The following is a 131,373-nucleotide window of genomic DNA, read 5'->3' on the forward strand; positions in this document are numbered from 1 at the left end:
AGTGCAGGAAAAATGTTCCCAATGTTGGGCGACTCCACAGTCTTAGAATAGAGGGGAGGTCATTTAATACTGAGGTGAGAAAAAACGTTTTCACCTAGAGTTGCGAATTTGTGGAATTCCCTGCCACAGAGGACAGTGGAGGTCAAGTCACTGGATGGATTTAAGAGAGAGTTAGATAGAGCTCTAGGGGCTAGTGGAGTCAAAGGATATGGGGAGAAGGCAGGCCATGCAGCGGTTCCAGGTGCGACAGAGGTTCAGCCATGATCACAATGAATGGCGGTGCTGGCTCGAAGGGCCGAATGGCCTCCTCCTGCACCTATTTTCTATGTTTCTAAAGTGCTATTAACTGTCACTATTGCACTAACTCACCATATCAGCGACATTCCCTTTGTTCTACACATCTCGCTCCCACCTTCTTTCCTACTGAAAACAAACTTGTATCTCTCTACAGAGGTACAGTGACAAGCTTCTGTTGTGTGCTAACCAGTCAGCGGAAAGACCACTCAAGCCATCCAGTGTACTGATATATAATAAAGGGAATAACATGAATAACGTTTAGTGCAAGATAAAGTCCAGTAAAGACCGATTAAAGAGGTAGATAGTAGCTCAGCTCTGCTCTCAAGTTGGTAGGATGGTTGTAGATGTAGCCCAGATCATCACATAGACCAGACTTCTCCACACTGCCTCAGAAAAGCAGCCAACATAATCAGAAACGTCCCACCCCGGTCATTCCTTCTTCTCCCTGCTCTTGTCTGGCAGGGAGGTACTGAAGCTTGAAAGCGCGCATCACCAGGAACAGCTTAATTATCAGACTTCTTAACGGTCTCTCCAGAGCAATGTCCGATTCACCGCTATCCTATTACGGACATTGGACTTTGTCTGGGGATGAGATGCGCTACAATGCTGAGAATGACATTCTGCAAACTGATTGTATCTATGTTTGGTATACCCTTGAGATAAATGTAAACCAGTGAAAGTGATAGAAGTGGAAGGGGGTCGGAGAGAGGGGGAAGGACGGGTGGGATAGTGGGAGAAATGGGTGCTCATCCAGGTGGGGGGGGGGGGATAAAGGTGAGGCAGGGGTGTTGTTGCTGTTACCTAAAATAGGGGAATTCAATGTTCACACCGTTGTAAGCTACACAAGCAGAATATGAGCTGCTGTTCCCCCAGTTGCACGTGGCCTTACTCTGACAATGGAGATGGTCCAGGAGAGAAAGGTTGGTCTGGGAATGGGAAGGGGGGGGGGGGGGGATTTAAAAATGGTTAGCAACTGTTTGTAAACCAGCATCTGCAGTTCCTTGTGTCCAGCAGATATAAGTGACAATAAGTGCAGGAGTAGGCCATTCGGCCCTTCGAGCCAACACCGCCATTCACTGTGATCATGGCTGATCATCCACAATCAGTACCCCGTTCCTGCCTTCTCCCCATATCCATTGACCCGGTACACTACAGCCACATTGGATCCAGCACATGCTGAAGCTGATGCCCAGTCTTATATACAGTCACAACAGGTCCAGTGGACAATAAAGTGACAGAAGGACACGAGGGCCTGAGCTACAGGGAGAGGTTGAGCAGGCTAGGACTTTATTCGTAGGAGCACAGGAGGATGATGGGAGATTTTATAGAGGTGTATAAGATAATGCAAGGAATAGATTGGGTGGATGCACAGTCTTTTACCTAGAGCAGCGGAATCAAGAACTAGAAGACATAGGTTTAAGGTAAGGAGGGAAAGATTTAATGGAGATTGGAGGGATAACGTTTTCTTTACAAAAAGGGGGGTAGTGATATGGAACGAGCTCACGGAGCAGGTAGTTGAGGCAGGTATGTTACAACCTTAAAATAACATTAGGGCAGGCACATGGATAGGATATATTTAGAGGGATATGGGCCAAACGCAATCAGGTGGGACTAGTGTAGATGGGACATGTTGGGCCGAAGTACATCATACTGTAATGCCCCTGTCCCACTTAGGAAACCTGAACGGAAACCTCTGGAGACTTTGCGCCCCACCCAAGGTTTCCGTGCGGTTCCCGGAGGTTGCAGGTGGTTGCAGATAGTGGAAGCAGGTAGGGAGACTGACAAATACCTCCAAGAACCGCACGGAAACCTTGGGTGGGGCATAAAGTCTCCAGAGGTTTCCGTTCAGGTTTCCTAAGTGGGACAGGGGCAAGAGACTCCATGACACACGGAGGAAAATCAGCCAAGGAACAGGCAGACAGGTTTTTAAGTACAATCAACAGTTACATCAATCACAACTTTGGACAACGTTCCATTTTAATAGACCCATTTTTATCAATTTTGTTAGCAGAATAATATAGCTTTAGAACAGTGCTTGTGTTTTTCAATAAATATTATATACAAACGAGTAAAATAGAATAAAAGCTAAATATATGGATCAGCAAAATGGTCTGAATGAACAAATAAAAGCAATCCCATAATTGAAAGATTAATACAAAGACATGGCACCAATACCCCTAGTTACAAGAACAAGAAGGAGTTTAAATTGAAGATTTGACAATAAATTGAATTAAGGCATTTTTGGCAGCAGAACCTGCATGTTAATTAGAGATACAATTATTGCTAAGAACCGACAGAACTTCAACAAACTATATTAATGAGGGTAAGGGTGCAGACACCAAGTCTCAGTCCCGTACTTAGACCAATAAAGAATATATGTTGCTCTCATCCAATCTACAGAAGGACCAGGTTTCAAAAACAAATCGAAAAGTCCCTGAAAAAGTTTGGATCGTGAAAGAATTCCAAACTGAAGTTGCTTCTTGCTGGGGCGCATTTACCTGTGAACGGCCACTCACAAGACAGAGCTGCAGGTATGTTGGTCAGACTGGTGAGTCCTCTTGGCTTACTGAATCTGGAACAGCTCCTAGCAATGGCTCAATGCGCGGCAATGCAGCCAACTATAACATAGGCTGAGCATGGCCAAAGTGCACCGAGTTTGACTGGAGATTGACTCATTTTTAGTTTGAAGCATGTGTGTGTATAAATATATATGACCCTGCGGAGAAACATGCAGGCTGAGACACCGCTGGTCAATTAAAGTGCAGAATTAATAGTGATAGCTTCACAATGACCGTCACTATGTTTAAAAGTATATTTGTGTCAGTTGGTCTCTGCGACTGTATCCGTGTTCTGTGTGTACACTCGAGAAATTATGCACAAGAGCGCACAACTGATGCACAACCATTTTCCACCAGTGTTCAGAAGTCTGTTGCAACGTTACACAGCTACAAAGGAACCCTCTTGTTCACCACAGCTTCCTCCGCCTCTCAGAGCAGCGGGGAATACATTACTTGGGGCACGGAAGTGGGAATATTTAGAAGACTGCAGTAAAATGTGGACCTTACGCTGGCAAGTGCTAGTTGGAAGGTTTTCACAGACTGAAGGTCTGTCGCTTCTTGCTGCAGTGATCCACTGGGGCTGTGGTTAGATGAAGGATGGCACTGAGGTGCCCAGTCCTATGGTATACAGAAGCACTTTGTGTGTGCAGTTCCCCCTCGAAGAGGGAATTTCCTATCTCCGCATTATTTGTAAGTGTCAGGGCATATCCCACACTCACACACGGTTCTCAGCACTCGATACCTGCATGTTGTACCCAACGTCACCCCAAGCCTTGCACTGTCAGAGGGTGTGCAGCATCGAGTACAATCTGCATTATCAATCACTGGTGTAATTGCTGCATCTCGGTAAAGTTTCCTTTAGAGATACAGCGTGGAAGCAGGCCCTTCGGCCCACCCAGTCTGTGCCAACCAGTGATCACCCATTCTATCCTACACACGAGGGACAATTTACAGAAGCCAATTAACCTACAAACCTGCACTGGAGTACCCGGAGAAAACACATGGAGAACAGGAGAACGTGCAAACGCCTATATTTATAGGGATATATATATATATATATATATAGCGAGAGAGACAGCACCTATAGTTAGGATGGAACCCGGGTCTCTGGTGCTGTTGAGGCAGCAACTCTACCGCTGCCCCTCTTATCTCTTTGCAATGTTTTCAGCTGCAGGTGGTGACGGATTGATGGCACTGTGTCTCGTGAAACATGCAGCATCTACTATTAAAAGCTTGCAGAGTTGTGGGCCGTTTGTGGGTGGCCAAGTCTTCACGCACCCCGCCTGGCAGCAGCGGAAGACAGCAGGAAACGGGCGGGTCCTCAATCACACGGATTGAGATGGGAACACGGGTGACAAGCGGCAGCGAGCTCAAAAACTCCCCGTTGAAAGAGCTCCGAGCCAGTCTCACTCGAGCACCCAACCCTGCAGCTGTGAAAACCTTGCAGAAGACCACACGGTGGAAAGGAAACAACTTTAGCCGAGAGCAGAATTTCTCACCAGTTAGATTGAACAGCACGAAGCAAAAATAGCGCAGGGCTGCTGTTGGTTCTATTGCACGTACAACAAGTGATATATCATAAGCAGGCCAAATGTGTAGGAAAGAAATGCAGAGGATGGTTTAAATCGAAGAAAGTCACAAAATGCCGGAGTAACTCAGCGGGACAGGCAGCGTCTCTGGAGAGAAGGGATGGGTGACATTTCGGGACCCGAAACGTCACCCATCCCTTCTCTCCAGAGACGCTGCCTGTCCCGCTGAGTTACTCCGGCATTTTGTGTCTTTCGTCCATATATAGTAAGCAGGCTCGGCCAGCACATGAAGGATGAGACTTCTATGAATCAGTCACCAGACGCTGTGTGGAACAGCTCCCGACACAATCAGCTGTGCAAGGTCAGTCGGCTCGGCCCGGGGGGGGGGGGGCTACCCTGCAGCTCTCCATTTACCGCACCACTCCCTCATCACAAGTTCTTCTCCTTGCCAGTTTTAGACTTCCCCTCGGGTTTGTTGCTGAGAAACTTCAGCATCTTCTTCGGTTTGAACTTTGCCTTTTTCTTCACGTCGCTGCTTGGTTCCTTGTGGAAATCTGTTTAGGAAAAAGCAGTGGTTAGAGACCGTATTTCGGCAGCGTGCCGATAGCCCACAGTGGCTGAGCCTCAATCCCCTACACTCAGGGGTTGGCTGCCTGCATGGGGGACAAAGCCTGGATCCACAGGAGCGAGTCTGTAGAGGACGGAGGCTGAGACCGGGAACACATACACACATGGACACACAAACTAGGGTTGCCAACTGTCTCGTATTAGCCGGGACATCCCGTATATTGTGCTAAATTGGTTTGTCCCGTACGGGACTGTTCTTGTCCCGAATTTGACTGCTACTACTCGGGTCGAGGGGACTGTTGGGTCGGAGCGCTGTGTCCAGCCCCGCCTCACACGTCCTTACGTAGTGCAGCCCATGGAGTGCAGCAGCAGCAGCGCCTCGCACGTGGCCCCGTCGGTCGGCAGCCCGGCCAGATGTCTGACCTTCGGACCTTCGCTTACCGCCGACACCACCACCCCTCCTTCTCATGGCCGATCATCGGTTCCTGAGTTGGATGGGGTGCCGGACTTTGTGCGCGATGTCGCCCGGGTCAAAACTCCTCAGCTGGCCCGCAAGCTGGCCAACACCCGGGCCAACTCATCATTCACCCAGCCACGGCCGAGTCGGTCAACGAATTGCCGTCAGGAGTTGTCCCTAATTTTGATCTTTTGTTCCTTATTTGGGAGTGAGAAAGTTGGCAACCCTAACACAAACAGACACACACACATACAGACACACACACACGCACGCACACACACAGACAGACACAAACACACAGAGACACACACGCACGCATGTAATGTAATGCATGATTGCAGGTCTGGTTTGGGCTATGCTCTAGAGAGCCACCAAGGCTGGACCTGCAGCCACTCACCATGCTAACACAAGGCCCAGCACTTGATTTGTCTGCAAAATCAAGTCGAGAGTTAAGTGATGGACACAAAGTATTGGAGTAACTCAGTGGGTCAGGCAACATCTCTGGAGAGAAGGAATAGGTGATGTTTTGGGTCGAAACCTTCAGAATGAAAGAAGAAAGAACTATTCCTTTTCTCCAGAGATGCTGCCTGACCCGCTGAGTTACTGTTTATCTCTCCTTCGAGCTACTTGTAGTTGAGTTTAAATTTTAGTTTTAGAGATACAGTGCGGAAGCAGGCCCTTCGGCCCACCGGGTCCCTGCCGACCAGCAATACCCGCATATTAACACTATCCTACACACACTAGGGACAAAAAAAATGTTGACACAAATTTACCAACACACCTGTACGTCTTGGGATTGTGGGAGGAAACTGAAGATCTTGGAGAAAACCCACTCAGGTCACAGGGAGAACGCACAAACTGCACCCGGTAGTTGGAATCGAACCTGGGTCTCCGGAGCTGCATTCGCTGTAAGGCAGCATTTCTACCGCTGCGACACCGTGCCACCCCCCATCTATCTTAATGTTTTGAATTGTTTTTTTTTTGGAACGTTGGAGGTTGAGTGGAGACCTGATAGGAGTACATCATTCACCCCGATCACACGCTGGTTCTGTGTTACCCCACTTTTGCATCCACTCCCTAAACACTTTGTGGGCGATTTGGGATGTGGGAGGAAACCGGAGCACCCGAGGAAACCACAGGGGCACAGGGAGAAGGTGCAAACTCCACACAGACAGCACCCGAGTACAGGATCAGCGTCGTGATGCAGCGGCTCTACCAGCTGCGCCGCAGTGACCTCCCTCCCACTTAGGGAGGGGAAAACCCCCCTGCCGTTTCAATCAATTGAGATGGTGATTTCCAGTTCGGAATTCCATGGACTGGCAATGTTCTCCCTGTGACCACGTGGGTGTCCTGGCTCTGGGTGCTCCGTTTCCTCCCGCATCCCAAAGACATGAAGGTTTGCAGGTTAATTAGCCGCTGTAAGCTGCCCCCAGTATGTAAGAAGTGGACGAGAAAGTGGGATAACATAGAACTAGTGAGAATGGGTCAACATGGACTTGGTGGGCCGAAGGGCATGTTTCCATGCTTTATTTTTAGACATAAATGTATTCGGGTGAGGCAGCATCTATGGGACGAAGGAACAGGTGGCGTTTCAGGTCGAGACCCTTCTTCAGACTTCCCCCATACATAGATGCTGCCTCACCAGCTGAGTTTCTCCAGTATTTTTGTCTACCTTCGATTTTTCCAGCATCTGCAGTTCTTTCTTCAACGATATATTCAAGAGAGAGTTATGCCCCTGTCCCACTTAGGAAACCTGAACGGAAACCTCTGGAGACTTTGCGCCCCACCCAAGGTTTCCGTGCGGTTCTCGGAGGTTGCAGGTGGTTGCAGGTAGTGGAAGCAGGTAGGGAGACTGACAAAAACCTCCGGGAACCTGCGGGTACCGCACGGAAACCTCGGGTGGGGCGCAAAGTCTCCAGAGGTTTCCGTTCAGGTTTCCTAAGTGGGACAGGGGCTTTAGATATAGCTCTTAGGGCTAACGGAGTCAGGGGATATGGGGAGAAAGCAGGAACGGGGTACTGATTTTGGATGATCAGCCATGATCATATTGAATGGAGGTGCTAGCTCGAAGGGATGAATGGCCTACTCCTGCACCTATTTTCTATGTTTCTATAAACATTTCCTCCAGGTGCTTTGGCTTCCTCTCACATCCCAAAGACTTGGTGTTAGGGCGACGGCTAATGTAAATTAATGCTTAGAGCCTGTTATGTGAAAAATAACCAAATAGGAATTGGTGGGCACGTGTGAGAGAGAGCGTTGCAGGGGTACACGGAAATAAGTGGGTCATGAGGCTCTTTAGTTTAGTTTAGAGATACAGTGTGGAAACAGGCTCTTCAGCCCACCAAGTCCGCTCCAACCAGTGATTCCCATACCCGAGCACAGTCCTACACACTACCGACAATTTATTATTCTTACCAAAGCCAATTAACCTACAAACCCGTCTTTGGAGTGTGGGAGGAAACCGGAGCACCCGGAGAAAACCCACGCGGTCACAGGGAGAATGTAGAAACTCCATACAGACAACACCCGTAGTCAGGATCGAACCCGGGTCTCAGGTGCTGTGTGGCAGCTACTCTACCGCTGTGCCATTGTGCCGTTCTGCTCAGAGGTGGTACGGTCCAGATGGGCTGAATTAATTACCTGTGGCAGGTAAAGCATAAAAGTACTTTGCAACGTCAGAGTGGTTTCTCTTCAACTACTTATTGCAAAACATCAGGGCGGCACGATGGCGCAGCGGTAAATTTGCTGCCTTACAGCGCCAGAAACCCGGGTTCGATCCAGACTGCGTGTGCTGTCTGTATGGAGTTTGTACGTTCTCCCTGTGACCTGTGTGGGTTTTCCTCCGAGATCTTCCATTTCCTCCCACACTCCATGGACGTACAGGTTTGTAGGTTAATTGGCTTGGTATATGTGCAAATTGTCCCTGGTGTGCGTAGCATCGCATTGGTGTGCGGGGATCGCTGGTCGGCGCGGACTCGGTAGGCCGAAGGGCCTGTTTCCGCACTGCATCTCTAAACGGAACCAAAACATTTCCAAAGGCAGTCAATGTCAACACTAAAGGTAAACTGTGACCATCGTCATATAGCCCCCGCTGTGAAGGGAGGGGAAGACACAAGTCAATGGAGACCTGGTGGCACAAGGATGACCCAGGATTTAGTTATCAGGAGAGAAGCACTAGGCCATTTCAGGAAGACCCCTCCCCATACAACGCCTTTCTCCCAATTTCAGACAGACCATTCAGGTCTGCTTATACTCTTGTCCTTAGAGGGGAAACGGAGCAAAAATAGAGGTAGAATTAATGTGGTGTTGAAACAAACTGAAATGCTCAAAGACAACACCTCTGCACGACATTGAATGATAAAGATAATCTTACCTTTGTTTTTAATCATTGTCTCCAGCAACTTATCTTCCTCTTCCTCTCTGTAAGACAGTAAGGTGAGAATTTACCTTCAGTTTCTCTCTCAGACCTGCTTGTCATGTATCTGTACACTTTGAATGGTTCGATTGTAACCACGTATTGTCTTTCCGCTGACTGGATAACAGGCGATACAGGCTTTTCACCGTACCTCGGTATTCACGACATTAGCTAAACTGAACCGTCTCAGGGTGGATCTCACCATCCTCTGCCAGTCCCCCACCGCACGTTGTCTCATCATCTGCAGGAACTCTGTGCCCAACAGCCGGAGGAGGGAGTTGAGGCAGGGACTGTCACGTTTAGGCAGGTACATGGATAGTGTAGGAAGGAACTTTAGATGCTGGTTTAAACCGTAGACACAAAATGCTGGAGTAACTCAGCGGGACCGGCGGCATCTCTGGATAGAAGGAATGGGTGAGGTTACATGGATTGGACAGGTTTATAGGGGTATGGGCCAAGTGGGGCTAGTGTAAATGGGGCATATTGGTCGGTGTGGGCAAGTTGGGCCGAGGGGCCTGTTTTCCCGCTGTGTCACTCTATAGATAAACACAAAATGCTGGAGTAACTCAACGCCTCAGGCAGCAGCTTTGGAGAAAAGGGATAGGTGACATTTCGGGTTGAGACCGTTCTGCAGACTCTGAAGGTCTCAACCCAAAACATCACCTATTCCTTTTCTCCAGAGATGCTGCCTGACCGGTTGAGTTACTCCAGCATTCTGTGTCTTTCTTTGGTTTAGCCAGCATCTGCAGTTCCTTCCTCCACGACATGATTTACAGCCTGCGTTTGCCAATTCGAGGGACCTGCACCCCAGCTCCCTGTTTTGTTCATGTCATGAATGTCTAGCTGCTATCCTGGCCAGTTATCCTCAGGAAGATTGTACTCGCTCTACTGAACCCATTACCTTCAGGACACTAGCACTCTCCCTCCCACATACCTTATCCTTATCCAACTCATCAACGCCAAACGCCTGTAACAAACAATCCACCTCCATTATTGTCTTCACAGATTCTGTTCATCATTTACTGGACAGTAAATGTACCCTGCAATCTGGCGCTAATCTGTTCCAGGAAATATGCCACCAACATAGTCATAGAGTGATACAGCATGGAAACAGGCCCTTCATAGATTGATACAGCATGGAAACAGGCCCTTCATAGATTGATACAGTGTGGAAACAGGCCCTTCGGCCCAACTTGCCCACACCAGCCAACAATGTCCCAGCTACACTAGTCCCATCTGCCTGCGCATGGTCCATATCCCTCCAAACCTGTCCTATCCATGTACTTATCTAACTGTTTCTTAAATGTTGGGATAGTCCCAGCCTCAACTACCTCCTCTGGAGCTTGTTCCATACACCCACCACCACCCTTTGTGTGAAAAAGTTACCCCTCAGATTCCTATTAAATCTTTTCCCCTTCACCTTAAACCTATGTCCTCTGGTCCTCGATTCCTGTACTCTGGGCAAGAGACTCTGTGCATCTACTGGATCTATTCCTCTCATGATTTTATACACCTCTATAAGATCACCCCTCATCCTCCTGCGCTCCAAGGAATAGAGTCCCAGCTCCAAGAATAGAGACTCAACCTCTCCTTATAGCTCACAGCCTCTTGTCCTGGCAACAACTTGGCCCTGATAGAAGGTACATATTTGTACCTTCTCCTTGTGTCCATATTTTGTAGACAGATACGTTTAGTTTAGAGATACAAAGTGGAAACAGGCCCTTTGGCCCCATCAAGTCCACGCCACCCAGCGATCACCCCGTACACTAGTTCTATCCTACACACTAGGGACAAATTTACAGAGGCCAATTGACCTACAAACCTGCACGCCTTTCGGATATGGGAGGAAACCGGAGCACCTGGAGCTAACCCACACGGTCATGGGGAGAATGTGCAAACCCCGAGCAGACAGCACCCGTACTCGGGATCGAACCCGGGTCTCTGGTGCTGTGAGGCAGCAACTCTACCTGTGCACCACCGTGCCACCCTAAAGGTACTCATTACCCGACACCTGAATCACACAGGAGGTTTATACTCCACTTCATGCTGACAGCAAACCATATCCCACTATCATAGACATTACAGCACAGGAACACGCCCTTCGATCCACAATGGCATGCAGAACATGATGCTAAATTAAACTAATCTCCTCTGTCTGCATGCGATCCACACCCCTCTACTCTCTGCATAACCATGCGTCTATCGAAAAGCCTCTTCAATGCCACTATCATTTAGTGCCTCCACCACCACTATCTCTGCAGCGTGTTCCAGGGACCCATCACAATGTAAAATATCTTGCCCTGCACGAACCCATTAAACGCTCCTCCTCTCATCTTAAAGCCACGCTTTCTAGTCTTTGGCATTTCCACCCTGGGGAAAAAGGTTCCCACTGTCCACCCTAGCTACACCGCTCACATCTTAGATACTCCTATCAGGTCTCCCCTCAAACCCCAATGTTCCAGAAAATAACAATCCACAACATTAGCTAGAAGGAAACGTGACGCAGACCAAACCCGGCCCCGCTCTGCATAAATGGGGCATGTGTGGAAAGGGTGCAGACTTTCAAATTCCTAGGAGTCCTCATATCCGAGGACCTCTCCTGATCGGCCAACACCATCACAACCGTCAAGAGAGGACCACAGAGACTCCACTTCCTGAGAGTGCTCAGGAGGCACAACACCGAGGTGGCCTTCTACCGGGCGACCATTAAGACTCTACTGACACATTGCATGTCAGTGTGGTATGCGGGCCGCTCTGCTGCAGATAAGAGAGTGCTAAAAACAGCAGAGAGAATCACCGGCTGCCCACTGCCCTCTCTGGAGGATATTGCCACCTCACGCTACCGCAGCAGAGCTACTAACATCATCAAAGACTCCACACACCCCGGTCACCACCTTTTTGAACTGTTGCCCTCTGGCAGGCGTTACAGGTCAGCCAACTCACGCACCTCCAGACTCAGAGACAGTTTCTTCCCCAAAGCAATCTGCACACTCGATATGAAAAAACACTGAGTATAATTCATGCTGCACTCTTCCATGCTGCTACCCACCTCGCACTTTACTATCACCGTGTGCAATACTGATTATTTATTTATCTTGATACCTAGTTTTATAACATTGTTTTAAAATTGTGTCCTGTGTTTTTATGTTCGTGTATTATGCACCAATGGAGTGGCAATAATAATTTTGTTGTATGCAGTGCTTACAATGACAATAAAGTCATTCATTCAGGAGAGAAAGACACAAAATGCTAGAGTAACTCAGCGGGTCAGGCAGCATCTCTGGAGAGAAGGAATAGTTATTTTTCTCTTCTTTCATTCTGAAGAAGGGTTCTGACGGAAACATCACTTATTCATTTTCTCCAGAGATGCTGCCTGTCCTGCTGAGTTACTCTAGCATCTTCTGTATAAACCAGCATCTGCAGTTCCTTCCCGCACAGTGTAAGGACAGGTTGGACAAACTTGGATTGTTTTCTCTGGAGCATCGGAGGCTGAGGAGAGACATGATCGACGTATATGAAATTATCGGAGGCTAGATAAGGTAGACAGTCGGAATCTTTTACCGAGGGTGGTAATGACAAAGACGAGGGGGCTTAGCTTTAAGGTGAAGGGGGACAAAGTTTAAAAGATGTGGGGAGCAATTTTATTTACCCCACAGAGGATTGGTCGGTGCCTGGAAGGCGCTGCTGGGGGTGGTGATGGGGGCAGATATATTAGTGGCATTGATGAGGTTTTTGGGCACATGGATATGCAATGTCAGTGTATGGATCATTGCAGGTTGACGATAGCTTATCTTGGCATCATGTTCGGCACAGAGATTGTGAGCCCAAGAGCCTGTTCCTGTGCTGTAATTTTCGATGCTCTATTCCAAAAAATGTCTGCCAGGCACAATAATAATATATAATAATAAACTTTATTTATAAAGCGCTTTAAACAACCGCAGTTGCCACAAAGTGCTGTACATGAGAACTCATGGACAAAAAGTTATTACAAACCATTAAAAACCGTAAAACGAAGGACTAAAAACAGTAAAAATTAAAAGACATTAAAAGCACTAAGAACAGGAGCAATGTCTCAGCCAGTTTCGAAAGCCAGAGAATAAAAATGAGTTTTTAGGGAGGATTTGAAGATGGACAGTGAGGGGGCCTGTCTGATGTGCAACGGCAAGGTGTTCCAAAGTGCCGGAGCAGCAACAGAAAAGGCTCTATCCCCTCTGAGCTTCCGCTTAGACCGTGGTACCTCAAGGAGCAGCTGATCAGCTGACCTGAGGCACCGGGCAGGAGCATATATGTGGAGCAGCTCAGAGAGGTAAGGCGGGGCGAGCCCATTCAACGATTTGAAAACAAATAAAAGAATTTTAAAATGAACTCGAAAGTGCACTGGGAGCCAGTGAAGGGAGGCCAAAATTGGCGTAATGTGCTCCCTCTTTCGAGTTCCGGTCAAAAGGCGAGCGGCAGCATTTTGAACCAGCTGGAGACGAGCCAATGAAGCTTGTGCGACTCCAGAGTAGAGTGCGTTACAGTAATCCAGCCTAGATGTAATAAAGGCATGGATTACTGTTTCAAAATGCTGCCGCTCGAGGATGGGCTTCACCTTTGCCAGCTGCCTTAGGTGAAAGAAGCTGGACTTAACCACCGCGCCTATTTGTTTATCTAGTTTAAAATCACCGTCCATCCTAAAACCCAGGTTTAAAACTGTTGGCTTTACGGACAATGCCAGTGGACCCAAGTCAACAAAGGGAGGTTCACGGCAGCCATTGGGGCCAAACAAAATCACCTCTGTCTTTTTTTCATTAAGTCCCAGAAAGTTTAAGGCCATCCAGAACTTAATGTCCTCAAGACAAGACAGAAGTGATTTTAGAGAATAGTCGTCTTCTTTCCTGAGTGGCATATATAACTGGCTATCATCTGCGTAAAAGTGAAAGGAGATGCCATGCCTTCTTAAAATTGAGCCCAGAGGAAGTAGATATAGAGAGAAGAGCAGGGGCCCTAAAATTGAGCCCTGTGGAACCCCATATGCCAAGGGAGTGGAAGAGGATTCAAAGCCAGCAAGGCTTACATGCATGGTTCTGTCTGCCAGATAGGACCTGAACCATCCCAGGGCACTGCCACAAATGCCCACTTGGTGCTGTAATCGGGAAATTAAAATTCCATGGTCCACTGTATCGAAGGCGGCAGATAGGTCCAGCAAGACAAGAACCACATAATTACCGGAGTCGTTTGCCAGGAGGATGTCGTTAAAAACCCTTAGCAGAGCCGACTCTGTACTATGCATAGCTTTGAATCCAGACTGGAAAACCTCCCGAATATTGTGCTCATCCAGGAAGAGTTTCAGCTGAGCATAAACTACTTTCTCCATGATTTTAGAGATAAATGGCAACTTGGAGATCGGCCTAAAATTGGCCAGAACAGTTTGATCCAGGCCAGGTTTCTTAAGTAGTGGTTGCACTACTGCATGTTTAAAATTTACGGGGACAACCCCAGAACACAAGCTACTGTTTATGATGGCGAGAACCGACTGCCCTATACTCGGGAAAACCTCTTTAAAAAGAAGAGGAGGGACAGCATCACAAGGGGAACCCGACGGCTTAATATGGCTAACCACATCCTCTAGACCCGACAATGTCAGAGGCACAATAAGCCCAATGGGGAACATGGATCGGTGACGTTTTGGGTCTCGACCTGAAATGTCACCTGTCCATAGACACAAAAAGCTGGCGTAACTCAGTGGGGACAGGCAGCATCTTTGGAGAGAAGGAATGGGTGACGTTTCGGGTCGAGACCCTTCTTCAGACCCCTCCCCCGTCCATGTTCTCCAGAGATGCTGTCTGACCCGCTGAATTCCTCCTTCTACTCCGCATCTGTATTCAGGATGAGGTGTTCCAGACCAGGGCATCGGAGATGTCCTCATTCTTTAGGGAACGGGGGTTCCCCTCTTCTATTATAGATGAGGCTCTCACCAGGATCTCCTCTATATCCCGCAGCTCCGCTCTTATTTCCCATTCCCCTACTCGTAACAAGGGCAGAGTCCCCCTTGTCCTCACCTTCCACCCCATCAGCCATCACATACAACATATGATCTTCCAACATTTTTGCCACCTCCAACGGGATGCCACCACTGGCCACATCTTCCCATCTCCCACCCTTTCTGCTTTCCACAGAGACCGTTCCCTCCGTAAATTCCTGGTCAATTCATCCCTTCCCACCCAAACCACCCCCTCTCCGGGCACTTTCCCTTGCAACCGCAGGAAATGCTACACTTGTCGCTTTACCTCCCCCCTCGACTCCATGTAAGGACCCAAGCAGTTTATCCAGGTGAGGCAGAGGTTCATCTGCACCACCTCCAACCTCATCTATTGCATCCATTGTTCCAGGTGTCAACTACTCTACATCGGTGAGACCAAACGCAGGCTCAGCGATCGCTTCGCCCAACACCTCCGCTCAATTCGCAATAACCAACCTGATCTCCCGGTGGCTCAGCACTTCAACTCCCCCTCCCATTCCGAATCCGACCTTTCTGTCCTGAGCCTCCTCCATTGCCAGAGTGAGGCCCAGCGCAAATTGGCGGAACAGCATTTCATATTTTGCTTGGGTAGTTTACACCCCAGCGGTATGAACATTGACTTCTCTAACTTCAGAAAGTCCTTGCTTTCTCCCTCCTTCCCCTCCCCAGCTCTCCCACAAGCCTACTGTCTCCGCCTCTTCCTTCCTTCCTTCCTTCCTTTTTCCTGCCCCCCCCGACATCAGTCTGAAGAAGGGTCTCGACCTGAAACGTCACCTATTCCTTCTCTCCATAGATGCTGCCTCACCCGCGGAGTTCCTCCAGTATTTTTGTCTATCTTCGATTTTTCCAGCATCTGCAGTTCTTCTGAATTACTCCGGTACTTTGTGTATTAAGCAACATCAGCAGTTCTTGTTTCTGCAATAAGCCCAATATTATGCGGGTAGCTCATGGGTGATAGGTTTATGCTCCACCATCCTGTACCCCCTCACTGTCCCCCCCCACCATAACCTCATTTATTCTGCACGTTACCTACCGCTGTCTGTCTTCATCCAAGCTGTTGATGATGGCGTTTCTTTGTTCAATGACCGTGATCAACTCCTGCATCAGCTCTGCGTCCCGGCCCCGATCCTCGTCTGTCCAGTCTTTCTCTGCAGAGACACGCATGCATGGCAGTGATCAGCCTGAGGGGCCAGAGGCTGTCGTCGGCTTGTCCATGGTCAGTGATCAGTCTGAGGAGGTCCCCACAGTGGCACAACAAAGGAGTTGCTGCCTTACAGCGCCAGAGACCCGGGTTCGATCCTGACCACGGGTGCTGTCTGTATGGAGTTTGTACGTTCTCCCCGTGACCTGTGTGGGGTTTTTCCCGGTTTCCTCCCACACTCCAAAGACGTCCAGGTCTGCAGGTTAATTTGGCTTTGGTAACAATTGTAAGTTGTCCCCTAGTGTGGAGGATAGTGTTGGTGTGCGGGGATCGCTGGTTGGTGCGGACTGGGTGGGCCGAAGGGCCTGATTCCGCGCTGTACCTCTAAAGTAAAGCCTAAATCAGCGTGAGGAGGCTGGGACTGTGACCGTGTGGTCCTGATCAGCATGCGGTGATCAATGATCAGCATGTGGAAGTTGGGGGAGTGGATGGTAGATCTGGGCCAGTGATCAGTCTGAGGAGGCTGGGGCTGCGATCGGGCAGTTCTGATCAGCGTGAGAGGATCAGTGATCAGCATTAAGAGGATGGGCAGTGATAAGCAAGACCTGGGGTCATCATGCAGCAGACACTGACCTGGTTTGTTAAGAAGACAGCGCAGTTCATACTCCACGTCGGCCTGCCGCTCCTCCAGATTTTGCTGCTTAAAGCTGAGGATTGAGAGAGGAATCAGATTAGCCTGGATGTCAGACTGAGGGGCAGCAGAGAGAAAGGCTCTCAGCCACGTCTACTTGAAGTGTCAACAAACAGTATAACATTAAATTGCTTTGTAATTCAACAGTGAGTGTGTGAGGAGGAGGAGAAGGGGTGGGGGAGGAGAGAAGAGGGTGGCATAGAGGAGAGGGGGGCAGATAAGAGGAGGGGGGGCATAGGGGAGGGGGGGGGGCAGAGAGGAGAGGAGAGGGAGAGGGGGGCAGATAAGAGGAGGGCAGGCATAGAGGTGGGGAGCAGAGAGGAGAGGGGGAGCAGAGAGAAGAGGGGGGAGCAGAGAGGAGAGGGGGGAGAGGAGAGGGGCAGAGAGAAGGAGGGGGAGCAGAGGGGAGGGGGGCAGAGAGGCTAGACGGGGAAAAGGCCAGCTGTAGAGGGGACACAGATACCGTTCAGTCAGACGCGCTGCAGGGCAGGAGGTACTGAACCACCACACAGATAGACACAAAGCACTCACGTATAGACCAGTTCGGACTCACGGCGAACCAGCAAGTGCTTCTCATGGATCAGTTTGAACCAGTCGACCAGAAGATCATCCTCGTCGTCATCTGGAGATGAAAATGTGAACCGCATGTTGACAGGTGATGTGACACAGCCTGATCTGTCCCTTTCTCTCTCTCTCTCTCTCTCTCTCTCTCTCTCTCTCTCTCTCTCTCTCTCTCTCTCTCTCTCTCTCTCTCTCTCTCTCTCTCTCGTCAAGAGTATTTTATTGTCATTTGTCCCAGATAGAAGAGTGAAATTCTTATTTGCAGCAGCACCACAGAATATGTAAACATAGTATGTAGACACAAAATGCTGGAGCAACTCAGCGGGTGAGGCAGCATCTATGGAAAGAAGTAATGGGCGACGTTCTTTCCTTCTCTCCATAGATGCTGCCTCACCCGCTGAGTTACTGATTTTACCAGCATCTGCAGTTCTTTCTTCCACATATGTAAACATAGTACAATGTAAACAATAAATGAGAGAAAAAAAAGTTCAGTGTATAAGATCATAAGGAATAGAAGAAGAATTAGGCCATTCGGCCCATCAAGTCTACTCCGCCATTCAATCATGGCTGATCTATCTCTCCCCCCTAACCCCATTCTCCTGCCTTCTTCGCATAACCTCTGACACATGCACTAATCACGAATCTATCTATTTCTGCCATAAAATTATCCACTGACAGCCTCCACAGCCTTCTGTGGCAAAGAATTCCACAGATTCACCACCCTCTGACTAAAGAAATTTCTCCTCATCTCCTTCTAAAAGAACATCCTTTAATTCTGAAGCTACGTCCTCTAGTCCTGGACTCTTTCACTAGTGGAAACATCGTCTCCACATTCACTCTATTCACAAATACCCATATATATAGATCATATATTATCAAAGGTGCCAATTATAGTAGGGATTGTAATATCAAGTCCTCTAAGCTTAAGTAAAAAAAATAATATATATATATATATAATATATACACACACGCACATATGTACACACGAAAAACAGCAAACAGTTCTCCTTCCCTCCCCTACCCTAGTTCTCCGCCCTGTGTCACTGTCCTCTTGTGCAGGAGCTCCCACTGAGTTACTCCAGCTTTCTGTGTCTATCTCTTGATTAACTTTCCTGTTTGTAAGCCTCGTTGTCTCCTCAGCCAACAATGTTACTCCAGCACGTTGGGTCTCTGTGAGGAACACACATACAGTATCTGGTGCAGACCTGTGGAATGGGCTGGGGATGAGTGAACATGGGCACTCAATGGCCTCCTTCTTTTCCTTACCAACAGAAATTTCTAAATCCAAGCCCGAGACCAGGGATTTGAACACGTAAATGCAGGTCGTCATCTCCGGACTGACATGAACACTGGACGGCCATCTGTGGAGATTAAACTGAGGGCCTGTCCACTTGCCCGGGCGACAGTCATTGAACAGTAGGGGAGTTATCTCCACTATACGCTCAATGCAGATCCCTCATCCACAATCAGCTGAAGGTCTGGTCATCGTAAGGCTGGGCACGGGGAGTTTAGCACCCAGAAACAGGCAGGGCATGGGGAGTTGGCACCCAGGAACAGGTTGGCCTTCATAACAAGAGGGTTTCAGTATAGGAGTAAAGAGGTTCTTCTGCAGTTGTATAGGGCTCTGGGAAGACCACATCTGGGGTATTGTGTACAGTTTTGGTCTCCTAATTTGAGGAAGGACATCCTTGTGATTGAGGCAGTGCAGCGTAGGTTCACGAGATTGATCCCTGGGATGGCGGGACTGTCATATGAGGAAAGATTGAAAAGACTAGGCTTGTATTCACTGGAGTTTAGAAGGATGAGGGGTAATCTTATAGAAACATATAAAATTATAAAAAGACTGGACAAGCTAGAAGCAGGAAAAATGTTCCCAATGTTGGGCGAGTCCAGAACCAGGGGCCACAGTCTTAGAATAAAGGGGAGGTCATTTAAGACTGAGGTGAGAAAAAACTTTTTACCCAGAGAGTTGTGAATTTGTGGAATTCCCTGCCACAGAGGGCAGTGGAGGCGAAGTCACTGGATGGATTTAAGAGAGAGTTAGATAGAGCTCTAGGGGCTAGTGGAATCAAGGGATATGGGGAGAAGGCAGGCACGGGTTATTGATAGGGGACGATCAGCAATGATCACAATGAATGGCAGTGCTGGCTCGAAGGGCCGAATGGCCTCCTCCTGCACCTATTTTCTATGTAACAGGCTGGGCATGGGAGTTTGGCACCCAGGAACAGGCTGCCCATTTCCTGTACTTCAACAAACTCTAACTTCTGGTGAACTCCGAGCCTGCCCTTCACCCCGAGTACTTCAGCCCACGTTCCCGGCCCAGCGTGTGTTTGCTGAACTCACCGTTTTCACAGTTGCGGAGTTTCTCCTCCAGAGCCACCCCGCGGAATTCCAGCTCATCCAGCTGCTGCTCCAGGTTTTCCAGCTGCCCTTGGATACTCTCCTCAGGAATGTACTGGTCTGCGTGCACCTGAAAGATCGCACGTCGATGACCACAGTGGATGAGAAAAAGATCGGTGAAATTAAACAAGATCATAAGTGCTTCCAGTAATGGGAGAGGACTTTACTAGCAGTGGGTGAGTCTAAGACATGAAGGCACAACCTCAGTATAAGAGAATGTACCTTTAGGCTGGAGATGAGGAGGAATTTCCTTAGGCAGAGGGTGGTGAATCTGTGGAAATCATTGCCACAAATGGCTGTGGAGCCGTCTTTGGGTATTTTTAAAGCAGGGATTGATGGGATTAGTAAGGGCGTCAAAGGTTACGGGGACATGGCAGGAGAATGGGGTAGAGGGGGAAAATCGATAACCCATGTCTGAATGGTGTAGACTCAATGGGCCGAATGGTCTAATTCTTCCCCCGTCTTATTGTCTTAAGTAATTAAAATTCCTCATGCTTATTTACTATTTTTACTAATTTCCTTAATATGTTTGCATATTTCTCTCTGTCCCACTCCCATTCTCTCACTATTACATGAGTTGGGGGCTGTGTTGTATTATTGATTCCTTTCCCTCCCTCTAAGCTCTGCCACTTCTCCCCTGTATCCTTCGTAAACATTCTATTTTTAATTTTTAATTGTAATTTTTCTTTAACCATGCGCCAATCTTTACTTCTCCATGGATTGTCACCTTGTCGTGGTGGAGAAGCTTGTGTGGACCTGAGATCCTGAGAGCGATGCCGTCCGGAGCTATGCTCCATGTAGGGCCACCCATGGCGGTACGGTCGAGGGGGAGGTCTCTGACAAAGGGCAATCCAACCTAGACCTCAACGGTGGAACAGGCGGAGGATGATGGCTGACCTTAGTGGAGCGTCTCAACGGCTGGGGAAGGTGGATGAAGGCTGCAGCAGAAAAAGGTCTCCGGTCGTCTTGGACTCGTGACCCAGATCTGTCAAGATGGCTGTCTGTGCACCAGTCTCCCCATGTTAAACAAAGTCACGCACATATAGGGAATGTCCTCCATATAGGGAATAGCACTCTGGAGACACCCATGGTCAGCCATCACCGAGGGGGCTCTAAGAAGCTCCAATCTTTCCTGTGTCTGGATTTTACAGACGCATGATTGTCTCTAACTTCTGTTTTATCGCAGACACTGGCACCATTGATGGTTTGACAAATTAATTAATATTCAATAGGATTAAACATTATGATCAACTAGACTGTGTAGGAAGGAACTGCAGATGCTGGTTTAAACCGAAGATAGGCACAAAAAGCTGGAGTAACTCAGCGGGACAGGCAGCATCTCTGGAGAGAAGGAATAGGTGACATTTCGGATCGAGACCGTTCTCTGAAGAAGTCGTAGGAGGATTCACTTCTAATTAGGCAGCACAAGGACCTAGAATCAGGCCGGGCGGCACAGTGGTACTTCTTCAGAGAAGGGTCTCGACCCGAAACGTCACCCATTCCTTCTCTCCAGAGATGCTACCTGTCCCGCAGAGCGACTCCAGCTGTTTGTGTCTAGCCATGATTGAATGGCAGAGTAGACTTGATGGGCCGAGTGGCCGAATTCTGTTCCTATCTGATTCTGATCTTGGAGGGAAGGCGTGACTGCTGGAAGCCCTGATTTGTACCCACCTTGCGTTTGATGAGTGGGAAGCCGTGACCGGGGGCCGGCGGACGAGCTGGCTTCGGCCCTCTCCGTGGTCTGAGTGGGACCGGACCTCCGGCCGGAGAGGATTTTCTGTCAAATGGATTTTCTTTGCAAGACGACTGCAAAAAGAACATTTAATTTTTTGATCAAAGGTTGTGTGAACGAACGCGTGGGAGAGATACTTCCAGCTGTGTTGAATGATCAGCCTCATGAATCAGTAACAAAGCTTGCTTATCATGCCTTTTAAATGTCCTGACATATTTGCTAGTTCCAGTCAACACTTGAAAGCATTAGTCGGAGTCACGGAACAGTTGGAAGAGAACCTTTGATTTCCGCAGAATGAGAAAAGTTAGCATGTCTCCAAAGACACTTACAAACATCTACAGATACACCGTTAGAAAGCATAGACAATAGACAATAGGTGCAGGAGCAGGCCATTCAGCCCTTCGAGCCAGCACCGCCATTCAATGTGATCATGGCTGATCTTCCACAATCAGTACCCCGTTCCTGCCTTCTCCCCATATCCCCTGACTCCGCTATCTTTAAGAGCCCTATCTAGATCTCACTTGAAAGTATCCAGAGAACCGACCTCCACCGCCCTCTGAGGCAGAGAATTCCACACTCACAACTCTCTGTGAGAAAAAGTGTTTCCTCTTCTCCGTTCTAAATGGCTTACCCCTTATTCTTAAACTGTGGCCCCTGGTGCTGGACTCCCCCAACATCGGGAACATGTTTCCTGCCTCTAGCGTGTCCAAACCCTTAACAATCTTATATGTTTCAATAAGATCCCCTCTCATCCTTCTAAACTATAGAGTGTACAAGCCCAGCTGCTCCATTCTCTCAGCATATGACAGTCCTGCCATCCCGGGAATTAACCTTGTTGCACTCCCTCAATAGTAAGTTGGGGTTGGGAAAGAAAGATAGATCAGCCATGATTGAATGGCAGAGTAGACTTCATGGGCCAAATCATCTAATTCTGCTCCTAGAACTTATGAACTATGAACATTGCTTACAATGCCATAATTGATATCACATAACTAGCATGCGGACCAGACTGGAGTGAAAATGGCACCAGAATCTGGCGACTCTTGCATGCAGTCTCAGTGAACTATTTCTGTGCTCTTTGTTCTAATCGGGGATTGTGCTTAGGTATAGCAATACTTTACTGAAACGTATGCCAGAATTTCATCATAGCTTTGTACACGGGAAGAACCATTGATCAATGCATGACCATGTGGGGGCAGAGTCAGGGACTGTACGCCCCGTGTTATTGTACAGGGTTCTCATGTGAAGTGGGAGCATTCACCAGTTTCCCAAAGGGTCACGCGCCGCCCCTGTGGACTGGGAACGCGGCCGGATGCCTTTATCGAGGCCTCGATGCATTCCGGATCGCCGAGTAGAAGCCTGGGTCACAGCCTCGCGGGTCGGCGGAGCAGTCAATGGAGCCCGCGGCTGGGGCACGGGCCAGCACCACGGAGGCGCCAAGTGGGGCGTCAACTGCGGTGAGGCCTCGGCGGCGGAACTTCAATCGTTTTCTCTTCAGCTTATTTTCTATCTTAGCCATATGTTTTACTACAGATTTCAGGCAATGGAAGCGCAGCGGTAGAGCTGCTGCCTCACAGCGCCAGAGACCTGGGTTCGGTCCTGACTACGGGTGCTGTCTGTACGGAGTTTGTACGTCTTCCCCGTGACCTGCGTGGGCTTTCTTCAGGATCTCCAGTTTCCTACCACACTCCAAAGACGTACAGTTTTGTAGGTTAATTGGCTTGGTGTAATTGTAAATTGTCTCTAGTGAGTGTAAGATCGTGTTAGTGTGCGGGGATCGCTGGTCGATGCAGACTCGGTGACCTCTAAACGAAACTAGTCAAGAATCTACCCACAATCATTGCCATTCCCCTGTCCACGCATTTTCGGTCATCTCTCCAAAAAAACTAAATCAGATTCAACAGGCATGATCCCCTCCCTTTATAAGTTCCCTCTGCCTCTCTCAGATAAGCTGAACATTTTCATTTATTGTATGCTTAGTGACGCACCATCTCCACACCTACCTTTGGCTGGTCAGAGTAGGCAGCTTTTAATCTGTTCGATTCTGGAGATGGGTGACGTGGGGAAGCAGGAGGTTTAGGGGGAGGTCGGTGATAGACTGGTGGTGCTGGTCCTTCATTAGATGTTGTGCTGGACTCTTTGGTTGCTGGACTCCCACTAGCCACCCCTGGGCTTCCACGTGCCACCTCCAGGCTTGTGCCAGTCACTGCTGGCCACTCACTAGCCGCCTCTGGGATCTCGCCGGCCACCGTTGGAGTTTCGCTGGACGTCTCCGGAGTCTTGTCCGCTGGACTTGTGCTGGCCAATTCCGGGCTCCCACTAGCCACTGCTGGGCTCTCACTCGTCACCTCTGGATCTTCACTGGTCACCTCTGGACCCTCACCCTCTGGGCTCTTGCCAGGGCTGTCTTCAAACCTCCTGCGTAGTTCTGGACTAGACCTTGCGGAGCTCCCGGGAATGCTTTCCATGCTGAGGGAAGGGGAAGGGGTTGCGGATAAGACTGAGCGCTGGGCTGAAAGAGATTGATAACTCAATTGATAACTCAAATTACATTGAAAAGTTAAATGCTATGTGAAGCGAGGAACTGCAGATGCTGGTGTAAACCAAAGACAGACACAAAATGCTGGAGTAACTCAGCGGGACAGGCAGCATCTCTGGAGAATTGTTTCGGGTCGAGATCCTTCAAACGTCACCCATTCCTTCTCTCCAGAGATACTGCCTGACCCGCTGAGTTACTCCAGTTTTTTAGACAATAGACAAGACATTAGGTGCAGGAGTAGGCCATTCGGCCCTTCGAGCCAGCACCGTCATTCAATGTGATCATGGCTGATCATCCCCACCCCGTTCCTGCCTTCTCCCTATATCCCCTGACTCCGCTATCTTTAAGAGCCCTATCTAGCTCTCTCTTGAAAGTATCCAGAGAACCGGCCTCCACCGCCCTCTGAGGCAGAGTATTCCACAGACTCACCACTCTCTGTGAGAAAAAGTGTTTCCTCGTCTCCGTTCTAAATGGCTTACTTCTTATTCTTATTTTTGTGTCTGTCTTCCAGTTAAATGCTATGATTATTTATTTAACTAATAAACATTTTCTTCTGTTAAAGGGTTCAAATGCAATTCAATCAGGAATAATAATTTGTATTTATTTAGCATAATTTCCATCAGTTTGAAGAAGGGTCTCGAGCCGAAACATCACCCATTCCTTCTCTCCAGAGATGCTGCCTGTCCCGCTGAGTTACTCCAGCATTTTGTGTCTATCTTTGGTTTAAACCAACATCTGCAGTACCTTCCTACACATAATAATTTGCATTCCCAATATATATAATCACATATGTACCACAAAGTACCGTATAACACATGATGGAGATTATTACTTTATAAATAGTCAACAGAACTTTTTTACTGTCAGTCTTTAGTGGCTTAAAACTTCTATAATTCTAAAAGTCTACTTTGCTAAAATCTTACATAATCTTATTATGGGAATGTCTGAGGACAGATTTGACCAGGAAAGGATGGATATAAAATACCAGACACAGAAGAGAAACTAAAATAAACTATTCGGTTTGTTTTATGTGGGGGGAGGAGGGAGGGGATCGGGGGAAACTTTTTTTCAAGTTCTTTCCATCCTGGAGATGTGATCAATTTTCAGATCACATTCTCCGGGCTCTGTGGCCCACCATCGCTGGAGCTGGAAGCCTCTTCGGACTGTCGTGAGCCCCACCGCGGGGCGCGGACTTAACATCGGAGTGGATCCCTTGCCTGGGATCGCTCCCACTGCGGAACCAACATCAAGGGTTCGCTGTCTCGGGTGAGGCTGAGTAGGGAGTTCCAACGTCGCGGAAGGTTCGACCAGCCCCGACGCGAGATTCGATCGTCCGGCGCGGGGGAGCTGACATCCCCCCGATGCAGGAGCTGAACGCCTCGACGCGGCGGGCCCGAACGCCGCCAGCTACGGGAGTCAAGATCATCCCGTCACCGGGGGCTCGAGGCCCACGACCGAGGAAGAACTAAGGAAGGACTTGAACTTTATTTCGCCTTCCATCACAGTGGGGAATGTGTAGGAGTCACTGTGGTGGATGTTCATGTTAAAATGTGTTTTTTTGAGTGATCTGGTGCTTTTAATTGTATGACTGACCTGGCCAATGAAATTCCTCGTATGTTGCAAAACATACTTGGCGAATAAAGTGTGATTCTGATTCTGATTCTGAAATTGAACTAACTAGATTTGGTATGTTCAAGACAAAACTAGTCAAATCCCCGCAATCTGATGATGTACAGCTGGTGAAGTACAGTAAACCCTCGTTATGATGGAACACGAGGTGCAGGGGAGGGGGTGATCATTCTTACCTATTGTCCACTATAACCGAGTAAGAGAATATCATTATATAAGCAGTAGAAACAAACTACCGCAGTGCTGAATAATACATAAAAGGAAACTTAGTGCTGAGTAACTCAGCGAGTCAGGCAGCATCTCTGGAGAACATGGATAGGTGACGGTTTGGGTCTAGACCCTTCTTCAGACTCTTGGTCCAGAACTGGGCCTGGAATCCAGGTGAGTTGTCGGCCCCGAGAGGAGAGGAGAGGAGAGGAGAGGATCGGCGGAGTCAATGGTCGTGGCCCGTGGGCGGCCAGAGACCAGGTAAGCGTTGGCGGTGTGGCTTAGAAGCGGCGCGAGTCGGGAGCGTCGAGGGGCAGCCAGTGCTGCAAGCAGCCGGGGAGTGGCGTGGGCAGCCGACGGTAGGTCTGTCTGCTATAACCAAAATCCGTTATAAACAGGTCAGTAAAACGATAGTTTACTGTAGATGAAATTAGGAGAGGCATTGACAGGGTGGACAATCAGAACGTTGTTCCCAGGATGAGAATGTCCCAACACTAGAGGGCATAGGTGAGCAGGGAAAAGTCGTGGAATGCATTGGTGGAGGTAGATATGATGTTTAAGAAAGAACTGCAGATGCTGGAAAATCAAAGGTACACAAAAATGCTGGAGAAACTCAGCGGGTGCAGCAGCATCTATGGAGCGAAGGAAATAGACAACGTTTCGGGCCGAAACGTTGCCTATTTCCTTCGCTCCATAGATGCTGCTGCACCCGCTGAGTTTCTCCAGCATTTTTGAGGTAGCTATGATAGTGGCTTGTAGATAAGCACATGGAAATGCAAGGAATAGAGGGACATAGATCACATTCAGGCAGATGAGATCAGTTTAACTTGGCATCATGTTTGGCTCAAACATTGTGGCCGATGTGCAGTACTGTAGAAATGACTGATGTTCAGGAAAAGCGTTTATTTCATCATACTCCACTCTGTTTAAGGAGAGACAAACCAGGGCACAATATGTTTTGATTCCATGTTACTAAAATCCATTATGAGGAGCAGTTCCATGTTGGCACAAGTGTGCGCTCGCCAGTGCCAACTGAATGGACGTCTATTGAACCAACATAAACAGTGTGAAGAGGTCACTGATTTGCATCTCTGGAAGTTACTGACCCTCACTTCAGTCAAAATAGTTATACCGTAAAAGATTCAAAGAGATTTAGAGGTTTTGCCTGCCAAGCTTTGATTCCAGTTTACTGAGAGTAAATTTGTCACCATCCCACTGAATCCCCTCAGTCTCTCACTATTTTTACCGTGGAGTGCTATACATCCTTTTCCAGTTATTCTAAATTTACAACGGCTACTTCCTCAATGTTCCCCTGATAATTTCTCCAGTTGGCCTGGCTCGTTTCCCAAAGAACAACACTGCTACCTCCCCTTTGTTGAGCCAGAAATGCACTGATCAAGAAAGTTTCCCTGAACAGTCATCAGATAATCTTCTTCTTTGCCACCTATGTGATTGCTAGCCATCTCCAAATAGATTTACTAGAATGTTGCCTGGGTTTCAGCAACTAAGTTACAGAGAAAGGTTGAACAAGTTAGGGCTTTATTCTTTGGAGCGCAGAAGGTTAAGGGGGGACTTGATAGAGGTTTTTAAAATGATGAGAGGGATAGACAGAGTTGACGTGGAAAAGCTTTTCCCACTGAGAGTAGGGAAGATTCAAACAAGGGGACATGACTTGAGAATTAAGGGACTGAAGTTTAGGGGTAACATGAGGGGGAACTTCTTTACTCAGAGAGTGGTAGCTGTGTGGAATGAGCTTCCAGTGAAGGTGGTGGAGGCAGGTTCGTTTTTATCATTTAAAAATAAATTGGATAGTTATATGGATGGGAAAGGAATGGAGGGTTATGGTCTGAGCGCAGGTATATGGGACTAGGGGAGATTATGTGTTCGGCACGGACTAGAGGGGTCGAGATGGCCTGTTTCCGTGCTGTAATTGTTATATGGTTATATGGTTATATGATATTTACGTCCCCCCACTATCACTAGCCTGTGGCTTTTGCATATTACATTAGTTTAGTTTAGTTTAGAGATACCATGTGGAAACAGGCCCTTCGGCCCACCGAGTCTTGGTTCTTTGTTTCTTGGTCCTCCAAAATATTCCAAATGGAATTTAAACTGGAGTCGACACCGACCTTCACAGTAGCACCATCCTACACACACTAATGCCACTGTCCCACTTAGGAAACCTGAACGGAGACTTTGCGCCCCACCCAAGGTTTCCGTGCGGTTCCCGGAGGTTGCAGGTAGTGGAAGCAGATAGGGAGACTGACAAAAACCTCCGGGAACCGCACAGAAACCTTGGGTGGTGCACAAAGTCTCCAGAGGTATCCGTTCAGGTTTCCTAAGTGGGACAGGGGCATAAGGGACAATTTACTATTTTTTACTGAAGCCAATTAACCTACAAACCCGCACGTCTTTGTAGTTTGGGAGGAAACCGAAGCACCCGGAGAAAACCCACGCATTCACTGGGAGAATGTACAAACTCCTGACAGACAGCACCTGTCGTCAGGATCGAACCCGGGCGTCTGGCGCTGGGAGGCAGCAGCTCTACCTGCTGCGTCATCGTACCTCTAAGTTTTCTCCTCAATCTTGTTCCCAGCGGTTGACAGCCTACAGAATGTCTTATGTGGTTTATTTTGCCTGTAGCAGCTGTGTTTTATGCACCTCTTGTACATGTACCTTAAACATTGGGTTTTCTTTAACTCTCAGCTTAGTCCTTTCCAAAACACACTGTTTCTCTTCCATTCGTCTCTTCCAAGCTTGTCTACGCTTTATCCCCTTCCCCTTTCAACACGGCCCAAATCCCTACAGAATTAATTTAAAACTCTCCAAAGCGTTTTGAACCTTGCTATGGGGATGTGCTGAAAGGAACTGCAGATGCTGGTATATACCAAAGATAGACACAAAGTGCTGGAGTAACTCAGCAGGTCAGGCAGCAGCTGTGGAGAAACAAGATGGGTGATATTTTGGGTGTGAAGAGTCCCAACCCGAAACATCACCCGTCCTTTTTCTCTACAGATGTGCCTGACCCAATGAGTTACTCCAGCACTTTGTGTCTATCTTCCTGTGAGGATCCACGGATGTAACTCTGTTGGATTGCAATCTGCCTGAACTGTGGAGTTGCACCTCCGCAAATTCATTCCAAAGCCCCAGGAATGTAAAGTGCTCTCTCTTACATCATATGTTTGTGGGGGTGGGGAGATTGCAACCTTCACCTTCCGCCCTGTTTCGACGAATGCAATCAACCCGGCGTGCACAATCAAATAAGATCAAATAGAACAAGTTGTCCTGCAACTTTAGGCTGTGCACGCCATACGCAAGAAGAAGAAGAGAAGATTTGTTCGTGCACTCCATTGTAGAGAACTTCCTCATTCCGTGACTCTGAAAGCCACTTTAAATCCATTTAATCCCAACTTTACTGGTGAAAGACCCAAAATGTTATTCTAGTCCTCTCTACAGATGTTACCAAACCTGCTGAACATTTCCTACTTTTGTTATTTGGGAGCTTCCAATACCTGGCGTATTTAGGAATGTTTAAGAAAGAACTGCAGATGCTGGAGAAATCGAAGGTAGACAAAAATGTTGGAGAAACTCAGCAGGTGAGGCAGCATCTATGGAGTGAATAGAATGAATAGGTGACGTTTCGGGTCGAGACCCTTCTTCAGACCGAAGGAATAGGTGACGTTTCGGGTCGAGACCCTTTTTCAGACTGAAGAAGGGTCTCGACCCAAAACGTCACCTATTCCTTCGCTCCATAGATGCTGCCTCACCCGCTGAGTCTCTCCAGCATTTTTGTCTACCCTGGAGTATTCAGCGTTTATTGTCCTGCTCTGCGTAGAACCTGGCGTGGGTTAATGTGTCTGAATATCTTCTACTGAATGCACTCGTTGCTCAATGCTACGAAGATATAGTGCCGACTCTTTCAAGGGGAAAGGAATAGTTATTTTCTCAACTAATTATACATCTTTTTGGGATCTTCTTCCAACACACAATAAATAATAGAAAAAACACAAAGTGCTGGAATAACTCAGTAGGCCGGACAGCATCTCTGGAAGACATGGATCAGTGTGGTTTTCAATCAGGACCCTTCTTCAGACTTCCTGTACCCTTCTTCTTGGTCTGAACAATCTGAAGATGGATTCCAACCCGAAACGTCACCCATCCTTTTTCCCAGTGATGCTGCCTACCCCGCTGAGTTACTCCAGCATTTTGTGTCCATTTTGTGACATGAACCCATCTTCAGACTCGTGAGGGTCCATGAAGAAAGGCAGCAGCCGGCCTGAAACGTCACCCATTCCTTCTCTCCAGAGCCTTCGGTGTAAACCAACATCTGAAGTTCCTTCCTACACGTCTTCCAGAGATGCTGTCTGACCAGACAATAGACAATAGATAATAGACAATAGGTGCAGGAGTAGGCCATTTGGCCCTTCGATGTGATCATGGCTGATCATCCCCAATCAATACCCCGTTCCTGCCTTCTCCCCATATCCCCTGACTCCACTGTTTTTAAGAGCCCTATCTAGCTCTCTCTTGAAAGCATCCAGAGAACCTGCCTCCACCGCCCCCTGAGGCAGAGAATTCCACAGACTCACCACTCTCTGTGAGAAAAAGTGTTTCCTCGTCTCCGTTCTAAATGGCTTACTCCTTATTCTGAAACTGTGGCCCCTGGTTCTGGACTCCCCCAACATCGGAAACAGATGGATTACTCCAGCACTGTGTGGGTTTTGTTTGTAAACCGGCATCAGTTCATTGTGCCTACACAATAAATACCACAGCTGCCTCTCCGTGGCTGCAAGTTACCAGACTTCAAACAATCGTGGAAATAATTATCTAGGAACCCATTCTTTCTCAAATATATCCCAGAAAGTCCACCTGAATAGGCACAACGTAGTGGACAGGCTCACCTGAGGGCGATGCATTTGGTGCAGGGGGTGCTGGCCGCTTCCTGATCTTCGGGCTGCTAGCTGGCTGAATACTGTACCACGGGTGGGTCGGTTTGGGAGCGGTATCAGTCAGTTTCTCAGACACGTCGCCCGTTTCCTCATCGTCCACTTCGAAGGGGTTCAGGGAGCGGCTCTCGTCCGTCTCCCGCTGGGTGTCGCCGGGGCTAGGCCGCCTTCCAGGCCGGGGCGGAGCAGGCCTCCTCTTGGGCTCAGCGTTTACCAGCAAAAGCCACGGCGGGTCTTTAGGCTTGGCGTCGCCTTTCCTGCTGGAAACACATCATGTATCAGGAAACAAGACAACAGCACCTCCTCGTCAAATAAAGGTAGACAAAAATGGTGGAGAAACTCAGCGGGGAGGCAGCATCTATGGAGCGAAGGAATAGGTGACATTTCAGGTCGAGACCCTTCTTGAAGATTGAACATTGACCTCCAATTTCAGGTAGTCCCTGCTTTCTCCTTCTTCCCCCTCCCCTTTCCAGCTCTCCCTCAGCCCACTATCTCCGCCTCTTCTTTTCTTCTTCCCGTCCCCCCCACCCTCACATCAGTCTGAGGAAGGGTCTCGACCCGAAATGTTGCCTATTTCCTTTGCTCCATAGATGCTGCCTCACCCGCTGAGTTTCTCCAGCATTTTTGTCTGCCTTCGATTGTCCAGCATCTGCAGTTCCTTCTTAAACTCCTCTTAAAATGATCTCATTTTCTTTCTGCCGACACATTTTTAATCTTAATCAAAATAATTACAAGTGTAAATATGTGAGAAGTGACAGGATCAAGGTGTGCCTTGCAACCTCGCGGGCAAGACAAAGGCACCCATGCAGGTGTTAACAATACTTGTCTGTAAACACTGGCAGTGGTACAGTGTGACACTGCATCTATCAGCATTGGTATAATAACTTTATAACTTCCAGACAGATCCGTCACTATCATATAGTCTGTATCTATCACATTATTACATGGCCCATATCCATCACTATTACAGTCATATAGTGTGGAAACAGGCCGTACGACCCAACTTGCCCACACTGGCCAACGTGTCCCAGCTACACTAGTCCCATCTGCCCACGTTTGGTCCATATCCCTCCAAACCTGTCCTATCCATGTACCCGTCTAACTGTTTCTTAAATGTTGGGATAGTCCCTGCCTCAACTACCTCCTCTGGCAGCTTGTTCCGTACACCCACCACCCTTTGTGTGAAGAAAGTTATCCCTCAGATTCCTATTAAATCTTTTCCCCTTCACCTTAAAACTATGTCCTCTGGTCCTCGATTTGCCTACTCTGGGCAAGAGACTGTGTGCATCTAATAGATACATGGTCAGTATCTATCACTCTATTACATGGTCTGTTTACCCTGCTGCTAGACAGGACCTCAGAACATGAGGTAGGCACAGTGGAATGGAAAGAGCAGTGAAGGATCAGTGTCAGTAAAATCCCGGACAGCAGTGTTGAAGTATTGCCATGACGACAGCCATGGTATTGCTGCAGTAAGCATCTGCTAGCAGCAGGTGGCAGTGCAGGCACAAGTCTCATCCCGTGAGCGTGGACAGACGCATCAGTCCTGGGCTCAGGACAGTTAAGGGCCTGTCCCACTTTCACGAGCTAATTCATGACCTCTGCAAGTTTGCCCTTGACTCATACTCACAGCATGGTCGTCACGAGCTCGTAGGTACTCGTGGCATCAAGTAGGTCGGGGCGTTTTTCTAGCCTGATGAAAAATGTCCACGAGTAAAAAAGGTCGTTAATTAGATCGTAAAAGTGGGACAGCCCCTTTATAAAGCAAGTGATATTGCAAGGATCATTGGGAGGGACCTGTAAATCCAGATCGCATTGCTTAAATATAGCTAGATAACTGGAAAAACGATTAAAAGCATTGTAAAAAATGATACAAAGTCATGGGTCCATCAACACTTAAAAGTAAAGTCTGACCCGAACCATCTCCGACCCATGTTCGGCAGTGATGCTGCCTGACCTGCAGTGTTACTCCAGCATTTTGTATCTTTCTTCACTTAAAAGGCAAGACTGATTAGACTTGACGCAAATTTAATTGTTCAGTATTTGCCTCTGTTACCTCCCTTTCTCGGTACTTAAGAGATTTCCTTTTAATCTCTAAAGTTAGTGAGGAAATTGAGAGACTGGAGGCCAAAAAAGGTCAGAACAAATCCTCATGAAGGATGGAACCATAACGAGAGGAATACAAGGATGCAACCATAGAAACATACTTTAGAAAACAGGTGCAGGAGTAAGCCATTCAGCCCTTCGAGCCAGCATCGCTATTCAATATGATCATCCAAAATCAGTATCCCGTTCCTGCTTTGTCCCCATATCCCTAGATTCCCTTAGCCCTAAGAGCTATATCTAACTCTCTTGAAAACATCCAGTGAATTGGCCTCCACTGCCTTCTGTGGCAGAGAATTCCACAGATTCACAACTCTCTGGGTGAATTGTTTCTCTCCTCATCTCAGTCCTAAATGGCCTACCCCTTATTCCTTACATTGTGATTGCTGGTTCTGGACTCCCCCAACATCGGGAACATTTTTCCTGCATCTAGCCTGTCCAATCCCTTAAGAATGTTATATGTTTCTATAAGATCCCCTCATATCCTTCTAAATTCCAGTGAATATAAGCCCAGCTGCTCCATTCTCTCAGCATATGGCAGTCCCGCCATCCCGGGAATTAACCTGGTGAACCTACGCCGCACTCCCTCAATAGTAAGAATGTCCTTCCTCAAATTAGGAGACCAAAACTGCACACAATACTCCAGGTGTGGTCTCACCAGGGCCCTGTACAACTGCAGTAGGACCTCCTTGCTCCTATATTCAAATCCTCTCACAATTAAGATCAACTTGCTATTTGCTTTCTGCACTGCCTGCTGTGGAACTGGTAGGACAACTAGGGTGGAGTAAGCGGGGTTTCTATAAGGGTGCATTTGACAGCCCCGCTGAAGTTTGAGGTGGTTAGTCAGCGAGAGTTTAAAGGTCATTTGGGTTGTCAATGTATACTTGTACTCGAGAAGCTTAATGACGTGAAGCCAAACAGTGAGCCAATTCACCTGGGGGGGAGGCGGCTGTGAGTTGATCGTGAGGTAAGGACAGATTCTATTGTTAACCTGCTGGGACAATGTGAGTCAGCGTGTGAGCACGGTGAGCCATCACCAACCACCATCCTGTGAAGTCTGCAGTAGCCGCAGCACTGTTAGAGCCTGGGATTTTCAGTCAGTGGTGCTTGGGATGTGCAGCTTCAGGCTGGAGATCATCACACTCCAGTGTTTCTTCACGGCTGCAAGACCTCTACTCGCTGGAGGTTAGAAGAATGTGGGGGGGGGGGGGGGGACCTCATTGAAAATTACCGAATAGTGAAAGGCTTGGATAGAGTGGATGCGGGAAGGATGTTTCCACTAGAGGGACAGTCCAGGACAAGTGGTTATAGCCTCAGAATTAAAGGATGTTCCTTTAGGAAGGAGATGAGGAGAAATGTCTTTAGCCAGCGGGTGGTGAATCTGTGGAATTCTTTGCCACAGAAAGTTGTGGAGGCCAAGCCAATGGATATTTTTAAGGCAGAGATAGATAGATTCTTGATAAGTATGGGTGTTAGGGGTTACGGGGAGAAGGCAGGAGAATGGAGGGAGAGATAGATCAGTCATGATTGAATGGTAGAGTAGACTTGATGGGCCAAATGGCCTAATTCTGCTCCTATCACTTATGACCGTATGGCATGAACTTGGATGCAACCTTTGGGGAAAGGATGAAGGGATGTTGGGTTTGAGGATGCTGAAATCCTCCTAGGTGCTGGTTGAGGAAGCAGCTCGTCACTGCTCAGTGTGGAGGCTCTCCTTCCATTCCTGCAGCAGAGCTCTGGTTGTCCACTGGTGCCTGTCCTTGATGTCCTCGTGTCCCTCTGCAGGTAAGTTGATGGGACAGAAAGCATGGGCATCTGCACGTGTGGCAGCGATCACCCAAGGCCGTTCCCACACCTCAGCTACTCCTCAAAGCTGCAGTGTTATACGGAAACTGCCAGAAAAGAGGTAAATGTTTCCTTCAAGGCCCTCATTATGTTGACTGCGACAAGCTGTGCATTGACCCTGGGTGTGCAAATACCAAGCGCTGAGGTTCTGTTTGAGTGTGGTGCAGCGGTAGAGTTGCTGCCTTACAGCACTAGAGACCCGGGTTCGATCCTGACTACAGTTGTTTGTCTGGACAGAGTTTGTACGTTCTCCCCGTGACCAGACTCGCATGATTTGAGAAGGAGCAGCATTGCCCTGAGCAAGCAGCTGATACTGGCATCACCAGCACCGTCACCTCTGTTGAATGGTTTCAGTTGATTGAGCAAAAGCACCAAGTCACTGAGGAAGGGATTCTAGTGACCATCTGACAGAGAATGTTACAGAGCATCACATGTGGAACATCACCTTATCTGATGACCGGATCTCAATGATAAACAAGAAACAAGAATCTTTGCCAAGTGCTCCAGATCAATGAGTTTCTTAGATAAACACAAAGTGCTGGTGTAACTCAGCAGGTCAGGCAGCATCTCTGGAGGAAAAGGACGGGTGACGCTTCGGGTCAGAACCCTTCTGTTGAGGTAAGTTAGCTGAACCCTGATGAGTTACTCCAGCACTTTGTGGCTATCTTCAGTATAAACCAGCATTTGCAGTTCCTTTCTATACAATGAATTGCTTACTTCTGCAAGAAATACTTATTGCTGTTCCTGCTAATGAGCCTCACAGGCACATTGGATGTAACAATAATGAATATACAATAAATTATCAGCCGTCTCTGGGTGGCACGGTGGGGCAATGGTAGAGCTACTGCCTCACAGCGCCAGAGACCCAGGTTCAATCCTGACTACGGGTGCTGTCTGTACGGAGTTTGTACGTTCTCCCCATGACCTGCGTGGGCTTTTTCCAAGATCTTCCGTTTTCTCCCACACTCCAAGGACGTGCAAGTTTGTAGGTTAATTGGCTTGGCATAAATGTAAAATTGTCCCTAGTGTGTGTGTGGGATAGTGTTAGTGTGCGGGGATCGCTGGTCTTGGACTGTGGACTTGGTGGGCTGAAGGGCCTGTTTCCGCGCTGTATCTCTACACTCAACTAAATTAGACCATGATAGTGCAAAGACCAAAGTATGCAGAGTGACCGTAGTGCAGCAAAGTTCATAGTGTTTGGTGTTGCGATTAACGGCCCGTCCCACTTTCCCGAGCTATTCACAAATTCTCCCGAGTTTTCAAACTCGCAGAATGTTCGTAACGAGTCCGTAGGAGTCCGTGGATATATCGTAACGGCTCGTTATGCCAGCTGTAGGTATTCGGGGCTATTTTTCTTTACTCGTGGACATTTTTCACCAGGCTGGAAAAAACGTCCCGACTTACCTGATGCCCTGTCCAGTGAGTACAGGCCCAGTGCCATCAATCACTTATCATATGTTAACCTACTCATTCCTGGGATCATTCTTGTAAACCACCTCTGGACCCTCTCCAACACCAGCACATCCTTCCTCAGATATGGTGCCCAAAATTGTTCACAGTATTCCAAATGCAGCCTGACCCGCTCCTTATGGAGCCTGAGCATTATATCCCTGTTTTTGTATTCTAGCCCCCTTGAAATCAATGCGAGCATTGCGTTTGCGTTTGCCAGTTGAGTTGACTTCAACAATTCTGCTGCTTTCTCATACAGGTGTGAAGTTGAAGGGGCCGATTAACGTACCTGGACTCGGGCGTGCAGCGTTCTGTCGGGGCTTGTGGCCGATCCCGGGGTTTCGGCACTGGTGTAGTTTGCTCAGTCACGCCTCCTAAACAAACAGCAAAGATAATGGCTGAAGCTTCCACTGGAGTCAGTGAACAATGACAGGCGTTTCTTTGACAGTTTCGTTTAGTTCAGAGATACAGTGCGGAAACAGGCCCTTTGGCCCAACGAGTCCACGCCGACCAACAATCCCCGTACACGACCATTGGGGACAATTTACTATCACTACAGAAGCCAATTAACCTACAAACCTGCACATCTTTGTAGTGTGGGAGTTGATTGTATTCATGTGTTGTATATCTGATCTGTTTGGATAGCATGCAAAACAAAGCTTTTCCCTGTCCCTAGGTACATGTGATTTTCATTTACTTTAGAGATACAGCATGGAAACAGGCTCTTTGGTCCAGTAAGTCCACACTGACGAGCAATTAGCATCATCCTACAGATTTTTCAATTTTTACAGAAGCCAATTAACCTACAAACCTGTTTGTCTTTAGAGTTTGGGAGGAAACCGGAGCACCCGGAGAAAGCCATGCAGTCACAGGGAGAAGGTACTAACTCCGTACAGGCATCACCTGTAGGGCAGTAACTCAGTAACATTGTAAGGCAGTAACTCTACTGCTGCGCCACCGTGCTGCCCCCAATAACGTTCTCGTTAGGGGTAGTCACTAATGTAACAGATGAAATGTAAAAGCCAACTTGTACACAATAAACTTCCACAAACACTAATATAATAATTTTGCTGATTTAAAAATAGAGAGAGTGATTGATGTTGCCAGGATACGTGGGGGACCCCTGTTCTTCTGTGCAAGAGCATTAAAGCATCTTTTACATATACCTTAAGAGCATAGGCAAAGCCTTAAATTAATATTTCATCCTGAATTTAGCACGTTTGGTGATGAATGGGTTTAATCTCACAGGCGTTTGCCAGACACGGGCAGGTTTGACCTGGGCCAGTGGAATGAGGAATGACATAATAAATTACAGGCCATTCTGCTAATAACACAGGAGCTGTGTTCCTTCAGAAGCTTGTGTTACATTATAAAGACAAATGTGTTAATAGGGGGAAAAGAGTGCTTAGGGATTAGAGCATTTCAGACTTGCAATAAATTCTTTTTCCTTTAAAACAAAAGGTCTTATCAACAGCAATAAGTTTATCTTTGTTACAACATTACAAACTAAAAATATTAAAGGCTGAATGTTACATTGTTTAATAGAGCATTATTGCACAACTGTCAATGGGAACAGAGATGGCAATTTTGGCAACCCTGGTAGTGGAGGCAGCCCAGGACAGAAAGTTCATTATGAGAATGGGAAGGGGAGTTAATATAGTTAGCAATCGGAAGATCCAGTAGATCTTGGTGGACCAAGCACAAGTGTTCCACGAAACGGTCGCCGAGTATACGCCTTGTCTTGCCGATGCACAGGAGCCCACATCGGAGACAGCAAATGCAGTAGATGTGGTGAGAGGAGGTGCATGTGAACCTTCTGTTTCAACTGGAAGTACTGTTGGGGTCCCTGGATGGAGACGAGGGAGGAGGTATCTGGGCAGGTGTTGCATCTCCTGCGATTGCAGGGGGAAATACCCGGTTTGGGTGGGAAGGGATGAGTGAACCAAGGAGGTGCGAAGGGAGTGGTGTCTGCAGAAGGCGGAAAGGTATAAAGATGGGAAAATGTGATTAGTGGTGCAAAATGTTGGAGGATGATGTGTTGCATGCAGAGGCTGGTGGGGTGAAAGGTAGGGACCAGTTCTTGTTGCATCTGGGGGTGGGAGTGGGAGCAAAGTATAAACCTTGTCAATTTTAAATGCCTTCTGTGGTTAAAGTAGCAGCTGTGATCTTAGAAAGCAACCGTGTCTGATTATTGTGAGGAGGATTATTGTGTAGAGTATTTTTTTTAACTTCATACTCTATAAATCCAAGCAGGTTTTTTTTTCGGCTTGTTAATTTCCAAAGCAACTTAGAAGTTGTTGTGTGAAATAGAGACAGTGCTGGAATAACACAGCGGGTGAGGCAGCATCTATGGAGAAAAGGAGTAGGCGACATTTCGGGTCATGACCCTTCTTCAGACAGCTCAGCAGCTCAGCAGGTATCTCTAGAGAACATGGATAGGCGACATTTCAGTTTGGCACCTTTCTTCAGGCTGATTGATTGCGGTGGGGACAATTAGTGGCTGTCTAATTCCTGATCAAAATTGTGTTACAACTAATTTGGCCCACATAATGCAATCCTTAATTCATCACTTGTGTTACATCCAATATCATTAGGTCAATAGACAATAGGTGCAGGAGTAGGCCATTCGGCCCTTCGAGCCAGCACCGCCATTCAATGTGATCATGGCTGATCAACCCCAATCAGTACCCCGTTCTTGCCTTCTCCCCATATCACCTGACTCCGCTATTTTTAAGAGCCCTATCTAGCTCTCTTGAAAGTATCCAGAGAACCAGCCTCCACCGCCCTCTGAGGCAGAGAATTCCACAGGTCATAAGTGATAGGAGCAGAAGTAGGCCATTCGGCCCATCAAGTCTACTCCCGCCATACTCCGCTGATCTATCTCTTGTGTTGAAGAAGCACGTGTTATGCTACAACCTGAGGAATGACCTTGCATTAAAAGACAGGACACTGTTGAAGGTGAGGGAATCAGAAAACATTGGAGAAAGTGGCTTGCACGTCCCCAACAATAGCAAAAGGTTGTTGAACGCTAACAAGGATATGAGAATAATGTGTAATAAAGGCAATAATGATCATGGCAGATTAATCTTCATTGAGATTGGTCAAATCAAAGTTCCATAAGTAGTTTAGAGAATGAATTCACAAAGGTTATTCTGGACAATATGAACCGGAGTCAAATAGGCAGAAATGTAATAATGGGACAGTTATAATAGACTAATTGTAAGCAAAAAAAGTGATCCTTTTGAATAAAATCCAGCAACACAGTGATGTTCCACTGGACGACCCAAGCCTCAAGAAGCACCTTGTTTGAGTGGTTCCCACACCAGCTTGCAGTGGTGGAAACAAAGTCATGGCGACGAGATGGCAGATGAATGTCTCCGAGATGTGGAACAAGTCCAAGAGACAGCCAGGATGAGAATGGGGCCTCCACGGATGGTGAGAATACGAGCCAGGGCCCCCACTGATGGTGGGAATTTCTTTAGTCAGAGGGTGGTGAATCTGTGGAATTAATTGTCACAGACGGCTGTGGAGGTCAAGTCAGGGGATATTTTTAAGGTGGAGATTAATAGATTCTTGATTAGTACAGGTGTTAGAGATTACAGGAAGAAGGAAGGAGAATGGGCTTGAGAGGGAAGGATAGATCAGCCATGATTGAATGGTGGGGTAGACTTGATGGGCTGAATGGCCTAATTCTGCTCCTATAACTTATGGAATGAGAGCAGGCCCTCCACAGATGGTGGGAATGAGAGCAAGGGCCCCAGATAGACAATAGGTGCAGGAGTAGGCCATTCGGCCCTTGGAGCCAGCAATGTGATTCAATGTGATCATGGCTGATCATCCACAATCAGTACCCCGTTCCTGCCTTCTCCCCATATCCCCTGACTCCGCTATCTTTAAGAGCCCTGTCTAGCTCTCTCTTGAAAGTATCCTCCACCGCCCTCCGAGGCAGAGAATTTCACGGGGATAAAGGGAATGAGAACAGGTCCTGGAGATGGTTGGAACAGGAATGGATCCCAGATATTATTCAGGAGGGACCAGATCTCAGGGACACTGGAAATAAGAAAATGCGGGCTCTGAACGTTGAAATGTTGTTGAAATGAAATACCTGCAGTGATGCTGTGCCACCCTTGATAATGTTAGTCTTTAACAAGCTAGCTGTGATAATGTCTGCCAGCCATTGGAAGGGGGAGTCTAGTTCAGTACTCTATATATATTGTATATTATTTCATATGTCAGCACCAGTAATCTGGAATGCTCAAGGCATTGTGGAATAATAACTAAAAACAGATGTTTTATTGAAAGCACAGATTTTGAGATTGTGTTCTATTTAAAAGCGAGTACTTCCAAATGCTGGCAAGACTTCTAAATACAACAGTTATTTGAATGCAACACAGCAGAAATGCTTTTAATAACTTTTACAACAACGGAGAAGTGAAAAGATTATTTTTTTAAATATGGAGCCCGTGGAGATAATAAAATAAATGCTTGGCGCCCAATGAGAGAGAACAGAGCCAGCAATAGACTCAGACCACAACATGTGCAATGAAACAGGGTTAGCAGTAATCTAACTGTGGGACGTGTAAAAGAAAGTAGGATAGACACTAAATGCTGGAGTAAGTCACCAGGACAGGATTAGACCCTTCAGCCTATTTTTACACGAATCCAACCATAATTATATTTTATCCATAATCCCATCAACTCCTTCTCCACCCCTAGAATCTCCCTTCCACCTACACTAGGGGCAATTTAGAGATCCCAAATAACCTGTGTGAGGTAACTGGATCCACAGGGAGAACTGTGATCATAGGAAGAACACTACAACTGTGACCATAGGGAAAACATGGGAGATAGGGGGATCTTACAGAAACTTACAAAATTCTTAAGGGGTTGGACAGGCTAGATGCAAGAAAATTATTCTCGATGTTGGGGAAGTCCAGAACAAGGGGTCACACAGTTTAAGGATAAGGGGGAAGTCTTTTAGCACCGAGATGATAAAAAAAAAATTCACACAGAGAGTGGTTAATCTGTGGAATTCTCTGCCACAGAAAGTAGTTGAGGCCAGTTCATTGTCTATATTTAAGAGGGAGTTAGATGTGGCCCTTGTGGCTAAAGGGATCAGTGGGTATGGAGAGAAGGCAGGTACAGGATACTGAGTTGGATGATCAGCCATGATCATATTGAATGGTGGTGCAGGCTCGAAGGGCCGAATGGCCTACTCCTGCACCTATTTTCTATGTTTCTATCTATACATACTTCACATCACTGGCAGTCAGGACTGAACTTGGATCTTTAGTCAGAGGGTGGTGAATCTGTGGAATTCGTTTTCACGGAAGGCTGTGGAGGCCAAGTCAATGGATATTTGTAAGGCAATTGATAGATTCTTGATTAGTACGGGTGTCAGGGGTAATGGGGAGAAGGCATGAGAATGGGGTTAGGATGGAGCGATAGATCAGCCATGATTGAATGGCAGAGTAGACTTGGTGGGCCGAATGTCCTAATTCTGCTCCTATCAAATATGAACTTATCATTGGAGTAGAGGCAGAGGCCCTGCTAGCTGGATCACTGCTTCACCGGGAATGTCCGAGTCCGTGGATGGTGGGAAGCGAAGAGGTAAAAGAATGAATGTTGCAATTGCTCTTGAATGTTTGTGTGAGCTCTTTTGAACATGAAACGAATTTAGCATTGAATAAAGAAAGTAACTTTGCAGCTAAAAAACGCGACTCCGTGGAGTCAACGGAGAAACCACAATGGGCAAGTTAGGTCGAAGTTTCTGTGCAGATAAACCCAGGGAGAGAGGGAGACCAAGCAGCCAGTGAAAGGTGAAGAATGTAAATCAATATCGCCAAATGCCTCACACTGAGGAAATTAAGGAGACTAAAACTTGACAAATCCACTGAAATGAGTAGCCTGCATCAAAAGTTTCTACAAGAGACTGCTGTAAAGATCTTAATCATATGTCCTTGCAACATCCCGAAATTTCTGAAAAAGTTCAGAAACTTGGACGGTGACAAATAAAGTATCGCTATTTAAGGAGGGAAGGGAATAGAGACAATTATAGGCCGTTTATCTTGATAGTCGTTGTTGACACAGTATAGTCACTATCAGCTGTTACCATTGTTTTATGGGGAGATAATTGTGTTTGACAGATACAATATCATTTTCAATGAGGATGTGATAAAGGGCCTGTCCCATTTACGTGATTTTTCAGGACGGCCGGCACCCATCCTAGTCGCAGCCGGTGGCTGAATATTTTCAAAATGTTGAAAATCCAGCGGCGACCAGAAAAAGGTACGACTCTTTGGGCGGCTACTAACGACCATACAGGGTCCCCACTGACCCACCCACTGAGGTTCTCCAGCATTTTTGCCTAACTTGGGTAATTAGGAATGTTTAGGTTTTTCAACTTTTGCTTTTTTTTTGTGTTTCAACCGTAAAGTAAAATTTGCTTCTAAATATATACAGACTGCATGTCTATTCTGCAGGCAAATAATCACACAACTCCAGTTCCATAGAGTAGGGGACTTCTCCTTGATATCCTGAATTCATATCTCTAACTCAACCATCATCATGAAATGAACAGTTGAAATCGACATTTATTTTAAAGCTAGTTATGACATTCTGTCATGGATAAATTGATTATTGCATTATTTACATGATATCACCAACAGTATATAAAATCATGAGGGCAATAGATCGGGTAGACGTACAGAGTCTCTTGCCCAGACTAGGAGAATCGAGAACCAGAGTTCATAGGTTTAAGGTGAAGGGGGGAAAGATTTTATAGGAACCCGAGGTGTAACTTTTTCCACACAAAGGGTGGTGGGCGTATGGAACGAGCTGCTGAGGAGGTAGTTGAGGCATGGACTACTGCAATGTTTAAGAAGCAATTAGACAGGTACATAGATAGGGCAGGATTAGAGAGATATAGGCCAAACACAGGCAAGTGGGACTAGTGTAGATGGGACATGTAGGTCGATGTGGGCAAGTTGGGACAAAGGGTCTTTTTCCAGGCACTCTACGTTTCTCTAAGTACATTTTACAAATATTCCAATAAAACATTTTGGAACTCCTAAGGTTATGCAACAATGACCCAGAATTTTGGGTTGCATCACAACTCTGCACAAGATGGCAAGAATTGACTTCATCTATACTTCATGCTGCCTTGGGAAAACAGGCAACATAATCAAAGACCTTTCCCACCCTGGTCATTCATCTTCTCCCTGCTCCCAACAGCAGAAGGTACAGAAGCTTGATAGTACACACCACCACACTCAGGGACAGCTTCTTCCCCTATCAGGCTTCTGAACGGTCCATCCATAAGCTTGGATACAGTCCCGATTCTCCAACCTGCTTCATTGCTGACATTGGACTTTTGTCTCTGGAACTATTACAATGCTGAGAACTATATTCTGCACTCTCATCTATTGAGTTTGGCTTGATTGTATTCATGTTTAATATTGTCTGAAGTTAGATACAAAATGCTGGAGTTATGCCCCTGTCCCACTTAGGAAACCTGAACGGAAACCTCTGGAGACTTTGCGCCCCACCCAAGATTTCCGTGCGGTTCCCGGAGGTTTTTGTCAGTCTCATATACCTGCTTCCACAACCTGCAACCTCCGGCAACCACCTGCAACCTCCGGGAACCGCACGGAAACCTTGGGTGGGGCGCAAAGTCTCCAGAGGTTTCCGTTCAGGTTTCCTAAGTGGGACAGGGGCATAACTCAACGTGTCAGACAGCATCTCTGGAGAAAAGGAATAGGTGACGTTTTGGGTCGATACCCTTCTTCTGAGTGTCAGGGGAAAGGGAAACGAAAGATTTTGACGGTGATGTAGAGAGATATAGAACAATTGAATAAAAGATATGCAAAAGGTTAACGATGATAAAGGAAATAGGCCATTGTTAGCTGTGGCCTAGGTGAGAACATGTTACAGACAATCAGACTCAACAAAGGTAGACAAGAATGCTGGAGAAACTCAGTGGGTGAGGCAGCATCTATGGAGCGAAGGAAATAGGCGACGTTTCCGGTCGAGACCCTTCTTCAGACTGACTTCATTCCATAGATGCTGCCTCGCCTGCTGAGTTTCTCCAGCATTTTTGTCTACCTTCGATTTTCCAGCATCTGACGTTCCTTCTTAAACATGAGACTCAACAAGACGGCTTTGAAGCAAGTCTAATGTGTGGTATTGTCTGATTTGATTGCATGCAAAACAAAGCTTTTCACTGTACCTCGGTACACGCAACAATAAACTAAATCTATTTTTAAATTATATGTATCTACAAAACCATTTCCTCCTCTAAAAAAAGCACACGATTTAAAAAATATTTTTTTTTCAGGATTCCCTTTAGAACAGTGCCAGATTTTTTTTTGTTGAAGTTGGCCACACAAAGCTAAATAATCCCTGGCCTGCAAAATGTACTGTACATTTGGGCTGCTCATTTGCAGACTGCTCATTCCTTTGGCTTTGTCTTTGATGTATATTATTGGCTTGGAAAAAATGCATTGCCTAACCACATCATCCCAAGGAAAATTACTGAGGTTCCTCTAAGCACTTTGTTACACATGGAGGTCAAATGTTTCCCGAGTTCCTTTCTACACAAGGCCTTGATCACAGTCACATGCTCCTTTCTGTTCATGATCTCATTCCACACCCTAGCCGCCAGCTGACTAAAGGCTGGGTCACACAATGATCTCCTGAGTTACAATTCAGCAGCTTCACCATATCAGGAAAACCACCGTCCTATCTGTGGCCTCATCACATTGAAATCTCTCACACAATCATCGTACAGAAAGCAGCCAGTGTCTTCACGAGCTGTAGCACAAGGCTATGTATGGTAACCACCATTTAGCTGCATCTTTTAGTATTCTTTCTTTACAAATCCTTATACGGTACCATTGAAATGTCCCTCTCATGTCTTTCTTTAATAATCCTAAAAGGAGCATGTTGTGCTGATGCAATCCTCCCAACCTCCTGCACTCCACGGGTCATAAACGGCAATCTGTTTTTTTTAACCTAAGTTGACGATTACTACTCACCATTTACACTCTCTAAGCCTCTCGGAATATTGAAAATCATTTACACATCTCTTAACCTGTGCCTCAGTGGAAAATATTTTACATTTTTATATTATTATTGCCAACTGTAATAAGCAATTTCTGAAACAATTCCTGACATAGATTTTATAAATCTAAAACATATATGAGATTTACATTGTAGACAATAGACAATAGGTGCAGGAGTAGGCCATTCGGCCCTTCGAGCCATCACCGCCATTCAATGTGATCATAGCTAATCATCCCCAATCAGTACCCTGTTCCTGCCTTCTCCCCATATTCCCTGACTCTGCTATCTTTAAGGCCCCTATCTAGCTCTCTCTAGTATCTAGTATCCACAGAATCGGCCTCCACCACCCCCTGAGGCAGAGAATTCCACAGACTCACAACTCTCTGTGAGAAAAAGTGTTTCCTCGTCTCCGTTCTAAATGGCTTACCCTTATTCTTAAACTGTGGCCCCTGGTTCTGGACTCCCCCAACATGGGGAACATGTTTCCAGCCTCTAGCCCATCCAAACCCTTAACAATCTTATATGTTTCAATGAGATCCCCTCTCATCCTTCTAAACTCCAGAGTATACAAGCCCAGCCGCACCATTCTCTCAGCATATGACAGTCCCGCCATCCCGGGAATTAACCTTGTAAACCTACGCTGCACATTATGTAAATTTTATTTATTTTAGATTTATAAAATTTGCAACATAGGAATTTTTTCAGGAATTGGTAGTTAGAGCTGGCAATGATATTATTTGTCTCATTTACTTCTTGCGGCAGCAAGTCCCATCTTCACATGGAGGCAAGTAACAGAGATGTAGCCTGATAAATACATGGGGATGAAAGAAATAGTAACCATGGCAAAATGAAACATGTTTGGTGTGTGAATGCCACAGGCTAGATGGGTCACAACCTGCCATGTACAATGCCATGCCACAATTAACCTATTCTCTTCCAAATGGAAGCATATCCTACTGCAGAGAACCGTCTTCAATTAAAGTTAGACAAAAATGCTGGAGAAACTCAGCAGGTGAGGCAGCATCTATGGAGCGAAGAAAACATAGAAACATAGAAAATAGGTGCAGGAGTAGGTCATTCGGCCCTTCGAGCCTGCACCGCCATTCAATATGATCATGGCTGATCATCCAACTCAGTATCCTGTACCTGCCTTCTCTCCATACCCCCTGATCCCTTTAGCCACAAGGGCCACATCTAACTCCCTCTTAAATATAGCCAACGAACTGGCCTCAACTACCTTCTGTGGCAGAGAATTCCAGAGATTCACCACTCTCTGTGTGAAAAATGTTTTCCTCATCTCGGTCCTAAAAGATTTTCCCCTTATCCTTAAACTGTGACCCCTTGTTCTGAACTTCCCCAACATCGGAAACAATCTTCCTGCATCTAGCCTGTCCAACCCCTTAAGAATTTTGTAAGTTTCTATAAGATCTCCCCTCAATCTTCTAAATTCTAGCGAGTACAAACCGAGTCTATCCAGTCTTTCTTCATATGAAAGTCCTGACATCCCAGGAATCAGTCTGGTGAACCTTCTCTGTACTCCCTCTATGGCAAGAATGTCTTTCCTCAGATTAGGAGACCAAAACTGTACGCAATACTCCAGGTGTGGTCTCACCAAGACCCTGTACAACTGCAGTAGAACTTCCCTGCTCCTATACTCAAATCCTTTTGCTATGAATAGGTGATGTTTCGGTTTGAGACCCTTCTTCAGACTAATATGGAGGTGGGGGGGGGGGGGGGGGGGGGGGGGGCGGGAAGAAGAAAGGAAGAGGCGGAGACAGTGAGCTGTGGGAGAGCTGGGAAGGGGATGGGAAGGAGGGAGAAAGCAAGGACTACCTGAAATTGGAGAAGTCAATGTTCATACCGCTGGGGTGTAAACTGCCCTAGCGAAATACGAGGTGCTGCTCCTGCAATTTACGGTGGGAAATTACATCACCACTATTTGATTCAATTACATCCCCACTATTATTATTTTCTGTATTACTGTATTCAATATAAATTCCACCATTTCCCCTCTCACTGACATTAAGCTAACAGGTTGAATAGTTCCCATATTCTCTCTCCATCCTTCCTTCAATAGTGGTATACATTTGCTATCTTCCAATGGAATGTAACAATTCCTGAACTGATAGGCCCTTGGAAGACGCCAATCGGTGCATCCACCTCTTTCAAAACTCTGGGATGTAAATCGTCGGGAATCTTTGGGATTTACCTTTCAAGCTCACCACCTTTACTTTTACTATTTTATAATTAATATTTAATTCCTTTATAGTTCTTCATTCTCACTGGAAATCTTGATTCCCTAATCTAACTTTCAGGTTGTGAATCTTCTAAGACAACATGTAAAATGATGTTTGAAGTATGTATGGGACAGTTTCTTCCCAGCTGTTATCAAGCAACTGAACCATCCTCTCACCAACTAGAGAGCGGTCTTAACCTCCCATCTACCTCATTGGAGACCTTCAAACAATCTTTAATCAGACTTTATCTTGCACTAAACGTTATACCCTTTACCTAGTACCTCAACGATGTGGACACTGTGATTGTAATTATGTATAGTCCACCACAGTGAAGAATATGCGCCTTCCACCACAGTGAAGAATGCTGTGGTGGCTGTTTGTGTTAAATCTTATTGTGTATTGTGTGGGCAGTGGGCAGGTGCTATAGACCTGCGCGGGAAGGTAGACGCTCCCACCCCCAAGAGTCTCGGGCAGATGGGACTCGTCAACCTGGGAAGGTGGTCCATCTAGGAGAGGGAAAACTCTGATCTAAAACCTCCACTGCCTTGTGGCCATATCCAGTCATGGAAAAGGCTCCTGGAGTAAACCTCAAGAAAATCCGGAGTGGGAGTCCCTAAGGCAGTTCGTCGTTGTCTACAACCTCGCTCTGGCAGCTCCTGCAACGGCGCTGGTGCCAAACTGTAACGGCCCTGCTGTTCCTTTGGATCGATCAGCGACGTGGAGAGGGGGGGACGTGCTGCATGGGCAACAGCCTGTCCTCCATATGACATCGATCGCCCAGGCTTGCATCCGACCACACATCACCTGCAAACTAGGATGCATCAGTCATGACCGAGGGGGGCCTACTAGACTATTGTGTGTTCTTTATTAAGTGTATCGCTGCTGGCAAATTCATTTCACTGCACCTTCGGGTGTATGTGACAAATAAAAATTGACTATTGACTAGTCTATTCACTGACTGGATAGCACACAACAAAAAGCTTTTCCCTGTACCTCGGTGCATGTAATAATCATCATAATCCAAACTAATAAACGAAACAAAAATAATGATTTTTGCTCTCCAAGCTCCCATTACACATTCTCCGTCTTTGGCTCCATTTGTGGAAGAAACTGCAGATCTCACTCTTGTCTCATCGACCACTTCAGAGACTACGAAACTGAAGTGGAAATGTCATCCTTGACCCTGAGCTACTGCCCGAGGAGATGGAGGAGATAAAGATTCGTCTTTCTCCCCCCCATCTTCCTCTTTGTTTACAGCCCATTATGAAAAGGTTAAATGCTTTTAAATATATAAAAGATATATAATGGAATCCTGGACTAGGTTCTAGCTTATATTTCGTCTCAAGCAGGCCTTTTTCAGTGGATTGATAAGAGAGAGAGACAAGCCTGAGCTTGCCTCAGGTTGCTGTGTATTGAGACAATGCCTTTGAAATGCGTCTACCAATTGATGAGAGAGAGAAGCACAGACTTGGCTCAGTGAGGTATATTGAGACAATGACCGATGCCTTTGAAATGTCTTGTCTTGAAAGTACCAACTGATAAGATGCCTTTGAAATGCGACTACTCATTGACAAGACACAAGCTCCAGCCCGAAACATTGCCTAATTCCTTCGCTCCATAGATGCTGCCTCATCCACTGAGTTTATTCGGCATTTTTGTCTCTCAGTCGCATCCTGTGGTAATGTGTATTGACTGTATCTCTGACCATGACTAACATCTTTGGAATGTGCTTAAGTGACAAAAACACAGTATAAAATATCATGCAATTCTTTGTTCATTGAAATAGCGACACTTCGGCCGATGATCAGTAAAGTTTGAGTTGGTCTACCTAATGTTTTTGTGAGTTGTCTGTTTATTAAGAAGCGAACCATATCAATTACTCCTGCTTAACAAAAGTCACTCATTTTCCAAATATGTAATTATCTTCAGACCTCAACAGCTTTTTGGAGTGTTTCCAAATTCCTTAATAATTTCAGAAGGAGAGCCTCGACGCGGAACGCCACCTATTCCCTTTCTCGAGAGATGCTGTCTGACCCGTTGTGTTACTGCAGCTTTTTGTGTCGATCTTCCCAAATTCCATTATCTACCGCTACCCCTAATTACTCTAGCTCTAAAGTTATAGCTTCTTCTATCATTTATATTTAAAAAAAAGTTTTATAATACAGTACATTACAATAATACAAGCCAAGTATAACTTATTACATTTATTGTACCACTTCATTTTTTAAGCTTTAAAAAGAGAGAAAAGTAAAGAAAGTAAAGAAAACAAAATCGTGATTTTGTGAAAAAGTGATCAGAAAGAAAGACCTATTAAGCAAAGAGTTAGGGAAAAAAGTTAAGAAATAGGCCGTACAAAAGAAAAAAGAGAAAAAGAAACAAAAGCTCTCTTATGAAGACCGAGCAGAAAGGGATATACAGGTGCACAGCCTTTTATCCGAAGATCCAAATAACGAAAACCTCCGAATAGCGGACATTTTTTCGGTCCTTGAAGAAAGGTCCTTGAAAACGTTCACCGAGGGCGGCCCACAGAGGTGACAGCGGAAACTCCAGTCGGTCCTCGAAGAAAGGGGAACTAAATCCCCATTCATAAAAGAGAAGGTGAGGGTATATTGCGCGGGAGGGTTAATAATTGACAATATGCTGCTGCCTGCCCGCTGAGTTAAAAAGTTCCCACGGTAGTCTTGCATCGCTCCCTTCAGTTTCACCCCACCTACACCCCTCTGCTTCCCGGCCATGTGTGTGACCCCTTCCCTCCCCTCTCCAGCTCCCCGCCCATTGCACCGGCGCGGGGGCTTTGCACTGTCTTCATGTCGGCGATACCAGCAGGTCAGTGCCAGTCACCGGAGACGTCAGGACCAGCGGGACACCGACCCCCAGGCCCACTGCAAGCACGGAGATCCCAAAGACCCACAGCCAGCAGCAGCCCAGCCCCGTTCCAACTCCAGAGGAAAACTGCAAACTGGCCGGAGACGTCAGGACCACCAGAAGCCGTTCCCCGAGCTGTGCCCCCTCATCGGGACACCGACCCCCAGGCCCACTGCAAGCACGGAGATCCCAGAGACCCACAGCCAACAGCAGCCCAGCCCAGCCCCGCTCCAACTACAGAGGAACCTGGGTTGCGGATGATGGGGCGCAGCTCGGGGCGTCGTAGGGGCCCATCGGGGAGCGGGTTCCTGTTGGCCCTGACGTCTCCGGCCACCTGCCATCCTCCGGGAACTGTACCGCCCTTGCAGGAGAGTGGGGTTGTTTGCAGTTGCAGAGGGAGGGGGCAAGGGCGGTACAGTTCCCAGTCTCAGCTCCAGTCCAGGGGGGTGGCCGGAGACGTCAGGACCAACGGGACACCGACCCCCAGGCCCACTGCAAGCACGGAGATCCCAGAGACCCACAGCCAGCAGCAACTCCAGCCCAGCCCCGCTCCAACTCCAGAGGAACACGTAGGGGCAGAAGCTGATGGTGTGCAAGGTACGTCTTGTTCTTGGGGTGGCGCATGAGGGGGCGCAGCTCGGGCTGTGGGCAAACTGCCACTTGTCGCCGTAGCGGTCCATCGGGGAGCGGATTCCTCTGGAGTTGGAGGGGGAGGGGGGTATTGTGCTGTTTGATCACCCCCTGCTATCCCAGGGACAGGGAGACACAGCGGCTTTTTAGACTGGTGGGCAATCACTTCCAAAGTTCTGCCCACACAGTCAGTACACCTCTCCTACACTGCATTTCATACAAACATTTATTCTGCAAGAAAAAACTACATTGAAGACTCAAACTCGCGACCGAGTAACTGCCAGGATCGAGGCGCAAACTCGCGACCTAGCTCGGGGATTCAAGAATCCCCGAGCTAGGCCGCCTAAGGGCATGTAGCCCCGCTAGGGTGACATGAGTGCGAGAGGTGATTCAATGCTGCGGGCACATTTACAAATTCAGGAATTCATTCAACACACTGCATTTCATACAGACATTTATTCTGCAAGAAAAAACGACATTGAAGACTCAAACTCGCGACCGAGTAACAGCCGGGATCAAGGCGCAAACTCGCGACCTTGCGGATATGAGCCGAGCACTCTACCACTGAGCCAGCCATTAAAATCTACGCTAAAAATTTTCCATTCCGAAGGCTGACAAATTCTGAATTACGAAAAGTGTCTGGTCCCAAGGCTTTCGGATAAAAGGTTGTGCACCTGTACCAACTTCGTATTTTTCATCCCCCCTTACCAGATCCGGAAACCATTTATTTTTAAAGTACTGTTGCACCTTGTACTTGTAGTAAGTCGATAAATGCAGATCACGTTTTTTGGAAGTAGTCTGATTTGCCTGCAAGGAGTCGTCTCATATCTTCCAGGTGTAATGTTTCAAACATATTTGAAATCCACATATTTATTGTTGGTATAGGGGCGTTTTTCCAGAATTTAAGTATAAGCTTTTTTCCCGTTATTAACCCGTAATTAAATAAATTCTTTTGAAACACAGTTAGTTCAGGGCTGCCTTCCATTGTTCCAAAGACAATCAATTCTGCTTTTGGTATCAATTTTATTTTGAATAATTTTGTAAAGATTTCAAAAATTTTGGACTGAAATTTTTGAATTTTTATACAAAAAACAAATGAGTGCGCTATAGTAGCTTCTTGAGATAGACATTTATCTTCTTCTTCTATCATGAAGGAAATAATTTCTCTCTCTCCACTGTCAATTCCATGAACTTCCTCAGACATATCAATTACATTAAATCTTAATCTTTTACACGGAAAAGACACTCAGTCTAGACTACGTACCCTTGCAGTTTAACTTTCCAGGACACTAGACATGTATCAGAATGAGCCTTTATCTTCTTGCATTCAGAAAGAACACAGTGCACCTTACTATCGCAAAGCCGTTTCTGTTGGTTGACATGAGCCAAAATATCTAATTTAAAGTGAGTTAATCTAGTATCAATTGCTATGGGTGGAAGAAGCACGTTCTAACTTCAAGCTTGTCTCTAATCTTTACACTAAGGCCCCTGGTCTTTAACTCTCCATGGAATGGAAACATACTCCCGACCTGTCCCTTTAATTCCATGAATGTATGCTTTGTATCTGGGACTGTGCAGTGCTCCAACCAGCATTCCATACATCTACAGGACAACCCACCATCCTACATTTTGAAATGAACTCAACATCCTATGCTTTTTTAAAAGTTTATTTTGTACTTGTCGATTATCTTTAATTTCTGTACGCGCGCCCCGAAAATCTCCCCACCCCATCCACAACCCCTGGCTCCTCACCATCTAGAGAGCACCCTGACCTATCTTGCAGATGTCTTTACACTTCCCCACAATAAACACCATCTGCCATTTTACCCTTTTCACGCTCAGTTTTCCCTCTCTGTTTTCCTTTTTCACTCTCAGTTTTATCCCCTCTAAGCACCTCATAAGTTCACAAGTTCTCGGAGCAGAATTAGGTCATTCAGCCCATACCGTCTACTCCGCCTTTCACCCGTGGCTGATCATTCCTAGCTGTCACTGTGTCATGTTGTCACTTGCGGGTAGAGCACCAAGGCAAATTCCTTGTATGTGAATACTTGGCCAATAAACTTATTCATTCATTCATCTATCTCTCCCTCTCAATCCCATTCTCCCGCCTTCTCCCCATAACCCCTGACACCGTCATGCATTAGAAAACACAAGAGCAATTTATTAAAAAAATCCAGAAAAACTAAAAAGCCAAGGACCCATTACTAACTCCTTTGAAAAATTGAATGTCACATCATGTCAATTGGAGCACTAGCCAATTTTCCTGATACTTTTAAACTCCCTATCCAGGCCAATGAGCTGCGTCTAATCTATGCAAACTCATTGCATGTTTTGAGTCATTAATTTAGATGCATTACGTACCATTTGCTAGTGCACTGCTCTCCGATCTCGGGACAGATGCTTCATTAGTTCCATTGCCAAAGACGACCCGTGTTCGAGGTACAGGACGTGGTGTTGTCATGGGGGATGTTTTCCTTGGAATAGGAACTGGGAGTGTTTTCAGCTTCTCTTCCAAATCTTCTTTGTTCACTGCAGTCTGATTAGTGTCTGGGGTTTGGTCGCTGCTAGTGGCTGGAGACTCTGAGGTGTTGGGTCCAGGTGCGACGATGTCAGTCTCCATGACCACTGCTTGCTGCTGCTGCTCATTCTGGGCAGTGAGCTGGTCAGAGGGTGACCCTGGCTCGAGCTGCTTATTTAAGCCATTCTCAGTTTGATCATCGTGGACATTATGGTCCGTCGGCCTTTGTGTTTCCTCCTGAATAGGAGGTTCCACCTCAGGTTTTGATATTTCATGGATGTCAATGCTGTTGGAAAGCTCCGAGACTCTGTCGGTAGCAAAACGATAGCTTTTAAAAGGCACTGAGGGTGGTTGATTGCTTCCTGCACTGTACGACTTCTCGCCACTTTCCTCTGCGTTTAACCCTGTCGCCGGCAATGAGCCGCGATTGTAGCCTTCTGATGCTTCTGTGGGTACCTGTGCAAGGTGCAGTATCCGTGGGCTAGCTGATGGGAGAGGCTGGGCTGGCAGTGACCCTCGGTACAACTTCAGGCTGTGTACAGACAGAGGGCGCAGCGGCTGTCCAGGAACCCGTCCTCGATGGTGCGTGCACACAAAGGTGCCCGAATGTGCACCTGCCTTGTAGGCTCCAGGGAGCAGAGTGCTGGAACACTCTTTGCACCTGAAGAAAAAACAGGACAAGAATGATTTCGTCAACACAGCAGATCAAACACTGGTCCATACGCAAGTAGGACATTGTATAAGCACAAGGAATAGTAGATGCTGGAATGTTGCATAGAACACCGAGTCCTGGAATAACTCTGAGTCAGGCATCATCTCTGCATCTCTGGAGGACATGGATAGGTGACTGTGTTGGGACTCTATAGTCTTCACTAGGGATTCTGACTCAAAACCGCCTATCCACGCCCTCCAGAGATGCTCCCTGGCCAGACTTTGTGTTCTAGGACACTATGTAATTTGGGCATAGAATCGTTCATTATTCCAAAATCAATTCATCTGATTCTGACTCAAACCCTGTCTCACTACAAACACCTCCTCCACGATAACACCTCCTCCACAAACCCAGCTGCACTCCAGACACACTAGAAGGGAAGGAAGTGAATTTTCTTCAATTCAATATTTCAGTTTTGTCACTGCATTTATTATTTTAAAATGTTCATGTTTGTCCAATATCCCCACGTTAATAATTCTGCTTTTTTAGGCTGAGCATCAAAAGTGTACAATATAAGCTTTTCACCCCAGACTCGGGTTTGTACAAGCGGCCAAATCAAAGTTAATATAACCATAATATAATCAATATAATCCTATTTTCTATGTTTCTATCCTATTTTCCATGTTTCTATTTTGTGTAATTCCCTGCCACAGAGGGCAGTGGAAGCCAAATCGCTGGATGGATTTAAGAGAGAGTTAGATAGAGCTCTGGGGGCTAGTGGAATCAAGGGATATGGGGAGAAGGCAGGCACTGGTTATTGATAGGGGACGATCAGCCATGATCACAATGAATGGCGGTGTTGGCTCGAAGGGCCGAATAGCCTCCTCCTGCACCTATTTTCTATGTTTTCTATGTCCATCAGTCCAACCATGTGCTCTCCTGTGATGGTTAAATCACCTTTCCCCATCTTACATCAGAGGACTGAAAGAGTTACTCCAACACTGTTGCAAGAGCAAGGCAGAGGGCGCATGCTCTCAACACTCATCATCAGACCTCTCAACACCTCTCCACGCACTATCTTCAAAGCTCGTTAGGTGTCTGGTGTAGGAAACTTGTCTGAGTGGGAACTGGACCCAGTGTTCAAGCAGCTCCATGCTACCCAGAGTGGAACAGTTTGATTAGTGTTCTGCTGAATGTCCTCTATCATCCTCTATCATCCCTCCACTCCACCGGTAGTTTTGCAATTTATAGGATACACTGCATCAATTCACAATGATTCAATGGTTTTGCAATTACCAAGAGGGACAAAAAAATCATGGGAGCAGGAACAAATGCCACCACCTCCTACAGAGTAAACATGGAATGGTAGATGGTATAGGCAACAGACAATATGTGCAGGAGTAGGCCATTTGGCCCTTCGAGCCAGCACCGCCATTCAATGTGATCATGGCTGATCATCCCCAATCGGTACGCCGTTCCTGCCTTCTCCCCATATCCCCTGACTCCGCTATTTTTAACAGCCCTATCTAGCTCTCTCTTGAAAGCAACCAGAGAACCTGCCTCCACCGCCCTCTGAGGCAGAGAATTCCACAGACTCACCACTCTCTGTGAGAAAAAATGTTTCCTCGTCTCCGTTCTAAATGGCTTACTCCATATTTTTAAACTGTGGCCCTGGTTCTGGACTACCCCAACATCGGGAACATGTTTCCTGCCTCTAGTGTGTCAAAGCCCTTAACAATCTTATATGTTTCAAGTGTATGGCCATGATATTATCACCTTATCCTCACGACAAGTCACCAGCATTACACCTGTTAATGTTCTAAACAATGAGTGCCGTTCTGACCGATTTCACAGCAGGTACACGCCACTAAGTGGTCTTGCTCAGGAAGTAGCTCACTGACATGTTGCACAGTTAAGGAGATAATGGCATAGCCATACCCACTGCCATTCCATTTGCTCTGTAGGAGGTAGTGGCATTTCTTCTTGATCCATTGTAGACCATGAGCCAACAACATTGTCACAAGGCAGTTACTTATAAAATTCCAAGGTGGACAAAAATGCTGGAGAAACTCAGCGGGTGAGGCAGCATCTATGGAGCGAAGGAAATAGGCGACGTTTCAGGTCGAGACCCTTCTTCAGACAATCCCTTGTCCTCAATCTAGCAACAATGGAGTCTGTTAATATGCAGTCAGGTCGAGGTGGTATGTGAATTGAAGGTGATATTGCTCCCATGATTTTTGACCCTCTCGGTGAATGCGGTACTGTTGAGAAGCTTTGTGAATTGTTGCAGCCTTTCGTATATATTGTAAACACTGTACAGGCGGAGTGGAGGGGTGAAGGTGGTAGAGGGCGTCCAGCAGAACACGAATCAAACTGCTCTACTCTGGATGGCATGGAGCTGCTTGAACACTGGATCTAGTTACGCACTTGGATGAGTCTCCCACGTGAGACGCCTGCTGAGCTTTGACGACAGCAGAGATATGCACTGCTTCTTGTTGGTTCATCTTACCTGAAGCAGTTGCGGTGGTAAAGTTTCCCATCCACCAGGTATCTCTGCACCAAGTGAACGTGCTTGCTGCAAATTGCACATGTGCTGCTCAGGGTGTTCCTCTTGGACCTCTCCTCAGTTGCCACCGGGAACTCACTCTGGGGGATAATAAAAATGCAATTACAGCTTAGAGAGACACAGTGTGGACACAGGCCCTCCTGCGCACCGAGAATACGCTGACCCTCGATCACCCCTTCACATTAGTTCAAAGTTATCCCACTTTTGCTACACATGGGGAGGGTGGGGGGGGGGGAGGTGATTTTTTACAGAGGGCCAATTAACCTACATACCCGCATCTCTTTGGGATGTGGGAGGAAAACAAAGCACCCGGAGCAGATTATTATCTCAATGTGGTTAGGTTAGGTAAGGGGGAGGTGCAGCGAGACCTGTGTGTCCTTGTACACCGGTCACTGAATGTTGGCGTGTAGGTACAGCAGGCAGTGAAGAAAGCTAATGGAAAGTTGGCCTTCATTACAAGAGGATTTCAGTATAGGAGTAAAGAGGTTCTTCTGCAGTTGTATAGGGCTCTGGTGAGACCACATCTGGAGTATTGTGTACAGTTTTGGTCTCCTAATTTGAGGAAGGACATCCTTGTGATTGAGGCAGTGCGGCGTAGGTTCACGAGATTGATCCCTGGGATGGCGGGACTGTCATATGAGGAAAGATTGAAAAGACTAGGCTTGTATTCACTGGAGTTTAGAAGGATGAGAGGGATCTTATAGAAACATATAATATTATAAAAGGACTAGACAAGCTAGATGCAGGAAAAATGCTCCCATTGTTGGGCGAGTCCAGAACCAGGAGCCACAGTCTAAGAATAAAGGGGAAGCCATTTAAGACTGAGGTGAGAAAAAAACTTTTTCACCTAGAGAGTTGTGAATTTGTGGAATTCCTTGCCACAGGGGGCAGTGGAGGCCAAATCACTGGATGGATTTAAGAGAATTAGATAGAGCTCTTGGGGCTAGTGGAATCAAGGGATATGGGGAGAAGACAGGCACGGGTTATTGATTGGGGACGATCAGCCATGATCACAATGAATGGCGGTGCTGGCTCGAAGGGCCTCCTCCTGTTTTCTATGAAACCTACATGGTCACAGGAAGAATGTACTAGCACCCGAGGTCAGGATCAAACCTGGGTCTGGCACTGTGAGGCAGCAGCTCTACCCGCTGCCGTTAGGAATGTCACGGCCAACACTGAACAATTCAGACAGAGCTTGCAGGAAATAAATAGTCAACCGATCACAAGACATGCCCACGGGGCAGAAACAAACCATTTGTCTCCCATCGCTCCTCTCCCAACACGAGATAGTGCTCCCATTCATGCAGCTCCGCCTCCAGCTGCCATTGCAGAACAGAGGGAACCCATCTTGGCTGACAATAGTCCGCCATGGCTCCTGCATAAAGAGGAATGCCAGTCTTGCAAATAACCATGCCACAGTATGGATTGCTATGGTAACATATGGTATGGTGGTCCCAGAAGCTTCTGCAAGCACACAGATATCACACCAACTCTATAGACTAATAGAAAATAGGTGCAGGAGTAGGTCATTCGGCCCTTCGAGCCTGCACCGCCACTCAATATGATCATGGCTGATCATCCAACTCAGTATCCTGTACCTGCCTTCTCTCCATACCCCCTGATCCCTTTAGTCACAAGGGCCACATCTAACTCCCTCTTAAATATAGACAATGAACTGGCCTCAACTACCTTCTGTGGCAGAGAGTTCCAGAGATTCACCACTCTCTGTGTGAAAAATGTTTTTCTCATCTAAAGGAGTTCCCATTTATCCTTAAACCGTGACCCATTGTCCTGGACTTCCCCAACATTGGGAACAATCTTCCTGCATGTCTACGTCCCTCCCCTCAGTCATGAGTGCCTCTTACACCCGGCATTAGTCATTGGCAGCTTCACTTCCTTGGACCAAGCATAATTTCCAGCATCTACGGGAGCACCCCTCAGAGATTCCTTCTCTTAACCTCTCCCTCGTCTTCTTCCTCACCAAATCCAACCCGTTTGATGCCCACGTCTCACTTTTGGGCTCAGCCTTTTTCCTTTCTAACATTACCATCTCTTTGAAAACCCTCAAATCAGTTTTCTATGGAAATATAATTGATTGCTGTTAATAGTCCCAACAAGCTATCAGTCAGTAAATGTTTAAAATGAGTAACGTTATTTCCACGATAGTCAAGGTCACCCAAACAGCTGAAGAGTCACATGACCAACAGACGTACATGCGGTGAGAGAACTTGTTTGTTCACAGTGAGCACTTTCTTAACTGACGGCTCTGATGGTGATAATCCAGCCGGTCTCTTCATGGAGGGGGTAACACCAGCTGCAGAGAGAAAGCAACGTGACAGTGAGCCTTCAACATCGCAACCGACTAATCAACGGCCACTGCTTGCCTCCCACACTGGGATCCATGGCTAGCAGCGGAACTCAGTAGATAGGACTGTTCGGTACTTTTATAACTTTGTCGGTGCCGACACTTGAGTATTGCCCAGGTCAGGGGTCAGCAACCTTGTTCTACATAGGGGCCAGGACGCATGTCTGTGAGCGGATGGCGGGCCACATCTATCACGTGTACACATGGATCCCGCCCCGGATGGCAGGCATCAAATCACGTGTTCACAGAAGGTGCGCGGCCGTGCCGGCGACTTTGTGCAGGATGTGGTACAGCCAGAGCTCGGCGCTCGCTCCGGATGATTACGGGGGGAAAAATCCGCCTGCGGGCCGGATTATGTCGAGTTGCGGGCTGCATTCGGCCCGGGGGCCGTAGGTTGCCGAAACAAAGCATTTCACTCTGCCGAGGTACATCTGACAATAAAGTTTCATTCATTCCTTCTATCCTTACATTTGTTTGGCTACGTTCATTGTTTCTAAATGGAAACAGTTCACCCAGCACGGACATAAAGTGCTGGAACTCAGCAGTCCAGCCAGCATCTCTGGAAGACATCGCTAGGTGACATTTCAGGTTAGAATTTCCCGACCTGCAATGTCACCTATCTATGTCTTCTACAAATATTGCCTGACCCGCTGACTTACTCCAGCGCTTTGAGACTTAAAAAAAAAAATCCTGCACCTGCAGTTCCTTGTGACTACATTTCACTCACTAAGGAATGGAGATCACTAGAACAGCAAATGGTGGCTGTAATCTATAGGTCCCCAAAGATAGACACAAAAAGCTGGAGGGGCAGGCAGCAACTCCGGAGAGAAGGAATGGGCGACGTTTCGGGTCGAGACCCTTCTTCAGACTGGTTAGGGATGAATGTCTATAGGTCCCCAGTCTGTTACTACTTGATTACATTGCAATATTATTCAAACACAATACTGCCTCAGGAGCTTCACTAACATTCTTAGGAAGCGAGATGCAAAACTATGCAGGAGGGCAGCAATAATTCCATGAGCAATAAGGAATTCAAGTCCAGTATTTTTGACACTTGCTGCTCGGAGCGCAACAGTGTGAACAGTGGAAGGTGCAATTCTGCACCAGATCAAGATCTCATCTGTATTTTCAAGGCGTTGCAAAAGATTGAAGTAAAACAGGGAGCTACAGACACAGTAGCTCCGTGCAGGAAGCAGATACTCAACCAGACATTTCTGAAAAGCCACGTGTCCTTTCAATTTTTTTTCTCCTAAAGATATTCATCTATTTTGTTTCTAAAGGTCATAAACGAATCTATCCTTTCCTCTTATCAGGAGTGCAAACTAAATGCCAAGTTGAGAATTAAAGAATGCTAATGGCCTGAAGAATGTTGACACACAACAGACTCGACGCTGCGGGTCTTGAAGCATACCAAGGTGGATACATCTCCAAGTGTATCCTAGGGCATATTGCGGAAAATAAGGGAATAAACTGCAGGGTCAGCATTGAAGATACTTGCATCGTCTTTAGCCACGAGTGAGTTCCCAGAAGTCTAGAGGAAGGGCTAATATTGTGCCTTTATTTGAAAAGGGTGCAACAACAAGCCAGGGAAGCTACAGGCCAGTGAGCCTGACATCAGTGGTGGGAAAGTTACTGGAGGGGATTGTGAGGGACATGATCTACCAGGATTTGGAAAGACAAAGACTGATTAGAGATAGTTATTGTGTCTCACAAATGTGACTTTTATTTTTGAAGAGCTGATGAAGAGGATTGTTGAGTGGATATTTAGCAAGACTTTCAACAAGGTCCCATATGCGAGATTGACACAAAATGCTAGAGTAACTCAGCGGGACAGGCAACATCCCTGGATAAAAGGAATGGGTGACGTTTTGGGTCGAGACCCTTCTTCAGACCCTTGTCTGGAAGATTAGAATCCATCAGATCCAGGGTGCTCTAACCTACTGGATCCAAAGGTGACAGTGGAAGGAGTTAGAGAGCAGTAGTGGAGGGTTGTTTTTCCAGATTAGAGGCCTGCGACCAGTGATATGGGATCAATGCTGGGTCCACTATTGTTTGTCATTTATATTAACCATTTGGATGACAACATTAACACACTAAGTTTGCAGATGACACCAAAAATCGGTGATATAGTGGACAGTGAAGGTGGTTATTTAGGATCTTGACATCTGGGAAAGTGGACTAAAGAATGTCAGACGGGATTCAACTTGTTCCAGTGTAAGGCGCTACACTTTGCTGAGTTAAACCAGAACAGGGACTTGCACAGTAAATGGTGGGGTCCTGGAGAGAGTTGTGGAACAGAACGACCTAGGGGTACAGGAATACCGTTCCATGAAGATGGTGGCGCAAGTAAACAGGGTGGTGAAGGCAGCATTTGGAATGCTTATGTTCATCGGTCAGGGTGTTGAGTATAGGAGTTAGGATGTCATGTTACAACTGTACAAGTGAAACCACACTGATGGTATTGGATGCAGTTCTGACTATAGGAAGGGAGGTAGACAAAACTGCTGGAGAAACTCAGCGGGTGAGGCAGCATCTATGGAGCGAAGGAATAGGCAACGTTTCGGGTCGAGACCAAGGATATCATTAAGCTGTAAAAGGCGCAGGGAAGATTCACTCACCAGGGCGTTAACAGGGCTGGAGGGCTTGAGTTATATGGTGGGGCTGGATAGGCCGAGACATCTTTCCCTTGAGCTTAGGAAACTGAGGCAGCACAAGAGGCGCAGATAGGGTGAATAATCAGTCTTTTCCTCCACAGAAGGGGAGTCTAAAACTAAAGGGCACAGATTGAAACCAAAAGGGGAATGATTTAAAAGGAGACCTGAAGGGTCAACACAAAGGGTATTTGAGATATATGGAACTGCCAGAGAAAGTTGTAGAAGTAGGTACGACTACAATGTTCAAATATATTTAGACAGGTCACATCAGCGCCTTCTACTTCCTGAGAAGATTACGGAGAGTCGTTATGTCAAGGAGGACTCTCTCTAACTTCTACAGGTGCACAGTAGAGAGCATGCTGACCTGTTGCATCGTGGCTTGGTTCGGCAACTTGAGCGCCCAGGAGCGGAAAAGACTAGAAAAAGTAGTAAACACTGCCCAGTCCATCATCGGCTCTGACCTCCCGTCCATCGAGGGGATCTATCGCAGTCGCTGCTTCAAAAAAGCTGGCAGCATCATCAAGGACCCACACCATCTTGGCCACACACTCATCTCCCCGCTGCCTTCAGGTAGAAGGTACAGGAGCCTGAAGACTGCAACGTTCAGGTTCAGGAACAGCTACTTCCCCACAGCCATCGGGCTATTAAACTCAACTCAAACAAAACTCTGAACATTAATAGCCTATTGTCAGTTTATTTGCACTTCATCTGTTTTATTTATTCAGGTGTGTATATATTTATACAATGGTATATGGACACACTGATCTGTTCTGCATTCATGCCTTCTATATTCTGTCGTGCTGAAGCAAAGCAAGAATTTCATTGTCCTATCTGGGACACATGACAATAAACTCTCTTGAATCTTGAATCTTGAAGGAAATATTTGCAAGGACATGGGCCAAATGAGAGTCGCTCAAATAGACAACTTGCCTCAAGGGGTTGATTTTTCTGTTGTATGACTCAAAATGCACAAAGTGTGTAAACCATTTATCAAGGAACTTAAAATAATGTTTGCAGTAAGAAACATAGAAGAAAAAAAAACTACCAGCCACAGCCTGCAAGTCTCGCCTGCAGTCTGACAACAGAAAAACAGCCCCCAGCTGAGTTATTGGAGACAGCAGTGTGGGAGGGACACAGGGAGCAACAATCTCCATGTTACAGGGGCCACAACGTCTCCTATTTAGAATATTAATAACTCCTTACAGCCTGCAAGCTTATTCCGTCAGTTTTGATTCTAGTTTCATTGATAGCTTTTAGTTCCAAAGTTTTTTGATCCTTTGAATATCAGCGGGATTCCTACCAACTTTTGCCTTGTTATATTGCAGCATGCATTCAGCCTTCCTGAACCACATTGGCTGCTGCTGGGTGACTGAAACCCGTGATAACATGAGGTGCCTGTACAGCACCAAAACCTTCTTTTGGAAGGTGTCTTGACTATATAACTTTGAGCTGAACTGCTTCGTTTGATAAAACCGCTCACTACATATACAACCTTTCAGGCTATTTAACGGAAACTATTAAAAATAGAATTGCTATTCCAAAGCGGCTGGGGTGGGCTGGCTCCGTACCGTGGTTCTGGTTAGTGAAGTAGTTGTAGAGCTGAGATACATAGGTCAGGATGCTGAGCCGATCTGGAACGCGCATCGCCACCATATCCTCTGCATCCAACAGCGCGGGAATTCCCAGCTCCTGCTCTGCCACTTCAAACGCCTATGGAGACACAAAGACACGTCATCAAGATGCAGGAAGGAAATGCAGACGCCGATTTACACCAAAGATAGACACAAATTGCTGGAGTCACTCAACGGGTCAGGCAGCTTCTGGAGAGACAGAATGGGTGACGTTTCGGGGTCAAGACCCTTCTTCAGACGAAAGTCAGCGGAAGACTTGCCCCTTGGATTTGGTGAAATTGTTAAACTGGGTACTTAATGCAAACTTTCTCTGTTTACAGGTGGCTGGCACAAATGTCATGGTAACCGTTGCCAAACCATTTGAGGCACCAATTAAACGCAAGTACCACAGTTGCATATCCTTAATGATGGAGATGACAATAATGTATACAATGGCCAATTGCAATAGGGGGGTTGCACGTAAGGTCACTGGGTCATAGGGCTTCACGCACGGAGCCGGTAAATCCACCTGGAGGACACCAGTCACTTCCGGTATATGTTATTAATGCTAAAAACGCGTACTTTCCTACCTGTTAAAAACCGCCAAAATGTTGAATTTTTGCGCTGAAAAAAATTGCGGGAGATGGGGTAAGTGTGAGAGACATGTACCCAACTTCAGAATTCCAAAAGTGAAGCGAAATGAAGGTATAGAGAAGCGAGAACTGAAAGGACAACAACAGCTAAATGAATTGAAAATATTGGGAATTATCGCGTTTGCTCACTGCATTTCATCAAGTAAGGCATTATTTGTGTTTTTTCTTGATTCCTTTGGTATCTAAAAATTCTCAGAAGTGATAAATCTGGCTGTAAATTTTTCTTCAGATGCGTTTTCATTTTGTATGTAAAAACCCACATGGGTGATTTAAAAATATTACAGCCAGATTTATCACTTCTGAAACTTTTTAGATGCCAAAGGAATCAAGAAAAAACACCTTAGTTGATGAAATGCAGTGAGCAAACGACCAATGTTCGCCAAGCACTCTGGCTGTTGTTGTCTCTTCAGCTCTCGCTTCTATCTACCGTCATTTCTCCTCACTTTTGGAATTCTGAAGTAGGTTAAATGTCTCACACGCTTATCCCGATTTCCATAATTATTTACAGCGCAAAAATTGGCAATTTCAGCGGGTTTTAACGGGCCCGCTACGCTGGAAACAATGGTAAGTGCCTACCTGCAGTTCATCGCGTGTACTCCATTTGGAGTAGCGTAGCAACAGTACGGGTCATGGGTCGTGACCCGACTGCCGTGAAACCTCCCTATACCAAGTTAAAACTCTTAAATCTGATGTAAGCATTTGTCAAGATGTGTGACAAATCCAATTTAAACTCTGCCTAATTTAACTAGCGGATTATAAATAACGCCTATGGAGACACAAAGACACTTTATCAAGATGAGGGAAGGAACTGCAGATGCTGGTTTACACCGAAGATAGACACAAAGTGCTGGAGTCACTCAGCGGGTCAGGCAGCATCTCTGGAGAAAAGGAGTAGGTGATGTTTCTGTGATGGAACCCTTCTTCAGATTGAATGTAGAGGTGGGAGGAAATAAATTGCAGGCGAGGATAGGCCAAAACAAATCAGGGCCGGCAACAGTTGACCTCAGGAAGGGTGGAGCCCACAATGGCCCATTGTTGGCTGGGGAAGAGGTGATAACAAGAGAGATACAAGGATGCGATCAGTGGAACAGGAAGGATGACTATGGTGGGGGAGAAGGGATGGAGGGGATACAGGAGTTACTTGAAATTAGAGAAATCAACGCTCATACCTAGGTTGTAAGCCGCTCAATTGAAATATGAGGTGCTGTTCCCCCAATTTGCATCAGGACCTCTGACGGTAGAGGCCCAGGACAGAAAGGTAAGTATGGGAATGGGGATAGGAGTTAAAATGTTCATAAAGGTGCTGAGTGATTAAGGAACAGCATGGATTGCACCTTCCCAGTACATCACCTCTATGCATGTTCTCTAGGCATACTGCCAGACCTGTCCAAGGACCCTTCCTCAGAACATGGACAAGTGACATTTTGGGTCACGATCCTTCTTCAGAAGATGGGTCTCGACCTGAAACATCACCTATCCACGTCCTCCAGCGATGCTGCACGACTCACTGAGTTACTCCAGCACTTTGTGTCTTTTTTACTTATGAACTGGTGTTCAGTTTCAACCTTTCAAAATGATTACTCTTTCATTTACATGGTGCCCGTCACATCCTCAATATGGCCCAAAGCTATTCCCAGCCAACGAAGTACCTTTGCAGCACAAAGGGGCACAAAGTGCTGCAGTAACTCAGTGGGCCAAGCAGCATCTCTGGAGAACATGGGTAGGTGATGTTTCGGTTCGGGACCCTTCGTCCTTGCCCTGCGTTCTACGTTGGCTGTCATGGGCCGGCACCAGCTGGCCCTCGCTCTGTCTCAGCCGCAGCTCTCCAGATGCGCCGTGCGGTGGTAGAAGGCTCCTGCGATGCGCCATAGAGCCGAGCGACCAATGGATGTGGAGGGGTGCAGTCAAGGGCAACCCGGCGGGGATCCCCGAGAATGAAGGTTTAGAGGGATACGGGCATTATCTTGCTTCTATTCAAACTTGCCAGTAGTCTTTCACAGCATTTATACTCTGTTTTGTGTAACTGATGATACAAATCCTTCTACTCCCAAGTTCAGAACGAAAAGTCAAAATCAGAACACTGGCCCTTCCGCCTAAATCACTCATGACATCCCATCTAAGTTAGTCCCATTTGTTCATGTTTGGCCCATATATATCTCTCTAAACAATTGTGGAATCTCTGCCTCAGAGGGCGGTGGAGGCAGGTTCTCTGGATGCTTTCAAGAGAGAGCTAGATAGGGCTCTTAAAAATAGCGGAGTCAGGGGATATGGAGAGAAGGCAGGAACGGGGTACTGATTGGGGATGATCAGCCATGATCACATTGAATGGCGGTGCTGGCTCGAAGGGTCAAATGGCCTACTCCTGCACCTATTGTCTATTTCCTATCTATGCACCTGCTTTTTAAATGTTACTAGACCAAGTGGGACCCGTCCCCCAACGTGGGGGGGAGCGCGGTGTCGCCGTTCACCCCGGGGGGGCGGGGTGCAGGGTGCGGGCACTCGTTCCATACACCCACCACGCTGTATGGAGAAAGGTGCTCCTCAGGTTCCTATTAAATGTTTCCCCTCTCACCTTAAACCTACGCACTCTAGTTCTTAATTCGCCTACTCTGGGACTAAGATTCTGGATTCACCCTCTCTATTCCCCTCACCATTTTTTACACCTCTATAATACCACTCCTCAGCCTTCTGCGTGCCTCGCCTGCCTCTCATCTACCTACACTTTAGGCCCTTGAGTCCTGACAACATCCTCATAAATCTTCTCTGCACTTTTTTCAGCGAAAAGGGCCTGTCTCACTTGGGCGACCTAATCCGCGAGTTCTGGCAAGTTTGCCCTCGACTCATACTCGCAGCATGGTCGATACGAGGTCGCAGGAGGTCTTTGTAACTCTCCTTCATGCTCAAGAGCAGTCCCCGTGTACTCGAGGCCTCAGCTAGGCCGCGACGTATTTTTCAACATGTCGAAAAATGCTCGCGAGTAAAAAAAGGTCGCCATGGAAAAACATTGATACTTTTTTTACTCGTAGGTTTAGTCGAAGTAGGTCGTAGTAGGTCGGCATGTTAGTCGTAGGTAATTGAGGGTAGTCGAAGGTAGTCGTAGATAGTTTTCATCATAGTCAAAGGGAGGTCGAAGGAAATCGAAGGAGGTCGTCTTCACTCTCCACTATTCGGTGTCCAATTTTCCCGAAGTTAGTCGCAGCTAGTCGAAGCTAGTTTTCAACATAGTCGAAGGAGGTCTTCAACATGACATTTTTTCCAAACTCTCCTAAACTCCTCTAAACTCGCCAATTAGGTTGGCCAAGTGAGACAGCCCCTTAATGGTACTTTTCCGAAAGTGGGGTGATCAAAATTGAACACAATAACTCTATGAGAGACATAAAAAGCTGGAGTAGCTGAGCTTTTAAGAATGAACTGCAGATGCTGGAATATCGAAGGTAGATAAAAATGCTGGAGAAACTCAGTGGGTGAGGCAGCATCTATGGAGTAACTGAGCGGGTCAGGCAGCATCTCTGGAGGAAAGGAATAGGCGGCGTGCAGTCACTGGTCCCAAAGTGCTCGTCCACTGACACTTCTGTCACTTGCCGGCCCCAATTCCTGAAGAGCAGGTCAGGCTTTGCCCGATCCTTTGCAAAGCCCTCACTACACATTGCTTGAGGAAAATTTCCTGAACAATATTGACAAATCCTATCCCATCTAAACCCTGAACACTTTGCAGTCAAAGTCTATTTTCGGAAAGTTAAAATTCTCAACTATGAAAATCCAATTAGTCTTGCAGCTGTCGGCAACCTCGAGGCATATTTGTTCCTCTAATTCCTGTCTGACCACTTGTGAAGCTACAGTACAATCCCAACAACGTGATCACAAAGATATTAAGCACCCTGAAAGCCCCAAAATTCACTCATAAATTGAATCGCCGTTGTACGCGGGTTTGTATGACAAAGGCTGGAGTCATCAGCCAGGTGACAAGGTCACCCTCGTGCATTGAGATCAACATAGCACACAATTCACTGGAGGGAGAGACCAAAGTCTGTTGGGACTTTGGCACGGTTTCTGACATCCTGATCAGCTGGTTAATGGCAGATCGGATGATCCGAAGATAGACACGAAAATGCTGGAGCAACTCAGCGTGACAGGCAGCATCTGTGGAGAGAAGGAATGGGTGACATTTTGGATCGAGACCCTTCTTCAGACCCGAAACGTCGCCCATTCCTTCTCTCCAGAAATGCTGCCTGTTCCGCTGAGTTACTCCAGCATTTTATGTCTATCTTCGGTTTAAACCAGCATCTGCAGTTCTGTCCTACACAGGTTGGGTGATGCACGGTGTTCTATTTATAAGACGATGACTAATTCTCAATTACAACTTTGCTAAATTCATCCTTGTTTGTTTTTAATCTTGACCTGTTACCATCCTCTTTTACATTCCAGTTTCATTCCCACTTTCATCCAATTTCTGGTCTACCACCCTACTAAAAATTTCCTTTTATCCTTTACTAAATTAATCCAAAACCTTGCATGTGCATGCTTAAAATTTAGTTCAACGTCTGATTAAAGACCATTGTCCTGAAACATTAACTGTTTTGTTCTTCAGCATTTTCTCTTTTGATTACAGTCTTGATACCATGTCAAACCCAAGCTTTAATTTTCCTATAATAATCTTTGCAGCTAATCATTCTCCAACATGCCACAGCTCTTAAAACCTTGTTGCTAAAAGCCAGTTTCAGTTATGATAATGGCACTGGCAGACTGTTCAAAATTGGTCTGCTAACATCCTTCAGTCCACAATGTCTGTGCCAGACATGATGCCAAGTTTAGTTAAGTTTAGAGATATAGCGTGGAAACATTCTTGCTGTTGTTTGAGTGCAGCGTAGGTTTACAAGGTTAATTCCCGGGATGGCGGGACTGTCATATGCTGAGAGTTTGAAGCAGCTGGGCTTGTACACTCTGGAGTTTAGAAGGATGAGAGGGGATCTCATTGAAACATATAAGATTGTTAATGGCTTGGACACACTAGAGGCAGGAAACATGTTCCCAATGTTGGGGGAGTCCAGAACCAGGGGCCACAGTTTAAGAATAAGGAGTAAGCCATTTAGAACGGAGACGAGGAAACACTTTTTCTCACAGAGAGTTGTGAGTCTGTGGAATTCTCTGCCTCAGAGGGCGGTGGAGGCCGGTTCTCTGGATGCTTTCAAGAGAGAGTTAGATAGGGCTCTTAAAAATAGCGGAGTCAGGGGATATGGGGAAAAGGCAGGCACGAGGTACTGATTGGGGATGATCATCCATGATCACATTGAATGGCGGTGCTGGCTGGAAGGGCCGAATGGCCTACTCCTGCACCTATTGTCTATTGTCTGGCCCACGCAGGTCACGGGGAGAACGTACAAACTCCGTACAGGCAGCACCCGTAGTCCCCGGCGTTGCATTCGCTGTAAGGCAGCAACTCTACTGCTACGCCACCATGACCGCACACAACACCCTTTGTGTAAAATACTTGTCACACACATCTCCTTTAAACTTTCTCTCTCCGATCATAAAGCTATGCCCTCTAGTCCTTTGACATTTCCACCCTGGGAAAATGTTCTGACTGTCTATGCTCTCTTTGCCGCTCGTAATTGTATATACTTCTACCAGGTCTCATCTCAACATTTGACGTTCCAGAGAAAACAATCCAAGTTTGTGCAACCTCTCCTTATAGCTCATACCCTTGAATCCAGGCAGCATTCTGGTAGACCTCCTCTGCATCTTCTCCACATCCTTGTACTGTGGACGTGCAGATATCTGTTGTCCTTACGCGGTCTGCTCTACTTTAACTCTGCTCTGAGGAAGTTAATTATAACCTCATTCTGTTGTGTGTGTCCATGAATGTGTCAATATCGACTTGACCTTAGCCTCTGAATGTGGACAGGCAAGAATCCTCCGATTCTTGCAGCTGACAGCATTCCATCGACAGACTCTAGCAACCCACAGTCCCTTGTGTCTCTATGATCTTTTACAGGCTTGTGGGTTAAGACTGAAGTGTGAAATGAACCCTGTCAGGTAGTTAGCAATGGTTTCAATTTAAATACTACCTCTTACAGATTAACACTGACCAGTTCCTTCCTGTGTCCAAATAAATAGGACAGAACTAACCCATAATAATAAATAATATTTACATTTTAAAACCAGATTCAAAATACACTGCTGTTACTGTGTAAGAAAGAACTGCAGATGCTGGTTTAAACTGAACATAAAAAGCTGGGTAGTAGACAAAATTGCTGGAGAAACTCAGCGGGTGAGGCAGCATCTATGGAGCGAAGGAAATAGGAAACGTTTTGGGCCAAAACCCTTCTTCAGACTGATGTGAGGGGGGGGGGGGGAAGAGAAGAAAGGAAGGCGAGGAGCCAGTGGGCTGAGGAAGAGCTGAGAAGGGGAGGAGACAATAAGGACTAGCTGAAATTAGAGAAGTCAACGTTCATACCGCTGGGGTGCAGACTGCCCAAGCGAAATATGAGGCTGCTCCTCCAATTTACGGTGGTCCTCACTCTGGCCATGGAGGAGGCTCAGGACAGAAAGGTCGGATTCGGAATGGGAGGGGGAGTTGAAGTGCTGAGCTTCAGGTTGTGAGATCAGGTTGGTTAATGCGAACCGAGCGGAGGTGTTGGGCGAAGCGATCGCCAAGCCTACGCTTGGTCTCACTGATGTAGAGCAGCTGACATCTAGAGCAGAGGATACAATAGATGAGGTTGGAGGAGATGCAGGTGAACCCCTGCAGCACCTGGAAAGACTGCTTGGATCCTTGAATGGAGTCAAGGGGGGAGGTAAAGCGACAAGTGTAGTATTTCTTGCGGTTGCAAGGGAAAGTGCCCGGAGAGGAGGAGGTTCGGGTGGGAAGGGACGAATTGACCAGGGACAAAAGCTGGATATTGATTTCTCTAACTTCAAGTAACCCCTGCATTCCCTCTCTGAATGCAAGGTCTGAAGAAGGGTCTCGACCCGAAACATCACCCATTCTTTCTATCCAGAGGTGCTGCCTGTCCCGCTGAGTTACTCCAGCATTTTGTGTCTCTCTTCGGTGTAAAACAACATCTGCAGTTCCTTCCAACACATTCCCTCTCTCTCTCCATCCCTCCCCCACCCAAGTCGTACCAGCTTCAAAGTCGTGTTGTTGAGTCTCATTGTGTATACTCGTTCTCACTTAACACTGAAGAAGGGTCTCGACCCAAAACGTCGCCTATTTACTTCACTCCATAGATGCTGCCTCACCAGCTAAGTTTCTCCAGCATTTTTGTCTACACAGCTATCAATGGCCTGTTTCCTTTATCATCATTACTTGTTTTGCATATCATTCATTCATTTGTTCTACATCTCTCTACATCACTGTCTATATCTCTCATTTCCCTTTCCCCTGACTCAGTCTGAAGAAGGGTCTCGTCCCGAAACAACACATAGTCCTTTTCTCCAGAGATGCTGTCTAACCCATTGTTCATCTTCAGTTTAAACCAGCAGCTGCAGTTCCTCCCTGGACATTTCATCGAACCCGCTGAGTTACTCCAGCTTTTTGTGTTTACACTGCTGTTCCTGTTGTTTTCAAAAACAGATCTGCAGGAGAATGGAAGGCTGACGTCATGGGCTGGACAGCTGCTGGAGGGCAGAGAGAGCTGGCAGAAGCTGGAGCGCCCTGGCACCACCGCAGGTCAGCTGTGGCCGTCTCCAACCAACTGCTCACTGACCTCAAACATACTGTCACCATTCTCAGCAACAACAGAGAGGATGCAAACAAATTTAAACCATTTACAAACTTAACTTGATGGGAAATGATAGCAGCGTGTGTGTGTGTGTGTGTGTGAATTATCACTCAGCTAAATCGATTGATTGAATTTATTGAAAGATACAGCATGCAAACAAACCCTTCTGCCCAGAGTCCACACCAACCGTTTGATAAGGCTGAATGATGTTAAAAATATAAAAACATTTAATGTATTCCTGGTTTAATACTAACAGCCTGATCACGTTCACACCAGTTCTATGTTATCCCACTTTCACGTCCGTTCCCTATGCACTAGGAGCAATTTATGATCGAGAGTCAAGAGTGTATTATTGACACGTCCCGAAACAGAATAATGAAATTCTGCTTGAGGCCAATTAACCTTGGTATAAAGACCAAGTATCCTGGCATTGAAACCCAACACTGAACCGCCTCTTCTGAAACATAAGTGCCTTTCCCACTTGGGCGTCATTTGCGCGTCACGCAGATGGCACACCAAGATTTTGTACATACCAAAATCCTGCGGCGCGGCGCGCAACCGCGTCATTGCCTACGTCACCACGCACCATGCGTGCATCACGAGCACGGCACAACACGCGCGTCGTGACACACAAATTACGCGCAAATGATGCCGAAGTGGGACAGGCCCTATAATCTAACTCGATCTTGTTTTTGCATGTGGCTCACATTCCCAAATGGAGAAGAGCGCGCAGAAACACTCAGTGATCTCACTCTGCGCCCACCTGAATTAATCACCTGGATTCCAAAAGTGACGCTAGACTCCCTGCTTTCCCAAACTTCACTAACACACCAACCCCGAGCCCAGCTCTGCTCTTGCTACATCTTCATCATGATTTTTCCAAGACCATGTCTGAACTGCATTGTCTTGTTCATTCAAAGTTTTATTGCCCTCCTGATTAACTCCTGAAGTTGTTGGCAACAATTGTTGAAGAGAACGATAATCTAAGATGTGTAGGAAAGAACTGCAGGTGCTGGTTTAAATCTAAGGTAGACACACAATGCTGGAGTAACTGAGCGGGACAGGCAGCATCTCTGGAGAAAGGAATGGGCGACGTTTCGGGTCTAGACTTCTTCAGACTGATCTAAGATGGGGCCCGAGCCAGGCGACTCTGTGTGTGTTGGTCACAGAAGTGGATCTGCAATCACGCGTTACAATCACTCCACTCTTTTAAATCTCTACTCCAACTGCAGCATTTCTTACTTTAACTATGCTCTTAATCTCCTCTCTAAACATATTTCCTTTATCATGTATCTGTACACTGTGGACTGTGATCATGTATAGTCTTTTTGCTGACTGGTTAGCACGCAACAAAAGCCTTTCACTCCCTCGGTACACGTGACAATAAACTAAACTGAAAACTAAACCGAAAACTAAACTGAGGGAAGTTTTAGTCATTGTGAGGAGTCTTCTTGAACTGCTACAGCATATGGGGTGGAAGTTTGGGATTTTGACCTCTGACTACGAGGGAATGGCAATTTCTATTCAAGTCTGGATGGTTGGGCACTATGCATATTCCACCCTCACTAGATCAGGGATCCCAAACTCTTCAACTTGGGGCCATTTACAAGTGAGGCTGAAATTGATACTGGCACCACCATCACATGACATGCAGATTAGAGTAACAGAACTATACATCATTGAAACAGGCCGTTCGGTCCAACTATCCTATGCTGGACAAGTTGCTTAACCAAGCTTGTCCCACTTGCTTGCACCTATCCTAAATCCCTCCAACACTTTCCTATCTGTGTGCCTGTCTAGGTGCCCTTTAAATGCTTGCTGGGAGATCTCTGGGCTTGCACAATAACATAAACTGGTGCAAAACACTCATTTGATCTCTTCATTCAATATCACATGAACATTTCTATCATGACTCATAAGAACAAAGCAACAGTTCTAAACTAGAGGTACGAGGTCTGCTTCGGGGTAGGTTAACAAAGTGTCACTCTATTTAGAGTGTGTTGAGAAGCTGCCAAATCCCCGCACCTAGCACTAGTCCAATATCATGGTCGCACCAATCCCTCAAGCGATTGCCTCGCACGTAACCTTGTTTTCCATCTCACTTCCTTACAAGCATTGCAAAGACAGGAGTTCGAGAAAGGGCTTATTCTCTCATGTACAATGCTTGCTTGTAATAAATGGATCAATGTCCCAGGCTAACAACCACCAGCACTGAGTCCCCTGTTACATTCAAAATGTAACAACAAGGAACTGCAGATGCAGGTTTACACCAAAGATAGACACAAAAATGCTGGAGTAACTCAGCGGCGGGTCAGGCAGCGCCTGTGGAGAAAATGGGTAGGTGACATTTTAGGTCAGGACCCTTCTTCTTTTCGTGTCCCTCGTTACAAATGTTGACATCGCTGTCATTGTCCATCCTGAAAAGGACGCAAGCTTCCGGCAACAATCAGTGGAAGCCATCACTTGTCGCAATAGATGGTAGCAGAATTAGCTCAGAATACTTCCAGTTTCCAGCCCCGCGACGTGGATGCTTCTGCTATGGGGGTCAAAGCAGGACCCTTCTTCAGACTGAAGATGATCTGGTGAAGGGTCCTGACCCGAAACGTCACCTATCCATTTTCTCCAGAGATGCTGCCTGACCCGCTGAGTTGCTCCAGCATTTTGTATCCATGCCCAGTTATATTCAACTACTGGGCGAGCATTACTGTTTGTATGCCCAACACCATACTCTTGAACCAGACAATCGACTCCAAGCTCTGCCATAGGGCAAATGAACAGGCGGACTAAGCAAAATGTTCAAAAACGTGTTTACAGCCTCCTTGAAAAGAAAAAGGTGCCACATTCCCACCAACTCTTGGGAATCACATTCAGGATAGTATTCAGAATGGAGCAATGAAGAATTTCTTCATTGATGTCAGTTTGTACAGGCAAGTGGGTCCTCAGACAGCAGCCACATTGTCTTTGTTTCTCTGTCATGGATCTTAAATTGTCAGACGTTGGAGTTGTGCTGTGTGCCCAGGTTGAGAGAGGACCATTGTTGATGTTCATCCTCTTGAGTTGACCAAGAACAAATATTCAAGTGTCAAATGTGTTATTGCGGCTTGAAGACTGAAGCTGAGGTGACCCCAGTTATGGAGTGGAGGTGACGTCAGTTGAACAGTTTCCTATTTATTCTGAAAACTACCTTCACAAGGCATAGGCTTTCTGGAAGTGCTGGGAGAAAGACTCAGTAAAGTGTTGGTGATAAGAGAATATTGAACGACCAGGGTGGGAGTGGTTGGGTTTTCTTGTCAACTGCCTCGTACTTGCATGGAATGAATGCTTTTTTCCATTTATCAGCCCAAGCTTGCTCGCCGCAGACTGAGGATTCAGGACCGCGATCCGCCACGGATTGATGCACCAGGAACCCGCCCGGAAGGGCCGGCTCGTCCGCTCAGAGAGGAAGGTGTGGGACACGGGGCCGGCGAGCAGAATGGCTGTGGGAGTGAGTGCACTGCTCGACGGTGGACCAGGCCGCTGGAAGCCCTGCAACAGCCTGGGGCTCGGCGGGACTGGGCTCCAAGAAACCCGAGCGCCTGCCTACAGCGGTGGAGCAGCGGAGAACACCAACGGCTTCACTAGCCAGGCCGACCGTGCAATGTCACCATGACAACGGGCCTTCATGGTCAGGTCAAGAACCCTACACTAACAACCGGGATTTGAAAATGGTGCCAAACTGGTGACTTTGAATATTGCCTCAGGTAGACAAAAGTGCTGGAGAAACTCAGCGGGTGCAGCAGCATCTATGGAGCGAAGGAAATAGGCAACGTTTCGGGCCGAAAACCTTCTTCAGACTCGGCAACGTTTCGGGCCGAAACCCTTCTTCAAACTATTGACTCAATGTACTACAGGTATTGTTATACACTTGTACTGCATATGAGATGCTGATTTAAGGTGTATCTAAGTGCTTATGTACAGTGATACTTGTACTGTACTGAATATAAAAATGAATTTCACTGTACATCAGTACATGTGACAAATAAGGTATCATTGAACCATTGAGGTACCGTGACCATCAGTGAACACCTCGACATCTGATTTAGGGGTGGAACTTGAAGATGTCGTCCTGACCTGATGCCAAGATGTTTAACCTCCATCTACAATATTCCATTGCTCCAGTATGATTCAAGTCAGTGTAGTGCCCCTCATTCCCCACCTCGACACCCCTCTCCAGGCCCAATTCCCAATAGCAAAAAGGCGGCAATGTTTTCCACACCACATCCTTCATGGCTTCTGGAAGAGCCAGACTCAATGACTAGATTAGATTAGATTCCTTTATTGTCATTCTGACCTTTCGGTCTGAACGAAATTTCGTTGCCTACAGTCATACATATAATAATAAATAACAAAACATACAATAAACACAAATTAACATCCACCACAGTGAGTTCACCAAGCACCTCCTCACTGTGATGGAGGCAAAAGTCTTAGTCCCCTTGCTAAGTAGCTCCCAACAGTGCTACTGATGCTGCCAAAATCATATCTGGGTTCATTTATTGCAGGCTTAGCCAATGCATCTCAGATGGCTCGTGCTGTACATAGGTATATGGAGCAGAGCTAATTTGGAGAATTTCTCATTCACTGGACTAGCCATGCAGGTAATGGCCAACCTACTTTGGTGCCAAATGTACAGTGTTCTCCCACCTGAAGTATTGACTCGCGGGTGTCTCACTCAAGTGCTATTGGCACAACTGTACTTTAATCCACCTGATTAATTAATGAGCCTTCACCAATTGCCTTAACTCACTAAGCACAATCTCATTAATTTAATTAACTTTGCAGTTAATCCATTTATATAAGAAGTAATCTGATCGCACAACGCTCCAGTTATTCCCACACACGATTAGAAATACTGCTGCTATGGATAACATTTCAAGCATCTCTCTGTAAAATCTTTCTGTCAGTGGTGTATTCAGTGAACCTTTAACAGGAAATAGCTGCATGATGTGTACCAGTCATTAAAGGAACAACTAATGTGGCTGGTTTAACTCTTAGCACAAATGTTAAAATCATAACCTCTAATCACTGATAGAAAACAGGTCGGGATGTATTAAATTGGGCATCACAGCATGCAATTCATCAAAGGTACACAAAAATGCTGGAGAAACTCAGCGGGTGCAGCAGCATCTATGGAGCGAAGGAAATAGGTAAAGTTTCGGGCCGAAACCCTTCTTCAGACTTCAGCAATTCATCAACGTTTGCACTTAGGGTGGCACAGAGGTAGAGTTGCTGCCTAACAGCACCAGAGACCCGGGTTCAATTCTGACTACGGGTGCTGTCTGTACGGAGTTTGCGCGTTCTCCCTGTGAGTTTTCTTCGGGTGCGCCGGTTTCCTCCCACATACTGAAGATGTGCAAGTTTGTAGGTTAATTGGCACTTCTGTAAATTGTCCGTAGTGTGTAGGATAGAACTAGTGTACGGGTGATCGCTGGTTGGCGTGGGCACGGTGCGACCTGTTTCCACGCTGTATCACTGAAGTAAACTTTTAACAGAGGAATGGTGAAATAAAAAATTGAGGAATGATCGAGCAAGGGCGGAATGCCAAGCAAAGGGTTGGCAATGAATGCTGTACTTAAATACACTATGACAAATAAGGTTGGCAGGCTACAGACCATGACTGCCATGTGGGATTATACTGTGGTGGCAGTAACAGAGTTCTGGCTCAGACACGGAACAGGAATGGAAAATTAATATTCCTGGCCACAACGCATAGAAGGAAGAGAGAAGGGGAAATAAAAATGCTAGCGGTATTGATTAAAGATACAGCTACTCCTCGACCTACGATGGGGTTACGTTTCGATAAACCCAACGTAAACCAAAAATATCGCAAGTCGAAAACGCATTACGATCACGTGACGGGAAGTGACATGCGGCTCGCTGCCGTTGCCGAGCGTTTGCCGATCGTAAAGTCGAAATATCGCAAGTCGAAGCATCGTAAATTGGGGAGTACCTGTACTGCAATAGCCCTGAAAGAAAATACTATGATTTGAGCTTGAACTTATTCACTTTTAATTTGTAAAACTTAAAGAATACTCCCAAGGACCTATTTGGGAAATCTTTTAAAATCTCCAATTAAGTCCGCAGGCCAGAATGCCACCTACACGATATTTACATTTTCATTCCTTTCAATTTGAGGATAGCAGTTTCCAAAATGCACCCAATGACGCAACAGTTTGTGGAATGTCTTAATGGTGGCAAGTTGATGGTGAAAAATAAATGGATATTTGTGGGTGAATTTGGAATGAAAATTAAAGGTGCATAATTACATGAAAGACAGCAAAGACTTTACTGCAGATGCGATTCAGGAGATACCCAAACTGTACATAGTTCACAGTGGTCAATTCCATGCTTTTCAAAAACCCACCCGTCATCTTTTAGTGTGGATGTGTGGCAGCTCAGTGAAAATCCACTCGTATTTGTTGGGTCCGATCCATGGTCACAACATAAGTAGATAGAATAAAGGAGTGTGGTATGCTTGCCTTCATCACAGGCTATTGTGTTTAAGAGTCAGATTCACAGCTTCACAAAACTTTGGTTTGACTGCATTTGGAGTATTGCGAGCGGTTCTGCTCACACCATTACAGGAAGAACATGGAGGCTTTGGAGAAGGGGCAGAAGAAGGTTACCAGTACACTGCCTGGATTAGAGGGTATTGCTCTACAAAGAGGCTGGATATATTTGGATTGTTTTCTTTGGTACACCAGAGGTTGAGAGAGACCCATCAGTAGTTTATAAAAATTATGAGAGACATCGATATGGTAGACAGATCTTTTTTCCTCCAACGGGGGGAATTTTAAATACTGGAGGGCATAGATTGAAGATGAAGAAGGCAGTTTAGAGTAGATGTGCTGGAATAGGTTTTTTCTTTAATCACAACCACAGTAGATGCGTGGTATGCACTGCCGTGGGTGGTGGTGGAAGCAGATACGCTAAGTGTGTTTAAGAGACTATTAGATGGATACGTGGAATGGTCAGACATGGAGCACATGCAGGCAGAAGGGATTAGTTTAATTAGGCTGGACCACACTGAACCGTGGGTGATTCTCCCAGTGATCCTGTTGCTGAAGAGAAGCCATGCTGAAAACAGCCACACGCATGCCAGCTTCACAGCAGGCCAGAGGTTTTTGACCATTATTTAAACACTGACATTGCGGAGGGCAAATAAAGATATTCACTACCTTTGAAGACCCTGAAATACATGGTGATCAAGTTCATATTTATTGTCACATGCACCAATTGGTACAGTGAGATTTGAGTTACCATACAGCCATACGAATAAAAAGAGCACAACACACGATAGAATTTAACATGAACATTCCCACACAGCGGAATCAACGTTTCCCATTGTGATGGAAGGCAATAAAGTTCAGTCATCTTCCTCTATAACAGATCCAACTATAACTGCCCCATTTGCAGGAATTCCCATTCATTAGCAACACTGCATGGAAAAGATCTGAACGTATTCAAGTTCAAGTTCAAGTTCAAGTTAGTTTATTGTCATGTGTCCCTGTATAGGACAATGAAATTCTTGCTTTGCTTAAGCACACAGAAAATAGTAGGCATTTACTACAAAACAGATAAATGTGTCCATGATATAAATATATACACACATGAATAAATAAACTGATAGTGCAAATAACAGAAAGTGGTTGGTAATAATCAGAGTTTTGTCCGAGCCAGGTTTAATAGCCTGATGGCTGAGGGGAAGTAACTATTCCTGAACCTGGTTGTTGCAGTCTTCAGGCTCCTGTACCTTCTACCTGAAGGTAGCAGGGAGATGAGTGTGTGGCCCGGATGGTGTGGGTCTTTCATGATACTGCCAGCCTTTTTGAGGCAGCGACTGCAATAGATCCCCTCGATGGAAGGAAGGTCAGAGCCGATGATGGACTGGGCAGTGTTTACTACTTTTTGTAGTCTTTTCCTTTCCAGGGCGCTCAAATTGCCGAACCAAGCCACGATGCAACCGGTCAGCATGCTCTCGACTGTGCACCTGTAGAAATTAGAGAGAGTCTTCCTTGACAATCCGACTCTCCGTAATCTTCTCAGGAAGTAGAGGCGCTGATGTGCTTTTTTGATGATTGCATTAGTGTTCTCGGACCAGGAAAGATCTTCAGAGATGTGCACGCCCAGGAATTTGAAGCTCTTGACCCTTTCAACCATCGACCCGTTGATATAAATGGGGCTGTGGGTCCCCCTCCTACTCCTTCCAAAGTCCACAATCAGTTCCTTGGTTTTGCTGGCGTTGAGGGCCAGGTTATTGCGCTGGCACCATATGGACAGTTGCTCGATCTCTCTTCTGTACTCTGACTCATCCCCATCAGTGATACGCCCCACAATAGTGGTGTCGTCAGCGAACTTGATGATGGAGTTCGCACTGTGGTTCAAATCATAGGAATATAGAAAATAGGTGCAGGAGGAGGCCATTTGGCCCTTCGAGCCAACACCGCCATTCATTGTGATCATGGCTGATCATCCCCAATCAATAACCCGTGCCTGCCTTCTCCCCATATCCCTTGATTCCACTAGCCCCTAGAGCTCTATCTAACTCTCTCTTAAATCCATCCAGTGACTTGGCCTCCACTGCCCTCTGTGGCAGGGAATTCCACAAATTCACAACTCTCTGGGTGAAAACGTTTTTTCTCACCTCAGTCTTAAATGGCTTCCCCTTTATTCTAAGACTGTGGCCCCTGCTTCTGGACTCGCCCAATATTGGGAAAATTTTTCCTGCATCTAGCTTGTCCAGTCGAGGGACTAGACAAATCGCCAGGGACTAACGTGAATTGTCTATGAGCTGATACTGCAAACTAGCTGGAGAAACTGCCATGAGAGCTGAGATCTATATACAGAGTTACACTTGCTACTTAGTTTAGTTTAGCAATACAACATAGAAACAGGCCCTTCGGTCCACCAAATCGGTGCACACCATATAACCATATAACAATTACAGCACGGAAACAGGCCATCTCGACCCTTCTAGTCCGTGCCGAACACGTATTCTCCCCTAGTCCCATATACCTGCGTTCAGACCATAACCCTCCATTCCTTTCCCGTCCATATAACTATCCAATTTATTTTTAAATGATAAAAACGAACCTGCCTCCACCACCTTCCATGGATGCTCATTCCACACAGCCACCACTCTCTGAGTAAAGAAGTTCCCCCTCATGTTACCCCTAAACTTCTGTCCCTTAATTCTCAAGTCATGTCCCCTTGTTTGAATCTTCCCTACTCTCAGTGGGAAAAGCTTATCCACGTCAACTCTGCCTATCCCTCTCATCATTTTAAAGACCTCTATCAAGTCCCCCCTTAACCTTCTGCGCTCCAAAGAATAAAGCCCTAACTTGTTCAACCTTTCTCTGTAACTTAGTTGCTGAAACCCAGGCAACATTCTAGTAAATCTCCTCTGTACTCTCTCTATTTTGTTGACATCCTTCCTATAATTAGGCGACCAAAATTGTACCCCATACTCCAGAATTGGCCTCACCAATGCCTTGTACAATTTTAACATTACATCCCAACTTCTATACTCAATGCTCTGATTTATAAAGGCCAGCACACCAAAAGCTTTCTTTACCACCCTATCTACATGAGATTCCACTTTCAGGGAACTGTGCACAGTTATTCCCAGATCCCTCTGTTCACCTGCATTCTTCAATTCCCTACCATTTACCATGTACGTCCTATTTTGATTTGTCCTGCCAAGATGAAGCACCTCACACTTATCAGCATTAAACTCCATCTGCCATCTTTCAGCCCACTCTTCCAACTGGCATAAATCTCTCTGTAGACTTTGAAACTCTACTTCATTATCCACAACCCCACCTATCTTAGTATCATCTGCATACTTACTAATCCAATTTACCACACCATCATCCAGATCATTGATGTACATGACAAACAACAGTGGACCCAACACAGATCCCTGTGGCACCCCACTAGTCACTGGCGTCCAACCTGACAAACAACCATCCACCATTACTCTCTGGCATCTCCCATTCAGCCACTGTTGAATCCATCTTGCTACTCCACCATTAATACCCAACCATTGAACCTTCTTAACCAACCTTCCATGAGGAACCTTGTCAAAGGCCTTACTGAAGTCCATATATACAACATCCACTGCTTTACCCTCATCAATTTCCCAAGTAACCTCTTCAAAAAATTCAAGAAGATTAGTCAAACATGACCTTCCAGGCACAAATCCATGTTGACTGTTCCTAATCAGACCCTGTTTATCCAGATGTTTATATATATTATCTCTAAGTATCCTTTCCATTAATTTGCCCACCACTGACGTCAAACTAACAGGTCTATAATTGCTAGGTTTAATCTTAGACCCCTTTTTAAACAATGGAACAACATGCGCAGTACGCCAATCCTCCGGTACTATTCCCGTTTCTAATGACATTTGAAATATTTCTGTCATAGCCCCTGCTATTTCTACACTAACTTTCCTCAATGTCCTAGGGAATATCCTGTCCGGACCTGGAGACTTATCCACTTTTATATTTCTCAAAAGTGTCAGTACTTCCTCTTCTTTGAATCTCATAGTTTCCATAGCTACTCTATTTGTTTCCCTTACCTCACATAATTCAACAGTGGTGAATACCGAAGAAAAGAAATTGTTCAATATCTCCCCCATCTCTTTTGGCTCTGCAGATAGCTGTCCACTTTGACTCTCTAATGGACCAATTTTATCCCTCGTTATCCTTTTGCTATTAATATAGCTGTAGAAACCCTTTGGATTTACACGTGCGGTCCCCGCACAATAACATTATCCTACACATACTGGGGACAATTTAAAATTATACCAAGCCAATTAACCTTCAAACCTGTGAGTCTTTGGAGTGTGGGAGATAACCCAAGATCCCGGAAAAAGCCCACGCAGTTCACATGGAGAATGTACAACTCCATACAGACAAGCATCCATAGTCAGGATTGAACCTGGGTTTATGGCGCTGTAAGGCAGCAACTCTACCGCTCAGCCACCATGCCGCCCTACTTGTGAATAAGTAATAAAGGAAGTGTCAATTTTGTTACATCCTTCAAATTAGAATTGAAATTTTGAAGGTGACAATAAATCTTGAGCTGTGTTAAACGGCCACCCAATCAACGCCAGTGTCCTTCCAGTCTTCTTTACATTCCATTTGATGACTGTAGTTGAATTTAACTGCGGCACAGCTGGTAGATCTGCTGCCTCACAGCGCCATTGCCCAAGGTGCAATCCTGACCTCGAGTGCTGTCTGTGTGGAGTTTGCATGTTCTCCCTGCGACAGCGTGGGTTTCATAGAACTAGTGTGAATGGGTGATCGATGTGGACTTGGTAGGTAGAAGGGCCTGTTTCCATGCTGTATCTCTACGTACATGTTCACTAAACGCAGGCAAAACAAAACATTGAGCCTAGACGCTGCAATTTCTCAGACAACCTTGTTTTGGATAAGCACTTATCCTCTTTGAAGCAATAATCCCAATTCTCTTGATGACTGCAGTTTAATTTTTAATGATTAAATACAGGAGAGTGAACAAGAAATGCTGGAGAGAATCATGCTCACTCCAACGCCCACTAATCTATCTTTTTTCACAGAATTTGAATATTCGATAGGTAAAAAAACAAATTCATCAGTAATGATTAAGAACATGTAAGCGTTATCAAGCTCAATTTAATACTGATTTACAGAGAACAAATTCTGCATTTCTTCACTGTTCATTAAATAATAAGCATCCAATTTTGGCACACACTACCAAACGCCCTTCCCCCCCTCCCCCCTCCTCCCCCCTCCTCCCCCAAAATGAACCAAAACTAAATGAATAATTCAAACTCCACATACGATTCAAAAAGGCAAAATCCATATGGTCACAATTAAGCTCCAAACCACAACTTTTGTGCTGATGAATCCGACATACCGCTGCACTCAGAACAGCAAAAGCAACCGCAAACCAAATTTCATAAAGATGAAGGATAACGGTCGCAGACGGGGGAAGATGAGAGCGGGTAGGGGAAAGCAGTTGGGGCCAGCATGATAATTCCAGTAAACTGTGTTTGGAGGTCAATCTCAATGTGTTTCTTGTCAACTGGGAGAGCAATGCTGACCTGTGCCCTGAGTAGGAATGCCCCATCCCACTTTCAACAGGTGCCCGGGTCTCTGTGACTCATTGCCACACTGACAGGCGCCCAGTGTACACATATCCCCCACGACCACACGGACCTTGTCCCGTGACCACACCATACAGGTGGACCTGTGTGGGCTCCATTATCAGAGAGGTGAGAGCTGTGTTGTGCAACCTGTCATCGCGCTCACTGGACCTGGTCTGCACGCGCTGGCTGTAACTCTGATCAAAACGTGCACAAATCCCTTTTAGCCGAATGGCCTCTTAAAGCTTTACTTACTGCTCAATGACAATGGACCTCTGAATTAACTTGCGGCTTTAAAGCTTAATGGTTGGACAAGGTTAACATGGGCGGAGTGCTCTAATTGGGTTACACGCGTGAACACACTTACACTTGCAGCTAGCACTGCTACTCGTTCCATAGAATGAACATACAGAGAACTGTAACATCATTCATTCGTTCTCCTGTATACAGTGCAGGTCCCATTCTCTCTGATCAACATCTTTCAAGATCTTTCCAGATCATATCTACTCACTGCAATAAAAAATAGAATTTGCTGCGATTCCTCATATGTTTTGCCCAAAATGTTGAAATCTTGCCCCTTGTTCCTTGAATGGTGAGGTTTCCTTCTTTCTACCATGTTTTTGAACCAGTAATATCGTGTACCTCTATCAAATCTTCCTGCAAGTGCTCTGTTCCAAAAAGATCAACGCGGCTTCTATGGTCCCGCCACATGTCACGGCTCATCCCCACAAACAGATGGTTCCGAAGAACCATCACTTCTTTTCTAAACTCGTGACCACTAGACATGGACCCACTGCGAGCAGTGGCAGTCTTGTAATCTCTGCCTCAGTACTTGGTGTTCATAGGTTTTCGTAGCAGAATAAGGCCATTCGGCCCATCAAGTCTACTACACCAATCGATCATGACTGATCTATCTTTCCCTCTCAAACCCATTCTCCTGCCTTCTCCCCTTAACGCTTACTAATCAAAAATCTGTTAATCTCTGCCTTACCCATTAATCCATTGACGGCCTCCACAGTCGTCTGTGGCACTGAATTCCACAGGTTCCAAAGAAATTCTTCCTCATCTCCTTTCTAAAGGTATGTCCTTTTATTCCGAGTCTATGGCCTGAAACATCCTCTCCATATCCATTCTATACATGCCTTTCACTATTCGGTAAGTTTCAATGAGGTCTCTCCTCATCCTTATATTGTCTATTCCTGAATCCCATACAATAGACAATAGGTGCAGGAGTAGGCCATTCGGCCCTTCGAGCCAGCACCGCCATTCAACGTGATCATGGCTGATCATCCCCAATCAGTACCCCGTTCCTGCCTTCTCCCCATATCCCCCGACTCCGCTATCTTTAAGAGCTCTATCTGGCTCTCTCTTGAAAGTATCCAGAGAATCGGCCTCCACCGCCCTCTGAGGCAGAGAATTCCATAGACTTCCAACTCTCTGTGAGAAAATGTGTTTCCTCGTCTCCGTTCTAAATGGCTTACCCCTTATTCTTAAAATGTGGCCTCTGGTTCTGGAGTCCCTCAACATCGGGAACATGTTTCCTGCCTCTAGCGTGTCCAAACCCTTAATAATCTTATATGTTTCAATAAGATCCTCTCATCCTTCTAAACTCCAGAGTGTACAAGCCCAGCCGCTCCATTCTCTCAGCATATGACAGTCCCGCCATCCCGGGAATTAACCTTGTAACAGTTGACTAACCATTACCTAAAGCTCTCTTGGCACTTCAAAACTCCTGCAGACACCTTATGCTCTGATGATCACTGCTCCCCAAGTATTCTCTCACCGACAGGTGACCCGTGTCGTTCCTCAAAACCAGGGCCAAAAATGTCTCCGTCAGTTACTGACAGGAAAAATAGAGTTGTCCTCTTATCCTCACTAATTTGGTCTAACAAGGAATTATCACCAGGGACTAATGGTGGGATCTACTGTACACTTCTATGATCATAGAGAATGATGTCTTTATGGACTTAACCAAAACCAATATAGATTAAATGATCAGAAAGTTGAGAAATGTGTTACTAAGTGTAACAGGCTCAGAGCACCCATTGTGTATTTTGCACTGACTCATACCACAAATGGTCATAGTTTCACCTTTTTGCAAGGGGAGGAAGTAATGATAATATATTTAGACTGCAATGCAAACCCAAAGCAATTCAGGAAATGGTTAGATAACATGAAACTTGAGTTATTGATAATGTAACACTTACCATGCGATTATTCTCATAGACATTTTCTTTACAGAGTGAGTCAAATTCTCTGCAAAAGAAACAAAAATATCAAATACAATATAGTAGAATCAATAGTAGAATAGTAGATGCTGGTTTACCAAAGAAAGATACAAAATACTGGAGTAACTCAATAGACAATAGACAATTGGTGCAGGAGTAGGCCATTCGGCTCTTCGAGCCAGCACCGCCATTTAATGTGATCATGGCTGATCATCCCCAATCAGTACCCCGTTCCTGCCTTCTCCCCATATCCTCTGACTCCGCTATTTTTAAGAGCCCTATCTAGCTCTCTCTTGAAAGCATACAGAGAACCTGCCTCCACCACTCTCTGAGGCAGAGAATTCCACAGACTCACCACTCTCTGTGAGAAAAAGTGTTTCCTCGTCTACGTTCTAAATGGCTTACTCCTTATTCTTAAACTGTGGCCCCTGGTTCTGGACTCCACCAACATCGGGAACATGTTTCCTGCCTCTAGCGTGTCCAAACCCTTAACAATCTTATATGTTTCAATGAGATCCCCTATCATCCTTCTAAACTCCAGAGTGTACAAGCACAGCTGCTCCATTCTCTCAGCATATGACAGTCCCGCCATCCCGGGAATTAACCTTGTAAACCTACGCTGCACTCCCTCAATAGCAAGAATGTCCTTCCTCAAATTAGGGGACCAAAACTGCACACAATACTGCAGGTGTGGTTTCACTAGGGCCCTGTACAACTGCAGAAGGACCTCTTTGCTCCTATATTTGCTCCTATTTTGTTATAAAGGCCAACATGGCATTCACTTTCTTCACTGCCTGCTGTACCTGCATGCTTACTTTCATAGACTGATAAACAAGGACCCCCAGATCCCGTTGTACTTCCCCTTTTCCCAACTTGACGCCATTTACATTGTAACTCAGCGGGACAGGTAGAATCCCTGGAGAACATGGATAGGTCACGTTTCAGTTCAGGACCCTTCAGACTGGGTCCAGATCCAAAACGTCACTCATGTTCTTCAGAGATGCTGCCCGACCTGTCTTTGCTCAGATATGCCTGGCAACAGTTGGGTATGTGAGGAACATGTGTGAGATAGTTAGCAGCAGCAAAATGAGGGAGAGAAAGGGGTGAGAATTAAGAAAAATGTCACCAATGACACGAGAGAGTGGGTTAGAGTTATAACGGAGAGAAGTCCCAGTCAGTTGCTGCTGGTCTGGATTGGAGAATGGAAACTCCGGCTGTGTGCTGTGCTCGATGGGACACTGCATTGCAACTAGATTTAAACATTAACAATTTGGAATGGTGCAAAGGAAACGTGCAGCAATAAGCATGGTATTTCTATAAATACCATGAGCACGAACACGAGAAAGCCAATTACATCTGACCATTTCAAGCGCACACCAACATTTGACAACTCAGATGTTTTTTTAAACCTCAAAAATATACTTTATTCATAATATTTACAGTAAATATAATCAGGAATGTTGATCTATGCTTATTGTACCAAGAAATGCAACACCTTGCCTTGCAACAGCCCAGTGACTGGACGCTGGGCCCTGCAGCAACACTAGCCCTGCGGTGCAATAGCTCAAGGTCACAGTCCTTCTGGCAACCGTCGCTCACGGCAGCAAATGCCAAGATGTGAACTCTTCCCTTCTTGGCCACGGAGGTTCCAGAAAAAGAGGGAATGGTAGCAGAGGAGAGGTAAGTAAGGTCAGTGGCGCAGCGGGAGTGTTGCTGCCTCACAGCGCCAGAGACCCGGGTTCGATCCTGACTACAGGTGCTGTCTGTACGGAGTTTGTATGTCCTCCATGGCTATGTGGGTTTTCTCTGGTGCTCCGGTTTCCTCCCACACTCCAAAGACGTACAGGTTTGTAGGCTAATTGGCTTGGTAAAATTGCAAATTATCCCTAGTGTAGGATGTAGTATCCTACTAACTGTGGGATGGTGTTAGTGTACGAGGTGAACACTGCTTGGCACAGACTCGGTGAGCGGAATGGCCGCCTACCATGTTGTATCTCTAAAGTTTCCAAAGTCTGAAGGTAGAGGGCAGAGTAATCTGTGGGTCACAGTCAGGATCCCGGCCAGTGTAGCAGCCACAGTCAGTTTACAGGTGGCACAGTCTGGGAGGAGGAGTGTTAGGAGAGACCAGGTACAGACAGCTGTATGGAACAGGGGCAGGAGCCACAGGGTGGGGTGGGCATGGGGCACAGAGCCAGAATGGTGCACAGGGTGGGGCTAACAAGCTGGAAGTTTGGAAGGTGGAAGGCGCATCTCCGACTCTTCCTGTAGCTACTTCCTCCCACTCTGCTTCCCGCAGGGACCGTTCCATTCTCCCCTGTTTCTCCACTCCCCTCACACTTGTGTGGACTGTACTTTTACCATTGGCTATCATTTTCGTCAGCCATGGAGCACCTTTCAGGGCTGCTCAATTACCTCTGCTCCATTTCCCACACTTTTGCCCTCTCGACCCACCACCTCCGCATCCAACAATTTAGTTTAGAGATGCAGCGCGGAACCAAGCCCTTCGATCCACTGAGTCCACTCTGACTCGTGGTGAAAGATCAATGAGCTCTCTCTCTCTCCAAATGTGACGTGGTATGCAGACCAACAACTTATGTTTTTTCTTAGTTTCAAAGGCAGCTATTCAGTGGGTCTCTGCAGTCACCGAATCCTCGGTTCTCTCCTTAAGCCCCATAGGATTAGTTTGTGAATATAACCTCTCTCATGATTCATAATCCCTCGCCTTAAATATCCCTCACTCTCCTCAATAGAATCACAGCTCTGTTCTGCTACAGCTGCTGGTCTCTCCTCTGGTCACAAGCCTTTAAAAATCAGGTTGAAAATTGGTCAGATGACAAACTGTAAGGGATTCATGCTGGTTTGATTGTCCAAATGTCACAGTAGAATGCTGAGCCGTAAATTCACTGCTGGTCTTCCTCATTGGGGATACCACTAATGGCATGTTGGCCTTTATAACAAGAGGAGTTGAGTATAGGAGCAAAGAGGTCCTTCTACAGTTGTATGGAGCCTTAGAGAGACCACACCTGGAGTATTGTGTGCAGTTTTGGTCTCCAAATTTGAGGAAGGACATTCTTGCTATTGAGGGAGTGCAGTTCCTTCTCTCCAGAGATGCTGCCTGTCCCACTGGTGTCTATCCTACCAATGTTTTCTACAGCTGTAGCACGATGCTTGTTGTTTCCGTAGCGGGTTAGGGTTTAACGGGGTAGGGGTGCTAGCCCTACGCCCAACCCTCCTCCTTTGTCCGGGCTTGGGGTGTCCATAACCAGAGGCGGAGTCAGTCTTCACACGAATGCAGCCAATATGTTCCAGTGGCATGATATCCAAGATGCTAAAAGTCAAGTTCTTCCAGTCTGTGGTCCACCCTACAGCCCTCTATGCCAGTAAGACATGGAAAATCAGTAGACCACCACGGGCGCCGGGGAGATGGCCGCCCTGCCGGCAGTCTGTTCGTTTTTTCTTTCTTTTTGTTATTTTTTAGTGCGTTAAAAGTTTGTTTGAACGTTCTTCGGTATGTTTTATGTAGGGGGAGGGGGGAGGGGATCGGGGGAAAACTTTTTTTCAGGTTCCTACCTTCCCGGGGATGTGATCAATTTTCGGATCACATTCTCTGGGCTCTGTGGCCCACCATCGATGGAGCTTGATGCCGCCTCGGACTGTCGTGAGCCCCACCGCGGGGCATGGACTTACCATCGGAGCTGATCCCTTGCCTGGGATCGCTCCCACCGCGGAACCAACATCAAGGGCTCGCAGTCTCGGGTGAGGCCGAGTCGGGAAGCTCCAACGTCATGGAAGGCTTGACCAGCCCCGACGCGAGGTTCGATCGCCCGGCGCGGGGGAGCTAACATCCCCCCGATGCAGGAGCAGATCGCCTCGATGCGGAGGGCACGATCGCCGCGGGCTACGGGAGCCAAGATCGTCCCGTCAATGGAGGGCTCGAGACCCTCGACTGAGGAAGAACAAAAGGAAGGACTTGATCTTTATTTCACCTTCCATCACAGTGAGGAATGTTTAGGAGTCACTGTAGTGGATGTTCATGTTAAAATGTGTTTTTGAGTGATCTGTTGCTTTTAATTGTATGACTTAGCTGGCCAATGAAATTCCTCGTATGTTGCAAAACATACTTGGCGAATAAAGTGTGATTCTGATTCTGAAATCAATGTGAAGATGAAAAATAAATTGGATGCATCCCCACAATGTTGCTTGAAGAAGATCCTGAAGACCACATCACAAACGAGGAGATCTACCGTGAAACTGCAACAAAGCCTCTCAGCCAGGACACGCAGGATGAAATTTGCAGGACATGTACTCAGAATGTCACCAGAACGTGCACCTAAGATAGCAAAGACATGGCAACCTGGCGGAAGAAGGAAAAGAGGCCGACCAAAGCTCACGTGGAGGCAAACATTCCAGAAGGATTTGGAAGCCCAGGACACTCTCCCTATCGAGGGTGGAGGACGTCGCATACGACCGAACAGAATGGCGAAAGCTTGCTGCCCAAAGCACTCAGCAGTGTGGGAGGAACCAAGTCTAAGTAGGTAAGCAGCACGATGTCCCAACTCTTACGCACAATGAGAGATACAAAGTACCGGAGTAACTCAGCAGGCCAGGAAGCATTTCTGGAGAACATGGACAGGTGATGTTTCGGGGTCAGGACCCATCTTAAGATTGCACTGAAGATTCAGACTGCACATTCTTACACAATACACTGGCCTATTAAGGCAAGATATCAAATTCTCTTTTCACTACCCAAGCCACCTGTGCCACTACTTTCAGGGAGCTATGAACCTCCCAAGGTCCCTCTGTACATCTGTATATTTACTGTATATGTTCAATTCAACGTCTCCAAATGCATTAACTCACACCTGCCTGGGTTAAATGTGCTCCTCTCACCACGTCACCCAACCCTCCACTCATCTATGTCTCACTTGTTTGAAAACTACCTCCTTCACTCACCACAACTCCACCAATGATTGTGTCATCTGAAGGCTTGCAAATCATGCTCCCTGCATTCCTATCCAAGTCTAGAAAGTTATATATATTTATTGCAAACAGAAAATGTGTGACAACTGTGGTTCAACAATCCTTTGAAAACATCACAGGGTCCTTACAACAACGTGTTTTATGGGATCTGATGTAATTGGGTAAAAACTGGAATCAGTTCAGAGGGAGGAAATAAGAAGGGTGTTGCTAAGACAAAGACAATAGACAATAGGTGCAGGAGTAGGCCCTTCGAGCCAGCACCGCCATTCAATGTGATCATGGCTGATCATCCCCAATCAGTAACCCGTTCCTGCCTTCTCCCCATATCCGCTGACTCCGCTATCTTTAAGAGCCCTATCTAGCTCTCTTGAAAGCATCCCGAGAACCTGCCTCCACCGCCCTCTGAGGCAGAGAATTCCACAGACTCACAACTCTCTGCGAGAAAAAGTGTTTTCTCGTCTCCGTTCGAAATGGCTTACTCCTTATTCTTAAACTGTAGCCCCTGGTTCTGGACTCCCCCAACATCGGGAACATGTTTCCTGCCTCTAGCGTGTTCAAAACCATAACAATCTTATATGTTTCAATGAGATCCTCTCTCATCCTTCTAAACTCCAGAGTGTACAAGCCCAGCCGCTCCATTCTCTCAGCATATGACAGTCCCGCCACCCCGGGAATTAACCTAAGCTTAATCAAGTTTTTCCAAAGATGGAAGAAGTGCTTTCAGTTTAGTTTATTGTCACGTGTACCGAGGTACAGTGAAAATCTTTTGTTGCGTGCTAACCAGTCAGTAGAAAGATAATACATGATTACAATTGAGCTACCCACAGTGTAAGATACATGACAAAGGGAATAGCATTTAGTGCATGATAAAGTCAGTAAAGTCTGATTAAAGATAGTCAGAGGGTCTCCAATGAGGTAGATAGTAGCTCAGGACTGCTCTCTAGTTGTTGGTAGGATGGTTCAGTTACCTGATAACAGCTGGAAAGAAACTGGTGCTGAATCTGGAGGTGAGCGTTTTCACACTTGTACACCTCTTGCCTGATGGTAGAGTAGAGTTCCAGGCATCGGCAGCTGAAGACATAGCAGTCGAACGTAACACAATCAAGAGCAGCACAGACATGAGGGGGAGCGATGCCATGGAGAGAAGTTAGAAAATATGGATGGGAATTAAAAAAGAAAGTTGTTGCTTTGCCAGGAGCCCAAGCAGGTCACCAAGCACCAAGGGGTGTATTGGGCGAATGGTATTTAGGGCATGAGGGCATGGAGCAGAGTTGATGTTGTTTTGTGGTTGATTAAAAATTGGATGTTGGTGACAAGTACTTTGGAATTGATTGGTAGAAGTTTTCAGTAAGAGGTGAGCTGAGGGGAGTGACACAAGAGACTGCAGATGGTGGGACCTGGAGCAAAACACAAAGTGCTGGAGGAACTCAGTGGGTCAGGCAGCATTTGGGGAGAGTGTGGAGAGGCAACGTTTCGAGTCAGGACCTTTCTTCAGATTGAGGTAGATACAAGAATGATGCAAAATTACGGAGGTGGAAGTCAGCATTTGGCATGTTGATGTGCGTTTGTGGCCAGAAGCTTGTCTTGTGATTAATATGACACCAGCATTGTGAACAGTCTGGCTCAGTTCCAGAAATCTGCTAGCGAGAGGATAGAAATTGTTTTGTTTTTTTAGAGACACAGTGCGTAAACAGGCCCTTCAGCTCACCAGGTGCGCTCAGACCAGCAATCCCTGCACATTAACACCATCCTACACTCACAAGGGCCAATTTTTACATTTACCAAGCCAATTAACCTACAAACCTGTACGTCTTTGGAATGTGGGAGAAAGCCGAAGATCTCTGAGAAAACCCACACAGGTCACGGGGAGAACGTACAAACTCCGTACAGACAGCACCCATAGTCGGGATCAAACCCAGCTTGTCGACGCTGCAAGCGCTGTAAGGCAGTAAGTCTACCGCTGCGCCACTGTGCCGCCCACAAATTTAATACGGGAAGCAAAGCCCTTAAGCTTTGATCGTCCCAACATTTAGTTGGAAGGACAATGTGCATCCAGAACTGAGCGACAGACGAGAGATGATGGCTATGAACCCCCCCATGTGGAAGTCAAAGTATTGATAGTCCTAAGGGGCAGTGTCATGATAAACAAAAATGAAGAGAACCAGATACTAAATTCATGTTCACGTCACAAGAGCAGAATTAGGCCATTCGACTCATCAAGTCTACTTTGCCATTCAATCATGGCTGATCTATCTTTCACGCTCAATCCCATTCTTGTGCTTTCTCCCTGTAACCTTCGACACCCGTACTGATCAAGAACCTGACAATCTGTGCTTTAAAAATACTCAAAGACAACAGCAACGAGTCTATGTGAACGTGAAGGGAAATCAACTGCATGCAATTTCCTGGCTGCAAATGGATAGTTAATAATAGAACTGTGTAGGTACAGATATCCACACTGAGCCAATGTGAAGAGAGGCTGAAGGTGATCTAGCTAACTATGCCAGAGGCAGGAGGCAGCTCGTGAAGGAATGGTTTCCACCCAGTCCAATAAAATGTACCATGAATTGAAACATCATGACCCGAGTGTCATTTCAGTCATCTGACCTGGGCAGAGACTTGATAATTAGAAAAAGGAGAAGAAATGGAGGTAAGTTTCAATCTATGGATGTTACATTCAAGAGTCAAATGGGCTTTCAAATACTATCCTGTTCTGCTAAAAAAATCCAGCTCGCCCTAAATCCCGCTGCTTCTATACCAAATTACCAGGGACCATTATTATTATTATTATCCATCCATGAGCCTTGCATTTCTATTCTCTTCTGATCCAACATCAGATTAATATTAACATTTATGAACATTTATTAACTTACAGCTCCAGAGACCCAGGTTCGTTCCTGACCGCAGGTGCTGTCTGTGCCGTGTTTGTACGTTCTCCCTGCGACTGGTTTACCCCGGATGCGCCAGTTTCCTCCCATACACCAAAGACGTACAAATTTGTGCACTTTGGTAAAAATAAATGTTAAATTATCCCTAGTGTGTAGGATTGTGCTAGTGTAAGGGGATTACAGGTCAGCACGGAATCAGTGGGCTGAAGGGCCTGCTTTCTCGCTGTATCTCTAAATTAAACGAAAAATTTACATCCTTATATAAAGATATCTTTCCATGTCCTTATTCGTCCCTTTCCATGTAATAATCTTAAGACTTCCAATCCTCTGAATTCTTTAGACTAAGAGTTATACAACACAGAAACATGTCCTTCGGCCCATCTTTCCCATGCCGACCAATATGCCCAACTATGCAAGTCCCACACCTGCATTTGGCCCATATCCCTTTGAACCTTTCCTTTCCATGTCCAAACTCTGACCTTTTTGTAGAAACAAAGAACTGTGGATGCTAGTTTACCATGGAAAGACACAAAATGCTGCAGTAACTCAGCTGGTCAGGCAGCATCTCGAGAGAACATGGTTAGGTGACGTACCGGGCTGGGTCTCTTCTTCAGAAAGGTCCCGACACGAAACGTCACCAATTTACTCTGAGTTACTCCAGCACTTTGTGCCTGACCTTATTGTACACTCCGCATGATTCCCTGCACCATCAGCCATTAGGAGCAGCTTTTTTGTATCTACCTTACCCACACCAGGGATAATCCAGTCCATCTCCACCAAATGACAAGCTGATCAAGAAAACATCGAAATGGTCAAGCCTGAAGCTAACAAAAGCATGGGTTTGGATTTCAGTGGAGAAATGTATCATGTAAAAGATGGAATAGCTTATTGTAACACTGCTCACATCTAATCTTTTTTCAGCATCACCCCCAGACGTTCCCTCTGCTTCCCCATTAATGTGCATCATGTCGATGCTGTTCAGAACTGCAGACAATGTCAGGCTATGTCCCGTAAAGTTGTCCCAACAGCATTCCTTCCCTGGGCCTTCACACAAGGTAGAACCATTCTGACTGCTCCACCCCCTCCATTCCTCACCCCCTTCCACTCTATTTGTCAAACCTAAACTGTCTTTATAAATTATACTGCTTGAGTATGTGTAGGAAGGAACTGCAGATGCTGGTTTACACTGAAGATAAGACACAAAATGCTGGAGTAACTCAGCGGGACAGGCAGCATCTCTGGAGAGAAGGAATGGGTGAGATTTTGGGTCAATGCTCCAACTTTTTGGGTCTATCTAAGCCTAAATGAAGCATGTAATGATGCCAAAGTATGGTCTGAGAAATGATAGTTTTAAAAATGAACACAAGATGAGGAAAAAATAATAAAGAGATGAAAAGATTGGATTCTATATTTGTGTTAAAGTCAGAGTAAAGAGCCTGTCCCACTTAAAGTGGGCGTCATTTGCGCGTCTCACAGATGGCGCGCGAAGAATCTGTACATCCCAAAATCCTGAGGCGCCGCGCGCGACTGCGCGTCACTGCCTACGTCACCACGCACCATGCGCGCATCACGATGTGTGCGTCGTGACGCGTAAATTACTCGCAAATGACGCCCAAATGGGACAGGCCCTTAACTCCAGCATTTTGAGTCAATCCCTTGAATCAACTTTCTTATTCTTCTGAAGATGTAATGATCGTTTCCTGCAGGTTATTCCTTATCTCCCAGTCTCAGTGAATTGGAATCTGGACTAACCTGGTCCACATTAAAGCACCGCTCCCCTCCCTCCAGCTACAATTTACAAACTTCTAAAACAAGCACTAGGCGTCAGCTTATTGCTGCCTCCTTAACCTGATCCCACAACTGCACAAATACCACAGACACTAGAAATCTGAAACTCAAGCAGAAAACACTGGAAACAAGTAGACCAGTCCTCGTGGAAAGAAAGAGTTTCAGGTCAGTAAAGGGCCTGTCCCACTTGGGCATCATTTACGCCACAGGCCGGTAGTGACTGACGTACGACTGTCGGGCGAAAATCTTCTAGCAGTATGACAGTTGCGCGCCAAGTGCTCTTGAGGGCCCTGCTTCTTTTGGGAGCCATTTGCGATGTTGTTCGTACTTAGTCTGATCTCCGTGGCAAGGATTTTCCCAGTGAAAAATTTTCAAAACTACGCGCTCTTTATATCTGGATGGTCACGTGGTGCGGCGCTCAAATGACGCGCGAATAACCATATAACCATATAACAATTACAGCACGGAAACAGGCCATCTCGGCCCTACAAGTCCGCGCCGAACAATTTTTTTCCCTTAGTCCCACCTGCCTGCACTCATACCATAACCCTCCATTCCCTTCTCATCCATATGCCTATCCAATTTATTCTTAAGTGATACCAACGAACCTGCCGCCACCACTTCCACTGGAAGCTCATTCCACATCGCTACCACTCTCTGAGTAAAGAAGTTCCCCCTCATGTTACCCCTAAACTTCTGTCCCTTAATTCTGAAGTCATGTCCTCTTGTTTGAATCTTCCCTATTCTCAAAGGGAAAAGCTTGATCACATCAACTCTGTCTATCCCTCTCATCATTTTAAAGACCTCTATCAAGTCCCCCCTTAACCTTCTGCGCTCCAGAGAATAAAGACCTAACTTATTCAACCTATCTCTGTAACTTAGTTGTTGAAACCCAGGCAAGATTCTAGTAAATCTCCTCTGTACTCTCTCTATTTTGTTGACATCCTTCCTATAATTGGGCGACCAAAATTGTACACCATACTCCAGATTTGGTCTCACCAATGCCCTGTACAATTTTAACATTACATCCCAGCTTCTATACTCAATGCTCTGATTTATAAAGGCTAGCATACTAAAAGCTTTCTTTACCACCCTATCTATATGAGATTCCACCTTCAAGGAACTATGCACGGTTATTCCCAGATCCCTCTGTTCAACTGTATTCTTCAATTCCCTACCATTTATCATGTACGTCCTATTTTGATTTGTCCTGCCAAGGTGTAACACCTCACATTTATCAGCATTAAACTCCATCTGCCATCTTTCAGCCCATTTTTCCAAATGGCCTAAATCACTCTGTAGACTTTGGAAATCCTCTTCATTATCCACAACACCCCCTATCTTGGTATCATCTGCATACTTACTAATCCAATTTACCACCCCTTCATCCAGATCATTGATGTACATGACAAACAACAAAGGACCCAACACAGATCCCTGAGGCACCCCACTAGTCACCTGCCTCCAACCCGACAAACAGCCATCCACCATTACCCTCTGGCTTCTCCCATTCAGCCACTGCTGAATCCATCTTGCTATTCCTGCATTTATACCCAACAGTTTAACCTTCTTAACCAACCTTCCATGAGGAACCTTGTCAAAGGCCTTACTAAAGTCCATATAGACAACATCCACTGCTTTACCCTCGTCAATTTCCCTAGTAACCTCTTCAAAAAATTCAAGAAGATTAGTCAAACATGACCTTCCAGGCACAAATCCATGTTGACTGTTCCTAATCAGACCCTGTTTATCCAGATGCTTATATACATTATCTCTAAGTATGACGCGAATGACGCGCCAACGGCATAGGGCAGCGCATGGTTACGGACGTTGATGCACGGTGACACATAATAAATTAGCACAGGCAATGTTCGTGCGTCACCGTGCATAACCATGCGTCACCACGCGCTACACGTACGCCATCAGTACGCCAGCGTGCGCAAGGGATACGTCACACAGGTGGCACGCGTGGATTTTGGGCATTACAAAATCCTGGGGCACCGCGCGTTACCGCGCGTCACTGCATACGCAACCACACGCCACAACGCGCAACCAATTTTTAGGATGCCGCGTAAATTATGCCCAAGTGAGACTGGCCCTTAACTGTTCACCAGTTCTGATGAAACGTCATCGAGTTAAACCGTGGCCTCCAGATATATTTTCAGCAATTCTACTTTTAACGTTTCGCTCAGCATGGTGGGTGCCTCACCTACCACAAAATAAGCCCGTCATACTTTGGTAGAGAGAAGAAACAATATAGACAGCAACAGGCGGATCTGTCTGCACGTTCACAGATCAGTGAAGATGCCAGAACACATTGATTTATAACCCTCCCTTTCCTACGTATTCATGTGCACGTCTCTTAAAAGCCACGATCATGTTTGCCTCCACCATTGTGTATAATAATCCAGCTCCACACATCTTCTTTAAACTTTGCCCCACTCACATTAAAGCTATGACTGTAGTCCTTGACATTTCCACCCTGAGGAAAAAAGGTTCCGATTATCTTTGCTTCTGGTAATTTTAAATACTTCTATCAGGTCTCCCATCAGCCTGCGAAAAAGAAATACAAGTCTGTCCAATCTCTCCTTACACGCTCTAATCCACGCAGCATTCTGGTCAACCTCTTCTGCACAAGTTTCCACATTCTTCCTGTAATGGGGTGACCAGAACTGCACACGTGGAGACAGCAATCACAAACCAGAAAGGTTTATGGACTTTGTAAGAAGAAATCACAATTTATGTTCGCTGAATGCTATTCAAGTTTATAAATTAACTGACAAAGGTGTTATGGATCAATGAATTGTCACAGGCTGCTACAGTGTTTAACAAGTTCAGAATAATGCACATTACCCAAAAAGGTCACCTGTATACTTGCAGCTCTGAAACACAGGTTAAAGCATTTCATACGCAGTGGCGCAGTGGTAGAGTTGCTGCTTCACAGCGCCAGAGTCCCGAGTTCGTTCCTGACAACGGGTGCTGTCTGTACGGAGTTTGTACATTCTCCGTGACTGTGTGTGTGTTTTCTCCGGGTGCTCCGGTTTCCTCCAACACTCCAAAGACGTACAGGTTTGTAGGATAATTGGCTTTGGTAAAATTGTCGTGTAGGATAGTGCTAATGTACGGGGTGATCGCTGTTCGCCGAGGACTCTGTGCGACGTAAAGCCCGTTTCCGCGCTGTATCACCGAAGTCTAAAGTCAAAAAGATAGGAAACACCACAGACCGAGTGCTGAAGCTTTGGAAAGGGAGGCAGTGGGTGATGGTTGTGGAAAGGAGAAAGGGATCTGTATACAGTCTATACGGCAGACAGAATTCCTGATTCACCCTTTTCAGTGGCTGGAGCTAGAAACTCTGGCAGACGAGGGCATTTTATTGCCATGATCAGTGTGCCAATGTAACAACACTAATTTGCATCAATGTCAAGAGACTGAATGACTCTCTTTTTGCAAACACCCCCTCCCTGCTCCAGAGCAATTCCCGGCACCACGTTCTGCTCAATCTGTGTTAATGCATCATAGAGCGCTCAACATGTAGGATCATTTTCCAGGTGTGGCAATGTGGAGAGGCGCAAGAAGTTTATTTTAATTGGTTTTCTCCCTCTTTAACTCACTTTTGCAGTTTCCCAACAGATTGACCAAGAGCAGTGATTCATGAAGGGCACTCTTCATTTGAACATTGACAAATGGGGCTAGGTATCTTATCTTAACTGCCACAAGAGGACTTGGTTTAGAATAGGGATACAGTGCGGAAACAGGATCTTCGGCCCACCGAGTCCTAACACTATCCTACACACACTAGGAACAATTTACAATGTTACCAAGCCAATTAACCTACAAACCGGTGTGTCTTTGGAGTGTGGGAGGAAATTGGAGCACTGAAACTGGAGAACAACCAGGCAGGTCACGGGGAGAACGTACAAACTCCACACAGACAGTCCCCGTAGTCAGGATCGAACCCAGTGCCCTGGCGCTGTGAGGCAGCAACTTTACCGCTGCCTCACCGTGCCGCCCTGTTTAGCTGTTTGAAGTCAACCAAATGTGGGAAAACAGCTGGAGTCAATTGAATCAACCCAGAATTGCTAAAGAACAACAACCCACAGGGAAGCAAGAGGCAAGTAAAACTGTTACTCAAACATCGCACCAACACGACGAAGCAGGTGCTATAACAACATTTAAAGACATTTGGACAGGTACTTGGAGAGGAAAGGCTTAGAGGGATATCGGGCAAACGTGGCAGGTGGGATGAGTGTAGATGGGGCATCGAGTCAGCATAGGCAAGTTGGGCCGAAAGGGCTGATTCCGTACTGTATAACTCTATCCCTTCACTGTGCTCTCAAACACAGATGCTCGAGGGACAACCCTGCTAACAAACCCAAAAGCTGCTATACTCTCACAACTCTCACTGTCTGAAGAAAGGTTCAGACCCGAAACTTCACCTATTCCTTTTCTTCAGTGTGCTAGCTAACCCGCTGATTTACTCCAGCACTTTGTATCTGTAATCTCACAACAGGCAGGTTTTCACAGAAGGGGCGACTGCACCATCTTTTCAGTGAGCACTCAGGAGTGAAGCCATTTCCTCAGAGCATCAGAAGGCAGAGGCAACGTGCACTGACCTCACTCGTGCCTGTGTGGTCATGTGGAGCACAGTCAGGGTGCTGTCACTCTCCAACATAACCTGCATGAAAACCTGGCAGCTCATTAATCTAGCAACAGGACACTTCCCTGTGAACCTTGGAGATCACATCAACCACCCACAGAGTTCTGTCCTGGAACTGCCCTCCTCAAGTGAACTCTCTCCTGTACACTAATATCTGCTAATGACAGCCTCGGATGACCAGGGGAACAAACTGTAAGATGCTGATCCTTTTGTCTATCTTCCGTAAATGACAGCATCTGCAGTTCCTTTCGACCAATATTGAAAAACACTGATAGAAAAGCCATATCCTTTGGAAGTTTTATTTTGTGAAACAAAGGCTTCAACAATTATTCTCTTGCTGACTATTTCAGCCTTCATTCTGAATAATGTGAAAGCATGGGATGCAAAACGTTCTGTGGTGGGACACTCACACAGGCTCCTTCATGAAAAATACCGTGGCAACACGGTGCCCTGACTCACTGACAAACACTCTCACAACGTCTGATCTAAGGGCCAGAGTTCTAGGGAGAGGTTGGACAGACTCAGACTTCATTCAGTTTAGTTTATTGTTACGTGCACCGAGGTACAGTGAAAAGCTTTTGCTGCGTGAGCAGCAAGACAAGACATGATTACAATCGAGTCATTTGCAGCGTACAGATACATGATCAGGGAATAACGTTGGGGTGGGAGATTGCAACCTTCACGTGGTCCGCCCTGTTTCGACAAATGCAATCAACCCGGTGTGCACAGTCAAATAAGATCAAATAGAACAAGTTGTCCTACAACTTTAGGCTGTGCACGCCATACGCAAGAAGAAGAAGAAGGGAATAACGTTTAGTGCCAGGTAAAGCCAGCAATCATTCTTTGATGAGCAGAGGGGTGTATAAAATCATGACAGACATAGACTGGGTAAATGCAGTATTTTTTCCTTAGGTAGGGTAATCACAAACAAGAGGGCTTAATTTTGAGGTGAGAAGGGAAAGATTTTACAGGAACCCACAAGTTAAACTTTGTCACTCAGAGGATGGTGGGTTTACTGAACAAGCAGAGAGGAGGTAGTTGAGACAAATACTTTAACAGCTTTTAAATTTGGAAAGATATGTTAAAAGAAAGGTTCAGAGGGATATGGGTCAAGCCTAGGCAAATGGGGCTAGCTTAGAATAGGCATTTGGACAGCACTGAAGCTCTGACACAGATGTGCTAGCCCACAATGAACATCATAAGAACATAGGAAAAGCTAATCACCAGCTGATGTCAAAGTGCCTTATAAACCCACGCATCTGTCCAAAATCCCACCTCTCCCAGAACACACGCTAATGATCACACCAATCACCCTGAGCAATGAGGAACTGCAGGTGCTGGTGTTACTAAACACTTTAACTCCCCTTCCTATTCCCACACTGACCTTTCTGTCCTGAGCCTCCTTCACTGTCAGAGTGAGGCCCAATGCAAATTGGAGGAACAACACCTCATATTTTGCTTGAACATCTTACACCCCAGCGGTATGAATATTGACTTATCTAACTCGTAACCCTTGTTTTCCCTCTCTCTCATCCCTCCCCTATCCTTGTCCTCCAACTAGTTTGACTGTCCTCCTGATTAAATGTTATCTTTGTATACCTCGCTGTCACCTTCCCCTAGCTAACAATGATCTCTTCTACATCTTCCTTGACCTTTGTCCTTTGATGTCTCGTTTTCACACTGTACCCTTCCATATCTGTGTCTCCCTCTCCACTGACACTCAGTCTGAAGAAGGGTCTCGACCCGAAACGTCACCCATTCCTTCTATCCAGAGATGCTGCCTGACCCGCTGAGTTACTCCAGCATTTTGTGTCTAACCTGAGCAAATGGCCCAGGGTTTAATTGACAAGGAAAAGACAGACAATCCTCAGACACTTGACGACAGGCTCCAAAGTCGCGACCACTTTCTCCACAAGATGACCCAAAATGTGATGACTTGTTTCCTTGATACTGAATGACTGCTTCATTTGCCATAACCTGCTGCACCTCTGCTCAAACATAACCTGCAGGTATAACCAATGTCCCTTTGTTGTTAACCAGCAGAGGCACCCTCCCCTCATTCACCTCACCCCCCTCCCCCCACTTCCCTCGTCCTCATACCTCATTTCCCAGCCATTGCATCCCTCTGACCCACCTGCCCTGTCACTCACCCCCAGCCCCCTCACACCCAATATATTACACCCTCCAGTCTCCCAAGCCCGTCCGCCCCTCACTTCCGTCTCCCAATCTCACTCACCCTCTCCCTCCTCCTCACTCCCCCTCCCCCTCCTCCTCACTCCCCCTCCCCCTCACTCCCCCTCTCCCTCCTCCTCACTCCCCCTCTCCCTCCTCCTCACTCCCCCTCCCCCTCTCCCTCCTCCTCACTCCCCCTCTCCCTCCTCCTCACCCTCCCCCTCCTCCTCACTCCCCCTCTCCCTCCTCCTCACTCCCCCTCACTCACCCTCCTCCTCACTCCCCCTCTCCCTCCTCCTCACTCCCCCTCTCCCACCCCCTCCTCCTCACTCCCTCTCCCTCCTCCTCACTCCCCCTCTCACCTCCCTCCTCCTCACTCCCCCTCCCCCTCTCACTCCTCCTCACCCTCCCCCTCACTCCCCTACCCTCACTCACTCTCCCGTCCTCACTCATTCCCTCTCAACTTGCCCTCATGTCCCCCTCCCTCACACACCCTCTACCCTCACTCACTCCCCCCTCTCACCCCATCCCCCTCACTCACTACCCCTCCCCTCACTCACTCCCGTCCCCTCCTGTCCAGCACCGCCGCCCCACCCGGACGCTCCGAGCGGCCGCTGTCCTCCATCTCCCCCCCCCGGACACTCACATGAGGTCAGGCCGGTGGCGGTGTATGATGGCGCAGAAGGCGAGCCCGTCCCTGAAGCTGGAGCTCATATTCTTCACCTCTACCCCGGGGTAGCCTTCGGCCTGCCGCCGGGCCCACTCCTGCAGCGCACGGGTCGCCATGGAAGCGGCTTCGGAGCCTCGCTCAGCGGCGCCCGACCCCACTTCCGGTGCCCGCCGCACCACGTGACGTACCGCCAGAGCGCCTCCCACCCGCCCCCTGTGGTCCCGCCCGGTACTGCAGCGTCAGCGCCCCTCGCGGCCCCATCCGGTACTGCAGCGCCAGCGCCCCTCGCGGCCCCGCCCGGTACTGCAGCGCCAGCGCCCCTCGCGGCTCCACTCGGTACTGCAGCGCCCCTCGCGGCCCCGCCCGGTACTGCAGCGCAAGCGCCCCTCGCGGTTCCACGCGGTACTGCAGCGCCCCTCGCGGCCTCGCCCGGTACTGCAGCACCAGCGCCCCTCGCGGCCCCACCCGGTACTGCAGCGCCAGCGCCCCACGCGGCCCCACCCGGTACTGCAGCGCCAGCGCCCCTCGTGGCCCCACCCGGTACTGCAGCGCCAGCGCCCCTCGCGGCCCCACCCGGTACTGCAGCGCCCCTCCTCCTCCATGGCAACACGCGGAACTGCAACTCCCTCCACACAGTGTTGTTCTGTTGCAACGCCTCTGGTTGTGAATGGATTTCCAAACCATAAACACCCCGCTTCTTGTAAAGACTGTCCTCCACTCTCAATTTCCCCATCTCCGCTGCATCTGCTCCCAAGATGAGACTTTCCATTGTAGGACAGCGGAGATGTCCACTTTCTTTAGTAAACAGTGGCAAAGCTGATAGAGTTGCTGCCTCACCGCGTCAAAGACCCGGGTTCGATCCTGACCACAGGTGCTGTCTGTGTGGAGTTTCCACCACGTTCCCCCTGTGACCTTGTGAGTTTTCTGCGGGTGCCCAGACTTTATCTCACAGTCCAAAGGTATGCAGGTTTAGACAATAGACAATAGACAATAGGTGCAGGAGTAGGCAACTCGGCCCTTCGTGCCAGCACCGCCATTCAATGTGATCATAGCTGATCATCCCCAATCAGTACCCCGTTCCTGCCTTCTCCCCATAGCCCCTGACTCCGCTGTCTTTAAGAGCCCTATCTAGCTCTCTCTTGAAAATATCGAGCGAACCGGCCTCCACCGCCCTCTGAGGCAGAGAATTCCACAGACTCACAACTCTCTGTTTGAAAAAGTGTTTCCTCGTCTCCGTTCTAAATGGCTACCCCTTATTCTTAAACTATGGCCCCTGGTTCTGGACTCCCCCAACATCGGGAACATGTTTCCTGCCTCGCGCGTGCCCAAACCCTTAACAATCTTATATATTTCAATAAGATCCCCTCTCATCCTTCTAAACTCCAGAGTGTACAAGCCCAGCCGCTCCATTCTCTCAGCATATGACAGTCCCGCCATCCCGGGAATTAACCTTGTAAACCTACGCTGCACTCCCTCAATAGCAAGAATGTCCTTCCTCAAATTAGGGGACCAAACCTGCACACAATTCTCCAGGTGTGGTCTCTCTAGGGCCCTGTACAACTGCAGAAGGACCTCTTTGCTCCTATACTCGACTCCTCTTGTTATTAAAGGCCAACATGCCATTCGCTTTCTTCACTGCCTGCTGTACCTGCATGCTTACTTTCATAGACTGATGAACAAGGACCCCCAGATCCCGTTGTACTTCCCCTTTTCCCAATTTGACACCATTTAGATAGTAATCTGCCTTCCTGTTTTTGATACCAAAGTGGATAACCTCACATTTATATGTTATTTGGCCTCGTAAATTATCCCTCATGTGTCGGGATTGGATGGGAAAGTGGGAAATATAGAGCTAGTGTGAACAGGCTCTACGTTCTCTACGGTGGGCTGAAGGGCCTGTTTCCATGCTGTATCTCTGAACTGAACTAAACGTGGTTTCCCTGCTGCTGTCATAGATGAATCCCTCACCCGTATCTTCTCCGTGTTCTGTAGTTCTAATCTCTCCCTCCTGCCCATTCAGAACAAGGATAGAGTTCCTCCAGCCTCCACGTCCAAGACATCATTCGTCAACATTTCCGCCATCTTCAACGTGCTCCCGCCACCAGTCACATCTTCCCATCCCCACCTCCTTCCACCTTGACCACTCCCTGTACAACTCCTTAATTCACTTAGTTACTTCACACCCAAATCACCCACTCCTCAGGTACGTTCCCCTGCAAACACAGGAGATGTACCACTCATTCCACACTTCCTCCCTCAAATCCACCATTTTTGATGTGGCCCCAGCGGTCCTTTTAGGTAAGAAAGAGGTTCACGTATTGTATTGTATTGTATTGTATTCAAATTTATTGTCATTGTCTCAGTTAGAGACAACAAAATGAATTTCCCTTACAGGCAGTATCATAAAAATAAAAATAAATAAATAATAATAAATAATAAAACATATTAAAAATAAAATAGAATTTAAAAAAAAGCACAAACACTGAAAGTCCACGACACAACATAACACAGTGGCACCAAGGTGAGGAAGGCACCATAGTCCAGCCAGCCTCCCCTCCGTTCTTCCCAGATGTTCACTCGTGGTCGCGGCCTTCCTAGCACCCGCAGTCGCCGCCCTGGGTGGCCCGATGTTCAGGCCCTCACGCCGGGCTGGTGGAACGCCGACGCCGAACCCCGACGGTGAACATCCTCCTCCTCAGCGGCCCGGACCTCCTGATCAGCCGCCTCCCACAGCCGGAGTCCGCAGCTCCCGAGTCCGCAGCTCCCGAGTCCGCAGCTCCCGAGTCCGCAGCTCCCGAGTCCGCAGCTCCCGAGTCCGCAGCTCCCGAGTCCGCAGCTCCCGAGTCCGCAGCTCCCGAGTCCGCAGCTCCCGAGTCCGCAGCTCCCGAGTCCGCAGCGGCCGAGCCGGGCAGAGTCGCAGGACCCCGTGCTGTCCATCAGCGCCGCCCGCGTTGGGAGCTCCGCAAACCGCAGCTCCATGATGTTGGTGCCGCAGGTCCAGCACTCCGGGCTCCAGACGGCGATCCCCGGTAAGGCATCGCCAGCCCCGCGATGTTACAGCGCTGTCCCGCCGCTGCTGGAGCTCTGGTCGATCCCGGCAGGAAAGGCCACGCCAATCCAGTAGGTAGGCCGCTGGGGAGGGGGGGGGGGGGCGAGGACGCGACTCGAATTATAGTCGCGTCTTCACCAGGAAGCGGCTGAAGGACGGTATCCCCCGCACCGTACCCTCTTCCCCCACATCAAAACACAAAAAAACCACAAAAAAACACACTTTTACATAACTAAATAAACAAAAAAAACAAAAAGATACCGGGCTGTAGGTGGAGGCTGCTGGCACCAGCGCCACCGGAAGTACCTCTTTAGGTACTGGATGGGAAAGTGGGAAATATAGAACTAGTGTGAACAGGCTCTACGTTCTCTACGGTGGGCTGAAGGGCCTGTTTCCATGCTGTATCTCTGAACTGAATTAAACGTGGTTTCCCTGCTGCTGTCATAGATGGATCCCTCACCTAACGTGCCTCCTCTAACATAGAAACATAGAAATTAGGTGCAGGAGTAGGCCATTCGGCCCTTCGAGCCTGCACCGCCATTCAATATGATCATGGCTGATCATCCAACTCAGTATCCCGTACCTGCCTTCTCTCCATACCCTGATCCCCTTAGCCACAAGGGCCACATCTAACTCCCTCTTAAATATAGCCAATGAACTGGCCTCGACTACCCTCTGTGGCAGGGAGTTCCAGAGATTCACCACTCTCTGTGTGAAAAAAGTTCTTCTCATCTCGGTTTTAAAGGATTTCCCCCTTATCCTTAAGCTGTGACCCCTTGTCCTGGACTTCCCCAACATCGGGAGCAATCTTCCTGCATCTAGCCTGTCCAACCCCTTAAGAATTTTGTAAGTTTCTATAAGATCCCCTCTCAATCTCCTAAATTCTAGAGAGTATAAACCAAGTCTATCCAGTCTTTCTTCATAAGACAGTCCTGACATCCCAGGAATCAGTCTGGTGAACCTTCTCTGCACTCCCTCTATGGCAATAATGTCCTTCCTCAGATTTGGAGACCAAAACTGTACGCAATACTCCAGGTGTGGTCTCACCAAGACCCTGTACAACTGCAGTAGAACCTCCCTGCTCCTATACTCAAATCCTTTTGCTATGAAAGCTAACATACCATTCGCTTTCTTCACTGCCTGCTGCACCTGCATGCCCACTTTCAATGACTGGTGTACCATGACACCCAGGTCTCGTTGCATCTCCCCTTTTCCTAGTCGGCCACCATTTAGATAATAGTCTGCTTTCCTGTTTTTGCCACCAAAATGGATAACCTCACATTTATCCACATTATACTGCATCTGCCAAACATTTGCCCACTCACCCAGCCTATCCAAGTCACCTTGCAGTCTCCTAGCATCCTCCTCACAGCTAACACTGCCCCCCAGCTTAGTGTCATCCGCAAACTTGGAGATATTGCCTTCAATTCCCTCATCCAGATCATTAATATATATTGTAAATAGCTGGGGTCCCAGCACTGAGCCTTGCGGTACCCCACTAGTCACTGCCCGCCATTGTGAAAAGGACCAGTTTACTCCTACTCTTTGCTTACTGTTTGCCAGCCAGTTCTCTATCCACATCAATACTGAATCCCCAATGCCGTGTGCTTTAAGTTTGTAAACTAATCTCTTATGTGGGACCTTGTCGAAAGCCTTCTGGAAGTCCAGATACACCACATCCACTGGTTCTCCCCTATCCATGCTACTAGTTACATCCTCGAAAAATTCTATAAGATTCGATTTACCTTTTGTAAATCCATGCTGACTTTGTCCAATGATTTCACCACTTTCCAAATGTGCTGCTATCCCATCTTTAATAACTGACTCTAGCAGTTTCCCCACTACCGATGTTAGACTAACTGGTCTGTAATTCCCCGTTTTCTCTCTCCCTCCCTTCTTAAAAAGTGGGGTTACGTTTGCTACCCGCCAATCCTCAGGAACTACTCCAGAATCTAAAGAGTTTTGAAAGATTATTACTAATGCATCCACTATTTCTGGAGCTACTTCCTTAAGTACTCTGGGATGCAGCCTATCTGGCCCTGGGGATTTATCGGCCTTTAATCCATTCAATTTACCCAACACCACTTCCCGGCTAACCTGGATTTCACTCAATTCCTCCAACTCCTTTGACCCGCGGTCCCCTGCTATTTCCGGCAGATTATTTATGTCTTCCTTAGTGAAGACGGAACCAAAGTAGTTATTCAATTGGTCCGCCATATCCTTGTTCCCCATGATCAACTCACCTGTTTCTGACTGCAAGGGACCTACATTTGTTTTAACTAATCTCTTTCTTTTCACATATCTATAAAAACTTTTGCAGTCAGTTTTTATGTTCCCTGCCAGTTTTCTTTCATAATCTATTTTTCCTTTCCTAATTAAGCCCTTTGTCCTCCTCTGCTGGTCTCTGAATTTCTCCCAGTCCTCCGGTATGCTGCTTTTTCTGGCTAATTTGTACGCATCATCCTTCGCTTTGATACTATCCCTGATTTCCCTTGTTATCCACGGATGCACTACCTTCCCTGATTTATTCTTTTGCCAAACTGGGATGAACAATTTTTGTAGTTCATCCATGCAGTCTTTAAATGTCTTCCATTGCATATCCACCGTCAACCCTTTTAGAATTAATTGCCAGTCAATCTTGGCCAATTCATGTCTCATACCCTCAAAGTTACCTTTCTTTAAGTTCAGAACCATTGTTTCTAAATTAACAATGTCACTCTCCATCCTAATGAAGAACTCAACCATATTATGGTCACTCTTGCCCAAGGGGGCACGTACAACAAGACTGCTAACTAACCCTTCCTCATTACTCAATACCCAGTCTAAAATAGCCTGCTCTCTCGTTGGTTCCTCTACATGTTGATTTAGATAACTATCCCGCATACATTCCAAAAAATCCTCTTCCTCAGCACCCCTGCCAATTTGATTCACCCAATCTATATGTAGATTGAAGTCACCCATTATAACGGTTTTGCCTTTGTCGCACGCATTTCTAATTTCCTGTTTGATACCATCTCCAACTTCACTACTACTGTTAGGTGGCCTGTACACAACACCCACCAGCGTTTTCTGCCCCTTAGTGTTTCGCAGCTCTACCCATACCGATTCCACATCCTGCAAACTAATGTCCTTCCTTTCCATTGCGTTAATCTCCTCTCTAATCAGCAACGCTACCCCACCTCCTTTTCCTTTCTCTCTATCCCTCCTGAATATTGAATATCCCTGGATGTTCAGCTCCCAGCCTTGGTCACCCTGGAGCCATGTCTCCGTGATCCCAACTATATCATAGTCATTAATAGCTATCTGCACATTCAACTCATCCACCTTATTACGAATGCTCCTTGCATTGAGACACAAAGCCTTCAGGCTTGTTTTTACAACACTCTTACCCCTTATACAATTTTGTTGAAAAGTGGCCCTTTTTGATTTTTGCCCTGGATTTTCCAGCCTGCCACTTTTACTTTTCACCTTGCTACCTATTGCTTCTGCCCTCATTTTACACCCCTCTGTCTCTACGCTCACACATTTAAGAAACCCTTTCCCTTTAACTCCATCCTCCACTAGCCCATTCGACACCCCACCCCCCTTATTCAGTTTAAAACCACCTCATCTAAGTTCATGTTCATAAGTTCTAGGAGCAGAATTAGGCCATTCAGCCCATCAAATCTACCTCCGTCTTAAAAATATTCATAGGCCTCCACAGCCTAAAGAAATTCCTTCTCATTTCCTTTCTCTGTCTGAGGCTATGTCCTGTGGTCCTAGACTCTCCCATTAGTAAAAACATACTCTCCATGTATTTTCCACATTCACTCTATCCATGCCTTTCACTAATTGTTAAGTTTCAATGAGGTCCCCCCCCCCATCCTTCTAAACTCCAGTGAGGACAGGCCCAGTGCCGTCAAACACTCATCATATGTTAACCTTGGGATCGTTTTTGTAAACCTCCTCTGGACTCTCTCCAATGCCAACACATGCTTCCTCAGATATGGGGCCTAAAACTGCTCACACTACTCCAAATGCAGCCTGACCATTGCCTTCTAAAGCCTCAGCATTACATTCCTGTTATTTTGTATTCTAACCCTCTTGAAATAAATGCTAGCACTCATACATCTACTGCATCCATGGCCGTCCGAAGGGGCGGTGCGTTGGGTGCGACCGCACCCCCCTTTTTTTCCCTTAAGAAAAAAGTCACAAAAAAAACAAAAAAAATCAAAAAAAAAAATCAACTTTTCCATTTTGGAAACGGCCAGTTCTCTGTTCTCTCGTCCCCGGGCGGGAGTGGCTGAATCTGAACCCACGGCTGTAACCCCAACACCAGTCGCCGCTGCGGCGGAGCCTGCTCCCCTAGCCTCCCCCCGCCGCTGGGGCCCAAGCCATCTTCCCCCCACACCACCCCCGCTGACCCCCGCTGGGCCCACGCCACCCCCGCTGGGCCCACGCCACCTCTGCTGGGCCCACGCCACCCCCGCTGGGCCCACGCCACCCCCGCCGGGCCCACGCCACCCCTGCTGAACCCCGCTGGGTCCACGCCACTTTCGCTGACCCCTGCTGGGCCCACGCCACCCCCGCTTGGTCTACGCCATCCCCGCTTGGCTCACGCCACCACGGCTGGGCCCACGCCACCCCCTCTGACCCCCGCTGGGTCCACGTCACCCTCGCTGACCCCCGCTAGGCCCACGTGACCCCTGCAGGGTCCACGCCACCCCCGTTGGGTCTACGCCAACCTCGCTGGGTTCACACCACCTCCGCTGGGTCTACGCCACCCCCGCTGGGCTCACGCCACCCTGCTGGGCCTACGCCACCCCCACTGACACCCGCTGGGTCCCCGCCACCCCCATGGGACTCACGCCACCTTCATCCCCCCGCCCGCTGGGCCCGCGCCACCTTCATCTTCACCCCCCGCAAGAAAGTGGGGGGATGTGAGAGGGGGGAGGGGGAGAGAGATAGGGGAAGGGAGAGGAGAGAGAGATGGGGAGGGGAGAGGGAAAGGGGGATTATCTTAAGTGAGATTGCAAAATTAAGGTAGGTTTTAGAGCTATTATATTTTCTCCTCCATATGAATAATATTAAACAATATCAAATAATATCAAACAATTGGAACTGCTTTCTTTGATAACAATACTGAAAAATATGAATTCCATAGTTTGTGATAAATACACATTTTAATGGGATCATTATATACAGATGTAACATTTCCATTTTGAGATCGGGGGGAGGGGGGATGCTGGCGGCAAATATGCGTCAAGCCGATAGCCTAATCGTTAAAGAGTTAAAAGATAGCCTAAGAGCTGAGAAGAGGAATCAGAGCTGCCAAGGAAAGATACTCTGAGAAGTTGAGGAGCAAGTTCTCAGCTAATGACTCTTCTTCAGTTTGGAAGGGCATGCAAGAAATCACCAGCTATAAGAGGAAAGCCCCCCGCTCTTTGGACAATCGTCAGCTGACGAACTACCTGAATGAGTTTTACTGCAGGTTTGAAAATCAGAAACGTAACCCTGGTACCCCCTCCCCAACAAACACAGCCAGACCCCAGTCTGCAAAGAATGGACCCTGCACCCTCTCCTTCCCATTCACCACTTCACACCTACTTCAGGCAAGACTCCAGTATGAAAAGAGTGGACCCTTTCCCACCCCAACCAACACTTCACACCCACTCACAGCCTGACCTCAGTCTGCAAAGACTGGGCCCTTCTACACCCACCCAACTCCAATCACCACTTCACACCCAATGACTGCACCTCCACAGACACCTCTGTCAAGCTTCTCAAGTTTGCGGATGACACAACCCTGATTGGACTGATCCAGGATGGGGATCTCTGTACTCTTTTCAGTTTAACATCTTTCCTATAACATGGTGCCCAGAACTGAACACAATATTCTAAATGCGGTCTCACCAACGTCTTATACAACTGCTACATGACCTCCCAATCTCTATACCCAATACTCTGACTGATGAGGGCCAAAGTGCCAAAATACTTTTTTGACCACCTGATATACCTGCGACACGACCTTCAAGGAACCATGCAACCATCAACCATTCCTCTGCCCACCTGGCTAATTGATCCAGATCCTGCTGCAATCTTTCACAACCATCTTCACTATCTGCAAAACCACTCACTTCTGTATCATCAGCAAACTTACTAATCTTGCCCTGTTCTGTGACGTTTCACAGAGTGCTGGAGTAACTCAGCGGGTCAGGCTGAGTATAGAAGTTGGGAGGTCATGTTGCAGTTGCATAAGAAGTTGGTGAGGCCGCATTCAGAGTATTGTGTTCAGTTCTGGGCACCATGTTATAGGAAAGATGTCATCAAACTGGAAAGGGTACAGTGAAGATTTATGAGGGTGTTGCCAGGACTAGAGGGCCAGAGCTATAGGGAGAGGTTGAGTAGGCTGGGACTCTATTTCATGGAGCACAGGAGGCTGAGGGATGATCTAATAGAGGTGTATAAAATCATGATTTGAATAGATATGGTTGAGTCTTTTGCCCAGGGTAAGTGAATCGAGGAGCAGAGGACATAAGTTTAAGGTGAAGGGCAAAAGATTTAATAGGAATCTGTGGGGTATGTTTTTCACACAAAGGGTGGTAGGTGTATGGAACAAGCTGCCAGAGGAGGTAGTTGAGGCAGGGACTATTGCAACATTTAAGAAACAGTTACACCGGTACATGGATAGGACAGGTTCGGAGGGATATGGATCAAACGTGGGCAGGTGGGACTAGTGCAGATGAACATGCTGGGCCGAAGAGTCTATGACTCTATCTTTCCCTCTCAAACCCATTCTCCTGCCTTCTCCCCATTACCTCTGACACCCGTATCAATCAAGAATCTATCAATCTCCCCCTGAAAAATGTCCATTGACTTGACCTCCACAGCTGTCTGTGGCAATGAATTCCACAGTTCACCACCCTCTGACTTAAGAAATTCCTGCTTATCTCCTTCCTAAAGGAATGTCTTTTAATTCTGAGGCTGTGGCCACTGGTCCTAGACTCTCCCACTAGTGGAAACATCCTCTCCAAATCCACTCCATCCAAGTTTTTACCAGGCTGGGACAGACGGCAACAGCTTCACACTGTGTCCCAAAGCTTGTGTCCTGTCTTGCATCACCCAAGGCAGCGGAGACGTTATAGGAGAGGGCAAGCACCGTAACAAAGTAGCTCACGATGGTTTGGGTAACATTCAGGAATGTCTATGCATGTCACATCATGAATATTACTGAAGAACGGTCTTGATCCGAACTATAATCTATACCTTTTCTCCAGAGATGCTGCCTGACCCACTGAGTTACTCCAGCACTCTATGACATGTCACCTATCCATGTTCTCCACAGATGCTGCCTGACCCGCTGAGTTACTCCAGCACTCTATGATATGTCACCTATCCATGTTCTCCACAGATGCTGCCTGACTCGCTGAGTTACTCCAGCGTTCTGTGAAACGTCGCCTATTCATATTCTCCGCAGATGCTGCCTGACCCACTGAGTTACTCCAGCACTTTGTGACTATTTTCCTTTCACCCATCTGCCCAAGCCCACTCTCCCCCTCCCTTTCCTATGTTCCTTTCCACCCATAAACCTATCTCTGCCTCTACATTTCACTCCTCTTTCAAATCTGCTCTACTTATCTACATGCATTTTTCTTCTTCACTTTTTAGTCATAGAATGATGCAGTGTGGAAACAGGCCCTTCAGCCCAACTTGCCCACACCGACCGACATGTCCCATCTACAGTAGTCCCACTCACACACGGTTGGCCCATATCTATCTAAATCTGTCCTATCTGTGTACGTGTCCAAATGTCTCTTAAACATTAGGATAGTCCCAGTCTTTATTACCTCCTCTGGCTGCTCGTTCCATACACCCAGCAGCCTTGTGTGAAAAAGCTCTCAGATTCCTGTTAATTTCTGAAATATTGGTCATAAATGTGGTGCAAAAATGCTCCAAAACAAGGCTCAGAATGGATCAGAGAGCATCTAAACCCCCTGAGCTTCCAGGGCCCTTAAGAGGTCCCTGGACCCCGGCATCGAGGGACTTCACGCTTCGCGCTCGTGATGTGTGCAGCGCGCACATTATTTCACATGAAGTTTTTTGTAATCCTGCATGCCACCCCCCTTTTTGAAAAGCTTCGTACGGGCCTGGCATCCGTTGTTCTAGATGTGGCTCCGAGACAAAATGCAGACTCAGCGACCTTGGTATTCGGTCCACCAGGGCCTACTGGATCTCCCAGTAGATAACTCCCCTTCCCATTCCCATGTGGACTTTTCTGTCCTGGGTCTCCTCCATTGCCAGAGTGAACAGCACCTCATATTCCGATGAATATGAAGAAGGGTCTGAAGAAGGGTTTCGGCCCGAAACGTTGCCTATTTCCTTCGCTCCATAGATGCTGCCGCACCCGCTGAGTTTCTCCAGCATTTTTGTCTACCTTTGAGCACCTCATATTCCGATGGGTAGCTTACAGCCCAATAGTGTGATCTCCCCAATGATAGACTAGTCCAGATAGTTAGAGCGCGTGGGATCCTGTTTCAACAAACAAAATTGCCTTGGGAGGAAGCAGAGGATAGTGGTGGAGGTTTGGTTTTCTAAATGTAAGTTTATAAACAGTGGGGATCGCTACTGGGATTTTTGTTGTTTGCCATATGGTAAAGAAGGCATGTGGTATGCTTGCTTTCATAGGTTAGCGCATTGAGTATTAGAGTCAGGAAGTCATGAAGAAAAGGTCTGAAGAAGGGTCTCGACCCGAAACGTCACCCATTCCTTCTCCCCAGAGATGCTGCCTGTCCTGCTGAGTTACTCCAGCTTTTTGTGTCTATCTTCGGATCATCCGATCTGCCATTTACCAGCTGATCAGAATCTCGGAAACTGCCAGAGCCCCAGCAGACCAGCAGGTCTCTCCCTCCAGTGAATTGTGGGCAATGCTGATCTCAATGCACGAGGGTGATGCAGCTTTATAGGATTTTGGTTTGGCTACATTTGGAGGATTGCGTGCAGTTGCGGTTGCCCCATTACAGGAAGGATGTGGAGGCTTAGGAAAGAGTGCAGAGATTTACCAGGACTATCCCTGGATTAGGTAGTATTAGCTACAGAGAGAGGCTGGACAGACTTGAATTGTTTTCTCTGGCATGCCGAAATTTGCGGAGAGACCTGACAGAAGTGTATAAAAATTATTAGATATGTGGATAGGGCAGGCAGTCAGAATCTTTTCCCATGATGCCAAAATCAAATACATAGCTTTAAGGTGAGAGAGGCAGAGTTTAACGGTGATGTGCAGGTCAGGTCTTTTTACACAGAGGGTGGTGGATGCGTGAGGTTGATGCAGTGGCATATAAAAGACTCTTAGACAGGCACAAGGATATGCAGGGAATTGACGAATATGGGTTATGTGCAGGCAGATATTTAATGATCTTGGCATCATATTCAGCACAGACATTATGGGCCGAAGGGCCTGTTCTGGTGCTGTATTGTTTTATGTTCTTATATACAGGTAGTTAGTTCTGCTGTAACACAATAGTTGTTATATCCTGAGAAAGCTTGAGCTCTGGAAAATCTTATTGTAAAAACAATTGCATCAACGGGGAAAAACGGTGTTACAAGCTAGAGAGTTTGCAACTCACAATAACAACGTCCTTCTTCCCACAGGATATTCACGAATAAATCTCTATTTTTAAAGCTACGTTTTTTTTTGTTACTGCAGTCTAAAAATACACAAGTCTGCATCTTACATTGTTTGATGGTGTATCTTCACACACATGAAGACAGTAGCAAATCTTTGACAATTCCAATGGCCTCCCAGTGTGAACCTAGTAGCCTGCTTCATTAAGATGCAATGGTAATTCCTAATCTGAGGAAAGACATTCTTGCCATAGAGGGAGTACAGAGAAGGTTCACCGGACTGATTCCTGGGATGGCAGGACTTTCATATGAAGAAAGACTGGATAGACTCGGCTTGTACACGTTGGAATTTAGAAGATTGAGGGGGGATCTTATAGAAACTTACAAAATTCTTAAGGGGTTGGACAGGCTAGATGCAGGAAGATTATTCCCGATGTTGGGGAAGCCCAGAACAAGGGGTCACAGTTTAAGGATAAGAGGGAAGACTTTTAGGACCGAGATGAGGAAATCATTTTTTACACAGAGAGTGGTGAATCTGTGGAATTCTCTGCCACAGAAGGTAGTTGAGGCCAGTTCATTGGCTATATTTAAAAGGGAGTTAGATGTGGCCCTTGTGGCTAAAGGGATCAGGGGGTATGGAGAGAAGGCAGGGATGGGATACTGAGTTGGATGATCAGCCATGATCATATCAAATGGCGGTGCAGGCTCGAAGGGCCGAATGGCCTACTCCTGCACCTATTTTCTATGTTTCTATGTTTCTATGGTATCTGATTACTGAGGGGAGATTACATAGAAACCTATTTTTTTCAGGACTGTTTTTTTCCCCAAGGCAGCTTTTTGTTTTGCTTGCCAATGTCCAAAGTGACTTTAAAGTGGATTTCGGCTTCCTGAATGCAATTGAAATTGCGTTTTTACGCCTGCAAAATACAAGTGCAGGTAGTTCTGTCACGGTGCGTGTTTTCACAATGCAAATTGGATATAACACGATTGATGAATTAGGAACATCAGCCAAATAAATTACAATGCGATTCCTATTGGGAATTAGAAAACGACTTCAAAGTTATTTAGGAAAATGACAAGCAGAAAAAAAGTTGGCTTGGGAAAAAAAAAATGTAGGAATAAGAGATAAATTCCATTTAACCAACACGCAATAATCAGACACCGTTAACTATTAAAAACAGTGTCAGATTCTCTATGGGTGGCCATTGAAATCGCCACTGTGTTGCATGACAATGTCCTGCACCCATGCAGAACTCATGGACTTCATTAGCTACTAATTTCCATCCTGCATTCAAATTCACTTGGACCATCACAGACATCTCCGTACCATTTCTTGATCTAACCATCTCCATCACAGACTATCGACTGACAGACGTCTATTACAGTATAAATCTACTGACTCCCACAGCTATCTAGACTACACTTCTTCCCACCCTACTCCCAGTTCCTCCATCTAGTTTAGCTATTTGAGGTGTTCCATACCAGGACATTCGAGATGTCCTCATTCTTTAGGGAACAGGAGTTCACCTCTTCCATCATAGATGAGGCTCTCACATGGGTCTCCTCGATATCCCGCAGCTCCGCTCCTGCTCCCCCTCCCCCTAGTCCACTTCATCCTCACCTTGCACGCCGTCAGCCATCGCACACAGCACATAATACTCTGACATTTTTGGCACTTCCAATGGGATCCCACCACTGGCAACATCTTCCCATCTCCACCTCTTTCCACAGAGACCATTCCCTCTGCAACTCCCTTGTCAACTCGTCCCTCCCCACCCAAACCACCCAGGTATTTTCCCCATCAACTGTAGGAGATGCAACACCTATCCCTATACCTCCCCCCTCGACTCCGTCCAAGGACCCGGACAGTCTTTCCAGGTGAGGCAGAGGTTCACTTGCACCTCCTCCAACCTCATCTACTGTATCCGGTGTTCCAAGTGTGGGCTCCTATATATCGGCGAGACCAAACGCAGGCTCGGCGATCGTTTCGCTGAACACCTCCGCTCAGTCCGCCTGGACTCACCTGATCTCCCGGTTGCTAAACACTTTAACTCCCCCTCCCATTCCCACACTGACCTTTCTGTCCTGGGCCTCCTCCACTGTCAGAGTGAGGCCCAGCGCAAATTGGAGGAACAGCGCCTCATATTTCTCTAGGGCAGCTTACACCCCAGCGGTATGAACATTGACTTCTCTAACTTCAAGTAACCCTTGTTTTCCCTCTCTCTCCGACCCCCACTCCTAGTTCTCAGACCTGTCTGACTGACCCTGATTAAATGTTATCTCTGTCTGCCTTGTTGTCACCTTCCCCCAGCTAACAATGATGTATTCTACATTTTCCCCTTTGAAATCTCGTTTTCACACCTTACCCTTCCTTATATCCATGCCTCCTTCTCCCCTGAAGTCAGACTGAAGAAGAGTCTCGACCCGAGTCTCGATAGGTGGGTGGTCGGCGCGACTCATGTCGCAGCGGCCTCTGCAGTCCGTCTGTCTTTTTTTAATTTTTTGTCTCGTTTGAATGTAGTTATAGTGTTTTTTTTAACTGAGGATGTGTGTGGGGGGCGGGAAACTTTTAAAACCTTTTCCCTGTACAGAGGACCCGACCTTTTCTCTGTCGGGTCTCCGTTGTCGTTGGGGCCAAGCACCGTGGAGCGGCCTCCAACCGGAACGACCTGGGGCTCCCGTCGCGGAGCCTGCGGACCTACCCACCATCGCTGGTCGAGTTCGGAACGGGAGGAGCTGTGGTGGCGCGCTGCTGCAGCCCAACCCCGGAGATTCGGAGGCTCCAGCCGCAGGTCTGGTGGACAGTAACACCGGGAGCCCGCGGGTCCCTGCTGGGAGACCGCTTTTCGGGGCTTCCGCAACGGCGACTTCTCCCGCCCGAGTTGCGGGGTTGAAAAGTACCCGGAGCGTGGCCTTGCATCGCCCGGTGTGGCTTTAATGGCCGCGGGACTTATTTACCATCGCCCGCCGGGGGCTTTGACTCTGACATCGGGAGGAGAATGAGGAGTGTAGGGGAGAGATAAGACTTTGCCTTCCATCACAGTGAGGAGGAGATTCACTGTGATGGATGTTTGTGTAAATTGTGTTGTGTTGTGTAAATAGGTTCAAATGATAACAAATAAATTGTATTGTATTGACCCGAAACGTCACCCATTCCTTCTCTCCAGAGATGCTGCCTGACCTGCTGAGTTACTCCAGCATTTTGTGTCTACCTTCGGTGTAAACCAGCATCTGCAGTTCCTTCCTACACATGATTACAGTCGATCCATCCACAGTGTGCAGATACATGATGAAGGGAGTAACATGAATCTCCTGTTAGGGATCTGAAAGAGTGGAGCGATTGTAATGCGTGATTGTGGATCTATTTCTGCGGCCATCACAAAAAAGAGTCGCCTGGCATGGCCGCCATCTTGGATCATCTTCTCGCAGACACACAGTCCACAGGGAAGCGCATGATGGCCTTGTCCTCACTGCACCATCTGCGTTGGGACTGAGGCTATGATTGTGCAGGAAGACTCTGGCAGGGTGGGTGCTCCCTAAGTCAGTGTTGGTAAGAGTTCTGGTGAAGAGGCCCTCTGCCACATTACTCTGACTGACCACACAGGAATCATTCCAAGGATCCACAAACTCCTTCCCTCCCCCATAGTAAATACTATCACAATGTTTAACACGTTCATGGTCAGGGCAGGTTTAGAGGGAAATGGGCAAACATAGGCAGATGGGACTAGTATACTGCCCTACTTTGACAAAAGGAAGCAACTGACAGAAAGGAATTTTCTTGTAAATGAGGAAAACGTGTTTTTCTTTCAGCTCTCTGTGATGGAATTCCTTACTTCTCTGGTATAAATATTTTCAAATTGTATTCAGAGAAGGACTTATTTTTGTTCACCATTGTGTAGAGCATCTCAAATACCCTAAAACAAGCAATAACTCCATTTTGACAACATTGTCAGTTGCTTCCTTATGTCGAATTAGGGCAGTATAGATGGGGCATGTTGGTTGGCGAGGGCATGTTGGGCCAAAGGGCCTGTTTGCACACTGTATCACTCCATGGTGGTGTCTCCAGGATGTTCTGTGCTGGGCTGGTGGACTTGTGTTCACAGGGACTTTTCCATGTGGGTGGGTCGTCCAGCTAGGTGCAACCAAATATAACATTGTGGCGCAGCGGTAGAGTTGCTGCCTTATGCCCCTGTCCCACTTAGGAAACCTGAACGTAAACCTCTGGAGACTTTGCGCCCCACCCAAGGTTTCCGTGCGGTTCCCGGAGGTTTTTGTCAGTCTCCCTACCTGCTTCCACTACCTGCAACCACCTGCAACCTCCGGGAACAGCACGGAAACCTTGAGTGGGGCGCAAAGTCTCCAGAGGTTTCCGTTCAGGTTTCCTAAGTGGGACAGGGGCATTACAGCACCGGAGACCCGGGTTCGATCCCGACTACAGGTGCTGTCTGTACGGAGTTTGCACATTCACCCCGTGATTGCGTGGGTTTTCTCCCAGATCTTCGCTTTCCCCCCACACTCCAAAGACGTACAAGTTTGTAGGTTAATTGGCTTTGGTATAAATGTAAATTGTCCCTAGAGTGTGTAGGATAGTGTTAGTGTGCGGGGATCGCTGGTCTGTGCAGACTTGGCGGGCCAAAGGGCCTGTTTCCGTGTTGTAACTCTAAACTAAACTAAAATTGTGCTGCACCGGGGCCAGGCTCATCATTCACAACACGGGAAACAGGCAGAACCACAGCACTGAGACACTTAGTGGACGGAGAGGGAGGAGGGCCATCAGAACGTGGCAACACCTGTGTACGGCCCAGGTGAGGTCTGCAAGACAGGTGAGGTCTGCTGTATGATCTTACCGGGTTGTCTGCAAATCTAAGCATTTCACTGTACCTAGGTACATACGACAATAATGTGTCATTGAATGTACACAAAATTGCTGGAGAAACTCAGCGGGTGCAGCAGCATCTATGGAGCGAAGGAAATAGGCGACGTTTTGGCCCGAAACGTCGCCTATTTCCTTCGCTCCATAGATGCTGCTGCACCCGCTGAGTTTCTCCAGCAATTTTGTGTACCTTCGATCTTCCAGCATCTGCAGTTCCTTTTTGAACACATGTGTCATTGAATCACTGTTTGTGCACTTCAGTTCTACACAGAGCTTAAAGCAGCCTCACACAGATGCCCATCATAATGAGGACTATAGGTGGACACAAAGTGCTGGAGTAACTCCACAGAACAGGCAGCATCTCTGGAGAAAAAGGTCGGGATCCTTCTTCCCGAAACGTAACGTCACCCATCCTTTTTCCCCAGAGATGCTGCCTGGTCAGAAGTGGTCTTGACCCGAAACGTCACCTATTCCTTTGCACGAGAGATGCTGCCTGTCCCGCTGAGTTACTCCAGTATTTTGCGTTTATCTTCAGCTGGTAAGCCATCGCTTCCACGGGTTTTTTATACGAGCCCATGCAACAGACGGAGCCAGTCATCGCCTCCAGGGTCAATGTTCTTCCCGATTGCTTTCCACCAGGGATTTTTACAACCCGCACAACTCCTTATGAGATCCTCAAGCCATCTCTGTGGTCACCACTTTGATGTTGAACTTCCATCTCCCCCCTACAAGTCTGTGGCTCATCCTGCAGGTGACAGCCAGGACCTGCCTGATCTCCCGGGTGCCAAACACTTTAACTCCCATTCCCACACTGACCTTTCTGTCCTGGGCCTACTCCATTGTCAGAGTGAGGGCAAAGGCAAATTGGAGGAACAGCATCTCATATTTCGCTTGGGTAGCTTATGCCCCTGTCCCACTTAGGAAACCTGAACGGAAACCTCTGGAGACTTTGCGCCCCACCCAAGGTTTCCGTGCGGTACCCGGAGGTTGCAGGTGGTTGCAGGTAGTGGAAGCAGGTAGGGAGACTGACAAAAACCTCCGGGAACCGCATGGAAACCTTGGGTGGGGCGCAAAGTCTCCAGGGGTTTCCGTTCAGGTTTCCTAAGTGGGACAGGGGCATAAGATAGAACTCTTAGGGCTAGCAGAGTCAGGGGATATGGGGAGAAGGCAGGAATGGGGTACTGATTATGGATGATCAGCCATGATCACATTGAATGGCGGTGCTGGTTCGAAGGGCCGAATGGCCTACTCCTGCACCTATTTATAAATAAACAAAACAAAAAAAACGTTGCAATAGTACCTGCCTCAACGACCTCCTCCGGCAGCTCATTCCATACACCCACCACCCTTTGTGTAAAAAGGTTCCTATTAAATCTTTCCCCACTCATCTTAAACCTATGTCCTCTGGTTCTCGATTCCCCCTACTGTGGGCAAGAGACTCTGTGCCTTTAGTCGATCTATTCCCCTCATGTACCTTGAGATGTTGCCTGTGTCTATCCTTGGTTTAAACCAGCAATCTGTGGAATTCTCTGCCACAGAGGTAGTTGAGGCCAGTTCATTGGCTATATTTAAGAGGGAGTTAGATGTGGCCCTTGTGGCTAAAGGGATCAGGGAGTATGGAGAGAAGGCAGGTACAGAATACTGAGTTGGATGATCAGCCATGATCATATTGAATGGCGGTGCAGGCTCGAAGGGCCGAATGGCCTACTCCTGCACCTATTTTCTATGTTTCTAACCGCAGTTCCTTCCTACACGTTCTGTTATAAAGAGGTCCATTAAAACGAGGGCTTAGTGTATTTATTGCACATCTATAATTGCCCTGGAGAGGGTGCTGGTGAGCAGCTTCCTTGATCTTGCTACTGACCTTCATGTGAGGAAGTGCAGCTTATTAGGTGGGGGGTTCCAGGGTTTAGATCGATGAAGATGAAGAACCAATGATACATTTCCAAACCGGTCTGGAGAAGACAGCCAAGGCAACTGACACCCATATTTTGGGGAGTGTTGTTGATGAATTGGTGCCGTGCATCTTGCAGGCGGTGCTGCAGCCACAGTGGTGCAGCTGTGGTTGTTTTAAGCAGAGGGTGGCTGGAAGGAGCATGGTGCGCAGTCACAGGAAGGACCAGCCGTTCCGGACTGTGTTGCAAACAGTTTCTTTAACCCATGTGGGTGGTGACTCTGGAACTCTCTGCGAAAGAGGATGATGGGGGTGGGGGGTGGTGTTCAATCACAGAGTACATTTACACCAGATATTGAAAGATTTTGATTTGAAGAGAATAAAGGGATACGGAGTTAGTGCAGGAAAGTAGAGCTGCGGTGGAAGGTCACCTATAACCCCATGGAGTGGGCACGAGGGGGTGAAAAGCCAATTCCTGCCTCATGTTCTTATATGCTTCCCTATTGTCCCTTATCCTCTCAGTTTCAATAAGATAGCCTCTCATCCTTCAAGACTCCAGAGTATACAAGCCCAGCCGCTCCATTCTCTCAGCATATGGCAGTCTCGCCATCCCGGGAAGTAACCTTGTGAACCTACGCTGCACTCCCTCAATAGCAAGAAAGGAAGGACATTCTTGCTATTGAGGGAGTGCAGCGTAGGTTTACAAGGTTAATTCCCAGGAAGGCGGGACTGTAATATGCTGAGAATGGAGCGGCTGGGCTTGTATACTCTCAAATTGAGAAGAATGAGAGGGGATCTTATTGAAACATATAAGATTATTAACGGTTTGGACACTAGCGGCAGGAAACATGTTGGGGGAGTCCTGAACCAGGGGCCACAGTTTAAGTTAAGCCATTTAGAGCGGAGACGAGGAAGTTGTGAGTTGTGAGTCTCTGGAATTCTCTGTCTCAGAGGGTGGTGGAGGCAGGTTCTCTGGATACTTTCAAGAGAGAGCTAGATAGGGCTCTTAAAGATAGCGGAGTCAGGGGATATGGGGAGAAGGCAGGAACGGGGTACTGATTGGGGATGATCAGCCATGATCACATTGAATGGTGGTGCTGGGTAGAAGGGCCGAACGGCCTACTCCTGCACCTCTCCTCCTCCTGTCCATCTTCCATTTCCATAATCCCTAACGTCTCCAATTCTCCACCACCCTCTCTCTTCCATGCTCTTGGGACCTTTCTGTCTCACTTCCCATACTTTTTCCTCTCTCTCCCTCCACCCTATCTCACTCTCCCCTACTTCCTCTCTCTGCCCGCCCCTTTTTTTCCTTACACTCCAACCTCCTGTTGATTGCACTTGCACAAAATGGAGGCCGTATCTCGTGCCCTGTACGTGCGCAATCCACATATTTGCTCCAGAGATGTCCAGCCAGCAACACCCCTTCTTCTGAAAGGTCAAACATGAAGAGGAAGGCCATTCGGCCCATCGTCTACTCCGCCATTCAATCATGGCTGATCTAACTCTCCCTCCTAACCTCATTCCCCTGCCTTCTCCCCATGCTTTGACATAATGAACGAGCTGGTCTGGCATCTCAGGAGCTCAGTAGGCTTATTGGCCTCTTATATTGTAAAGGAATGTGTACAACAGGAACCTCTATTGAATTAAGACACAAAATGTTGGAGTAACTCAGCGGATCAGGCAGCATCTCTGAAGAGAAGGAATGGCTGACGTTTCAGGTCAAGACCCTTCTTTATACTGATGCCTATTGAATTAGTCTGGAGAAGGGTCTTGACCCAAAATATCACCCATTCCTTCGTGGGGCTTTGTGGAATCACCTCACCTCACCCTGTGGCACAGCGGGTAAAGCCACCTGCTTCATCACAACACCAGAGACCGGGTTTCGATCTGGACCTCGGGTGCTGTCTGTGTGGAGTTTGCACCTTGCATGTGATCGCGTGGGTTTTCTCCGGGTGATCCGGTTTTCTCCCACATCCGAAAGACGTGTGGGTTTGTGGGTTAATTGGCTTCTGTAAATTGCCCCTTGTTTCTCATTTCGACAGAAGGAACCCCAGATGCTAATTTACAAAAAAAATGCTGTAGTAACTCAGTGGGTCAGGCAGCACCTCTGGAGAATGTGTATAGGTGAGGTTTAGGGTCAGAGCCTTCTTCAGACTAAAACCATGTTTTCCAAAAATGCTGCCTAACCCGCTGAGTTACTTCAGCTCTTTGTGTCTTGTGTTCCCTCATTTTCCCAGTTCATCAAGCTGAAACAAAACTCCCTTTGTCTTTCCAGATGCATAGCAACTTTCTGAACATTAGCAGCATTTTATATTCATGGTTTCCACATAAACTGGTTTGCCAAATGAAAATCTTTGACTCCATTACAATCTTCCATCATTTTAAAGATTTATATTAGGTCACCACACACTTCTTGAGAAAAGAGAACCAGTCTATTTTGTCCCCCATTTCCAGTTAAATGCACCCTTTCAATTCTGCTTTAATTCACTCAAATTCCATTTCCTGTTTTTCTTACGAGCAGATAATCCTCATTCTGTGTAGGGAGGAACTGCAGATGCTGGTTTAAACCGAAGATAAGACACAAAAAGCTGGAGTAACTCGGCGGGTCAGACAGCATCTCCGGAGAAAAGGAACTGCCAACGTTTCTGGTCCCTTCAGTCTGATGAAGGGTCTTGACTCGAAACGTCACCTATGTTATCTTGTTAATATAACTCCTAACATCTCGCCTCTTTCACCTTAGGAGTAAAACCTACTCATTGCTTTCCGTATCACCTTCCGTATGGCCTTGCTAACAAGGGCACTAGCTCGCAGTGGTTAATCTATTTATAGTTTCTCCCAAGTCTGTCCAGGCACTAAGACCAACCATATAACCCAGGCACGGAAATCGCTATCAAAACATAGGGGGGACACAATTTCTTGGTGGCCGCGAGCATGCGCACATATGGGAGGCTTCGGCCGTGGGCCCTGTGGACGGTAACACCGGGAGCTGACCTGGTTGGTGACCGACTCCGAACTCCGGCAACAGCAGCTTCGTCTGCCCCAAATCGTGGGGCTTGAATCGGCCCGTACGCGGGGCCTTTCATCGGCTGGCGGGGGCTTCAATATCGGGAGCCGCGATCATCTTGATGCGGCAGTTTGATTTTAAGCCGCGCCGGGCGATGAAAGGCCCCGCGAACGGGCCGATTCAGCCCTTATAAAGCGTCCCCCCCCCCCCCCCGGGATTTCCGCCCATGATATAACCAACAGGCTGGCCCGGTGTGGCAGGGTCCCCCACAATTCATGTGGAACCACAGGGTTAGGGCTGAAGATACAGTGGTAACATAGACACATACACATTATGTTACAGTCTGAAGAAGTCTCAACCTGAAACGTCACCCATTCCTTCTCTCGAGATGCTGCCTGTCCTACTAAGTTACTCCAGCATTTTGTGTCTATCTTCTGTTACAGTCACCTCTAGAGGATTTGAGGGGATTTATTTTTACACACACACAGAGTGACTGATATTTGAAACACACTGTCAGAAAAGGCAGGAGTCAGACACAATCACTACCTTTAAGAACCATGAAGAGATGCATGTGAACAGGATAGGCATGGACTCGGTGGGCCGAAGGGCCTGTTTCCACGCTATATCTTTCCATCAAACAATGGGGGGGGTGGGGGTTGCATTGAAACTTGTTTCAGGGATGAAGAAGCAGGCTGCAGGGATGATGTTTCCCTCTGAGGGTCATTACCCCAGTAGGAGTGAGACATTTAGGATAGAGAGGAGAAATTAGTTCCTATAGGTTTGGCATGGCACAGTGGTGCAGCGGTAGAGTTGCTGCCTTACAGCGCCAGAGACCTGGGTTCAATCCTGACTACGGGTGCCGTCTGTACAAGTTTGTCCGTTCTCCCGGTAGGCTGTGGGCCGAGGAGCTTTATTCCAGTGTTTCGTGACCCAAGTCACAGAACTACATGAAATTTTCACATATTGTGTAAAAAAATTATATAAATCACTCCTGAAACTCGTCATGAACAAGACTTGCACATTTTAAAAATTAAATTAGAGAAAAACCGGAAACATTCCGGGTATTTTTAGTCCCATCAAAGCACGTTTAACATTGAATTGTCTGCCAGTTGGCCAATCACGCGCTTTGTTTCAGGCTAGCACACATCATAGCTGAGAGAGCTTCACAGATGCCTGTTTTACTGGAGATTCCGATGAAGGTTCTTTGTCGTGGAAACTTGCAGCAGGGTAATTGAATTTAGTGAGAAAAGCATTAAGAAGTCTGAAAAATATGCAGCTAAGTGGATAGAAGTGGAAGAAAGTCTTGAAAGCAAAGTTCCTGCAACACAAAGTTGTGAAGCTTTGTGAATCAACTCAAACTGAAAGGTAAGATCTAAAGTCTGAATTTATGAAAATTAATCTGTATGGACTTTAATTAATTTAATTGCACCCTTTATAATGTGAAAAAATGAGATTTGGAGGCTGTACATTCACTCATTCATTCACTCACTCATTCATTCATGAATGAAGGAATGAATGAGTGAGTGAATGAATGAATGAGTGAGTGAATGAATGAGTGAATGTACAGCCTCCAAATCTCATTTTTTCACATTATAAAGGGTGCAATTAAATTAATTAAAGTCCATAGATTAATTTTCATAAATTCAGACTTTAGATCTTACCTTTCAGTTTGAGTTGATTCACTCACTCATTCATTCATTCATTCCTTCCTTCCTTCCTTCCTTCCTTCCTTCCTTCCTTCCTTCATTCATTCATTCATTCATTCATTCATTCATTCATTCATTCATTCATTCATTCACTCACTCATTCATTCCTTCATTCCTTCATTCACTCACTCATTCATTCCTTCATACATTCATTCACTCACTCATTCACTCATTCAGGAACCAACGAGAGCAGGCTATTCTAGACTGGGTATTGAGTAATGAGGACGGGTTAGTTAGCAGTCTTGTTGCGCGTGGCCCCTTGGGCAAGAGTGACCATAATGTGGCTGAGTTCTTCATTAGGATGAAGAGTGACATTGTTAATTCAGAAACAAGGGTCCTGAACTTAAAGAAAGGTAACTTTGAGGGTATGAGACTGGCAATTGATTCTTAAAGGGTTGACGGTGGATATGCAATGGAAGGCATTTAAAGATTACATGGATGAGCTACAACAATTGTTCATCACAGTTTGGCAAAAGAATAAATCAGGGAAGGTAGTGCATCCGTGGATAACAAGGGAAATCAGGGATAGTATCGAAACAAAAGATGAAGCATACAAATTAGCCAAAAAAAGCAGCCTAGCAGCGGACTGGGAGAAATTCAGAGTCCAGCAGAGGAGGACAAAGGGCTTAATTAGGAAAGGGAAAATAGATTATGAAAGAAAACTGGCAGGGAACATAAAAACTGACTGCAAAAGTTTTTACAGATATGTGAAGAGAAAAAGATTAGTTAAAACAAATGTAGGTCCCTTGCAGTCAGAAACGGGTGAATTGATCATGGGGAACAAGGACATGGCAGACCAATTGAATAATTACTTTGGTTCTGTCTTCACTAAGGAAGACATAAATAATCTACCGGAAATAGCAGGGGACCGGGGGTCAAATGAGATGGAGGAACTGAGTGAAATCCAGGTTAGCCGGGAAGTGGTGTTAGGTAAATTGAATGGATTAAAGGCCGATAAATCCCCAGGGCCAGATAGGCTGCATCCCAGAGTACTTAAGGAAGTAGCCCCAGAAATAGTGGATGCATTAGTGATAATTTTTCAAAACTCTTTAGATTCTGGAGTAGTTCCTGAGGATTGGAGGGTAGCTAATGTAACCCCACTTTTTAAAAAGGGAGAGAGAAAATGGGGAATTACAGACCAGTTCGTCTAACGTCGGTAGTGGGGAAACTGCTAGAATCAGTTATGGGATAGCAGCACATTTGGAAAGTGGTGAAATCATTGGACAAAGTCAGCATGGATTTATGAAAGGTAAATCATGTCTGACGAATCTTATAGAATTTTTCGAGGATGTAACTAGTAGAGTGGATAAGGGAGAACCAGTGGATGTGTTATATCTGGACTTTCAGAAGGCTTTCGACAAGGTCCCACATAAGAGATTAGTATACAAATTTAAAGCACACGGTATTGGGGGTTCAGTATTGATGTGGATAGAGAACTGGCTGGCAGACAGGAAGCAAAGAGTAGGAGTAAACGGGTCCTTTTCACAATGGCAGGCAGTGACTAGTGGGGTACCGCAAGGCTCAGTGCTGGGACCCCAGCTATTTACAATATATATTAATGATTTGGACGAGGGAATTGAATGCAACATCTCCAAGTTTGCGGATGACACGAAGCTGGGGGGCAGTGTTAGCTGTGAGGAGGATGCTAGGTGGCTGCAAGGTGACTTGGATAGGCTGGGTAAGTGGGCAAATGCATGGCAGATGCAGTATAATGTGGATAAATGTGAGGTTATCCACTTTGGTGGTAAAAACAGGAAAGTAGACTATTATCTGAATGGTGGCCGATTAGGAAAGGGGGAGATGCAACGAGACCTGGGTGTCATGGTACATCAGTCATTGAAAGTAGGCATGCAGGTGCAGCAGGCAGTGAAGAAAGCGAATGGTATGTTAGCATTCATAGCAAATGGATTTGAGTATAGGAGCAGGGAGGTTCTACTGCAGTTGTACAGGGTCTTGGTGAGACCACACCTGGAGTATTGCATACAGTTTTGGTCTCCTAATCTGAGGAAAGACATTCTTGCCATAGAGGGAGTACAGAGAAGGTTCACCAGACTGATTCCTGGGATGTCAGGACTTTCATATGAAGAAAGACTGGATAGACTCGGCTTGTACTCGCTAGAATTTAGAAGATTGAGGTGGGATCTTATAGAAACTTACAAAATTCTTAAGGGGTTGGACAGGCTAGATGCAGGAAGATTGTTCCCGATGTTGGGGAAGTCCAGAACAAGGGGTCACAGTTTAAGGATGGGGGAAATCTTTTAGGACCGAGATGTGGAAAACATTTTTCACACAGAGAGTGGTGAATCTCTGGAATTCTCTGCCACAGAAGGAAGTTGAGGCCAGTTCATTGGCTATATTTAAGAGGGAGTTAGATGTGGCCCTTGTGGCTAAAGGGATCAGGGGGTATGGAGAGAAGGCAGGTACAGGATACTGAGTTGGATGATCAGCCATGATCATATTGAATGGCGGTGCAGGCTCGAAGGGCCGAATGGCCTACTCCTGCACCTATTTTCTATGTTTCATTCACTCATTAACTTATACATTCATTCATGAAGTTGAGGGCCTAAACTATATGTATCAATAACAAGGTAAATTAAACATTTTCACTAATGCCAGCTTGTTGTAGAGTAATAGGTCTTAATCATCTAATTTCGGAGCTGCCTGCGATAACTTACCGGGAAAAGGTGCTCCGATCGCTGGGCCTATGTATTTAACATAGTGAAGCCGCGGTCTCAATTAAAAAGTGGCCGATTCGCGAACGCGAAGCCGCGGATCTTCTCCGCGGGCGGGGGGGGGGTGTACATAGTGCCGTCCGTAGCGGCCGTTTCCAGGAAAACGGAGGAATATATCTAGCTGGAATATATAGGTATAATAATATATTATATATTATATTATTATACCTATATTACTATCTGGAATATATATAGTTATAATATTATTATATTATTATACCTATATTACTATCTGGAATATATATAGGTATAATGATATATAGTTTAAATGGACTGCAACACGGAAATAGGCTGTCCATTGTGTAATATGGGCATTGGCCACTAGCTGGCGCTTACTTTCCCGATCTCATTTTCTAATTAGTTTAATTAATTAACGTGCAACTTTCGGCAATGACGAGTTATGACATCCTTCTCAATTATATTTCATCTAAATCTGTGGAAAATTTCATGTAGTTTGGTGACTTGGGTCACGAAAACTGATTTCTAGACACATTTTTGATGCTCGGCCCACAGCCTACGCGGGTTTTCTCCGGGTGCTCCGGTTTCCTCCCACATTCCCAGGACATAATCATTGACTTTGGCAAGTTGAATAAAAATTGTCCCTAGTGCGAAAGATAGTGTTAACGTGCTGGTGGTCGCTGGTCGGCAGGGACTCTGTGGGATGAAGGGCCTGATTCCGTGCTGTTTCTCTGTATCAGGTCTGAAGTGGGTTGGAGTTCTCTGTCCCAGTGCTGTAGAGGCTCCGTCACAGCAGATTTATGATCGGAAGGGAACAGATGGATATTGGAGATGGGCAAGAGAATGGGACCTCGATCCTGATGAACGGTGGGCAGGTTAGAAGGGCTGAATGGCCTCACCCCGAGGGTCATTCCTACATCCCTTCGCCTCACCTCTCCCCATCCAGAGACAGATCTGTAACAAATGAAACTGGGACACACCGTTCATTACATACAATTTAAATTTAATGTTCTGGGAAATATTTAACGCAAACGTTGTTACCAAAGGTAGAGTTGGCGTGGGCCCCTTGAGCAGCAGGGCGCCCGCAGACCTTTGCTGACAGAGGTGGGACCATTCGGACGTGGGGGGGGGGGGGGGGGGGGGGGGGCGGGGGGGAGAGAGGGGAGGCCATGGGCAGCCGGTGCGGAACAGAGCTGCTCTGTGGCGCTGACAGGGGCAGTGTGGGACAGGATAGCTTGGCGTCATACCCTCCAGCCCAGCCCCGGCTGAAAGCAAGGGCAGCTGGAGCAGCCTGGCCGCTTTTAAGCTGCGACCGCATCTTCCAGCAGCAAGGGCCGTCACCCTTCCTGGCGGTCAAATACAACAAACTCTTACCTCGGAGTAAGATGGAGTGGGGATGGC

The 131,373-nt window shown here is 46.8% G+C and overlaps 1 protein-coding gene across 3 annotated transcripts; it reads right to left on the reverse strand.

Moving 5' to 3' along the window:
• Positions 1 to 4,579: 4,579 nt before the first annotated feature.
• Positions 4,580 to 103,330, reverse strand: micall1 (MICAL like 1). 3 transcript variants are annotated; one of them, XM_033013603.1, is made up of 16 exons: positions 103,133 to 103,330; positions 85,981 to 86,029; positions 63,186 to 63,327; positions 58,812 to 58,912; positions 56,542 to 56,678; positions 53,224 to 54,041; positions 36,357 to 36,441; positions 30,626 to 30,927; positions 23,353 to 23,861; positions 21,289 to 21,423; positions 19,561 to 19,687; positions 17,188 to 17,278; positions 16,599 to 16,672; positions 15,858 to 15,972; positions 8,782 to 8,828; positions 4,580 to 4,938 (listed from the first exon to the last, which is right to left on the reverse strand). In XM_033013603.1, the coding sequence occupies exons 1-16, from the start codon at positions 103,270 to 103,272 to the stop codon at positions 4,814 to 4,816; spliced, it is 2,997 nt and encodes a 998-aa protein (XP_032869494.1). In that variant the 5' UTR covers positions 103,273 to 103,330; the 3' UTR covers positions 4,580 to 4,813. The 3 variants fall into 3 exon arrangements, with proteins under 3 accessions (XP_032869494.1, XP_032869493.1, XP_032869495.1); XM_033013602.1 differs by having other exon boundaries at positions 30,626 to 30,930; XM_033013604.1 differs by lacking the exons at positions 85,981 to 86,029; positions 103,133 to 103,330 and adding an exon at positions 69,580 to 69,704 and having other exon boundaries at positions 30,626 to 30,930.
• Between the last annotated feature and the right edge of the window lie 28,043 nt (positions 103,331 to 131,373).

Source organism: Amblyraja radiata, chromosome 38 (genome assembly GCF_010909765.2).
Source record: "Amblyraja radiata isolate CabotCenter1 chromosome 38, sAmbRad1.1.pri, whole genome shotgun sequence".
NCBI classification, from domain to species: domain Eukaryota; kingdom Metazoa; phylum Chordata; class Chondrichthyes; order Rajiformes; family Rajidae; genus Amblyraja; species Amblyraja radiata.

Excerpts from the sequence above, each read along its gene's own strand:
- micall1 (XM_033013602.1), bottom strand. The coding sequence starts at position 103,272 with ATGGCGACCCGTGCGCTGCAGGAGTGGGCCCGGCGGCAGGCCGAAGGC. Across the intron at positions 54,042-56,541 it reads TACCACCGCAACTGCTTCAG|GTGCAAAGAGTGTTCCAGCA; the intron begins GTAAGATGAACC and ends TTTTTTCTTCAG. Across the intron at positions 23,862-30,625 it reads ACCAAATGCATCGCCCTCAG|CCCAGCGCTCAGTCTTATCC; the intron begins GTGAGCCTGTCC and ends AATCTCTTTCAG.